The sequence below is a fragment of the Numida meleagris genome, chromosome 5, assembly GCF_002078875.1.
Source record: "Numida meleagris isolate 19003 breed g44 Domestic line chromosome 5, NumMel1.0, whole genome shotgun sequence".
Lineage (NCBI taxonomy): Eukaryota > Metazoa > Chordata > Aves > Galliformes > Numididae > Numida > Numida meleagris.
In genome coordinates, this window is record NC_034413.1 from 18830900 (window position 1) to 18973551 (window position 142652).

The following is a 142652-nucleotide window of genomic DNA, read 5'->3' on the forward strand; positions in this document are numbered from 1 at the left end:
CAGCCCCACCGCAAGCGAAGTTTCTGGTTTTCTTAACTGGTGGACTTGCAAACAGAAGATGAAGCAGAGCGGGCCCCGGCTGCGCAGCCAGGTTGTGCCATGGGAGCAGCAGCCACATTTCCTGCCTGCACCCCACCCCAGCACACCCTCCTGCTGCCCCGGGCGTGTGGCTGCAGGCCCCCAGCCTTCCCCATTGCCAGTGGGTGCAGGCCCTGGCAGGGACCAGCAGTACCACGCTCCAGCTGAGGAGCGGAGGGAAGCTGGCTGTGCCCTGCCTTGCCTATGCCCCCACCTCGCTCCGGCAGAGGTTATGCAACACAGGGCCCTGCATTGCACACGGGGACCTGGCACTCCTGAAGATCTTCCCAAAAATTTGAACCACTATCCATACTGAGCTCCTCAAAGGTCCAGGGTCACTCCACGATCCTGAGCACAGCATTTCTCCCACCTTTCACTGTGGGATGCAATACTCCACCACCCCATTTCTAGGCCGCGCACCCCCGCCCTCTGCCCTTGCCTTGCTGCCTGCCCCAACACTCTGCATCCCGGCAGTGGCAGAACAATACCACCCACTGTGGGAGCACTGGGCAGCGCTGCAGCTGCTGTGGCCTCCAGCAGCTCCCCGAGGCTGGGATTGTTCCCGGACAATGGGACAGGCAGCGCAAAGCCAAGCTGGCTGCTCTGCATGCACAGGTGGTATAGAGCAGGGGGGACTCCAGTTTCAGGAAGCAGATTTTCCAAAGGAGCTCAGCAGCTGGCAGCTCCAGGAGCAAGGCGCACCTCCCTGACCTCTTACCTGCACACCAGGGCTGCTGAGTACGCTTAGTGCTTGACAATTACTGTTATTTCCATAGTACATCTGATTAAAAGCTGAAGTGCTTCAGAGTCTGCACTTAAAGTTTCAGTGCCAAATTTATGTTTTGCAGACAGAGCTTATCTTTTAAATAGGGCTTTTTCCTATTATAAAGCTCCACAGTAAGCTGCCCTATTGACATATGCTGATAGCTGACATTTATGCCTGCTCCATTTCAGCTGCGGAAGTTTTTGGTGTATGTACATTGGAACGGCAAGAGGCAAGCAAACCCCAACTGCTGTGATGTCTGTCCAGCATCCTCTGGAACAACAGTGAGTCAGACCCGTAAAAATGAGAAAGAAGTCCAAGTTTGAAGAAGTGCACTCTGGGACAAACCCCAGGGCCAGCGCCAGGACCTCCCCCTCCTCCCCAGCAGCCGCCGGCTGCACACTGTTCTGGGGCTTCGGTCACAAAGGGTTCAAGCGGCTCGGTCAATAGAACGGTCTCAAGCACACACTACCTGCCAGCTCGTTCCTCTTCTCCTTTAAGCTCACACTAAAACAAGCAATTCCTGTGTTTTTTTTTTTTTTTTCCTGCAACACACAAAACCTCCTTGTTGCAAAATCCAAACAACACTGAAAGAAATCTATTTTTCGATCCATTCCTATTTGCAGTTTAGCGAAGACTGGCTAAAGCATAATTTTGTCTCTCTATCCTACATTCTTTACATTCCAGTCCCATTTCCTGCAGTTTCCCTCTGCTAGCTTTTGCTTTGTGCCACAATTGTCTGAATTAAGACGCAGTAGTGATCCAAGTACAAAGCGGGTTTGCAAACAGTTTGAAACACAGCATCCTCAAAACAACTATCTCCAGGCAGCAGGAAACGCTGGGCTTTGCCACAAAGTGACAAGCACACCAAGAAGTCCAAGGGCTGTCCAACTGTCCAGGGATCAGAGGGCAGCAGTGCTCACACAAAGGCACTTTAGAATTTAGTAATGGTTTACAAAGAGTTAATCATCTAAAGGTTTCAGCAAGCAGCTTAGAAAAACAGAGCTGTAAATAGAAGTCAAGGCTTGGAAGTACAGGACAGAGAGGTTATAGAAGCACCACGATTAGGCAGTGCAAGAATTCAAATACATGAAGGAAAATATCTGAAGGCAGGAAGGACCATGGCTTTGGAAGCAGTGGAGGGTGAAGAAAAGAAGGTTAAATGGATGAAAATACCTGAGAAATGGTGTAAGGGGGAAAAAGAACCAGGATTTACGAAGGGAACTTTCCTAGTTTGCACGTCACACTTCCATTACACAACATTTAGACCTTTGTCCATGAAATTTAAACAAACTCTAAGTTCTTAAAACTTGTTATCGAGCCTGTAAGAATCTTCTGGAATCCTCTAAAAACAGAAGGCACTGATGCCTCGCAGAGCTCTAAAGGCACTGTGTGGATCTTGCTACAACACAAAGCTGAAAGCACCATGAGGGAAGCATCTGTGGTTGCCCACATCCATGCAAGAATTAGCCCTGGACGACTCCAGGATCTTCTGCTGACCCAGAGTCCTGTCAGCGCAAATGAGGAGTTCTTCCTCAGCAGACAGAAAGGCAGGCAGCCACGTTGTCACTGAGGTCTGCGTGCTGAGATGCTGCAGGGCGCCTGCTCTTCAGCCCTTGCCTTCTGCTTCAGTCCTGGCTGTGTGGCACCAGCGTAACATCAATCTTACACAGTTCCCCTTTAACCATGACAGAACCTTTTCTACCTAGCCTCTGCATGGCCAGTCTCCACTGCAGCCTCCAGAGGAGCCAACCAGCTGTTAGAGCAAGTCCATCCACGCTCCCCCTCACTTTGTTAGAGAGTGCTGAGCCAGAGGGTTGGTGGAAAGATGCAGCACCTTGATAATTCAACTCCACCCTTCCCAAAGTTCTGGGCCACAAAATTACAACAGAAAAGGTTTGCAACACTAGAGCACTCATTTACAGGATGTATTTATTACACTGTAAAAAGTCCATTGGATTTGTAAGCCATTTACCCTGTATGTACACTGGCTGTACTCCCACCCCAACCTTGGGTTCCTCTCAGTACAGCATACACTGGGTTGAAGTTGACGCCCATGTCCCTCCCACTCACCAGTGAGATTTCTGAGATTGGTATTACTGAGAATTTAGTCAACTAATTTAGAGAGGAGGAAGAACTGAGACGCAGTGCTTGCCAGGCAGCCAGATCTGCTCTAGACATGAGGGGATGGAAGAGCAGGACATCCTTGCTGCAAGACAGAAGCACAGGAATGATGACTATCAGCTGCAGGAGACTCCAGGTGGAGAAGGATGTGGGCTCCCAACAACCAGAAGATGCATAAGGGTGCCATCTCTGCAGAAGCTTCCAAAAGAGAGCTGCTCCTCAGCACAGCAGACTTGCTGGGCATCTGCCAGCAGGTGCCACTGCTCCCAGCATCCTGTCTAGCTGAAGAAGAGGGAACAACCCTAGGCCAACATAGTAAGTGGTGGACAATGCAGCACCGCTGTGCAACCCAAGGGGAGTAGCTCCCCTAGTGCTGTTGGAGAGATGGCCATGGTGCTCTGCTCTGACATTACAGGGCTCTGCATTTCCTTCTTATCCGCTTAACTAGGCAGAGCCTCCTAAATTTGCTCTGTCCAACCAGACAGCCTTTACACAGGAGGAGAGGAGGAAGGCAGCATTGTGCCTACCAGGCTCCTCTGCTCCCTAACTGGTCAGGGAATTATTGCAATCCATGTTGCAGAAGGAAAGCATGTAGCTACAGCATACAAGAAGCCCTGCATAGCAAGCTGGAAACTACACTGTGAGCAATCCTCTAGGCAAAGTTTTCAACCTGCTGAGTGCAGGCATGCCCACAGCCCAAATAAAGCAGTGCAACAAGAAGCATGGCAGGAAAGCTAGGGAACAGCTGGGGAATTGTCCAGGGACTGAACTGAACAATCTGAGAGGCAGTCCTGTACTGTTGCCTCTCTCTGGTGTTAAATCAAGGAGTTTTCCCTTTTCACCAGATGACACAGTGGCAGCTTGGTCCCAGGCTGCTGGGTGTGGGTGTTGCCTGGTCCCTGAGATCGAGAAGGCAGGAAGGAGACTGGTCAGTGGAACTGGATACCAAGAAGGCAGCAGTCAGGAATTTCTAGGCAGTTGCCACAAGAAAGGAACAAATGTGATGTGCTCTGGGGGATTGCTGCAGCTGCCTTTCTGTGCAGGTTAGCATCATCTTCTAAAACAAACATGCTCACTATCAGAGAATATTTGGCCAGCATCCTCTGCCCGGAGCCTCCTCAGCAGACAGTTCTCAGATACCTTCAAGCTAATTGACTTCAGAGGTTGTCATGGGGTCAGTGGGTCGTGGAGTAGCTAAGAGGGGAACGGGAGAGGTGGCTTCTATTAGAGCTGGGTTGAGGATGATTGGCAGAGTCATAGGCGGCACCCCAACCTGCAGGGGAGAGGCAAGAGGCTGCAGGATAAGTGGTGGCTGTGCTGTTGTAGGAGGTATGTCTGTAACGGGGCTTGTCTTTGTTGGAGCTGATGCTGTGAAAGAAGGAGAGGCAGAGGTGCTGACGGTGGGGGATGCAGGTGCAGAAGCTCTCTCAGACTCTGGAATAAAGAAGAGACAAAAATACATCCTTACATAGGGCTGAAGTTGACTTTGTCCAGGGCTAAGTTAATCTAGGCTAAGGATCAGCTTCAGGGACCTTTTCGGCCTTTTTTTTCCCCAGACTTTCTCCTTCCATATGCCTTTGTAAGGGGCCTTGAGGAGCAGGTTTCAATCATAGTATTCTGTCTTAGCCTCTATCCCCAATAATCTCAGCAAGAAGGCCGTAACCAAACCACATGGAAGCACAATGGGTTCCACAACACAGAACAGCTGGTCAAAACAAGGAAAAGCAGATCTATGCTTTCCACATTCTGGGAAGATGCTTCCAGAAGGAAGAAAATGGGACTTACCACTAGCACTCAGTTCAGAGGGCTTCTCTGATGGAGCTGGGTGGATGGCTGGTCTCATATCCCCCACAGGAGAAGGGGGCAGGGCAGATGCTATTGATTTCTGAGGATGCTGCTCCATTGGTATGCTGGGGACAGGATCTAGGAAAACAAACAAGCAGTGAGTCACTACACCACTTTGCTCTCTTTTTGCCCACCCTCAGTTTGCCCTCCTGATGCCAAACTCTCACAGCCTCCTAAACCTATCATCAGTAACATCCAGGCACTATAGCAGCTGGGTACAGCAAGGTGCAAGCACTAGGCTCAAGACCTGTTTTTTAACGTTTCTCATTCCCTTGTACCTTGGATGACTGTTTGTTTGAAAAGCTCATCTCGCAGCCTAGGTAAGAAGCAGTCAATCCGCTCCCACGTAATCTCCCAAAGATCGGAGTATCCTGTGCGTGAGTCTGCACTGTGGAATATCCCAGCTGTGTCCATTACAAGCAGCATATTCTTCAGAGACTCTGGGATGGCCTCCAGCTGTAATCAGAGACACTCCTCAGCACAGAGAGATGGGATACACAGCAATGAACAAAGGCTTAAAAAAGCTGATAGGTCGCATTGGAAACAGAAGCTAAAGGGAGACACCATGATACAAATGGGTTTGGCAAGGGTTAAATTAAAAAAAACAACAACAAATAAACAAAGCATGAAAGGTTAAAATTCATGGATGATTGTTTAAAGCACTGCAGCACTTTCAGCACCTTACCAGTAAGTCACTGGAGCCAGCATGCATGTATTTGTCCATGAAGTCAAGGATTGTCAGCCACAAAGCAGCAAAAGTGGTCAGTGAGAGCAGCGGGGAAAGATGCTGCAGGAATACCTAGAAAAGAGCACAACCATTGTCAGCAAGTAGTATCAAGGCTGATGTTCATGGCTTGCCAAGCCAATCTTGCAAATCTGGAATGACCCTTCCTTGTGGCAGGCTATAAGGCCTCAGGATGCCAGAAGAATCCATTCTTCTAAGCTGCTTACATAGAAGAGTGAATCTTGTCTCTCTTGCCTGAGACCACTCCAGTTTTAATCAGCAACTCTTCCAGTCCTTTAGACCCAGGCTTGTGACAAGCATCACTTCACCACTAGAATAAACCATCTTCAATTAATGTTGAATGATATACTTCTCTCCACTCATAAACACCTTCCTGACAGCTCTTCTGAATCCAAGATCACGGAGACAGCTCTGGAAAGAAGGCACATCCCAACAGCAGAAGGTGGTGGAAAGGCTCAGCACTGAAGACAGTCACACTAGGAAACTGACACCTCTCCAAATCAGAGATGCTGAGAAGCAAACAGTGTTGTCCTCTTGATGCACATGTTCTCTGCTGAGCCTTCGGACAGTGGAAGCACACTCACCTTGGAGAGAAGTGTTGAGGCTCTCATCCTAGTCTCTTCCATTCCACCAACATCAGCTGGGCTGATGTTCTCGAGGAGCTTGGTTAGCAGAGGGAACAGCACCTGTTGGATCAGACACATTGATGTTTCTTTGTGAAAATTTTATCCAGTCATTTTTCATCTAACCACCTTAAGGGAAGAAGCTGGCTTTTGGAACTAATTTCTAGACAAAGAGCATGAAGGAGGCAGTGAGAAATGGAATATGTGCATTGATTTCCAAGAGGCTCTGTGAGAAGCCTAAGCAGAGAGGAATATTTCACAGGAGCAAAGTAGGGAAATACTTGTGTATTATGGTGAGCAGACTATTCAACAAAACAGTACTCCAACAATCCTACTTTGCTTTGCTTTTCATGACTGCTGTCCTACCTGCATGCACAACCCAACCAGGAGGTTACCTTATTGAAGCATGACTCCCACTCTAGGGCATCTAGGGCCTGCAGGTCATGTACGAGGAGGGCCCGCTGCAAGTAGGTGAGTGCCTGCATCCGTACCTGGCGTCGGGCATCACAGCACAGCCAGGCAATACCTGCAAGAGAGGGATCCAGTGCAGAGCCCACAGAGGAAGTTTCACATTCCCACTCACCTAGCCTAGGGTGAGAAGGCTAATGAAGACCATACACGCGGAGTGGGAGGAACAATATAAAAAGCATCATACATACTTGCTCTAGGTCACAAACTGGGAATCTACTGTCACATCCAGAAGTAAGCTGGTAGCTAAGTCATGCTAAAGATACCTTTCTGGATCTGACCCAATTTTGTTTTCCCAGTTACAGCAGACCCTAAAAACCACCTCTGCCTGCTTTCTGCAGTTAGCCCTTGGCTCCTCCACTTTCCTGAGGGCTGATGTTGTATTGAAAGTCTCTCTGCTCACTTTTCATCACAAGGGGATGACTTTACCCTGTAGCAAAGGACACCAGCAGTTGGACCACAGTGTTCGGGAATCTGCTTCGATTTTCCTCCCTGAAGTCTCTAGATGGCGTTGCTCCTCTGCCCAGGAGCTGTAGATGGAAGCTGCTCGTGTGTGCAAGGTATGCATGAGGTCCAGGAGCTGCAAGTCAAGCACCACATTAAGTATCAAAATTCTTGAATCAAAACTTGTCTCTGCTCCTCCCCAAACCAATGCTAAGAGGATCCCAGCTGCTCAAATTTCCCTCCTACATGAACATCCATACTTAGCTATGGAGATAGAGTCAGGCCCTGTTATCTGTGCAATCTCTAAGCATTGAACTGCTGGGCATCCTCCACAAGATTATTGTGGGGCAGTAGCAATATCAATTCCCTCTTCGAGGGAGCGCCATTCCAAAGTTGCCAGAAGAAAGAATGGAGCCTTGGCCTGCACAGAACATTTGCAATACACAGCACATGGCCTTGCCTGGCTTAAGGAGAAAAACAGTGATTCAGCTATGCTACCCAGGGAGAACTGTCTCCTTGCAACTTAGTTTTTTAAAGCAGCATGAAACATGCAAAAGCTCTCTCAGAAAAGCTCTTCAATGGCACATAACAGCATCCTAACAACTTTACTACTGAACTGTGGCCCAACAGACTAGTACAAAGTTGGCAAGCCTGTCTTCACACCTTTGAAAGCCAAGATAGAGAGAAATAACTCCTGCATCCCAGTCCTCTGCACTTGAAAACCCAGTGTCCCTGCCCACCGGGTTCTCCTCTCTCCATAAACTTACACACCCTGTCAGACTCACCACTAATCCCACATGAACCTTATACCTCCAAACTCTCTTGATCCACATTCATTGTATCTTCTGCAGTGACTGACTTCCAGACAACTACTCTTCTGGCTTTTCTCTCTCACTGTAGAACCACACACTGTAGCCCATGATACAACCTCCCCTTGTCCCACGAAGAGTCCCAGTGACTCCCTAGCCAGGTCCCGAGTGTGGGAAAGGAGAGGAGGAAATCCTTGCTATACTTACGTCCTGACTAACCTGTAAAGACACAGTGTGGTAGCTCGCAGGGATGCTCTCGTCCTCATCCTCATCACTGTGTGTGTGGGTCTGGTGCTGGCTCAAGACTCGTGATCGCCGTGTGGAGCTCTCCTTTGGCTTTTTTTTTAACCGACTGGATTTACTATCATGTCTGTGGCTCTTCCCCCTTTTCTCCTGGGACTTAGAGCCTAAGAAGGTAAAGGCAGCAACATACAATATGCACACTCCATCACAAAGTGTTTTCAGCCTTTCAACACATGCAGCAGCCACTTTTTTGACATCCCCAATGGAGAGTTCTACTCATTTTAAGAGGTACCCACTGCCTTTCAGGAACAGCCTTCTGCAACAACAGGAAGTCAACGTTTGCTGATACTGCTACCTTCACATTAGGAGAGGCCTGCATGTGTCCCAGTGACAGGGACTTTTCTTACAGCTGAAGATTCTCTGAGTGCTGGGGACTCATTCCCCAGCAGTACTTCACATATCCCTTCATGCTGCTGGGCTCTCTCAAGCCTGATCCCAGCTGTCAAATCAAAGGCCATCTTACCTCCATTCAAGCTCGCCTCGACAAAAATGCGGATGGTTTTGACACAGAGCTCGAAGTTCTCAGGTGTCACGTGGGCAGCATCTCGCACAATGAAGGACAAGGACTCTACACACTTCATGAGAGACTTTGTGTCATGTGGGCCCAAATCCAGCCCCACAGTCAGGCTGTACTGGTTGACAAGAGGAGATGGCCCCAGCCTGTTGAGCCCAGCGCTGGGTTTAGAGGTGTCGATGTCATCTTTCCCCACCTGCAGGGCACAGCAACAGGGTAGCAGAAGAGAACAGTGTAATGGACAGCACCTCATGCACATGCTGAAAGGACCTTTCTTCTGAAACAATTTCCCTTTCTTCCACATTTACGTCCTACCTTTCTGCTCTTCATCTGATTCTTCTCCACATCCTCCCTTTACACTGTCAGCTCACCTCAGCTATCTCTTCTACAGTCTTATTCTTAATCTCCCTACCACATCCTCTTCCAAAAACTAGGATTAATCTTCTTCAGGCACCAGAAACCCCTTGGTTACTCACCACTAGCCAGCCACTGTTCATCATATCCACATCTGTCACTGAGCGATGCATCTTGCCTGGCTTCCCATGGTCTGTGTACACCTCTGAATCAGATGTGTAGCCACGGTCTAGGCTCATGTCACTTGGATGATAGGAGGAGGAGACCTCACTGTCTGACTGAGCACCTTCAAGACAAAAGGCATGGGTTTTAGAGAGTGAACTTGGAAGAGTAGCTATGAATAAGGGAGAAGCAATCCAGATCAGCATTAGCTAAGAACCACCAGTGGGCCCTGGAAGAATCTGAACCAGGCCTTTCCTCCTGGGAAAGGAAGAACAACTGTAACTGCAGTATGCACAGGAGATAGCAGAAAACGCAGACCTTGGCATTTATTCCTGGTACGTACATTTGTCTTTCCCCTTCAGAGGGAAGGGACTCTCCATCCTCTGCTAAGTCACTTGTCAACTGACCATAGATTTAAAAGGGCAGATCCCAGGGGAAGAATCATATGTGCCACATGTTTTAGAACTACTGGAGGTGCTAGGTTCAGCCAAGGCAACTCCTAAAGTGCAACACAGAATGGTAGGACACATGTGGCCTTTGAGGTCCCTCAGGCAGCTCCACACTAATACTGGTAGTAAAGTGTTTCTCATACACAGCAGTTTACTTCACCATGTTCCATATCTATCCAATCTACCTTCCTGCAACTTCAAGATAACCTTGTATTTCATGCGTCCCAAGCACGGAAACGCCTGAAAGGGCCAAATTTAAGGCACTGAGATAATGTTATTTTGAACAAAAATTGTTCCACCCCCCCCCCCCCCCCCCCATCATTCAACTTATCTAGAAACCCATCAGCATCTAGAGTTGCTGTGAACATAGTGTACCAAACATTTTCAGAAGGAGGTAAAGAGAAATAACATTTTGATCTTCAGGATGCCATAATCAAGTAGTTTGTTCAAGTAGCAAAGACAGGAGCAGAAAAAAAAGGGCTAGGAGAAAACAGTCTAGTATTAGCTCCAGAAGGCAAAGGCCACAGGCTGTTTAGCACAAAGCATCAGGACCTAGCAAAGACGTTCCAGAAAAGCAGAGAGGAGAACAAACTCCTAGGAAGGTCTTCCCCCCGCCTCCCCCCCCCCCCCCCCCCCCGGAGGAGTCTGAAGCTGTCAGTCTCAAATACACTGCCAGCTGGCCAAAGCAGAACAAGAACAGTTTGCTGGAAAGACTGTCTCCTAACACAGTCAAGAGAAGTGGGAAACAGTAGGTTAGTCTTACAGGAATTGCTCAGGCACTCTGAACACAAATTGATTTGGAAATACAAGTTTAAACAACTACTCCCTTTACAAAATCCTTCGAAAGGGGACATAAAGGAGTCAGTCCCCTAAAAAAGGAAACATCTGGGTCTACATTACACGCCCAGATGAGAGATTAAGGCTATATTACCCATAGCACCAGACCACAACCACCAGAATATACTCCTTGGGGCAGAGCAAAGACCTTCTACAGCTGCTGCAACTGGTATCAGTTTTCCTCCCCAGTGCTCCCCCAGGGATGAGCACCTGGACTGCTGCTCAGAGTATGAAGAGATGGCAGAGTAGAGCCAGGGACAGACCATGGGGTAGGAGCGAACAGCAGGTGCTGGTCTTTAATCTTGATAATGTAGTTTAATATCAGCTTTGTTTTCTTGCAGTCCCCTCTGCTAATTGAAAAGCTTTAGGAAGCAGCTGCTTATCTGGCAGGCAGGCATCAGATTTCCTAGCAAAAGCTGGCCTATCTTACCTGTGTCGTTATCTGCCCTTGTTGTAACCTGCAGGGCTGCAGGTGGCTTTACCCCAGACCCAATACACTCCAGGAGGGTGAAGAGCGTGTACCAGTCATCCCCAGAATGAATGTTGGCAGCGTTGGTCTTCAGCAGTTCATGGAGGCCATAGGCAACCTCATGGCTAACTCTGGACAACACATTTGGCTTCATCATGAGCAGGATACGTAATGAGAGGAGAACCTAGCCACAGAATGAGACAGCAAGAATAACAGATCCTATTATACACGCTCCCTTCTCCAGCAAAGTCTTCTCCCTTACTTAGGGCTACTTACTACTGCTGCTTGTTGTTACCTGCAGCACACACAGGCTAAATGTGGGTCCATCCAACAGTAATTGTTTTCCTTTGCTGCCAGGAATAGACAAAAAACCCCAGCAACTGACTTCCAAAAAATCCCTTACCTGTGCACTGATTTCTTCCCGACGAAGGAGCCGAATCGCCAGCCTCAGCAGGCCCACCACTGCCCTCTCCACTAAGAAGCAGAACTCCATCGCATTGACACAGAGATGATAGAGGTGGTCTCGGACAGTTTGCCAGACACAGGTCACACGGTCCCTAGCCACAACAAGGAGGAGGGAAAGGGTAGGATGAAAGGGGATGAGACAAGCAGGATGCAGCTACTTCCCCCCCCGCTCCCCCAATACTCCATACAACCTCACAACCTGGTATTTCATAACTTCAAAGAAAAACTCCAGCAGAGAGATACAAGAACAGACGCATAGAAATAACAAAACTGTCAAGTTTCTTGTTTACTTAATTACTCGCAAATCAACTAGGTGGGTGAATTCTCCCTCCAGTGTTTAGTTTATATTCTCCAGATCTCATGATATCAAAGCAATAATTCATGGATGAATAGTCCCTATGTTTGCATATGCTAGAACAGAATTGCTAAGCCCTGAAATTATAGCCACATGCTGCTTCAGCTGGCAAACCTAGCACATAAGGAACGCATTCCCTAGACCAAGTCAGCAGCTGCAGTAAAGCAGGGGCATATACAGCGAATATAAACGTATTTCAAGGTCATACCTATTTTCTAGTACAATCCTTAGAAGCATCTCCAAGCAGAAGGCAGCATCCTCTTCATCGTATGTCTCCTCATCAGGAGTCACAGAGATTAGAGCCTAGAAAAGACAAGAAATGTTTGTGACTTGCAGCTCCTCAAAACTGGGGGACCAGTGAGGACCAACAGAATGTTCCTAGTCTGGGAAAAACAGCATTCCAGTGTCTGGGATGTTGTGGATAGTCCATCAAAAATACATTGAAGGTCAGGGGCCAAGCTAAGTATATGGAAAATTATGTTTTATTAAGAAAGATGTAATTCAAACTTAAAGAATGTTAAACTCCGATGGAGTCCCTCAGATGGGGAGGAATTCTAGCAGCCAACAGCTTTTTATTAAGCATACTTGAAGCACAGAAAAGACAAATGTACCTAGGAGTGACTACCCACAAGCCATCAACTTGCATATAAAGAGAGAGTTCCTGACATATGAGGAGTAAGAGCAAAATCTTCCTCCAGAACTGAAATGGCACACGAAACTTTCAAACCGTTCCTGTTATCAAAAGACTTTTACAATGTTTTCCACAATTTACTGTCTTTCTCTGCTTCTGAAGAAATTGTGGCTATCTGCACAGAAGTTACAAGTAACAGACACACTAACGGCTGGTTTCAAATCCCAGATAGACTCAAAACATCCTCTGAGGACACAGGACCTAGGTGAGTATGCAACACATATCCATGATCACTCAGCAGACTTGTCCCATCACCAGTCCAGTCCCTTGCCCAGTATCTTTCTCACCTTCATCAGCTCCTGGAGGGATTCAAGTTGGAGGAATTTGCTTTCTGTGATCAACTTCTCAGGATCACATTGCTGGAAAAGACAGAAAAGAGAAATAGTATATCTAGGGGATGGAGAAGGCATACAAACAAATCCCCCACAAAACACCACACGCTGCTGCAGTAGGTACTGAGAGTGGCTTCAACACAGTTACCTGGAGGAAAACTGAGAACTTGTATACTCCTTTAACATCAATTATCCCCTCACAGCACTAGATGGATTTTATCAGATAGCTCCTTGCCCTTTATAAATAAACATCTGCTCACAGACTGCTTTGTCTTGGAAAAGATTAGTCATTCGAAAGTTTATATGCTTGTGCTTAATTATAGCATTGTGGTGCCAAGGGCAGATGCCAGTTTCTTGTGCAAAACTGTCTCTACTTTCAAGTGTTACTACGTTTGTATGTCAATCATATAAAACCCTATAGCTGGCATTGCAGATTTGCTCCTCTTTTCTTTCTTACGTTTCCCAAGTCCTCTGGGAACCTGGAATACTGCCTAGAAACATGCATATTTATGCTTCTGTTACCTGCTATCCACATAGTACTGTCACCACAAACAAAAGCAGGTTCTTTCACAGCCTGTAATTTACCTTTATGCATTCCAGAGCTGCTCGCTTTGCTTCCTGTGTCTCTGTAGATGGCCCTCTCATACCGGATTGCTCCGTCCCACTAAGGGTGAGCCAACTAACAAAACTCAGCACTGTGGATTCACCACTGCAAATGAGAAGACACCAGCATCAGTAAGAAAACATTTAAAGAAGAAAAAGAAAAGGTATATTATTCTCCAGAACTAAGGAGGATAAAAAGATTGCCTGAGCTACCTGCACCACTCACCGGTTAGATGGTGTCTCCTCACGCTGCAGATAGATTTTACCATTGGGATCCACAAAGTCTTCGACCTGGAAGACAGACCAGAACATGTACATATATATTCAGTCGTCTACTTCTCTGTAGCCTGCTTTTGCCCCTGTAATGGTTCACTTAACGATGAAAAACCACACTCAACCACCTGCCTCCAGCCAGCCAAATCCAGCTCTTCACCCCTCTACCCACAGAATCACATATCTCCACCAGCTGGCAATACTAATACTGTACTCTAATACTTCATGCCTATAGCACATCCCTCTTCTGCACAATATTCAAAATTTGTTCAAGTAAAATGAATGGTGGAATTTGCAAATACAACTAAAAACTAAAATGAGGGAAAAAATGCTGCAAAACAAGCTGGAGCCTGCATGTTACTTGAACATTACATTTCTTGAAGGCTTTCTGGATCTGTACACACTTTACCAAATCCATGCCTTCTTTGCAAGGGAGCTTTCCACCACTCTGAACTGATTCTATGAAAAGCCAGCTTCCCACTCCCTGAGTCTTCAGCTACCCGTGGGCTGGCTGTTATTACCTCCACCATGGCCTTGGGCAGCAGTTCTGCTCGGAAAAGCTGCAGGAGGGCCTCCATGATGTTTTTCCAGCCCTCCCGCAGAATGTCACCATGGCGATGGGCCAAGTGAAACACAGTCTTTGCTGCAATATGGGCCTTGGGATTACTTCCAAAAACAGTCGGCAGGTTCTCAATAGACTACAGGAAAGAAAAGGGGCAGCAGTCAGCAAGAGATGTTTCTTTTTCAACAGAAATCAAGACAGGCTGATCAGAATTGGCTACAGAAAAGGCAGGAATTCTTTGTACAATGCTGGGGATAACTAAGTCAGCTCATGTTCGCTTGACACAGAAACAAAGACAAGGTGGCTTTCCAGAGCAAGCTGAATCACTGAGACACTTAGACGTAAGCTCTCCACTACAGAACACTCTGAAAGTGCTAGCTGCAAACTCAATAACACTAACTTACCGTGCAATGGGAACTCACTCCAGAATCAAAGCTTTAACAAAAGGTACCACCGCCCCTCTGGCTACAACCATTACCGTTAGAGATGGAAATTGGCCAAAACCATTCTGGACTTGCAAAGTTGCTCTGAACACCAGTTAACAGCAAACTAATCACCTCTATATTCCTTTCTGTTCCTCTTCTTTTAACCAAAGTGTCCATGGATAGCAATTGCAGTGCTCAGTGGGGATACCTGATCACCAGGGTGATCTAGCCTGGGAAGTGGCTAGCAGCTATGTGACACTTCAATGTTCTTCTCCCACTTTCTAACAGTCCCTCTTTGTTTTGTCTCCTCAGTCCCTGAAGACATCCCTTCCTTCCCCCCTTCCACCAGACTGTCTCTCAAATATTTGTTCAGTTGTCATATTCCACTGATGTCTTCAAGCCCTTCAGGAATTTAGGGCAGCAGAAAGTAACTGGTGTTGCTGGAATCCAGCCAAAGATAAGAACTCACAGCCCTGTTCAAATCCAGAATTCCCTGATTCTACGTCATCAGCAAAAGGCATGGTTGCTTAATTTTCACAGACCTAGGACTGCTCCAGATTCCAGTCTCACAACTAGATGCGATGCAGCTGGCAATAGCTGGTGCCTCTGAGGGCTTAGTCTAGTTGCTTCTACTGTGTAAATCTGCGTCAAGCAGTTGTTTCACAGCAGACATTCCTCTGCTTATGTTATCTGCTGGTAGTCTCAAAATCTGGTATGCCTGGAGAGGATCAAGTATTCCATCTTTACTGATGTGAGATGTGCAGGAAGAGGGAATCAAAAGCAATCCCGCTGCTTGGTTGTTGAGGTTTTTTTGTTTGTTTTGTTTTGTTTTTGTTGTTGTTGTTTTTGGTTTTTTTTGTCTTTTAACAGTCAAGCTGGTGCTCTTTCACTGCTACCAGTGCAGGATGTGAGCAACATAAAACATCCAGTTCAGACAACTCAATTTTTCTGCACAATTTTGGAACAGCCAAGCTCCATTAACTGGACTAATTTGCAGGACTGTTCTCTTTCTGCTATCCCTTTGAAAGATTTCAAAAATTATCTGTTTGGGCCATTTTACATCCATACTCTCACTCTCTAGAGATCTTGTTCCAGCCCCACTCCTTTTTGTGTGTATGTGTGCACAATTTGGCAAAATTCTGTTCTGCTCATTGTGGGTCTTGTACAGGTTTTAAGAACAGTGTTGGACATTTCTTTGTATGTCTGACCTTAGAAGGGAATTGTTGTCATCTCCTTAGCACCTTCTGCCACATACTACGTATCAAAAACCTCATGGGAAAAACATCAGGCAGATGCTATTCCACATAAGATCATCTGGGCGAAGAAGCTTACAACAATCATTGTACCTTGAACTGCATCAGAAATAGTGCTCTAGCTCTTGCTAAGGGTGAAACAAACTGCTGATGTTATTTCCTGATCCCAGTGGACAATTCAAAGCATATTTTTCTAACCACTCTATGCTGCACAGATACACAGCCCCTACACTTATGGGGAACAGATCACAGAACAGTCCCTCTTGGCACCGCATAAGCCCTATAACCAAATATTTAATAACTGAAATGCATAAACTCACTGGGGAGTATGGATGATCGCTGTCTTGATGACATGGAGCTCTAAGTGTTTATTCCACCAATTATACAAACTGCTACTTGCGAGTAAGTAGGAAATCCACTTATTTGGACTTGTGCAGTGGAACTCTTACTTTACCACACAGTTTTTCATTGCCTTTACCAGAAAACTTGAGGCAGGGGCTGATAGTTATCTACAGATACCGGGATAACTAAAATAAACCAACATTACCAGTTAACAGAAGAAGAGAGCTCCAGCATACTAAAAACATACTTCTTTCCCCTCCTTGCAAACTTACCTCGCTGCTGAGGGCTGTAAACTTGCAGAGAGAAATTATGAGATTGTCAAACACATCACTGAGGCCATAATGAGCAGAAATCATTGCACATTTTCTAAGGGAAGAAGAACACAGAAAATATTGTAATAACTTGGCAGAGAGAAGTCTCTGTACAAGACAGCAAATCAGATCGCTGCTTTGTTGATATTTTAGGCCTTCCTCTCTACCCACACATAACAAATGCTCATGTATAGAGTCTACTATTATCCACCATATAATCAAAATCATCCTTCAGTCTTGGACCCCTGATATTTGTCCATGATGATGCCAGGATCACTTCCAAGGATCAAGTCCAAACAGACAAACTACCTGCAGCTGAGCCAATATGCCAAATTTCATGTCTTGACAGAAGAAGTTGCTGACGTTAAACCTTCAACTAAACCTGCCAATTTGCAAGAGATCATGGCTACAGTAGCATATTAACAGAGCTTTAAAACTACACTTAAGGTATGGCTTGGTCTGAATTCAACTACAACCACAGATTTTTCCAATACAGCATCCTAGAGATAGCAACATTTCAAAATACTGATCAGAGAAAGGAAACAAACAAACAACCTCTACTCCATCCAGTCACAGCAACAGCCTCATATACGTAAGTTCATGAAAGGTTTTCTTGATATCCCAAGACTTTATCAGCATCACTATGCAAGGTAGGAGAGGTATTTTCCCTTCACTTCTATGCAGTACAGCTGTGTCAGCAAGTCATTTAAATGTAACTATGCTGGAATTTAAAAATACATACCCCAAAGCACTCAAACTTACTACAATATGCCAATCAAACCAAGCGGCCAGCGGCACTAAGAAAGGCCAAGATGAGGTGAATCACCACAAACAAAAGAACAGAACTAGGAGAGCGTAGGCCACAATAAAAAAAAAGGCTCTTCAATTGCTAGGACAAGTAACAGCAGGTATTCACTGTGATCTCTTCAGCAAACAGACATTAGATAATACCCAAACTAACTTTCCTGGGTTTCACAAACGTAAGACTTGCCTGAAACCCGAGATAGCCTTCTGGATGATTGTTTCTTCTAAGCTCTTGTCAAAAACGTAAGAAAGTGCTGCAATGGTTGGCCCCCACGTCATGGTGAAGAGATCGTGGTCATAGCTTCCAGGAGGCACATGGAGAAATATTCCTTCATCAGTGGCACCACGATGTAGCAGGACATTCCAGATATAGTTTTCCTTCACCAGGCCCGTCTGTTCCTCTGGCATCACTATCTCATCATTTCTACAAGGGAGGAAGGCAGAAAGGTTGAATTTTTCATTCTGAGCCAAATGTAACATTTACAAAGTACCTTCCATTACATGGTCCCAGAGTTAATTGATATCTACTCTGGAGTGATTTTGCCAGTTGCTGAAACATTCTCTTTTCCAAATCCTGCCTGCTTCCTCTGCCCCTCTCCAATACCTTGGATATAAAGTGCAGTGGCTCTCAGGAGCACTTGGTAACTACCATGTAAGTATAGTACTGAAGCAGTAGCTACCTAACGCTACGGGTGGAAAACGCAACATATGCTGCAGTTAAATGTTGGAAAACTTCTGACAGCGCACTAGCGTAGCTTCACAACCCCCCACCTCTCATCCTCTCAGAGCACTATGCATATCTCATTGCTCTCAAATAGAAAAATAAGTTGTTATACCACTGCAGTCAACAATGGTGCAAGTAACCTTGTATAAGAATGTGAATATTCAAACTATGCGAAAATTAAAGATCAGAAAGCCAACAAATAGAAAATTAAAAATAAAGCAAGAAATCAAATGTGTAATGGGTGACTCACACCCAGGGTACCACAACTCCCTACTCTGACTTCATTAAAGCTATGCAATAACAAAACAATTATGATTAATGCCAAGTAGTACTTGTAATCTCAGGTTAAAATACACATTACCTAAACTTGGGTAACAATGCACAAGAGATAACTTTCTCCAAATGACCAAGTAATTGAGGATAATCTCAAGTCTACTTAAAATATTAGATCAGGCAATCTGAAAAACAGAGGTCAACTTGTAGAAATCAAGAAATAATGTACTTCAGTTGCCAAAGAAGCAATTTTCATGTGCTAACAGTACCTATGAAAGAAACACTTTGCTTCATGCATAGGAAATAAGCTCTTCTCAGTTTCGGGAAGCTGTGTTATTTTGACAGGAGTAATAATTACTGAGATTTTACAGGAAAACGTGTTAGTAGTCAATAACATATTTTTTTTCAAATAACCCATTTTTTGTTAGTATTAACAGAAGCACTTGGAAGGTCTCAGGAAATTCTGTACTCAAAAGTGAAATGCTAAGATCCTGAAGAGATAATGTATTATTCTGTACAGATTATACTCTAATTTCTTTTCCTAATAATACGCCTCAATCTCAACCATGACAGGATGACAATCTCTCTGACACGGAGCAGTAGCCACTGATTTAGCTGCTGATCACAATGAAAAAGCTGAAGTATTTGGTGAAGGGAGGATAAACAGACTGGGACAGAGTCACGATCTCACTGAAAAATACAAGGATATTCTCAGGACACTACTAAAACAATGTTAACAACACCCTCAGGAAAAAGAGGCCAATCAAATCCAGAACTCCATTTGAAAGCTTGAGTCAACTCAAAGAATTTCTGGACAGTCTGTACAAGCAGCATCTTCACCTTCCTGGAGAAGGCTCAAAAGAGAGGCCCAACGTAAGCACACTGTCCTGCTTCCAGCATAAGCCATTGCCTGCAACTGCAGATTGAAACCAGCTGAGAGTCAAGAGTTATATCCTGTCTCCTCAGAGACATAATCCTCTCAGCTTCAAATTTGCAGTGTCTGGATTTACTGACAGGGTAGATTTCTGAGCTATTATTAAAGCTCCCCACTCAGAGCTAGTCCATGCCCAAAAAGGCTTCAGTCACCAGGAATCCTCCTCAAATATTGGTCAGAATGCCAAGAGCTTCAGGGGTGGCAGAAGAGATTGGGTGCACAGAGTAGCCTCATATGAAAAGCTCAGAAGCTTTTGAAATGAAATATGCAACTAAGACCCGGACAGCTATGTCAAAGCAACAGTGCTGTCCTGGGGATGAGCTGCTTTCTCTGGCACTGCATAAAAAGTTCTGAAGAAATCTAAAGGCTTAGCCTGGAGGACAGAGGCTTCTTAGTTTCAGCATTTCTCATGTGTTGCTCTTGCTCAGCCATTATTACGTATGTTGATAGAAGTCATGTATTTTATAATGTTATCTTAAGTTCTTTGGATTAAAATACCATGGCAAGAATCCAAAGATACAAATTCATTGCAATCACTGTGACAGGCTTGTTACTCTAGTCCCATGTGGAGGTGGAAGGTGGTTTGAATTAAACATGATCAGTGAGCCTCCCTCTGTGGTCACTGAAGATCTCACGGACCAAATAACTCTCATTTTCTCTCTGCATACAAGGAGATCTAAGGTTGATTCTTACTTGATGGCATGGTACATGTCTTCCAGCATGTCTTGTTCAAAGTCCTTGCCTCCATTCACACCTTTCAGGTTTTTCCGAAACTCCTGGAGAAAACAAAAAAACCACCAATGTAACTCTCCTAGTATCTCCAGCTTGAACTGCTTGCCTTCGTTCAGTACTCCACTTGCTTTCTATGGGACCAGAAAGAGATTTTTCTGCATTCTTCAGGATGCATCCTCCAAGTTCAAAGACAAAATACTATTCTTAGCAGCATGGCAGCGCACAGCAGCTCCTGCCTCTGCTCACACTGAAAGAACAGAGATAACAGAACATGTGCTTAGCTGAAGCTGGACATCAGAGTGACAGGTCTGTACCGCACACTGACAGTCACAGGACTTGAACTCTCTCAAAGCCCTGACTGTGGAACTGTTGAAAAGCAGTTCAACAACCTTCTCATTCTTGCTCTGTCTTAGGACACCATTTGTTCAGACAGAAGCCTCTTGACTAACTTGCCAATCTGTCCTGCTAAGCTCACTACTTGTTAAGACTGTCCCTTGCCTCCAGACCTCCTCTCCAACTGTATGCAACCTCAGTGCTGCCCACCAGCTTATTGTATACGTGCGTCGTGAATGCCAGGGGAAACAAACAAACAAACGAGAATGCCAGATATTTCATTGCTAACAAAACAAGAGAAGACAGGTGCCTACACTGCTAATACCCACCTCCAGAGTCATTGGGACATTCTGCTTGCGGACATTATGATTGTGCTGGTCAGTGTTCAGCATAATAACTGCATAGGCCAGGGCAAAGCAGGCATCACTATTAGCAAATGGGGATCCATTTGATTTCTGAAAGGCAAATAGAGGCACAAATCAGTCCTACAGTAACAGGGATATATCAGTGATCAAAATAACTATTTTCTTATTCACAGTACTGAATAATTTCTGGGACAAACAAAAAAAACAGGCCATGGTTTTAGTTTCCAAAAAACAAAATGGAAATCTATGTGCTACTGTTACCTTCTACAAAATAATAGCTACTACCTGCAGCATACAGTAAGCTTTTATAGGCAGTTTGATTTGTCATGTCCATCAAGGCAGATGCACAAGAAACATAGTATTTGAGATTTCTGCCCACCAAGTACACACCCTCCAATGTTCTGTGAAGGCTTCCAAAAGTCTCTGGATTACAGGTGCCTCTCCTGGTAATCGAAAGGCCTCTAAATAAAGTCGTAAAGCTTCATCCAGTCTTAAACCTTGGAAGCTGAAAGTCCTGCAACAAGAATGAACTGCAGTGAGAAACTGAAACGGGATAGTAAAGACAGGATAAACTTACTGACTACATCAGAATGCCAGACTTCACTGAAAATAGACAGTAAAGGAGGATGAAGAACAAAAAAATACCATGAGCAGGCAAAACATAGCAAAGAACCACCAATAATTAGAGAAAATCTTAATTATCTTGGCAGTCTTCACAGAGAATGGCCCTACTGAAAAAAATTTGGGTGTCACACTATCATATGCATCTCAGGTGCTACCCATATGCGAGAGATGTACAGAATTAAGGCATACTGGTACACAGAGAACCAAGCGATATAGATCCCATGCCTCCAGGAACTACTGTTGTACTGCATTTTAATTTATCACTGAATTCAACTTTCACAAAGAGATACATAAAGATACTCACCCAACAAAGCTTTCCAGTAAATCTATGTTCTTACGGTCACTCACAAACTCCCCAATCATCTTCTTGTCCAGGCGAGGATTTTCCCGTAGCCATCTGGCCACCTCATTGTTATTTATGGGAGTGGCAAGAAGGTTCTTCTCCTGGAGGAACTGTATCCCTTTCTTTGGCTTTTGGTTGAACTGCTCTGTACCAGTTATCAGGAGCTGAAGACAACATTCTGACAATTACAGTCTTGAAGCACATTTCTTACTTTAGATTGTTCTTAGTGTTTGAACCAAAAGCATTAAGTAGAAAATAGATTAACCTTAGCATGATCAAGTTTATCGTATTGGGTAATTGAGCAGGAAAGGCTAACCAAGGCCAGAAGACCTGTATTCATCAGAAGAATTTAGCATCAAGTCATACTGAGCAGGCTAAGCATGAAAAGCGTTGAAGTTTCAATGAGCAATTAGTTCTGCTACTCCAGATACCTCACCTACTCTAGTTCATGAACAGTGCAGAGGAAGGTCGCTGAGGAACCCCAAACATATGGGTAAGATCAGCTCTATCCAGCTACAGTGGAAGCACTAGACCATGCCTTTGTCTATCCCCTTTGGCTCCAGGCTCTCACATTCTACCTCACTGCATGACATGTAATAAGAATCCTCAGCTTTTAGACAATGCAAGGAAGTGTCTCAAAAGCCTAAGTACTAGACAACATTCTGCAGCTGAAAGGTACTTCCAAGAACCATGCTGATGCTCCAGCATGGCAAGGCTACCTGTAGGCTGGAAAGAATAAGTACATTTTTAGTTTTGAAGGGAAGAAACTGGACAGTACCACAGTCAGTGCAGTAGAACACCAGACTGAGAAGGGGTTAACTGAATTTTCTGTTGGTGTTCAGAAAAAAACAAAAGTACAAACAACCATATGAACTTTACTAAGGCACTAGAATAAATGTCAGTTCTCTGTTAGCTCCTATCACGATCAAACTGCTAGTGATGACCTAGTGAACTAAATTCGTGACCATCATGATTACTAGCTCCCCTGGGCTCTCAATAACTGAGAAGCCACCAGCTCTCTGTTTCCTGCTTCCCTGTGAACATGCCTGTGTGAACATCTTCAAATTGCAGTGAAACATGTAGCTCCTGAAGCAGCATAGAGAGCACAAGAAACTCAGTGAGGGTGTAATATAATAATAACCATGTACTGCCCCATTATGTAAGGCCTGAAGGGACTGTGACACTAGGAGCATTTCTGTTCAGCAACAAATCCTGTAGAGCAACCCCCTAGGGGATTCTAGTGTTATATACAACATAATAAAACTTGTTTTCTTTCTTAAGACCATCTGAAAGGAGATCAAACTGCTGGCAGTTTGCACTGCATTTATAATCATGTCAGTCCTACAGCCTCTGAGCTTCTGGTCATTGCCTTTAAAAAAAAAAAAAAAGAAACTTTTCCATCCAATGCATAAAGTGTTTCCTGCTTTTACTTCGCTTTCTCAGCCTTCCAGCTGTGGTAATTTTTTGATTTTTTTTTTTTAGTTAAAGGAAGCAGAACAAGCTAATGCCATGTCAGCATCAACATTTCTTAATCTGAATGTTCTGTGTGCAGAATTGTTTACATGCTTATGATGTTTACACGCATGTTCTGTTTACACGCTTAAGACGAAATCACTACCACATTTAGGGTCAGGAAAGGATTTTTCTTAGGCAAACTAACAGAGATTTATGAATGTATTCTGCATTCTGCTGTAGTGTCCTGTACTTTTTTAGAAGCTCCTGGAATTTTCTTTAGGGAACTCCCAGCTACTGCAGGGACCAGCCACTGGCAATGCTCTTAATTTCTTCTAACCTTGTTTGCCACCACAGTGAAGCTGGCATCTCATTAGAAGGTTTTAGTTAGAACAGTGAAACCACTATATAAGGTTTCTCTCAACAACCAACTTTCACACAAAATTCATCACCAAGGCTGCCTTGAAAGCTAGACTTAATGCAATACAAAAGGTTAAAAGGGAAACAGTAACTGAAATTAGCTAATGTCAAAACTCAGCAGTTCGTCTGAAGACTCTGCTGACAAGCATTTTCCCTAATGTGCTCAGAAAGTCATTTAGCATTATCCCACAACAACACTGCATTAAGAACTAAGATCCTCAGTACTGCAGCAAACTTTCTAGAGAGAAACCAATGTCTTAAAATACATTCAGATCTGGAGGCTACCAGAGTGGATCACAGAGCAGATTAGTATGCCATTAGCAAGAGATCTGTTGTACTTTCTTCAGTATTTTTGTTTAAATAAATTTAAGAAAATACAAATCATCTCTGGTCAGAGATGTATAGAGTTTAGACTGTAACCTGGATTAATGAAGCTCAAAAAAAAAACATTACAGAAAGAACAGCTTTGCCACAATTGTGACAATATTTTTGGTCATCCTCATGATAAAGCAAATATGAGAATAAACAGAATAGTAAACTAGCTTGCACTAATGCTGCTGGCCTCTCAATATACTTCCCATGGATAAGTTTGATAAGAGTAGGCAATCTGCCCTTTTTGATGGAATTTGCTAATTAACCCCATATAATGAAAACTAGACCCAGCAACTTTCCTATTCAGAATTCAGGTGGACCTGCCTTAAACACTGTGCCATGAAATTTTTCCCAAATTCCTTGCAACTCAGCACAACTAAGTAACCAGAATAGATAATAATCATCACTATTCTCCGCAGTATAGCAAGATTTTCAGTAAGTTGCTATTTAATTCTTACCAGCAGAGACTGGAACTCAAAACTTCTGAGACATGACCAGTCATGCAAAGCCTACAAGACATGGGCAACAAGGAGAACACACCACAGCATATCCCCACAAACATACCTTCTTTTTGTTCTTAATCTGCATAAGCTCCTGAGGGCTTGGAAGGATGCAAGAAAATCTGGTAGGCTTCTTGGGGATACTCTTCTCAGCTAGAAGAACAAATTATCATCACAGTCAAGCCTATCCCTAGAGCACCAACTAGCCCACTATAGCGTCTCATCACAATTTTCAGTCATGGAGCTTTGCTGCAACATTCTGCTCTACAAATGACAGTCACATTCCTACTATACAGCTACTACATTCCTCCCACCCGCATTTTCTGCAGCATAATTGCACAGTGGTTTCTTGTCCTGGACAACCTCACACATCCACAAGAATTAACTTTCTGGCTACTGTGATTACTCACATTACTAATTCCCTGGAAAATCCTTGACTACCTTAGATTATAAACTTTGGGATGAATGTCATCCATTTTTGCTCCAAAGTGGCCTACAAGATTTAACCCCCCCTCCCAGAAGAAATGAAACTATTAGTAGGCATATATAGCACAAATATAAAACAAATATTCACCACTATACTTCTTTCTCATTATAAACACACAATAGCTGCAGCAGTCCATGGCATAGTAAAACCAGCCAGCAAATGTCAGGACCATTCTCAGCACACACACACACTCAGATTTAGGGTCCTGCAGACTATTACCTGTCTCACTTCCTCCTCCCAATTCCATGCAGCCTTGCTTCATCTGATCAGCCATAAGGCAACCACTGGTGGGAGGACACGCCCCACCTGGCTCTGAGACTACAGTGGAGGATTTTCCCTCACTGAGCACTCTCTCATTATCTATAGAAGTTAAAAACAAAACAAAAATACTCACAAATACATAATCCAAATAAAAAGATATCAAAGAAATTAGGAACTGACCACTCAAAACTGTGCTTATTTAAGTGAGTTTCCCCTCCCCAGTAGCTGTGATTCCTCAGTACACTCAATATTTTGTTTACTTTAATCCCACAGCGTGCTCTCCTTTTCTTGTGTCTGCCAGTTTTGGCACGGCCTTTATATAAACTTAATGAGGTGCACATTTTAATCTCTCTGAATTTTATTTCCGCCATATTGTTCACTCAAACAGACAGGGAATGGGTGCTGGGTGGCGTGGGTGCTAACCCAGGAACTAGATACTTCACTTCTTCATGTGAGACAAAATCATGAGAGACAAAGTAGTTTCATCACTATCGTTATTGTGATAAACAGCAAAGCAGCAAACATAGCAGACATCCATCTTATTTCCACAGGAAAATAAAGACAAGAGCTGCTCTGTTCACTAATGCTCAAATAGATACAAATCTAGGTCACAGAAGCAGCTGGCCAAAAAAAAAAAAAAAGAGTCTTAGTCTCAAGAACATATTAAGCAAAGTCAAGTTGGTAATTCTTTTTTTTCCACTCAGAGGTGTGAAAAAACATGCGCTGTTTTGATCAATAAGCAATACAAGATTTAAACTACATGTTCCAGTTTCTGAAATTAACAAGCAAAAAAAAAATCTCTTTTTTAAGATTGTTAAGATTATTCCATGTGCAAGAGGTTTCTAAATCCTCTAAAAGGTAAGATCTGGAATGGAAAAAAGTATTAAGTCATTCTCAAACAGTGAACTGAGGGCCTGCTCTGACAGCAAGGTTACAAACACCAGTGGGTGAAAACCAAAGATATATTTATGGAGATTAATACATACATTACTAAAACGAGATTCACATGTTTAGCACAAGATTAAGCTTAGTATCAAAATATCAAGGAAGGGAGTCTTACTATTGCTCGTTTCTTTGGTGTTATTCATTGTTTCTGGGCCTGATTTGGAAACTTCCTTCTCCTGTTGATGTACGTTACTCAGCACTTTGGCCTGGCAATGTGCCTCTGTGCTATCTATCACTGTTAGCAATGCTTCCATAGACAGCAGGTGGACTGTATACAACTGTCCAGAGACTGGAAAGGCATTCTGTGAAAGAAAATATGCAAGTATTAGACAAGTTTTATCTTTCTCTCTCTCTCCCCCCATAATGGGGAAAGGATGTTCCCTTTTCAGCTTCATGAACCCTAGATCACACAACAAAACAAAATTTCCACATATATTTGATATTTACTTAATATATATTTGATCACTTATGTATGGTTTATCTGCTGTGTTATTATACATTTCATGCTTATTTTCCATTCTGCTCCCAAATGTTAAATAGCATTCTTTGTCTCAAATTGCTCACTTAGAATCTTTCAACCATTCCAGTTCGCAGGTTCTGCTTATGTGTTTACCATGCTCTGACATACTGACTTTCTCTTCGGCATACCCTTTCCTCTCCATGCCCTCCCAGCCTGTGCAGAAGGCTAGCAGCCCGAGCAAGCCAGGACAAGCCCGACTTTTCAGCACCTTGGAGAGCAGCTTGGTGAGCTCCTCAAAGAGATTGGCACAGTAGTAGTCACAGTCATAGTTGATGTAGAGCTCAGTCACAAAGCTGGGAATCCTCCACAGCTGAACAATGGCTTCCAAAGCCATCTCCTTCATTTCATAGGGCATCTTCGGATTTTCCACAGTGATTATTTCCATCAATTTCTTGATATACATCTGGCAGAAATACAGGGCAGCTCAGTTTAGGGAAAGAGAAAGGAAAGCAGCAGTGAATAGCTTAGAGGACTACAGAAACAGATGTAAGTATCATCTTCCCACATGAGCTGACATTACCCTATATATTCAATGCTGGCTCATTCTGAAGGCATCTGTAAAAAGGTTTCAAATAGTTCTATTATTTAATGCAACTGAATCTACCATTGTAAAAAAAATGGAATGAAAGTAGGCAACTACAGTTTACCAGTCTCAAAGATGCTTCATTATCTAACAAGACAAGGCCTACTTAGCCTACCCATTACCCACTCAGCGGTTTTCACACTGTATCTGATTGCCTAGTTACATGTATTTAACAAGCCTGAGGAACTATTACTAGGTACCTATTGACATTCAAAAAACTCACCTCCAGCTGGAATTTCAGATGCTCTCTCATACTCTCAAAGAGAAGAAAGCACACCCTGAGGGAGGCTGCATACAGATTGAGCCGTTCAACACTCAGTAGCTGAACAAGACAGACAAAAAGCCTTAAGAATTACACAGGCTACTCATTATGTGCTATAAGTACTGGTACTCATGACAGCCTCAAGATCAACACATGGTCTCCCATAGCAAATATTTAAAACAAAGAAACAAGAAACAAAACAAAACAACCCCTTATTCAACCTCCTGGTCTCACTTCTACTAAGCGAGAACGAATAAACTTAATTTCCTTCTGCATGCGGTAACACTATTTTCCTACTACAATTTTTTTTGCAAAGTCATCAGATTCTTTTTGTGGAGAAGTAACGTGGGAGAAGAACTGCCTCATAGATGGCCCTTGTGCAGTTACTAGCTAGGAACTTCAAAAGTTCTACCTACTACTAAGATAGTAACTTGCATCCATAATTACCTGAAAACCAACTATATCATTATGGTGTTATCCCTCAGTAACTGTTCATTCAAATCAGCTTCATCTTCCACAGCCCTAGCCTAAAGAAAACGGCACATGACAACATCTTTGGCTTTGCAACATCACTGTTTCACTAGTGCAATTCAGAACTCTCATTGCAATACAGCAGAGAGCTTCTTTAAGACTGAGATCCATCGAACCTCAGAAACTATACTCCAATAGACTGTTTGATCCAAATTAGTATATAACTCTCTAGCACCAAACCCCATGCTAGCGCAAGCCAGACTCACTTGAAATAGATGTCGGCACAACTCTTCCTTCACAAGTCCTAGGAGGGACAGGCAGTTTGCAATGGGAGCTGACTCCAGAGCTACAGTTAGCAGCTGCAACCCCATGTGGATCATCACCTCAGAGTTGTGGCGATCAAGAGGGTTGGTGAGCGAGATAAGAAAGCGAAACAATTCTCTAATACACGGCAGTCCATAAGGGACCAGTGCTGCTCCTAATGGAAAATGAGACACATCAGTATTGTTAACGACTCTGTTTCTAATTTTTTCTGGTGCTTAACAAGTGTTACAAATGAATTCATTACAGACCAGCTGAGGAACAGGAATTTATCACGCTCAGAGCAGAAAGTGACACAGAGTAGTGGAAAGCAGAACAGACTTTAGCAACATTGCCCACCTCTCACCTTCTTTTTGGGAAGATTGAGTAAAACGTACTCCTCGGGGATTTACATAATCCATGTCATGAACTGAGGCAGAGTCAGAATGTTCTGCTACAGAAGTGCACTCCTCTAGAACCTCAGGGATAGATTCAACAGAGGCTGACTGGATCTTCTCCCTCAGATTTTCGTTCTTCATTTATATCAGTCATCCAAGAAGGAAAGGAAAAAAGCAAAACGAGTTAGAAGGTATTACATTAGACAACCTGCAGCCCTCTCTTTCCAACACTTTCATTTCCATCTAGTTCTTACCTAATTTATTTTATTCTAGGCTATGAGACTAGAATTTTACTTTGAAGATACTCCCACAATCTATCAGTTGTTACTGCTCTTGAGGCTAGGATTTAGTTCGTTTTTGCGGTTTTAAATGCTACATAATTTCAGCACATTATTTCTATCTATACCTTCTAAGCATTTTTACCACTCAGAGCACCTGTAGCTCTGAAAAAAAAAAAAAAAGAATATTTGTGAATTTACAAATCACTTATAGTGAAGATGTTTTACTCTGACCCCAAGCCTTAAAATACAATATAAACACTGTGACCAAAAAGAGGAATAGAGAGTGTGTGTACTAAACCCACAACTAAAGAAGAGTTAAAAACTCCCAGCATTATTATCAGCAACTGTATACCTGGAGTTCAGGCTGGTTTTGATTATCAGTGACTTTGGCCTCATTTGAAGGCGTTCCTGCATGAAGCCCCAAAGAAGTGACCTGATCCAAGTCTGTCAGGTCTTCCTTGGAGGTGGTCTGTGAGGACATTTCCAAACCACTGTCTGTAGCAGGGCTGACTGCAGATGAAATATTTTCAGAGCTTCCAGAAGAACTGGGAGAAGGAGCATCTATGAAAGTAACTCCGCTTGCTGATGAGAAATAGAAGCAAAAAGATCAGCATAATTTTGTCTTTCAGTCTCAAGTTCATACACTGAGTACAGCAGCAAAGGCTTACTTTCATCAGGGCATCGCACTACAAATGATCTGATACTTACGTATTAATGTAGAGAACAGAGAAAATTAATGCAGTGAGATACTGTAAGTTCTCCAAATTAAAATACAGTAGTTGGAATCTAACAGACTCAGAGAATAAGGTAATTCATATCATTAAACAAAGGGTGCAGAGGTTTTCTCTCGTTGAGAAGAAAGTAGAAAATAGCCCCAAAGGTGTACTTTACACTTTGATACAATGGCACAAACACTTTAAAGTTTTAGTCATTCTTTCAAAGTGAGATTATTATTATTTACCTTAACTGGAAGGAAAAATCTATGTCTTTAAAACACATTAAACAAATAATTGCAATAGAATTCAAACAGGTCTGAAACAGAGCAGTGAGTATTTTTACTATTTCCAAATGCGAGGCAATGCTCCAGGAACCTAAGCCCTTCTTTAGGAGAACTTTAAAAAAAAAGTAAACCAAATATTTTTCAAAGAGAAGATAGACTCAAGAGCATGGTAATGAAACAAAGAAACAAACAAGAGTTATGTTATGTATTTACATGTGAAATGTATATGGTTTTGCACAGAGGGATGTTTTATTGCTGACTTGATCTTTGGAAGTGTCCTAAATAAGTAGCAGCATGTTACTCAATTTTTTCTAAATGCAATGGGTTAACACAATCAATTTTGTTATTTTGCACAATTATTACATTGCCTAGCCCTACAAGATCTGAGTTAACAACGTGTTTTATAAAACTATACAACTTCCTCTCTAAAACGTTTTCCTCTCCAAAACGTTACAGGATTTATAATGTAATTCAACACCTATTTGAAAGTCTCAAAATATAATGATGATTTATGTAGGGTTAAATTTTCTTTTGTATGTCTGTTCCAAGTTGGATGCAATTTTATCTCATTTTTTATTTCTGCAGTTTTCAGCAACCATGCTGCTCTGTAAAAACGCATCTGGAATCATTCACAATATATTTAATAGGTTTCTGCAGTGGAATAAGAGTCAGAACTACATATTTTACACACCTATTGTTTCAAATTTCCTGTCTGCTTCCTTTCACTGTTAATGTTTATGTCTGACACGTCAAAATGTAGAGTGCACAAGAAACAGAGTACTTTTCAGCTAGAGAGACTCATTCATCCAAAAGGGAGGTTAAAACAGTCCTAACTATTTAGTCTACTGCACAGCAATAGGATACAGAAGTCCCCCAGCATCATGTTACAGGCTCACTGCACTAGTCACATACTGCATCACTTGTTACAGACTGCATCACTTCTGCAGGCTGAACTGAAGCACACGCCAAAGGAATTGTGCAGTTTCCTGCACACAAACTTTTCAGGTACTTTTACGCTTTACCTGTTTTCTTTTTTTTTTCCTTTTCCCCTAGATAACTCTCCACATCTTTTTCCATATCAGCTTCTATTCTTTCCCAAACAGTTTTAAGTGCCCCCTGTATTTCTCTGTCTCAATGTGCGTAGCCCCATTACCTTTATTAAATGTCATGGATTATGGGTGCACAATTTCAATCTTTACACCTGTAGTGAGAAATATGTTCACTCATCCATTCCAGATATGTAGGTCTCTGCACATCCCCTAGTCCCACCCGTATCTCTTCCCTGGTCAAACTTTGCTCATCCTTCATTACCAACACTCCCACTCCCTTTGGTACACCATTTAGTACATCCTTCAGGAGTACATGAAAGAATACGCCACTCATGATCAACTACCTCCTCTGTTGCAGGCAACTGCATCACACAGTCTTTTTACCACTACTTTCTCCTCAGATTCAACTCCCTTAGCTCTCCTCTTTCCAGTGTTCTTGTTCTCAATCTCTTCACATACCTGAGGCACCCTCCATCTGCTCCACACCAAATAGCTTCATATGACCTCAGACACCTTCTCAGGTCTCCTTCACCTTCTCTATAAACTACTGTAAGGCACACTGAAGGCAGAGAAATGCTGTCCACATTAGCAGTGGGGCTGTGCTTTCTGTCATCAATATCTATTCTATCTCCTTCAAACTTTTTCTCCTGGATCTGAAAAGCTACAACATATTTACTGCTACAGACACCAAAAACTAAAATTTAAGAAAGTATAATGCAGAACAACTTGTTAAGAGAAATTAAATGAAGACATTCCAAGATAGCTCTGAAATAGATGCTGTCCAGTCTCTGGAAAAAGATTTCAGCCTACCTGTGACGTTATTAGTGTTGGCTGCTGGTTGTTCTGTTGCAGGAGAGACCTTAGTTACGTGTCGAGGTGGCCTTGGTGATCTCTTCTGCTTTTTCCATTTTGATGACTCACTCATTCCTCCAGCTCTCATTTTCAGCTGAAAACCATAAACCATTAAGAATATCAGTATAGCAAAACCAGATAGAACATTGAACTATACAAGTCAACCTCAAAGCTGTCTCAAAACTCTCAAAGTCAGGCAACAGCAGTCAAATATACCACACAAATTAATCAGCACAAAATCATGCAAACAAGCCCCTGACTCCCCACTATTATCTAACACTCCATGTCTGAATAAAGGGAGAATTTACTGCAGCTACTCTACTAGCAATTTTTGTCTCAATTTACTCTTCATCTTTGAGTAATTCCACGTTCTCTTTCTTCCAGCAATCACTTTTACTATTAAGAAGTGTTTATGTAACATTTCATTCACTCCTCGTGCATGATACACTACAAATACAATTCTAATGGTTTAGAAATAAACTACGTTCTGCTTTCACCTCCTGTCATCACTCCTCTTCAGTTCTAAATCCAACTTAACCCTCAGCTTTTTTTGTCAGCCAGGATACTACTATTGGTTCTTACACAAGTATTGGGCAAACAAACCACTAAGAGCAATGCAGACTGTGACACCTGTTGTAGTGCACAGTTATTGCAGGCATGCATAGATGTTCCAAAACTTCCTAACAACACTACAATATTTGACAATGGCAATAGCAAGTTTGGAAATAGCTTCCTTCTAAAACAGTTTTGTCTGAGTTCAGGAATACCTGCTTCTTAATCTTGGGTTTGGGTTAAAAGTCAACTTTTCTGATGCTGTTCTCAATTCTAGCGGTGAAAAATTTAAACACTGGACAGGTTCCTTGCAGGTAGTGGAAACCATTCTGTAAGTCCCAGTAGCAGTCTCTACTTGGTATTCTTCTTCAAAAGATTATTTCAGATTATATTTTAGATTATAACATTCCTTATTTCTTATATCCTTAGAGACAGATTTTTATTATCTAGAAGACAGACGCATTCCTTACTCTCCTCCTTTTCCTGAAACCTCACTCTTTTCAGATACTACTTCTCTTCAATGTCAATAAGATGCCTTCTAGATTCTGCCACTGTTTTTCCATCTCTTCCCTTTTTCCATCTTGACTTCTTTCTCTGTACATAGTCTATAATTTTTCTCATTTAAACAAAGCTTGTGAAAATGTTATGTCCCAGAGTAGTAAACCATTTGTGTAACTCCTCTGCACCACAAGTTCTATTTGTTTGACAACTAATCCCTAAGTTTTAGCTATGCTACAGTTTCCTTCAGCTCATTAATTAACGATAGATTCAGAACTACTTAGCCTTCCTTTCAAATTTTGTAGCAATAATATCTCTCTAAACTTTAAACAAACACTTACATGACAAGCACACAGCCAAAACTAAAATTGTGTAGATTTGTGAATGTAAGGCTTATAGATCACAATCCTTTAGTGTAAAAATTCACAGAATAACAGAATTGTAGGGGCTGGAAAGGGACCTCTAGAGATCATTGAGTCCAACCCCTCTGCCAAAGCAGGCTCCCTAGACCATGTTGCACAGGTAGGTGTCCAGGTGGGTCTTGAACACCTTCAGAGAAGGAAACTCCACAACCTCTCCGGGCAGCCTGTTCCAGTGCTCCATCACCCTCACTGTGAACAAGTTCTCACACACATTTGTGCAGAACTTCCTATGCTTCAGTTTGTGGCGATTTCCTATCGCCATGCACCGCTGAAAAGAGTCTGGCCTTGTCCCTTTGCCTGCCGCACCTTAGATATTTACAGACATTGATCACATTTCCTCTCAGTCTTCTTTTTTCTCAAGACTGAACAGACCCAGATCACTCAGCCTTTCCTCATAGAGGAGGATGCTCCAGGCCCTTTATCATCTTCATGGCCCTCCGCTGGACTCTCTCCAAGAGATCCCCATCTTTTTTGTACTGAGAAGCCCAGAACTGGACAGAATACTCCAGGTGAGGCCTGACCAGGGCAGAGTAGAGGGGGAGGATCACCTCCCTTGACCTGCTGGCCACACTCTTTTTAATGCATCCCAAGATGCCATTGGCCTTCTTGGCCACCAGAGCACACTGCTGGCTCATGGCCAACCTGTTGTCTACCAGGACCCCCAGGTCCCTCTCTGCAGAGCTCCTCTCCAGCAGGTCACCCCCCAACCTGCACTGGTGCATGCAGTTATTCCTCCGTAGGTGCAAGACTCTGCACTTGCTCTTATTAAACCTCATCTGGTCCCTCTCTGCCCAACTCTCCAGCCTGCCCAGGTCTTGCTGAATGGCAGCACAGCCTCTCGGTGTGTTAGCCATTCCTCCCAGCTTCATATCATCAGCAAACTTGCTTAGGGTGGACACTATCCCCTCATCAAGGTCATTGATGGAGATGTTGAACAAGACCAGATGCAGCACGGATCCCTGAGGAGCACCGCTAAATACAGGCCTAAAATTGTCTGCTATCTCGTCTTTCCTATTCACTAGCTCAAAGAGCTATATAAAATACTTGTTATCTTTCATTCTTGCCAGTTCCTATTATTTCATGTCTATTAGTTTCACTTTCCATATTAAAATCTCACCAAGACTTAAATATTATCAATAGCTTTATTCATTAAAGCTGCTAACTGGATAAGACAGTTTTATTTGATCAACTAATTATTCTAGAAATCGCCATATTTAATTCCCTACCTTTTTAGTAACTGATAAAATGGAATCAAGAGACTTCAATAGTCTATTTCACCAAACTGCCTCAAGTATGAAGGAAATCTGGAATAACTGTATCTTAAACTCTGAACATCTATTTCACATAATTACAAAACAACAGAATTTCTTTTAACTATTACATCCTGTTTCCAGGTAAAAAGTTAAATGTTAATAAATAATAATAATACAAAAGGAAATTGAACCAGCAAAGTGGCACCAAGATGTTGTTCGGGGCTAATCATGTTCGTACCATACCTTTAAGCATCAGCCATGCTCCTGAGAAATAAGAAACTTTTGAAACATCGTACCAGAAGGTCTATGCTGACAATCTGATCGCTACTTCCAATCTCCCCTTTCACACAAGAGCATATACCATCTCAGGTCAACATCAGCCTTCTTGAAAAGGTGCGTGAAATATTCATTTTTACTGACTGTCATATGCTTTGTACTAACTCCAAGATTTTTCCATTTGGCGTTTATAAAGGACATGTGCCCATCAGCTATCATTTTGATGAAGCTATGCATCTTTGGAGATGGAGTCACAACAGCCTCACATGGACATCAAACCATTTAGCCAGGGAAGCGAAACAGCTGCTTATTTTCCCCATCCCATACTTCTAATGAAATTTTAAAGCACTCAGAAAAGGATTTACATTTATGTACTCACGGACAAGCAAGATTACCAAGTAGGTCTTTTTTTATCTCATACCATTCAGTATTCCGCATCCTACACAAATAGGTTTTATTACGATTAACTATCAGGATTACCTAGGGCTACTCCCGATATCTTTCCCTGGCCCCTCCCCTTTGCTGTGCCCCATAGATAAGATAGCAAACTAAAGTGACAACTGCGTAGCTTAAAAGAAAAAAAAAATTGCAGAAGTACCGCTTCAACGGAAATGTTTTGTTGGTGTGAATTGACTATATGTTGTTTTAACAAACTAAGTTTGCAGCTGCTAAAACAATACAAGTATCAAAAGACAAAAGTAACATCTTCTTTCATTCCATATTTTGTATTGAATTAAAGTGTTAAAATATCTTGCTTATTATATTTAGATTCTACAGTTTCACCTTGACCGAAGGAACACTTTTCTAATGCTTGCTTTACCTTCAATACCAAAGCATTTACTGGTTTTGCTAGAAAGCTTAGATGCACGTTAACAGGCTGAGATTATAAACCTAAGATTTCCTTGACTAAAGGTTACAGGCAATGGCATTTAATAGATCATTAGAAAAAATCCGAATTTTAAACATCAACCAAAACGCTCCTCCGTTCAGTCATAATGCTCAGTCATACCATAGTTGCATTATTTTTTTTAATCAGTGTCCTTCATATTAGATTAAGCTCCCACAGTATATCCAATTTAAATCTGAATTTAAAATACATTCCTTAGAAATCAAAGCAGAGTGCAAGCTCAGAGTTTCTGCTCATTCATCTTAGAACTCAGTACAGATTCCATTACATTTATCTAGTTATCTTTGCATAAAGAAATATCTACACAAAATGCTAGAAGAAAAAAAATACAGAAGACTCCTAATGTTTTCTCTGGTAGATGAGATTTTTACAGCAATACTCTATCTCAAGGCTAGGAAGGACAAAATGTAGTACTACAAGGTTCTTTTAAGGGTCCATGAGATTCCATTTTTCTACAAACCACCTTACCTGCACTCGTTTGTTTTTCCATAACATACTGTAAGCCTCAAGAGAAAAGGGCAGGGGCCAATGATTAGTATCTAAAGTGATTATACTAAAACATGAGCTCATTCTAGATGCAGCATGGAACTGGTCAGCACACCAAGTAGCGTTCAAGACATGAAAGCATGCAGAGAGAACGCAGTCCATGATCCAAGTCCTGAAAACACTGATGCAGTCATCATCTCACACATCTGCCTGTACAGCAACCACTCATTAAATTTATCTTTCGCAACTAACTAACATAATCCACTCCCCAAATCCGTTCCTCCTAGCTTGCACCTCAAAATCCAATGTTTAGCTACAAATACTTCCTACCACAAATGTTTCTTAATCTTTTCTTCTGCGTAACTGCAAAAATCCACAAGTCTCCAGCCACTGCCTTTCCAAACTATCTTAGACTACAGATACAGGACAAATACATGGCAAAGACCTCTCTAAATCTTCAATTCGGTTCCTTATGGTCCAAATAGCATTAAATGCAGACAAGAAATAAAGCTACGTTAAATTTATGAACCAATATAGAAAACTGAGAAAGCCACTTCTAAGATAGTTTCTCAGGACTTCTGTGATCAGCAGAAAAACAATGTACAAAAGCAATCAGCAGGCCTACAGTATTTCTTTAGAAATTTCAGAGGGGAACTGGCAGAGTCTAAAATAATTCATAGTTCAGTTTGGCCCCGCTCACTCCCCATTAACAAATGCTTAAGCTGTGTTAGAACAACACTAACTTCAGTAAAAAACACGACCAAAAGTTATGGAAAATGTACAGTAGGTTCCTTAAAAAAATCAAAACCAAATAACCCTTTAGAGAGCTGGAGTCTGTAACTTTTGGTCAAGTAACAGAGCTCACAGATTCACTTTGAGTAGAACTGTCCAAGGCATGTTGGGTCAGCATTCTGTTACATCAATGATCAACAGCTAAGACAAAACATTCAAGCTAAAATGTAGATTGCTATTTAAATATGTTTCTTTTCTTCAGTTTTTCATCACCACAGAGAATTCAAATCTTGCCCTCTCTCTCCCACTCCTTTCCTTCAGAGGATGCCACAACTGTGCCTTAGATAGCACTCACCAAGGTCTTTGCCTCCCAAGCTGCAGCCACAACACTGCAAAGCAACCACTGCATGCATTCTCCCCAAAAGCCATGCTGTGTCAAATGAGTGAAGGAAGAGTTGCTACACATAACAGAAGTATCTCTCACATGGTGTTTACAAGAGAAGGAAGAAGGGAGTAAGGTAAGAAGGGAGAAGGGAGAGAGAGACCTTCAGGTTCTTAAAGAGCAATACCCTCTCTAATTGTTTCAGGGCTTTGGGCTGTTCCCCACTACTTAGTTCCAGTTTGTTGAGGAGACATGAAGAGATCTGTGAAAGATAGGCAAATGCATGGTTTAAGCAAGGAAAGATAAACTCAAAGAGACTAATAATGTGGCAGAGTGCCAGGCTGCAGGGAAGACTCCTGCCATGCACAGCAAATACACAGTACAAGGTAACTGCACAGATCAGACACAAGGCAGAGAGTCACTGAGATAGGAGCAGCCATCACTTGATCAGGGAAGCCTTCCCAAATATAAGTTCACCTTCACATTAGACCCCTTCTGTACACAGACCATGACAAATTCTGTACCTGCAGTAAATTAAACTGATTCCCTTTTAACTTTCCTTAGGCCAATCTACCACCAGCACAGATCTTGTCACTTTTCTTCCACAGCAAGGGAAACAAACAATCATGTTCTCACTGGGTTACTACACAGGAACCAAAGTATCAATCCAGTTTTTGATTACTAAAATTACGTACTCAGACTCTAAAAACACTGCTATACTGGCTCCAAAATATAAATTTACAAAACACAGATACTTTTCTCAAGTCATTTGGGAAAAAAAAAAGTTATAACGCTACAAACAATATAATTCAGTTAAGTTTAAAGAGGCTATTTCTTCTCTAGCACTTTTTCTCTGCCCCATTACTTTTAACAGTACAATCCTGTATATTTATTGACATTCTTATACAGAGTAGAAAGAATATACATATATACAAGTATACGTGGAATTCCTTAATTGGATGTCCCTTCACATAAGAAACCAACAGACCTATAAGCACGCAAGGGCATATTTACAGTATCTGTTATACTGAACCCAGCTGCTAAAAATGTACTGGATGGAAGGAAAGAGTGATGAACAAACCCTGATCTTTCAACTTCAGAAAACTGTTGACTTAAGGGGAAAGAAAAAAAAAAAGAAAAGAGAAGTCTACTTTGATTTTGCAGCTAACATAGATGGCATTATCCATCTGAACTATGGTTTTCACTACAGAATACTGCCCCTTCTGGAAGCTACCAAGGCTTTTTCCACAATAGCTCAATTTCACACTGCTTTCATGCTCTTTCACCAGCCTCAAAAAATTCCTTTTTACTTTCTGGGCATTTACATCTTGAGAGCTCAGTATTAGTCCTGTAGTGAATAAGAAAAGATGAGAAAGAAGCTGGAGAGAAAGCAGAAGCAAATTATCAGAAGACATCATCATCAAGTCCCAGGACTCACTGGGTTTTCTGGCCCATAGCAGCTGATGACTGTTCCCACAAACCAGAATGACTTACCGAGGCAGCAGTATAATTAACAAGATTCACTACTAGACTATGAGAGCATAATCCCACAGAGTTAAATGAATGTAGTTCAACATGCTCTTTCAGTGAACTATGGATTTAAGAGAATGAAAAAATACATGGATGAAAATAAGTAATACAGAGATGAGCACAAGCCCAAGACAAGAAAGAGCTGAACAGCCAGCACAATGGTTAGTCTTACCTTCTTCATGTTAGTTCCCATGTAGCTTTTAGGCTCTTCTTTAAATTGAGGCAACCTGAAAGACAAAGAACAACACAAAATACATCAGCTTTTGGGGGGGTTTACGAAAGGAGGGGAAAAAACAATGGTCTTTCTAGTCATGCTGCAGAAAACAGAAAAGTAAAATTAGGTTTTCTCCACAAAAAAAAAGGTAGCCTCTTGGTTTCTTTTCCTGTCAAAAATCCTCTGAGGGGAAAAGCAGGTCTAGGTGAGAGGTGCTTTATATGCTATTCAGCTGTTTCTCTTAATGGAAAAAAAAAAAGGTGGCAATACTCAAAAAGTAAACAGGTAGCCAAATCATCCTTTAATTGCTGCCTTTGTCTTGCTCCTATCTCCTGATGTCCATAGGCCTTATCAGAAAGGACAGAGATTTTGCACAGTAAGTAATGGATAAGCACATCAATTTCATGTAAGCGTTTGGAGAAAAAGTGTTGTGTTCTCTCCTATTTGATAACACTTGTTTCTGACTTGATTCTGCCCCACATCTATCTTGTACATTGCATGACACAGAGTGCAGAAAGGAAACTGAATTTGAGAGCTTATTGGAACTGAGTGTGGCAATGGAAAAAAAAACTATTATGAGAGCTGTATTTCAGAAACAGTTTGCCCATAATCTTTTCCTACTCAGACTATTCCTATATCTGCATGCTTCAATTTTAGAATACCCAGAGAAAGACTGACTACTTCACAAAACTGGATGAATAGTTTTTAAGTTAAAAAAACTTTCTTGAGTTTCTTTAGAAGTAGTAATCTCAATAATTACCTGAAAGTTGCTAAAAAAGGCAGAACATTTGTCCAAAAGACACAGGAACTCAAGAGTTTAAAATTCTCTTTGATACACGAGGTCAAAACTCTGAACTTGAACTCAATCTGCGACTATTCAATTCTTTCTCCCGGAGAATATTCTCTCTTCTGAAGAGAACTATATTTTCAGAGTACTTTTTCTCTCTTTTTTTTTTTTGCATTTCTCTGTCCTCCAAGAACTGGTTCCCTATTCTAAAGCTCTTCATTACTTAGCTGTCCATCTCTCCTCAAAGGAGGCCTTAAGCTGTGCAACCTTCCCTACCTCAGTCTCCCCGAAGTCTGAAAGGGTCAGCCCAAGAGAAAACTGCCAAATCTTTCATCCCCTTCCACCTCTAAATAATGACCACTTGGGATGATTTTTCTGAGGGTTCTTAAGTGGAAGTGTGGAATCTTTCTGTCCTTAGAGGGCCATCTCGGCAATGCTGAGGCAAACACAAGCAGGTTTACCTTGTGAAGAGCAGCTGCACCATGTCGACCAGAGTGTGCTCTGCAGATTTTCTCAATAACTCTGTGAAGACAAAAACAAATAACACAGGTGTCATTACTCAGTGTGATATTATCAAGAGGCTTCTTCAAGCAGACTCCCCTCCGAGCCTTGTTTACAGAGATTACGGCAAATTTATTAAAACCAGCTCCAAAACTGCATTACTGCAAATGGGAATATAATCACGAGGTGGCGCCACAAAGCTGAGAAAAAAAGGACTCCAAAGTTATACGGTGAATTCCTAACAAATTTTCCATGAAGTTGTAGAAAGACACACTAATATAAAGCTCAGCAGCTTTCCAGGGCTGCATGTTCTGTAACAGAAGTAGTTAACCAATATTTAAGAATGCAGATCATTTCTTAGGAGTAATAGCAGTGAAAATACACAGAAACATACCGCTGAGTCTCATTTCAAAGCATATGCGGAAACAAGACTGCATGATCTCACACACGGATTCATTGGTGAGGTGAGCTCCCACGGGAGTGAGCAGCAAGGTTCTCAAAACCTGCAAAGAACAGTGCATGCATGTCAGATGGTACCAGTGACTCCTGTATGCATTTCCTAGAGCAGGCTGGCTTCCTCAAGGACTCACAGAATTACAAGCAGAAAACCTAAGGGTTTCAGGAGTCATTTCCAACTGAAGGCTGTCCCCAAGACACAAACAGATTAGGAGACAAGAATGATCTCTCAACCCAACTCTAAAAGAGACCTAATATGCTGCATGCTACCTGAAGTTTAAATTCAGCAACTAGCTAGCTACCCATAAGTAAACAGACCAAAACACTCACAGGTTTGCCTCTACAAATTATTTTTCTCAAAACTAAGTTTCTGAGCTCCATATGTTTAATTTATCCCTCACCAACACAGGCCATCCACAGGGTAGGATTATTAACGCCACCGCATTATCAAGCGTGCTTGATTTAACATCATTTCATTTAATCATTTAATTATTTTCATTTGAAAAAGCTTTTACCACAGGTATATGAGCCATCTGTTTAAAAATAAAGTCTGTCACTAAGCTCATATAGAGTCAAAACACCGCTGCCTCCCCCTCATCTCCGTGTAACAGGATATGCCCCACAACAGGCAGCAACCATTATCGTAATTACCTTTTCTCTGCACTTACCTGTAGGATTTTCATCAAGACAACCTCATCACTTGCATGATCTGTACCCACAAATCGGGCATGAGTGACAGCATCTGCCATGTTCTCCATTCCCTCAGCTGTGCCTTCATGGCTGGGATCTGAGGAACAGAACAAAAAAATACGACAGGGAAAAGCTGCCTACAGCCTACCACCTCTGTGGGGAGACATCTACACAGAGACAATTTGCTCCTATCTGGCTCCTTAATTTGCATGACTCAGAGTGAGCTGCCCATTCAAGAGAAAAATTTACCCCCTAGTAAAACAAAAACTTTTTAATGGGAGCTTTCAGCAAGAGTTTATTAAGAATCTACTTACATTTACAGGAACGTGCAACCTAAATTAGCGAATGTTTTTACATTTTCAAAAAAATGCAGTCTAACAAAGTAGGGAATTACAATTTAGTTTGTTCCTGGCTCCATATTTTTTAGACATTAACTATTACGATTACCTCCTGTTCCCTACAATGCAACACAATCAGCTGTTCAGTACATTTAGTTCTTCCTTGGGAACGAAGAGAACACAGATTTTAAAACACGGAGAACCTGAAATTTACCCCCATGAGGAGAAAATGCCAAACGGGTTCCACTAGATTGAGAAGGAAAAATTGTCTCTTGTTCTACATCCCTCCCAAGGAACAAGAGCTGGGGAAGGAATGGACCTGTGGTTTTCCCCAGAGAAAACAGCAGACAGACGGGATCACAGTTTAGATATCAGAGTTGCAGGCCTCCCGCTTCAATCATTCATCACAGCTCCTTCTCTCTATTTCAGTCTTTTGTAGCGACAAACAATGGTGCAGTTGAGAGAATGTTTAGGACAAGATTGTTGCTAGTAACCGTATCTTGTGCCACATAACAGTGGCTTCAGAAAAGCTGCCTCCGGCTTTGATTTCATTCTCACTTAAACAATACAGCACTGGGCAAGAATCTTGTTACCTTCCTACTTAAACAGTTGTTAGAAAAGAAAGAAGACAACCTAAACACTAGTTAATACCTCATTAATTGGCAATGGGGCCTCTTGAACTCCAGCAAGAATGAAGCAGATAGAGGAACCAAGCGAGACCTCATACACTTTGCAGACTCCCTCTTTGACTCCAGTTGCACTCACAGCCAGGGGCTAAACTCTATGCATTATAGAAAACTGCTCTTACTGTGGTCTAAAGAGTGCAGCCTCCACCATGCTGTGTGGGCTCTGAAGGGCTGCAAGATAAGAAACTTCTCGTAGTCACACAAAACTGAAGTCCTATCTGTGTACCTAAGAATTTCATTAGTCTGCACAGGAAGAACACTGCTTCCTATCTCCTACAGACCCCTGCTGAGAGCAGAGCTTGCCTACTGTTGACAGACTTCTGCATGCGCACACAAATTTTGCATAGTTCAGAATAAGTTCATCTCCTGATTCACTAGCTAGTCAAGCCTCAATGACCCATAAGAGAGTTTGTTCTAAGACCACGGGTCATTTTTACCTGCTTCATAAATTAAATGAGGCAGAGACCAGAGGCATTTCAATGCCAGCACTTACAATAGCATCGTCACTGTTAAACAACCTCAGCACTACAGTGGCAAGAAGCTGAGTGAGCATTAGAAAGAAAAAAAAAAATCTGCATCAGGAAGGGCTTTCATATGCAGAACATGCAGAATCACTTCACTGTAAACTCTTCCAGTAGGTCTGAGTTCCCCAAGGTGTAGGGATATATTTTATAATAGTTATGAATATACAGCCTGTGTGAAAAGGAAATGCAAGCAAGATGTATGTATGCTTCTTTAACAGACCTATGACTTTGCTGTTCTAGTCCCTATGTTCAATACCAGTAAACACACCTCTCTCCCAAAACACATCACGCCTGACTACTTCATTCCCAGCTCCCTGGAACAGCTCTACAAATTCAGGTCAATTTATAAAGCCTCTTGAGTTCAATTAAAAGCACAGATACTTCCACTTTGCAGACACAAGACAGAGAAAAGCTCAACATGCTTCTTTGTTCCCTGGCGAGAAAACAGAACGAAAAGATGCATCAATGCCTGCTCAGAATCACTAATAAAAGAAGTTTACGTGAAGTAAGACACCTGTTTGAAAACTACAGTGCAAAAGACCCCATACAGACTTAGATCATTTCATATGGGGTACATTCCCACAACAAGTAGGGAAAACAAAAAGCAGAAAATCCAGGCTCTTAACCATCGGGGAAATCCAGAAGTGTGCTCAGTAAGACCTTTAATGCAATTGAAACAAATCACCAAGGAGACAGAGAAGGCAGAGGGGAGAACAAGCTTCAAGCTCCCCAAGCAGCAAGTCCTATTGCTGGAATCCAAGCAACAGCTACTTGCCCACAGATCTATAGTTCTCAGGTATGCCACGGAAAGTTAACTTTAGAAATGGAGCCAGAAGCTGCTGTGGACACACTAATAATAACATGAGCACATACCTTTTCTGCAGAAAATACAACAAATAAAATTCTGAAATTCAGCCACTAGTCTTCCTATAGGTCATATCTGAGCTCATCAAAAAGGCTGACCACCAGCAGCAGTGCAGAACTGCTGAGTAAGGAAATAACTAATCCAAGTGATACAATCAATAGAGTATTGTATTGTCACAAAGTTTTCTTGTGATTTAAAAGTTACTATGCCATTTATTGAACGTAACACTTGAAACAGCAGTACTTACTACAGAGTAGAGGACGATCTCTGTAATGTTAGCTATTCCTTTCAAAACACATGCATAGTTGATAGAAAGTCATCCTGTCTAACTGAATTGCTGACTGTATGCTATATCATCAGTGAACTGCTGCATCCAGCACACACAGAACAGATCTTTGCATTTCAGATTACCAGAGATACGAAGTCTAAAAGGCTACTCAAAAATTATTCTTAATTTTAACTAGTTTTAAAACATGCCCCTTAGCAATACTGGCCTGGAAAGCAGACAGATAACCATCTGGTGACATGTGACACAGTAAGAAAAACAGTGAAACAGCACCAGGATTAGCAATGAAATGTTTTGGAAACGAGAAAAGAAAAAAGCTTTAAACAAAGATAACCTATCAAAGGAGTTTGGCCCTTTCACTGCCAACTGCTTTTAGGCTCACTATGTGGAGCAAAAGCCATCCACTCATAAAACAGACACAGCTAATGACACTCTTGGAAAAAGTTCTGGTTTCACTCATCAATTATGCAGCATCAAAAAGCACCATAAATATCAGCAACACTGAATTTTCCATACTGTAGTTATGCTGGAGTTGTTCCCTGTTCTGTACAGTTCAAAACAGGTTCATACATTAAGGACAGTTGTAAGCCTTTCTCATCTTCAGGCTTTAGACAGCCTTTAGACTACTTTTAGTCTTACGTTACAAAGAGAAACGTAAGACCAAAAAGCTTTAATTTAACAACACAGCCCTAGCCAGATGTTCGGGCAGCACCACTAATCCCAGCCTTGCTGGTATCTGGAACAGCACAAAGGACAAGGCCGCTGTGAATGTCACCTAAAGCAGGAACCGGGTCTTCATTTACAGGCTCAGCGCCACAACAAAAGCCAGGCAGAGGGTCTGTCCTGCTGTCTACTACAGACACATGCTCATGCACTGCTACAGAGATACACTCTTCCCGGAGTGATCTAATAAATATTCTAAATAACAAGTAGCCAAAGGCTACAAATTCTTAACCACCTTTTCCTGTTTCTGTCTCAAATCAAGTATTTGTAACCAGCCGTGCATGCAGACATTTGTCATTTGACATGTGATACCAGCCTGATGTCCTGACACCATCCAGATCACCACTAATCTAACATGTTTACATTACTGCTTAGTCCTTCACAGAGACGTATTTCGCAGGCTTATTTACTAAGATCCCTTTATTGTTCTATGAAGTGACATCAACATCTCATCATTTCGGTTATTTCTTGACACTTAATTACATCCAACACTGCCCACTAACTTACGTCTTGATGCAAGTAAATGTAGTAAATAAACTCCTGAAACTTCCCAGTTTTGCTCATTGTAATTTTGGGGCTTTCCCACATGAGTGGCCTGCAACTATAAAGATCTCAAAGCCCCATCTTTCCTTGTGCTTACTACAAAGAACAAAATACTTACAAGAGCAGAGGAAAAAAAACTCGTGAATGTTCTTAAAATATAAGGGAGAAAAAGAACCAAGAGACCAGCACTTGAGCGGCAGGGGGAAGTGGTAAGAAATGTGAAACTACACATCAACAGACATCATGGATTGTAAATTCTGTAATTCACACAGGTACCATCAGAAGGTACTAACAGAATTTACAGAGAAAAGTCAAGCATGGCTAGTAGCAGAATGACACACTAAAGGCAAAGAGAAAGCAAGTTAATGAGTTGCTACAAGCCAGCTGAGCCACAGCAACTGACCGCACATGCATGTTATTAGCCTTTCACAAACATCAAGGAAGATGCACACATTCTAAAGTCCATGGAAAAATAAAGTGACTGTATTTTACTTCATATTGGGACAAAGAGTAAATATAAGAACTACTAAAGGGATTCAACTGATGCACTTAAGCCTGACTAGGGGTAATGGCAAGACTCTCTTTGCCACAACATTTAGACAAGTTAAGAGTACTGGTACGCCACTGGACAGAGTCCTGGACTGGGCAAAAACATCCTCACTCTAGAGCAGAAATGTTAGTCCACAAAATTAAAACCCTTCTGTGCTTATGTGCACTGTAACACTATAGTCCCTGCTGGAGTTTTCTCTCCCGACTCTTTTACTCAGATTGTATTTAAAAGTCTGAACCACACTTGGCAAATACCAAAGCTCAGCAGTGAGCTGTAAGCAGGTCTGCATCAGGGCAGATCAGAAGCTGTGGCTCTGTTTCCAGCCTTTATGACTGTAGCGCCATGAAAGATCAGCAGGAATAATACTGGGAAACTGCAGATGCAGATTTCCCCAGTATTAATGACAATTTTCCACTTCTTCTCATCTCCTCATTAAGACCGCAAACACACACCCTGACCAAACACATGTGGCAAGGAGATGCATTTGGCTGGCATTTTGGTAAACCCCAGGAAGCCATGTTACATACCTATCAGTGCATATGAGAGGAACTTATTCACAGAGGTGAGGGCCAATCCAGTTATAGGACCTGTAGTGTCTTCAGAACGGATCACTTCCAGGAAAGGCCGGAGAAAGACGTTGGGTTCAATTTCAGATAGTTCTATTAAAATAAAAATAATAATTAAAAAAAAAGACATTAGACTTTACTCCTTAGGTTTCATTTTGATTTCTTTCTACGAATCTACAGCAAGCCTAATTATGAGGAAAGAAGCCTGCAAAAGCTTTGTTTCAGAAGATTGGAAGGTCAGGGTTGCTTTTAAATATTATACATACATATTTCTAAAAGCAATGGTTTGGGAAGCTTGCTGCTACTTTCACAAACTCAACGATCTTCTGAACAGCTTTTTGGAGCCTTCTAAAACACTATGAGAATACACTGCAAACACCTCAGAGACAGTGCTACCTAAATCCACACTTTAATTAATTGGCAGATATGGCTGCATTTTCCTAGTAGCTCCGATCACATGAATTACGTAGAATCTATCCCACCTTCTGCCACTTTTGTAATGTTCTACTATACTCATAAGCCCATACTAATCACATGCAAAATATAAGACCAGGATGGATCTCTTGCAACAATTTTCCTGAACAAAAATTGCATTTCTGTAACACAGTATGTTTTATTGGTGAAGACAAAAAAAAAAAAAAAAAAAAACAGTAAGAGGAAAAAAATGACAACACAAGGGATCAAGATAGGAGGAGTCCTGAGGAGGACATAGGAAAAAAACATTAAGGAGGAGGTGAAGTCAACCACAATACAGCCAGTACAGAGGCAAAGAAGAGAGTATTAAAAGTGACACAGGTAATTCTGAGGCCAGAATTCTGCAATACAGTTCTATTTAAGTACAAACACTTGGCTCAACTTGCTGAAACCTACATTTTATTCTTAATAAAAAAATTATCAAGCCTAATGGCTCATAATATCAGAAACATTGGCTTTTATATTTTCAGTGATACAGGATTTCAATTAGATGTCACAAGAGCTTCTTCGGTACCAGGAAGAAAAGGCCTCAACTCCTGAATTGTTAAGAGAGAAAGAGTCTGCAATTCCTGAATTTTTAGATAAGCTACTAGTTTTGTACCTGCCAACACAACCCAACAGTTCCACTCGAAAAAAATATATAAATCTTCCCAATTCTAAGATAATTTAAGTTCTATTTTATCGTATTTCCTATTCCTTAAGTATCAAGGTAAAAAGCAAACAGAAAGCATCTTAACACAGACCTTTGAAAAAACAATCGTGACAAAGCAAAGGAGAAAGAAGTTTTACTGATGTTTCTGTTGTTGCTAATTTTTTGTTTGCTTTCAACTGTCACATTGTTCTCCACAGACTTAAAATTGCAATAGTTTCGCAGTTAACTGAAATAAAACTGCAGGTGAAAGAAGGAAATTCAGCTCCTTACCTTCTGGCTACCAGTTCAACTCAGGCCAACACCGTTAACTTGTGAGAGGTTAAAAGGAATGTGATGATTCAATCTTTTTGGCTTAAGAGCAACTCCCCCAACTCAACAGATAATATTCTGGTGTGGCATTACAATTGTGTCACCTCCCAGTAGCTCATACAAATGCAGAGGATCGTAAGACAGGCTTTCATCAGTATTTGTTTAAGTGTGCTTTGCAGAGAACTTGTCTGTGGTTACAAGCATTTAGACAACATTGAATATAACAAGACTAGTAGGGATCAACATTCAAACTCAGCCTTCCCCAAAGCAGATCCTTTCCATAGGACACTCGCCACACTACCAACCCATCACAATGCTGTCACAGTTCCTTCAGCCTCTTTCAACCCAAAGCCCCAGGACAGTAAGGCTGAACTCCAATCAGTAAGAAAATAGGACTTCAGCAGACACTTGGATTAATGTTTCCACCTCCAGGTACTCCACACAGAGCAAGCTCAACTGAACTGATCAGTTTCCTTTCCCACCAGAAGGCAATGATTCCATTTCTACTTTACTGATGTTGTGGTAAACGCAGAAAGAATAGGCTGCATTCATCTTATCCTTCTCTCCATAAAGGGAAAAAGTGGTACTCAAGAAAACATTAAACCCCCCCCAAGAAGATGAATGATAATCATGGGCATCCTGCTCAGCAAGAGAACTTGCACAAGCCTCTGATGTTCCTTTCGTCCCTAACTCACAAACATCTTAACTGTACTTCTCCTGAGTAGTAAAGTGTGACACAACTGCACCAAGGCAGAAGGGAGGACGTGCCAGATAGCCTACTGAATACACAACAGCCTGTCTCACAGCATCCCTACAGAGCATGCACATAGCTGCACAGGTGAAAGGAGATGAAGTAGCCAAGTTTGCAAGCAAAGGATCCATAGGTTTTTGTGCTCTCCATTAATCCAAATTCTGGACAACAAATAGACCTTATCTTCACAGAGACACAGACCCCCCAGCCTTATTTTTTTCTTTCAGTTGGAGTCCTACTAAGGACAAGACGGATGTAAATCTTGTGAACTGGTTGAAGACTAGATTCCCCTGTAGTTAAACTGAAAGTCTCCTCTTCCATGAAGATCACAAAATGGTTTGTCATAATGAGGGGGTAACTTCAGCACATGCTGTTGATTACACAGCAGCTCTGGCGAGCTTCCCTGATACTCAGAGACACCAGCTTTTATGGTAACACAGCATTTTACATTAAGCTTTCTGAAACAGATTGCGCATGCTGGAAAACTGTTTCAGACTGGATAGTTGCTGCTGTGCCATCAAAAAAATCAAAAATATACTACACATGAAGAGAGTATTTGTAGTGCAAGATTTACCCACCAAAGAACTACTTTCTGAGAATTCTAAATGTCAGTGAAATGCCAATCACATTGCTAATTTCGTTTTGCAAGTTTTTATCTACAGCATAGAACACCAGGAACAGAGTAACACTTTTCATAATATTTTGGTAATGTAGGAACATGTTCTTTAAAAGAACTTGTTCTATTCATAAGCTAAGACAACATGAAAGAGAAGCTTAAAGGCATCTAAACAGAACTTGCTAGGTCACATGAAGTCTGCAGCTTTCTTAGCTATCTAACTTTGAAAGCAATGCAGAGCTCTCTTGAATAAGTAAATACGCAAACCAATAAATTTAGAGATCCTCAGGAAGGGCAGTAAAATAATCATAATTTTAACAAATCCTTTCCCAAAGCAAAGGCTATATGAAGTAAATATTGAATGCTTGGAAGTACATACTTGAACTTTTATAAAAGTTTTCCAAAAAAGCAGCTCTGATATCTCATTGGTTCTTGCAGTGCCTGAACCTGGCAGAGCAAGTGAGGAAACCACAGCCACTGAGAGCTTTGGGAAGTGCTGATAGAGATGTTTCTCCAAATATACTTCTCAGCAAGAGATACTTCTCACTGTTTGAATTAGAAAACGTGGGATGCTACTGTGCTTAGATAACTACATTCATCTGCAAAAAAAATCTCCAAGCCTGACCTCAGCCTAAGATACTACCAGAGATAAAAATGAACAAGCATACACAGGAGATCAAAGCTTCACTAGAGATTCCTACAGGCAGCCTTCCTTGTCAACCCACTCCAAGAGAGGAAAAATGATATTAAAACAAGATCTAGTCTTATATGAAGAGCCCAGGCTTCTTGAGGGACCAGCAGGAAAGCCCTTCCCATTCTTTTAACATACGATCCTTGGGCCCCTTCATTGAAATTTCAGGGAAGCCAGCGGAGACCAGTACCAAGACTGCACCCCAAAACGCTCGCTAACCCCAAGTACTGTGTGGAAATCAAAAAGTAGGGGAGGAATATCTTAAGCAGTGTATCAGAAAGCCAACTCCAGGCTGGCAATTTTAATATGAGGACAGAATTCCTCTGAGACCACAGAGCTTCCCCTCCCTCAACCTATGGATTATTTGCACTTAGGCACAGATGTCTATAAAGATATTTAAACAACTAATTCATGTTTAAGCACCTAGCTCCCATCCCAGCAATCCCACCCAGCCATTCGGGCACTTCAGCAAACAAGCACTGGCAGACCGCTGGCGCTGCTCGCTCCTGAAGCACAGGAGCAGGTCCCTCTCGGAAGAGGTTTCTTATTGTTAGCACGCTGTTGGCACATTCCTGATCTAAAATGCTCACACAAGCTGCTTTCTCTGGCAGTTAAACTCTTCACTCATGAATGACTCTTATCAGGATCGGCTATGTGTTCCGAATCAGAGTAAGTGAACGAGAAAAAATTGTCTATGACAAGTTATTTCAACATCATTTGTCCCCAGGACAGGCAACTGCAACTCAAAACGCATGACCTAGACTCCTCTTAGGCAGCAGCTGTTGGCCTTTGACGCCCAGCCTTCAGAAGGGCTGTTTAAATTTTATCCCACGCACCCCTCCAAAGCAGACGCACTCAGACAAGAACAATGCTTAAGCACTGCTTGTGCACTGCGCCGCACAATGAGAAGGCATTCTCTTTCCAATGAAAAAAAGATAAAAATAACACTAGAAGAGAAGTCCAGCAATTCAGGACTTCTGCCTAGAAGCACACTGAATTTATGCCACAGAAAACTGAGGCACCATCAAGCATGTCGTGGCTCACTGTCAAAAACATTTTCTGCAAGCCTTTCTGGTTTACCTGACACTCTATGAACCTTATTCTTGGTTCACCCACTAAACACCAAAACTTTTTGTCTTTTTACCCAAGGGTGAGAAACTACTGCATTCTCTCCACGCAGGCTAAAGAGGGAAGTAAAGTTTCAAGTAAAAAGGACAACTTTGCACTTGCCTTTTAAAACCATGAGAAAGCAATCAGTAACCACACTTCTCAGATTTGCAAAAGCATTTCTAAAGTACAACTGCTGGACTAACTAGCAGTTTATTCTCACTTAGATACAAACGTTGGATCACAGAGCAAGGAGCAATTCCTTTACTGAGCCCAACGACCATCCATTAGTTAATTTAGAGATTAGGAAATCTAGCAAACAAAATACTGTAATTCATTCCTCCCTAAAAATCTTCATGGCTTGAATTTGCTCTGCACAGAGCAAGTTAGGCTGCAGCCGCAGAACAACATATGCATATTGGTTCTAGGTCCCTTGGCAAAACTACAATTTCAACAGCTCTGCCGCTGATGAATGGGGGAGGCACACGTTTCACCACTCTGAAAACAAATTCTGCAGGCTAACTGGTTACACATGCCATTCTGCACCTGCACTGAAAGGCACTGTGGCTCTGACTTCTTCCAGCTAGGAAGTTTTCTCCAACAGCTTACTCCAGTTACTCTTCATTAACTGGCCCTTAGTTAATACACAGTAAAAAAAACTAATCCACATTAATTTGTTCCTGGCCATACGCTCACCTCCTCACAGTCTTGGTATGGACAGGGTTTCAAGTGAGATGACATTTCAACCTTCCAACCAGAGCTTTTGTTATTGTTTTGTTTTTTTCTTGCAAGGCCTAGACCAACCACTGCAACAGAATGTTTAAATCAGGATGAAGCACGTACTTTTCTATAGAATTTCTCATTGCAAGCAGAATGGATCACTGCTTACACGGTCTGACCTAGCAGCTAATGTGATTAGAGAAACTTATAGTCCTACTTCTGAAAATAGTGATGGCAAAGTTGATACGCCAGAAAAGGTCACCTGACATGTCCTACAGAAACCCCAAAGCATCATTGCACTGTCCCAGACTAAGCTCTTATTACATGGAGAGAACTGGGTTCTACACCTGCCCAGGCTGACAGCTTGGGAGAAGCTGAGGAGCTAGGATCTTATGTCCTTGTTTCCCGACTACCTAAGCACTCCACGGTGCTCTGAAAGACTGTGGGGATTGCACCTTGCAACATACAAGCCCACCATGAGGACACACGAAAGCAAGCTTGTATCTCTGAAATCAGTACCTCGCTGCAGTGTTATCATGAGTTCTATTTATAACAGAAGAAAATAATAGATCCAAAATTAAGAGCTATTCAAGGCAATGAAAGAGAATTAATTGCAGTCAATGCTTTTCAGTATGCCTGTAAAATATACTCTTCAAACCTAATTCTCTGTGAATTAAAGTGGTCACTCAGGACCACCATATCAAGAGGAAACAGTGCCATTCACAGCCACACGTGAATGCAAAGCTAGAATTACAAATGCAGTTTGACAGGGGGAACCCTGAGCTGCCAAGTCTGTTCTGTTTGCCTAATTTCATTACAATGGCACAAATGCTTTCATTTGTCACACTCCAGCTTCATGTATTTATCTCCCTTTCATTAAACATGACTTTAACAAATGGCTATTCCACAGTGCCAAGATCTCAAGAGCCCCTCAGAATTGAGATTTTGTTTTTGAGAAGGGTGACAATGAATACCGAGCATTTGGCAGTCTTGATATCCTCTGGTCAGGGTGGCATAAACTCAACTGAAATGCTTTCTCCTATAGGAATTATTTACCTCAACCAGCAAAGCAGGAGCACCAACAGTCCCAGGAGTGTTAGCCATCAGTTATCAGGGTTTTCATCTAAAGCCATGCTTCAAATTCAGCTCTTCTGATCCCCCATAACAAGTCCCTGGACATTTTTTCATAGCAGGTACTCGCTCTAGTATCCTCAGCCAAAATTACACTGCAAACTCCAACTGTGCCCCCGCTGTTATTTCAAGTGCTTTTCACGCAACCATAGTGTTCTGTGATACTATGAAAAGCAGAAGCTCACTTCATTCACAATGAAAACAAATGTCATCAATAGGAAGCATCACAAAGCACAAACGTTTGTGGTTTCTACCCAGATAAAGTACAGAAGCAAAAAAGATTTGGGATGGTTTCTGAGCCCACCACAACTACTCACTTTCCTTTGAATTTTTAGTACCAGTCATACAGACATATCGCTGCATGCAAAACTGAAGTTGTTGAAGCAGTGGTTTATTTCAAAAGTTGAAGTTGGAAGAATTTGTTTAATTGTACTCTCATTTCTTAGCAGTCAGGAGACAATTAAGATTGGCCTGTTGACTTCTTTTTTTTTTTTTCCTGAATTGCAGTTGACGCATATTCGATGTATGAACTGCGGGGTAATTTAGCACAGAGAGGTTGAAGGTCACTGGTAAAGGGCCTTGCTACGAATGTTTCCTCTCACCCTGTGACCTGAATACCTCTAGAAGAACCAGACTGTTCTGATGAAAGGTAACAAATCAATTATTCTACCCTACATAGTAAAAACCTATTGTTTCCATATTGGTTTCCCACAAGGGTGCTTAGAGCCAGTGTCAACAGTAACACCCATCTACCTCTTAGTGTAACTTCAATGCTAATCTACGCTTGTTTTCTAGAAACTCTTACCTCATACTGGAAGATAAGCACTACACCAATACCTGATTACAAAAGCACACTGCATAGAAAGATTAGATCAAGATCCACGGTTTGGAAAGTCACATATGCAAATTCAAAATTACTTGAACTTTGATCTCAGTTGTAGACAGAACGATAGCTCTCAGGGAAAGGAGAGAGGAATACAGCTGAGTTGAGCCTTTGATAGGTTCTGGAATGCACAATTACCTTCATTTCTTTTTCAAAGACAGATTCAAGCTCTAAATTGGTAGTGTCTAACATAAAGGCACCTAATCCTGCTCCAGAAAACCAAACGCTTCAGTAGCTCTAACAAAAACTGATTTGAGATCTTACCCCATTCTGGTGGGCTTTTTCCCATGGGTACAAGTTACTCAATAGAAAGCTCTAAACAACTTCCAGATAAGAAAAGTCATCCTTCACATATGCCTATAAGGAAAAGATCCTTCAGTAAGCTAAATCTCAGTTCATTTCGCAGGTAACTGGAAGTTCAACTTTTTTTTTTAATAGAAAAAATATCCCATAGCAGTAGAATGAAAAGGCCAAGAAGAAACAAAAGCTATAGTTTTTAAGAAGACTTACACTCATTGCAGCAGTTTTCAGTGTAACACTTTTGGTAGAAGGCAGTACCGAAGCACCACTAACTTGCCAGATGTCTGTAAAGGAACACCACAGTGCTCATAACAGTTTTTGGAATCTGGAAAATATGCTAATCCCTGCACAAAGATCCTCATTTCTTCTAATAGGCTCAGCATAGCCATAGCTGCCGGTAAATAGCAAAGCTCTTCAGCTGGTAACTGAAGAAAGTGTCAGCTGCACGGCAACTTCTGTCCCTAAGCCATTTGGAAGAACAGAACCACAGCTGGAGATAACCAACACACACACACACACACACACACACACACACACTCCTCCAGCTTCAACCATAGACCTGTGTACTTCATTGTCCCGGCAGAAGGTTTGAAAAGCTATTTTTATAAGCAGATTGTACTGCACTTAAAAGAAACATGACAATATATGTGTGGGTGCGATACAAGCATTATTTCACAATTCAGTAGGATCAGCAAAGATGCAATAGATCAGCATCATCCACTTATTTATAATTCACTTAAGTTGTTGCCAACACCAGGTGTCCTTACACATTGCTAACATGGAAGCAACCACACTTCTGGACTCGCACCTAGCTCAATTGTTTGAATCAAACGTATCATGAAGCACTGAATTTAAGGTTTAAGACTCCATCACTGCTTATCTTTTTTAAGCACAAGAATAAGCAAATCATTATTCTACTGCTAAATAAAAGTCAAGGATTCACCCTGACAGAGGTCGATGCACTGCATAAGAAACACCGCCTTCCAGTACGGGAAACAACCATCGTTACCACTGCTCCCAGAATCAAAGTTACTCAGCCTAGTCCATAGTGGTTTTCTGTTAGCTGTTTATGCAGATCTCAAAGAAATTCCTCCTCCCTATTGCAAAGAACACACTCAGTATTCACCACACTAAGTAAGCAGCACCCATTACTGAATTGCAGAGAAAAAAGTATTGAATTTACAAAACCTGTAAGGAAAACCCATATAGCCTAATGAAAGCACATCCCTGAAATGCAGGTAAGCTTCACCTTTGACCTCTGTTTAGAGCCAGCTGAAATTATTTCAAAAGTTTTCTTACAGAAAAATCAACACACAGGACACAAGCCACAAGCCAGTTCTCGTGATAAACCTGCACAAACTCTGAGCTTCAAAACCCAGGGGCAGTCCTCAAATGTAGAGACTTTCGACTCTAAATGAAATTACTAAATCAAACTAAACCAAAGCAAAAAGCAGTCATCCCGTGACAAATTCATCCGCCCTTGACCAAACACTGATAGTTATTGATCTCGCTGCTGTTGTGAATTAGAGGCAGGTTTCCCAAGGTTCTCTCCTAATGCAAGAAAGAGAGCATGGCCACACTAACAAGGCCGACTAGGCTAAATGAAACCTATGGGGAATTGCATTGCACAGCCAAGTCCAGAGGATGGACTGATCTGTCCATCTTACTGACAGCACAAGTTTGACGTGTGTCATGTTTAAGCACTCTTTTTCCTCTCTAAAAGAAATTGGCACATGTCGAAGGAAGAGCAATTAGGTTGTGATACTTCACAGAACTCCATTCAGTCACTGCATTTGCTTTGCCATGGTATTTTATACACGTCCTGCACAGTACCAGGTCCAAACTAAGCAGGCAATTTAAAAGCCCAAGAGAAATTAAAACTTTCTTCCCTGGTATTTTAAAGCTCAGTAATTCTCCACAGCCTTGTGTGTCTATCATGCTACGAACAGCTTTCTCATTGCAAATTCACCATGCTGTGTAAGGGAAAGCTTCTCTATTTCTAAGAGGCTGGAAAAAAAGAATTACATTTTTATCACCAATTAGCTGTCTGAACATTACCTCGTTCTGTTTACCCCTCCCTCAAGGGAAGCCGATGAGTGCCAAAGGGAAAAATTAAAAGGATATCGAAGAACAACAAATCTCAAACAAGCCAAAACATCTCTCATGTTGCCGGAGAATCTAAAAAGCATCAGCAAGAGAGACAAAATCAAAACAGTCAAACGAGAAAAGTCTGATGGCCCAAGAGCAAAGAGAATCTTTTAATGACAAAAATCTCTCCAAGGTTTAACGTATCCTTCTGTTATGATTTACACAAGTACTTCTATCCAATGTGAACCAATCTAGGAGGCATTGCGCTTCATCTTGCTATTACTAGAAAGTAAAATTTCTAAGTACTAATGGCAAAACACAATTGCCCGGAGCTCAAGTACCAATACTCTAAGTTACCACTGATGCAAAATGGGAGCTTCGTGGGAATGGGGTTCAAGACATCTTTGGAATATTAGTTTCAAACCTATAGTGATGGAAAAGAGAACAGAAGCAAAAGGAAGAAAAGATTGGCCTGGTGGCAGTCAACGCCATTACTGTCTTAAGACATTGGACCAATAAATACATTAAGCAACTTTCCTGTTCTCCTGCAGCAGTGCTGAAGCGAGCAGTGAACACATACACACAAAAGTAAAAAAAAAAAAAAAAAATCGAGATTGCTGCCTATGAAGTACAGCTTAATTCCTAGAATGACGAAAACAAGTGAATACGGTGTTCTTGAGAATGGACTGGGGAAAGAATTTATCCACACTATTCTGTGCTAGACTGAGTAACTTTGGCATACAGGTCACTAGCACTACATGTTTAAAGGAAACACTGATTCTACTCTCTACAAAATTTCCAAATAAGTCTCTTTCAGACTCTCGCTAATATTTTTTATATACTATATGCCAATGCCAGAAGAAAGCATTAGAGTGCTTCAGAAGCTCAACTGAGTGATCCTGCCCTAGCCTCAATAAAGACTATCACTGACCACATGCTGTCCAGCACGTGACCTAAAACTGACAGCACAGCACAAAACTTCTATTCATACAGATAAATATGAGTGTTTGTTGAAGTCAACATCCACTTTACACATTTACACAGGCTTCTTCAATCCCTGTCTCCCTCCCTTAGGGCACAAAGTTGCCTCGCTCTCCAAACTGAATACCCAGCGGGTCAGTGGACATTACTCTGCTTTAACCTCTCACCCCTAGAATTTCTACTGCCATGACTTTCGGGATAAAATCATTATAGTTCCAGAGTGTTTGTTCCCAAGACCTGGTAAAAAGGCAGAGACAGAATAATTTCTATTAAATTTTTGCCGATCTGATAGAATTTGCTCTAACAGGATACAAGCACATATGTGTCACGAAAGCACTGAGCATCAGATTGGTGGCAAGCATCTTGATCACAGGTAGGTACAGCGGTTTTACTCTCAGCCTCTGCTACCCATATCCTTTTCTCATTTTTGGGCAACTCACTTCATCTGCTACAGTTCCACATGGGAAAGGGAAAATATTCTGCCTTTGTAAGTGCTGTGCCATCAGGTTACTTGGGCATAATCTCAACAAAGCAACTCACAGTAATAGTGATGCAACAAAGGCTTCATGTCCAATTGCTCCACTTTTCTCCCAGTCCAAAAGTTAACTAAGGCTCTTGATGAATGAAAGAAGTTATTTTTCAAGTCCAAATATAAGTTAGGGAAGTATGACGAGCACCATACGACATCAGTTAAGGTAAAAATAAATGTTGCGATTTATCACACAGAGAAGCAGTGGCTCAGAGTTCAGTTTGTGACACACCAAGGAAATCAGGAGGCACATACTGGAGTCAGGACTAGAAACAACGTGGCAGTGCTGGGACACTCATTAATGGGGCAGTGTTAAGGAACTCTACCATAAAGCTTCAAATTTTAGGGGAGCTGATGAGTGAAGAGGAAATGAACTTCTTTTTTTTTTTTTTCCCAAAGCAGTAGTTAAACAGCTAGTAAATTCTCATGGCCTTGTCAGAATGAAACCACTTGACACAGAGCAGTATCTTGTTCAGCTTTGAGGCCAGTGCTTAAACAGAAAGTGACTCTAGGTAACAGAAGGACTTCGAGAGCCCTTCCAAAAACTTGGGATGAAATCCCTAGGCTCCGGGAGAGCAAGGCAAGCACCTGTTTTCCTGAACAGTCAATTTTTTTACGCTAAATACTTTACACAGAAGCTGCATTATTCTGGAGAAGCTGCATTCCAGCCAAAAGTGCACAGTTAATGTTTTTTGCAGCCCTCAGCCTCCAGTGATGGATGACTATTTTATAATGAAATACTTTATGCTCAATCAACTTACAAATAACGGATGTTTTATCACACTGAATTAAAAAGAATGTTTTTAACAAAAAAAAAGCATCAGACAAGAGGATTGGTGATGAGCAGAAGCAAAAGTTATTCCTATTAAGGCTTGCTAAGGGAGAAAAGTCCAAGTGATACTTCACTTTAACTCTTTCACTGCTCTCCAGTAACATGTGGAAATGATGCATAAGGCTGTATTTACTCTACTCTAAAAACACCTATGTATAAGACCTAGATTAGACTACTGAGACATTAGTATATAAGGCCTCTACAAAGAAGTTTGAGACTGTGATGTCTCAATCAGGTTTCCACAAAGTTAAGGCTATTAACTAAGAACTGTATAAAGATAAATCTTTCAAAATATGCTCCTCTCTGTGCCTTCTTACCTCCATTCAGCATTACCAAATCACTCCTCAGACAACCCTTAATCAGCTGTGGGGTTTTCTCCTCCCAGCAGTGCTTCCATCTCTCGATGTTGAGTGACAAACTAGAGGAGTGCCCTGTACTTAAGACCACTGCTATTTCTAGATCAAGTTTTGGCAGTAAACCTCCAGACTCAACTGATAGCCTTGTTCAAGATTCAGTGCTTGCTGCTACACAAGAGCTGTTGTTGATACATGCTGCAGGTCAAGAAATCCCATAGCTTAGCAAGAATACGCTAGAGTCAACACAAGCCCTCAAGAAACCCCATAATGGAACCCCTCATGCTTTCAAATAACTAGCCCAAGAAAAAGTTTCTAATCTAATCCAAACACGTCAAAATGTCCATTCAGCCTCCTATTACCTTACACTTTTAGGAAAAGAGTTCTTTCTAGTAGTTATAAAGCAATGGAAGAATACAGATAAGTATGAGATGCAGCAGACACAAGTTGCAACAAGGGAAATGCCAATTAGAAAACATGAAAGATATTTCCTAAAAACATATGGTTGAACACCACAGCAGTTTGCCCAGAGAGGCTGTGGGAGCTCCAGCCCTAGAGGTATCCAGAATTCAGCTGGCTGCAACCCTGAACACAATCTGACTTCCAGACTTGTCCTGCTTTGAGCAGAGAACTGGAGCAGATGACCTCCAGAGGTCTCCTCCTACCTATATTATTCCAATTCCAACTTCTGCTCACTGTGAAGGAAAGCAAAAACAAACAAAGCTTTCTGATATTCTGCATTACAAATGTAGCCACTGTAACATTCACCAAGCTAAGAGGTTCTCTTCCTAGACCTTCAACTGGTTTGTACAGGCATTAATTAAATACAAAACAGGAGCTTGTTCTAGAACCTATCCCGGTCCAGGACAACACAACTTCAGCTCTAGAAGATTTCCCTTAGTCACACCACGATTTCAACCTCTTTAGTGGAGGTTCAGAGTTAATTTATGGAGACATTCCACTACTGTTTGAAGCACTGAAAATATCAATCAGTCCATAAATGCAGACATGAAGCCCAGCTCTCCTCCCCTCCCCATTCCTCAGCTGAAGGCAGCCACTCAGTGAATCAGACTGAAGGGAGAATAGAGTTTCCACCACCTGCTTCAGCTTTTAAGTATCCAGCTGAAACTGCTGCAGTCCAGCGTCAGGCAGTCTGAAGGTGGCATTCTCCTGCTCAGCAAAGGACCGAGTCACAGTCCAAGAAGATCCAAATAGAGAAATGAGTGATAAGAGCAGCAACGAACAAAGGATGGTGCTACTTAATTGTCTCTGTGGCCAAAGAGAAAAGGAAGCTGAAGACTCTGTGCTGCAAAGTACCACATCTCCTTACAACACCTCATTCACCTTTTGCCTAAAGCTAAAGGCTATGGGCAATGTGGAGTATGCATTATGTTTTCACTTTTGTGACATCCTTTTAAATAATGGTTTAAAATAAAACCCCACATCGTTGTGTGCTTTGCAATCACCTTATTACTGGAGTAATAATAATAGTTAAAGACTAGGGTTGTTTATCTTAATAACGTAAGGATTTTAACTCAGCAGTTAACAGTTTAACTTCAGTTGACATTTTCCACTAGCGGAAAGGGGCGTGGGGATACATAACAAGTTTGCAACTGTTTTAAAGAAACTAAAAAACCTCCTCCACGCATCTCATCCACAGCCAGCCTTACTTAATCTTACACCAATACGACCATTGATTGAGATCTAATTCTTCTTCCAGCTCTCAAGGCTTCCTTGGCCACAGAAACAGCTCACTGAAATTTCACAAAATGTTGGAGAGCCTGAAAGCAGAGTGGAGAAAGGGTTAATCCACAGCTGGGAGAAAGTTTCCCTGGAAAATTGGAACACATGCTGCGGCTGTGACTGAATTTCACACTGGTTCTGTTGAGTACAAACATCCACAACTGTGTGCATTTCAGAGAGTCAGAGAAAAAGAAACGCTCCTTATATATTAGCCTCACCTGCTAGGTTCCTTCAAATTGATAATGACATGCTCTGGGGAACAGCAGAATCCTTCAGATGCACTTCACATTTCAAGCAGAGATGAGGCCAAAGGGGGGAAAAAAGTTATTAAATTGAAAGAAGTAGTCCTTTCCTTCCTTGCTCCCACATTTTTTTTTTTAACCTCCTGAAAAGTCAAGCTATGGTCTGTAGGAGTAGATTTCACCACTAAAGTCTAATACGTCAACACAGACTCACCTAAGCTGAGATTTACAACACTTCAATTCTATGCAAGAACATAAAGGGAAATTGCACAAAGTGAATGTGTCTGTAGGAAGAACGTCACCCTAAGCCCAACTGAATTTTTTGTTAAAAAAAATCATGACTGTGGGTCTCTTTAGCCCCTCTGAGATGGCTCTGTATGCACTCACATTTCAAAAAGAAAAAAAAAGAAAAAAAAAGAAACAAGCGTTGCTTAATGAACAACACCATTGTTTCTTTTTGCCCCTATTCCTGAATACAATTATGTTCAGGTACATATAGACCATTTTCTAGCCATGCCTCTTTGACAGGAACTTGTATATGCAGAGCGGTCTGATTAGAGTCAATCACTGCTCTAGTTTTCACTATCCATTTCATCACATTAACTTTAAAGTTTGCAAAAGACCCTCAAAGCAAGGTACAAATCACTTGCTTTCACCAAGGTTGCATAACACTTTCCTGCTGTCATTAAGTACCCAGACTCCAAATTTATTTTCACTAATGTGCACACAACTCCTTTTTTTCTAATTTACAAAAAAAAAAACTTCCATCTTTCCCTACTCTCCACTTCCAAGGAAGCTAAGCAAGGCTCCAAGTGAAACAGAAAAGATTCATCTCTAAGTCATACCATGTGAAAATAAATGTACTTCTAAAGTTTATTTTCTTTAGCTGAATTGCAATCAGGTGCTCATTTACACTCTTTTACACATCCTGGCAGTAACTTGTACTTCCTGCCCCAGCTGTCTAGCACAGTAGTCACACAAGCAACATGTATTCACACTAACCTCTGAATTTCAGAGACTGCAGAACTGACCAGCTACATACCTAATTCTCTCCTGTCACACAGAGAAAGGCCACCTACAATATTACACTGTTCTGTATTGGATTGTGTAAGTTATGGGCTAAGAAACAAACAAAACAATTGCTATTAAATCAATAATGTATTTGTTTCCACACACCATGAAAAATAACCCCCTTAGTAGATCAGTAAGTGCCAATCACTTGCTTGATTCTAACCAAGATTCAAGTGAAGACATTAAATGTATGGCTGTGGGAAGTTAATTTCCAACAACTGAAAATTTGTTGTTTGCCACCCATGGTGTGGAGTTGGCCATGAAACACAGACATTTAGAAATCTGGAAATCTGCAAAGCGTTGCATCCCAAAAAACAGACTCCCCAAGCAACATGGCCCTTGCTGGCTCAGCTCAAAAATCAGGGTAAGTGCCAGGCAGGCCTGAAACAAAAGGGTACAGATTGAGATCAGCGAGGGAAAGTGCTGAGTCTGGAACCCAGGGAGGCACAACCCCGGGCACCACAAAGGCTCACAGTACGGTGGGCTGTGTTCGGCACAGCACTGCTGGCAGCTCGAGGGAGGTGATCCTCCTCTTCCACTCAGTGCCAGGCCCGGTTCTGGGCTCCCCAGTATAAGACTGGAAGGTTTTACTTATGGCTTCGGAGCTCAAGCCCATCAAAAACAGAAAGAGAGCTGGAGAACTTACTCAGCTGTTCTTTTTAGGTACCTCATACTGTGGTGAGCAAGGAGAGGAGGGGCAAATTACTTCACAGCGTATCAGACTGCAGTCTTTATTCCTGCACTTACACGCACACACGATGATCAGAGAAGTGTTGCTGACCGGCAAGACAGATATGAGATTAAAAACCAACATATAATTCAAGATGTCAATATTTGTTATTAGCTATGTCACCTGGGAAAGCTCTAAAAACATGTTTGATTTGAGGTGTGGTTCTTCTTAATTTCTGGGATTTCAGGCTCTAGAGGTAACTCTCAGAAAGGAAAATATGGAAGTTATCTTAACTTTGAAATTAACTTTTGTACCACCTTAACTTTTTCGATAACTATTATCTCGTGGGAAGCAGTCTCTTGTATTTTTCAGTTCTCCTCGACACTGCAAGCAGCTGCCTTGCTTAGAAAAAAGCAACACTCTTCACAATTTAATAAATCAATTAAAAAAATGGTTTTAGACTTTCCTTAATTCTGTATTTGTTTGTTCAAAATGCTATCCGTTGTTTACTAACATGAATTTATAGGTATTTGTTTACATCAGGAATGTTTTGGAAGGGAATGTTTTAGAAACATCAAACCCTCCCTTTACTTAGTACTAAACAAATTAATGTGTGATGGCATTCCCACAGAATTCAACCAAGAGTTCCATCAGCTCTAACTGAACTAATGGGCGATCATCGGTCACTAAGCTAAGCTGTTACCCACTGCATAGCTAATGCTGCATTCTATAAATAAATGTTTTTGCTGATCTGTATCCTAAATGACTCCTGCAATCCCTGAACAAACCTCAGCGTATACAAATGGACAGCAAGCAACTAGGAGAAAATAAGTTTTGAAGACTAACAGAAATCATGATTACTGGCCATTTAAAATACATTCTCTTCTGAGTTAAGCAATTATCTCAGAAATAATTTGACTAATGACTGGACACCAGGTAACCTAACAAAAAGGCCTTCCTGCCTCCACCATATTAGACTTCTTACATGTCACAATTAAGCATCTTGCTCTACTCTACATGAAAAATTAACTTTCTGGATGAAATATGTCCTAGCGGTTCCTTTGCTTCCTAGTATGCTTTCAGAGTAGCAATCAACTCAACAACCCAGGATACAGGAGACTTCAGAGGATACGAGAACTCTCCTATACAAACTGAAGCGTCACTGTCTTCCAAACACATCTTTGGCGCTGTCCCATTAGGCACTGAGGAGCTGCAGCAGCACTGAGCAAGGCTGGGGAGACAATACCTCACAGTGGAAGAAACACAAGTGTTGGGATCTATTACTTGTTAAAATCTCAAATCTAGATAAACCAAAACAACATTAAAATAGTTGGATAAATCATTAAATTGGCAGCAATTAACAATCTTAGAATAGTGCATAGCACAATCCTCTTTCAGAACCAATGGAAATATAGGATAAAAAAGACCAAATATGTAAGACCAAAACACGCATTTCAACAATCTTCATGTTTAGCATATTTTGCATTTCCTCAGCTACAGCCAGATTTATTCTATCAGAAATTGTATATGGTCTCTGAAGAACTAGTGCATGACCTTGCATCTTTTATGAGAAGTCACAGCTGTATTCCCACATTGACTGATGAAGACAACTGAGCAGGCAAGCAGAGTCCCATCCCCTCTTCAAAACAGGCCAGACATTTTAACTCACACTGAAAAATGATTTGCTGCCAATGTAATTAAGCATTTCTGGGTTTCTGTTATATGGTTCAAAGCAAAACAAACCCTAAGTGCCAGACAACTTCGTGCCATGATCCCAAGAAACAAGAGGTAACACTACCTTGAGGTCTCATACACCCCAAAACCAGAAGATTTTGAATTTGTGCAGAAAGCCCAGATCCAGAAATTTAAAAAAGGAGGAAGAAGAGATAGGAGTTGTGGAAACAGAATAGCAGAGAATGGCAGGTTAGAAAGCTCAGGAGCTCAAGAAGAAAAATATCTTGTTGAAAGTACTTATGGCTTATGTCACCAAAAAGCAGATACTGTCAGTAAAAGACTGGCACTGGTTAGAAGGTGGTCAATACTACTTAATTTTTTCCCCACTTGTCTTTAAACACTAGCATGACACCAACAGGTATCTTCCACCACTCTGCCTAGGCGAGCATTTCAACTTGCAATGCAGTTTGCCATTCATATGAATACTAACAAAGTCAGTAAGGCAAACTGCAAGTCTGACTTCCACAAAGACCATCCCTATTCATCCAGGTACTCTCTAGATACAGGATTCCACTTTTTTTCTCTGGAAATGTGGAAAAATAAAGCATAGTGAGAAACTGCTTCTGAATTTACAGCAAATGCAGCTCAGCACACCGTCCCTCACACGGCTCTGCCTTTCCAGCCCACAGCCCTGCTTAACAAATCTGCCCCTTTGCACCGCACCCGGGAAGGATTAATCTGGCCACAACCCAGTTCACTTTCCACCCTGTTACACACTAGTGGCCCAGCCTTGCTGCGTCTGAATTTCCACCCTTTCTCTGACACGTGGATTAATAACCTTCTTTCTAGTTTCTTCCAGTCTCAAGGAAAGCTTTACATTTCACATTTTTAACTAAAAAGATTGAAAGTACAGTAAGCAAATGACAGGCATCAAGGGCTTAAAATCTTTACATTCAGATCTTATAATCTTTTCTTGCCAGCTTTGTACGGCCTCTTCAAATCACGCTAAGGTAGCAACCCAGGATGAGTCAGGAAACCTGCACTGCTCACAGAGCAGCATTTGCAGCCCATCAGCTCTAACAGGCACTGGTCAGACAGGTCATTCCCCCACCTCTCACCACTGCCCATGTCCCCACCTGGCAGCTGGTGAGTATTACCTTTGATGTCCCATCCCAACCATGTCGAAATGGGCACATCACCAGTGCTGAGGTGAGAAAGTTATCTCTTTGGGGCTATGAATGCAGGTATTTGCCCAGACCACTGTCTTCTGCTCTGTTCCTTCGAACAATCATTTCTTAATCTAAGATAGCAAGTAAGAAAACCAAAAACTCTTCCAGAGACATCCATAATGTGCATAAGAAAGAAAAAAAAGCTATTTTTCCACAGCATTAGAACTGAAGCCTCAGTTATTTGGAATAGCAGGTTAATGATCATTAGCTTAGTACTAATTAACAGTCTTCCTACTCTATAGCTTGGATGTTTACAGAAGGGATGATAATTGGCACACCACACTGGGATGATCAGAACAAACGACTAAAACGATCTACTATCTCCTCTCAGAACTGCAAGGAGGCTGAGCACTATTAAGTGCAGTGCATAAACGTATTCGCGCTTCACCCAATCCCGTCATTCTATTTTTAAGCCTCATTTAGGTTGAGAATACTTCTTAGCACAAGTACTAGTAATTCAAAAAAAGGTAAAGTCCATTGAACCATATGACAAGTATCCCTTGCACTCCTGTTTCTTCCCGGCTTGTCCTGCAATTGTGTCCCAATCTGCCAGCATTAACACAGATACACAGCGGTATTTATTTGATGCCTATTCCACCAGGCTGTATTCACACTAAATCCTCCATGTGTATTTAATAAATCACACTAGTTAGGTGGGCAGGATTAGTTCCAAGTCACCTAATGACTATATCATGAGCTGCAGTATTAAAGGGATTAATATTAATCTTAGCCATTTCAATTCGCCGCGAGAGGCCAGTCCCTGCTCCAACAGGAGCCGCAGCAGGCAGCACAAGAAATTCAAAACAAGAGCACGAAGATTAATGAGGGCTTCCTCATTCTGTCCGCGAGTCTTCTATACCAGGATCCGGGGCAGCGAATCCCCAGCAAAGACAGGCTCATAAATAAACACACAACACCACAAATACTTGGAGCAGCTGAGCCCAGCGTAGACTTGTTTTCACTCCCTATCTGCGTCTCCTGTAACCCACACCTCCGAGCACACTCAGGAATTTGAAAGGCTTGCACAGCAGCTGATTTGTTTTCTTTCACATAAAAGCGCACACCTCATTACTCATAATAAATTATGCTTTTTAAATGAGTTTGCGGAATGAGCAGCTAAAGCAAGCTCCCCGAGTTCCATGCTGCAGCAGGGGAATCCGAGAGGGCAGCTCACAGCACTGAGGTGAAAAAGGATGTCAGCCTCTAGCGGATTTGACTTGCTTTATTCCTGGCAAGAATAAGCATTACAAGCCAGAGGAGTTCTTAAGAACTGAGAGAAAGCCCATTCTGTGGGGCTAGTATTTAATTCATATATATAAATGGATTTCTACAGCTAAAGCTGTTTCTGTGACAGCGTGCTACATTTCGTCACGTCCCCAGCAAAGCTCCCAGACAAAGTAAGGGTCCCGGCCTGACATTTATTGGCATGAAAGAATATCAACCATAATCATTAGCACAAAAATTCCAGAAGTAAATCTTCGTCTACTGCAGATTTAGATGTAGTCCAGTGATGAAAAAGGAAAAACCTTTTATAGCTCAGTTAATTCAAAACGCTAGGGAAGCAGCAGAAGTCAAACAGCTGCATCCTGGAGACCAGTTGGGGAAAAAAAATGAAGAGGAAAAAGGAGGAGTTGAGTCAGCAGTATTCCCTGCCTTCACTGAAAAGCTCTAGACCCTAAAAAAAATAGGCAGAGATCAGGTTAAACTGGAGTGTAAGGCTGTCACAAGCTATTAACAGCTCAGCAGGGCCTCCAGGCACAACAGCAGCCTCCAAAGCTGCGCTTGGGTACAGTACAGAGCTGAGCACGATGCACCCGCTTGGAAGCAAGTGGCTCACAGTGAGAGGAACAAGAAGAGGCCGTGCGCTACACATGGCAGAAAAAATACGGAACTTGTTGCACAAGCATGTAAGTGATATAAGGGACTGGGGCCAATCTATCCAAGTTTATAAGCTAAATGTCAGCAAACAAAGTGGGGCTGCACCCCATGCAGATGAGCAGATGGGAAGGGATCCATTCGGTGCGTACCCAACCGTTCCAAGGCAGAACGGAGCAGAGATGGAGCTGACATTTCCAGTATTTGTCAGTGACCTGCTGTTCTTTCACATGAGAAATCTCTGGCAGCGAGGAAGCACATACCTCAGTCTTACACCTGTTTTATTTTTTTTCTTTAAGGAAAGTACAAAGGAGGGGGAAAAAAAAAAAAAAAAATCAAGATTCTGGTAAGATGCAATGCACACAAGTTTTATACTCTCCACCAGCCCTGAACAATCAAAGAACTCGAGTCCCAGTACACCTTTTAAAAGGTGTGCAAAGGCCGTGCAGCTGACACCATTTCATATGCTTGAGGAAGGATTTTGTTTAGTGGGCCATGCTACTTTGGAATGAATGGAACACACATCCCAAAGGCACACTGAGATACAGGCAGACTCTTGAAGGTATTTCTCAGCACAGGTAACCGGATAGCCAATGCATCCTTACAAATGTTTAGCATGTTTTTAACTCTAGAATGGCTAACTTAAAAACTGACAACTACTGAGATTGGAATTTCACTTCTGTGGGGTTTTGAATTCCAATCTCATGATACAAAATGATTATAGAACATAATCTCTGAGAAATAGGATAGGAAATACCCATGTTTAAAGGTTTTAGGCTCATATTCTTAAACATCATTAACTTTAATCCAACAGCAGAAGAACCACCACCCAAACTTCTAGTGCTGCAAGAGGCTGGAGCTGTTCACCCGTCTTCAGCGTGATACACACTCTCACTCAGAGCACCAGCCAAAAGAAACAAACTAGTATACCCTATACTCTTGAGACCATATGGGAGTCATAAGTCATTAATTTTCTTTCCACTTTTGCCCTTGCCCTGTTTGAAATACACACACAAAAAAAACACCCAAAACTGTAACAGCTCACTTAAAAAATTCTGGGTTCTCTTAAATGTGGCAGGCTTTGTCAAATGTACTTTTAACACACAGGTTTCCACGAGAGAGAGCCATCCAGCCTGGAGCCTGCTTTCTGAGCAGCGGAAGCTCTAACTCTGCTAACTTTGCTGACTCAACAGTGTGAGCAAGAAATCAGTTTTCTTCTTCGTAACAAGCTTTACTTCTAGAGGCCTTTGGTCTTCAGAACCAAAAATGATAAAACACTTCTAAATATTAAACACCTCCTAAGCTGTTTGTTTTCTGGGGTGTCACGGCTTGGGGAGGAGCAGTTTGTTTAGACGAGGGAAGCAAGACATGCAAATTTGAGCCTTCTGAACTCAAACCCCTTTAGCACTGGTGAGAAAAAACAACCCGTAACTTCCACCTTATTTTACAAAAACAATAACATCAAACTCTGCTCACAGCTTCAGAAGAGGGGTAGGTGGCAGGGTATTTTTAGCACTTTGGCAAGGACAAAGACAGTCCCAGTACCAGACATTCTTGCAGTGCTAACAGGCTGCAAAAACCCTCATACGAAAGATGCTATTCAGACCTGTGGACACTGTATAAATATAGGCGTATGTGAGAACTATTTCTGTGCACGAAAGCAAATTTTTCCTCCCCATGAAGCCCTCTATAGATGAAACCATTCTGCCTGCTGCTGTGTCCACAGTCCATTCTGCACACAAGGTCAGGCCCATCCAGTGGAGCTGCATCAGTCTCCTGGAATGCTGAAGTCCACATATTTGCTATTCAACATGAAAACTGCTTTTCAAGTTCAATCAGCTATAAATGTTGCTTTGTTTTAATTTTCCACTGAACTTCCTGGAACCTATTATCAGACTGTCAGGGATGTATATTTAGCAATGGCAACACGGCCTCTTTGCCACTGCCCCACTGCTCATGTCACCTCCAATAAACAGAAAAACAATACCCCAGCAAATGACATTTTTTGCAGGCTATTTACTGCCAGTGCGAGGTAGCGGGTAAAAGTGGAAGTGCATGCTAAGCCTTCATTCACTTTAAAATAAACAAAAATCAAGTGATCCCTAAGGACAGGGACAAAAGGGAACATGAATTTACCCCTTACATTTTAAGTCGCACCTACCTCCTTGAACCGATATTCACGAGACTAAGTGAAAAATGTTAGCAGAGAAATGATGATTCCGTGAAACGACATTCCTCTTATACCAGCAATTGTCTAGATTTCAGAGTCCTTTTAAATGGTCATGCATGAAAGAACTGCAGTTGCATACATTATTCTTATGCAGTATTGCTTGAGTGCCACCTGTAACCACAAAGAGCCCCTTCTCCTTTCTCTGCTATTCAGCTGCATGAGGCCTCCTCAAGAATCCTCATTCAAACCAAAGGGCAACATTCATCATGTAAATACACAAAATTAAATCTGTTTAATGAAAAGAAAAAGTGACAAAGTTTCAACAAAAAAGAGAAAATTAGCTGTCCAGTCTTCACCTCAGAAACACCACAAATGCAAAGCAGCTGGCATCTCTAACACTGTGGCCACTGTAGGTTTTCCTTCTTCAGCCGCAAAACCTTTGCAACTAGAACAGCCAGCCAGCATACCTTGTAGAGCAGCACACTGAAGTCCTTCGAAGACTCACTTGGGAAATTGCACTGCCTCCACTATAAGCATTCAGCCTAGTTTTAAGGAAACACTTATATTTTGTTTAACTTAAGTTCTTCATGGCTTGAATCTATAGCTTTACACAATACCTGGAAAGACCAGGCCTCATTACTAACTGGGTTCATTGAATGGCGTAACAAATTAAGCACTAAGAACATCCACCAAAATATACGCAACACGGTACAGGAAGATCTATGTAAACATTCAGATCCAGTGCAACCAGAATAGTAAATGGAAATTCTACATGAACTCAGAGCGGAATCTCTTTCCACCTTTCAGATAATTTATAGCTTAATGTCAGCTAAACATAGTAACTAATCCCATTTGTCCACTGAAAGTAAATTCTTGGCTGCTCTTCCAACGTCATTGCAGACATTACTGTCAATCCCCAAACTGTGGCCTGTCCAATCAAAGTGTCAGCACTTACCTGCTGCTCAGCGCTCCGGACACATGGACTGTCATATCAGTCAGTGACTGATCAGGCGCAGAAATCAGATAGAGCCTTCTCTTGACAACCAGACTTGATTAGAGTACAAGCTATGCATCAGCCTCTGAAGTCTAACAAACGCATGCTGACATTAGCAGAAGGCTGCTTTACTGTTTGTGACAAAGCTGCTATCATTTTGGCAAACACATGATAAGAATAGGCCCTAAGAACAGCAATAGAAGTAAAAAACACTCCCCTCCTCCTTTTCTGTGTGTGATTTAAGGCTGAAAATTTTTAACATCCAGCCTAAGGATCAGAAGTCCTCTCTATAATCATGGAGGAAAAAAGGTAAATCAATAAAAAACCCACGGAGACACAATGAGCATCTTGAGTTTGAATTCCCACTACAAAGTCTAAATTCAGTGGTAAAGAAAGGAGTCATATTAGGAGAAAACTGGTCTTTCTCCAAACACACTTCAATTTCACAAAGTACAGTGTATCAAATGAAAAACAATATAGAAACAAAATGGTATAATTCACTTTACAGAAGCTACTGAGTAGCTGAAAGTCCTCACTTACTCCTGTATTTTTGGGGGTTCATCAGCCAATACCAAAACATATGTCTTCCATGCGCAACATTTTTTTAGGCTACCTCTTTCCTGACCTGCAGATGAATCGAATGAAAAAAGTCACTTCAAATTTGCACTTAGAATTCTAGATGCTGCCAGTCTTGCATCCCTGTCAGATAGGGCTCCATACACGACATGTAGCACGCTCACCTAGAGGGAAGAGGACACATCTTGTCAAGACACTTGGCAAGTCCCTAGTCCCACAGCAGCACTGAGCAAATGCAGCCTAGGAAGTATGACACCATGCTATTTCTAGCTCACACCAATCACTTCAAAACAAGCAACATGGCCTCAATAAAACGGGTCCAGCCAGTACTAAGTTTATCAGTAATAATGTCAAAGCTCCACAAAACTTTTCTTCCCACCACAAGTGCAAAAAGCCTATGCCAGGATGACCTTAGATTTTTTTTAGCTCATGAGTCAAGTTTGCCCATTGCTGTCATCTTCTAATACAGAGCATGAGCCTGGCAGCAGGAAATGACTCCAGAAGCCACAGCTGTTGCAGAGTCCAGCCTGCATCTTCCAGCCCTGACAACTACTTCATCTCCTTTTTGATCAACATGCACAAAACTAACCACAAAAAAAGGATGATCCCCCAAAAAGGCTAATAGCAAGAAATTTCCACCATTCACATCTCTACTTCAAAGACAGAGGAAGTCTATGAAAAAATCATTACTCCTCTATCCATCTGATTTGGAGCTCAATGGCTTTGGCACTTGCTTCTCTAGCACTGCGCTTTCACAGAGCTGCATCAACAAACCATGCTCAACAGTCCAAAAGGCTGAGAGAAAAAAAGTCAGCGCAGTCCACCACAGCACTGAATAACAATTGTTCTTTTTGGCAGAAATATTTTTGGATAAAAATGACTGTCTGCAAATCCACACTGCCATAAAGACTCGATGCCACTAAGACTAAGAAGATTATCAAAGACGTTCTAGCCAATATTCGGCCCTCCTCTCGCCCCCCAAAAAAGAAAAAAGGTTATTGAAATCACTGCCTACAATCATCTTCCAGTCTCTTTCTCAAAAGAAAAATCATAACCTCAGTGAAAAGATAGAGAGTGCAGAAGCATATACGTCTGAATTTGGTTTTCACTTCCAATTATCTCTCTTTGGCAAAGTTAAAACATGTAATAGAACTGAAAAGTCAAAACTGCCAGTAAAGAAATCCCTTCTCGTTTCAATTTATTTCAACATGCCACACACAGAGAACTATGTTGCAGTCTCACATCAAATTAGACCCATAAGAAACCAGGACACCCTTCTTAGGGGTTCATACAACAGAATTCCTAAGGAACCATGAGGTTTTAGCTGTGCCTCCCCATTCTGTAAGCAGCAGCAGTACTTCCTTTCTCTTTCACTTTTAACTGAAACATTTATACATGCTCAAGACTCAAAAACAACTGGCCTAACCACAGTTGGAGTCTTTGAGAACTACCAAAGTACAAACAGTATTATTAAAATAAATACATTATATGAGTAGATCACTTTAATTTAATCAATTAAGTTTAACTAGTCACCAGATTCCTGCAAATTCTTTTCACTGAAATCACTGTTGGGCATAGATCTGCAGACCCAGCAAACCAGTAACTATGGCTTTGCAGACCCCCAGTGTACTGTAAACAACAGTTTGAGAACAGACCCAACTATATTGCTTTCAATTACTCTGCTCCACCGGACTAGGAGAACCTGCAGAGGAGCCACTGCGTGAGCAATAACTAGTCCTAAACCTCTGATCAATAAGAGGTAAGGATTCAGAAGCAACAGGGCATGAATGTATGGGAAAAATTATCCATTTCCCAATGCCAGTTAAATTCTTCCCGGCACTAAGGAAGGAAGCAATGAGTTCTCTTCACCAACAAATGGACATCAGAAGCAACCATGAGTGTACAAACCTGATTATCCCTCCCCCAAAACCTACTCCATCGTCTCTGATCTAAGTGAGAGGAAGGGATACAGCCTAATGAATAGGAATGAGACATTCATTAGGCATTTGTTTACACATTATTATTCAATACTAACTTTCAAAGCAGACTATGGTAAACAGGAGAAAGGTAATCTATACATGCTGCTATGCAGAAAAGCTGCTATGCTTTAAATTCACCTCCTCCTTTAAAACAAATTAACATTTAAAGTATAGATAAATTTCTACCTGGGAGTAAAGCAATTGCTTACAGAAGGGGCTTGGGCTAGGGCGGGGGTTACTTCCACACAGTACAACAATAGTGCAAAGATAACAGAAAACTAGGTATTTTCATGCATAAATAAACACATTCTTGTAGTACCCTCTGTATGACTTGCATATGAACATCTAATTTACCAATAATCTTTAAAAACTCAGGAAGAACGGAAAAAACAACACCTGTAGAATTCTAATCTGGGGACAAAAGTACATACTCAACATTTCCATATCGTCCTTCATCTCACACTTTACCCTTCACTTACTTATTCTGCGTACCAATACACGTTCAGTGCTAGAAAACAACTCACTGACATTTCCAAGACTAGAATGAAAACTTCATACTAATGCCCGCAGGCTGCGCAGCGGCAAATCACCAAGCTCTGCCTAGCAAAAAATGAAATTAGAAAGGCACCCTTAATCAGGAACAGGACTGCTGGCCTCAGCCTCTCCTCCACTTCATAATGCCTATTATCTAACTGAAAAGGAAAGCTTTGATCCTAATGGTTTCCGACACCTGATGAGAATAAAGAAACACAAAGGGACCTGGTGATGTGTTATTTAACGCGTGACTGTTTTAATAGGGCTGTCTAATTTTTGGAGGCACGGGGCCCATATCCAATGCCCCTCAGAGCGACCCATCAGCTATTTGCCACATTCCATTCACCACATCACATGACTGCGCTACTGGCAGTTCCCGAAGGTTAGTTTAATCTACTTTTGCATAGTACTATAGTTTCCCGGGTTAGAAAAGGTTAATTAGAGGCAGGGCTGAGAGCAGAACAATTTGCTATACTGCAACATTATGAAATTTTCACTGTTCACAGAAATCTCAGAACTAAGTATGAGATCCAATCAATTACACAACATTATTATATTTTTCAAATCTGTATCTCTCAAAGCATTACAAACATTGGTGTCTTTTGCCTAATTTTTCCATATATGAAATTTAAGACACTCTACAAAAGAACATTTATAGTTCATCTGTGTAAAAGTTGAGTTAAAAAAAAAATCTATCCGTCTTCAGTTAAAGGGTTCGCTCCAGAATGAGCATTTATTTTAACCTTGACTACCAAAACCCACAATAAAACCTTTCATTAAGTAAAACAGAATTTCATTGTGTTGCCCCAACTCCTTTCTCAAATATTAGCAAGATGCAGAGACATAGTAAGCCTAATTTGTATCCAACAGCAAGTACCATAGACAGAAGGACAAAAAAATACACGTTAAAGATTTCTGTAACCATAACTTCGTCCTCAGCATCACAGGAAAATGTTATATGATTGCTTTTTCTTTAAGAATCTTCTTTAAACCTAAATTCACAAGCACTAATGTAATAATGATTAAGGTATGGAACTATTGGATAGCACATGGACAACCAAAGCCATCACTGTTTTGAGTGCTTAAAAAGAAAGAATCTAGAACAAGTAATAAATTATTACTTAGTTTTTCCTTTATCTGAATGCTGAGGATGTGACTTGACATTATACCTAATCCAGCACACCAGCAGGCTGCCACTGAAGGAGCAGTCCAGTTCTGCAACGCATATTTTTGCCACTTCTTTGCATCACATACAGCAATCACATAGGAACAATATAAATCATGCACTAAGCTGATCTGATGATGAACATGGGCAGAGGGCAGAACAGCTCTACTGTGTTTTCTTCTGACAGGGATGCACGAAGAAGTATTCTGCAGTGGAAATATAAACAAACAAGAGCTAGAAGGGACAGCGAGGTCAATGCATCTAAATATCTTGGTGGCAGATATATCAAAGGTCCCTAAGAGCAACGTGAAATTTCTGCATGGAAGTTGGCTGTACAAGAGAAGTCATGGCTACTTCCACTGTTGTAGCAGTGCTCACCTCAGGCTTCTGGCCACTTATAAAGGGCAGCTTCTTTATTAGAACCTACTTTTGCCATTTGTGCCTGGGCTACCTAGATTCCCTACTCCCAAGTTTCAAAAAAAAAAAACAAAAAAAAAACCCACACCAAACACACCAAAACCAACCTCATCTTCCACTGAAACCCACTCAGCTTGGGATAAAACCCCTGCAACTCCATTTTCAGTGTAAAGAAGCTTACTGACACATTCCTAGTGATCCATTCTATATTTGATATTTTAGATATTCACATAGGACATACCCATTTCCTTATCATACAAGAAACTACCTAAATCCTAAGGTCCTGTTTAAAAATCTGTTCTAGTAGGGAACCAGAGCTAGTATTTCCCCAGATAAAGGTGAAATGCTGTAATTATCTGGGGATGAAGGAGAACAAGAAAGACCGTGTTTCACTACCCTGTTTCAAGAGGGATCAGGATTACGTCCACACTGATCTATATGACCACTAAAGACCCCCACAGCAGACCAACTGACAAACAACAGATTGCAAACCCCAGTGGTCAAAGTTAACTCAGCGACACAATGGCTGCAGCTCAAAAGCTAGTTTTGTATCTTACACAAAGCTTCTGTCAACAGTTCCGAGCCCCCAATCTGATGAATGACATTTGTCTGGGACCCTCCATGCACCCAACATACTGTTGAAAGCTGCTCAAGCAGGACAACAGTTGCACTCTCATTCACACTAGGCATAAGCCAAACCTGTCATTCCCTGTTTAAAGTGCCATTAACTGGCCAGATTTACAGCTCCTAACCAGCCGCTCCAAGGCAGCTCATTGTGAAGACTTTATTAATCACTATAATTTGCCCTAAGTTGCATGGAAACCTGCAGACTCTTGCTCTTTCTAGTCTGGGTTGCACAGATAACAACATCGCATCCCAAAAGACCACCTCTCTGCTTGCAGCCACAAGTTGTTTCCCAGCCCACTCAGGCAACAGAATCACACATTTGTCTCTGCTTCTGGTAACACAAGTGGCAGCAGGAATTATACTATCATTCTAACCATCTGATTTATGTACAGAAATAGTTTTCACATATTAAAATGCCTAAACTGAAAAAAATAAAGAAAAAACTCAACCTTCAACAACACTGAAACACACACACACACACACACACACACACACACACACAAGAAACCAAACACACACCTTTAAAAATGTGACCTTCAGAGTTAGGTGGGTGGCTTCAAAGAAAATTCACAACTATTCTTTCTCCATCTGGTCATTTACCAGTCTGTGAATTCTGGAACATCATCCTTTAAGCGGCAGTTTACACAGTGACTGCACGATACATTCTTCTTTACAGACATGTATTATTAACAATAGATGTGTCAAATTAATTGAAATTTCAAAAAGGAAGAGAAAATGACAAGATGTCCTTCAAGTGCCTTTCATAGATATGTCATCTCCGAACAAGTAAGAGAAGTGACTGGGATGAAGCTGGAGCTATCAGGTCAGGCAGTTGTCATCAGCCTCCCCTCCTACTCAAATACCAAGGAAATGGCCCATGCACACATCCAAGGGGTGATGGTGTCATTCCACGCGTTTTCCAAGAAAGACAATGAACAGAAGTTACTCAAAAGAGATAAATGTATGTATCTCATCAAAATAAATTGCATCCCACTTTGTAACAAATTAACAAATTAATCCTTTATGTTTCCAGACAGCTCATTAACCATTTCTCTCATAGTTTATTTCAAGTCACATCTGGCCTTTATTATCAGCACAATCAGGACTCCACAGGCCAGGTTATCCACACAAAAGGCAGTTACCTCTCATTTTGTTTCAATTTTATTCATGCCTTTTCAGTTAGCTGTTACCTCAACGCCTGCGGAATGCCCTTCCTCACCACTTTTCTGAGGCTCCAGAAGTTTGGGTGGAACATATTTAAATTGATCATTGGAAAGAAAAATAAAATCCTCTGAGAATACTGAAGTCTCTTAATGCAATCACCAAGAAGGACCAGTTTTATGCAATTTGCTTCCTTTCCCTCTCATTCTGACTGATTAACCGCGACCTTATGTTTAAATTTGCTACTCGGGTCAAACCCTTCTGAAGGCCTGGCTCCTCTATAAAGCTCCAAGGTTAATCTTCAACAGATTCCATTACAGTCCATTCAGCTATTCTAGCAATGCTGTTTGAACACGCTTCCTCCACAGTGCAGGTCTTTTTCCAAGGTGGTGTTAGCTGTCTTGTTATTTTGAGAAAGCTGACTATGCCCTTTTCTTCAGCCCCCATACCCACCCCTCCTCATCCTGGACAATACGGAGCCTAACGCAGGCTTTACTCACCCCAAGAATGAGGAGTATGAACACAGCGGGATGGTTACTAAGCACAGCGACAGGCAAGCTTCCTTTTGCTGCTGTCAAGCTTGATTCATCTTTGCCCACCGTATTTTTTCAGTTTAATAGCAAAAAGCTGTTTGCACAGTAGAAGCAATAAATAACACATTAACACAAGTGGTTGCCACAATAGTTTTTCACTAGCTTTTAAGAGCACCTCACTTGGCTAGCAGAAAGCATACCAAAGCTAACTTCAGTGCTGGACCACCACCTTTCTGCTTCAGAACACCATACTCCAGAATTAAATTGTATTCTGGCTTTAAGGCCAGCAAGAATCAAGACCTTTGAACTGCAGTGAGCAAGCAGAGCTTCAGACGTGAGTCCCTAGGGCTCCTAACAACTGCTGGCTCCCTCTCACAGTGAGGCTGGGAGCTCTGCAGGGAGCAAGCAGCTCAGCCTGTACCTACTCAGCCAATGTACATCGGCACTGTACTGCCAGCCGCAATGGAAGGGAACCATAAGATCCAGGTCCTGACTGTACTGCATTATCTGTGCTGAGTGTACATCATGGTGGTAAAATCTAGAATGGCAGAAGTTCACAAAACTGCTTTGTACATAAAATTCTACTCAAAATATGCCACGTAAGGAGAATAACTTCTAGGCATCCAGCAATCTATATAATAAATGCATATAAATGCAGTGACAATGGCTAGAGAACAGAGTTCTTATTCATAACTAGCACAAGTGTGCTGACAGACATAACCAGTGTGGGCAAGCTTGAGCAGCAAAAGGACTACCTCTGGAGAAACTGCTGTGATGAAATGAGCACTCCATTCCAGCCTGGCCCAGCCCCTGCAGCTGTTTGCTCCACCTTTCTCCAAAATAATCAGCTCCTATAGCAGACTTAAACAAAAGAAACACGGCCACTCCAGCATGAAGCACAGCAGATTATAAAGAGGCACAACTCCTAACCATTACTCCTATTCAGACATACATTTTTGTTATGGACAGTTACACAACAAAAACTTTACCCTGCCAGCCCAGTGTTTTGCTCAACAGAATGGCTTACAATATTAAAGACCACAGCGCGACTGGCCAGATCTCATCTCTCAGCTGCCTCAGTCAACAGAAGGTACCCTGAGCAAAGAAACTTCCTTCTCCTAAACATTTTCCCTTCACCCACAATGAAAGAAAGGAAAGGATAGGGACTTCACAGCTAGCTCAGTATTGCATGATGCCTGGGACTTACTCTTGGTTGTCACAGGAACAAATCATGGCCAGTCATGCCTGAAGAAAGGGGCTACCTATCTCAGGCAAGTCTATTCTCCTCCCAAAGACCAGCAGCACATCACATTGCCTTTTCAAAGCTGAGCAGCATGTAACTGTATTAAAAAAACACCAAACATCTACATTAGTTTCTCAAGGATTTAACAGTGGGAATTCTATTACTTCAATGGCTGAATCAGAACAGGTGGAGCTCAAAATGAAGTATTTTGCTGTCTTGCCATAAAGGACTAGTGCTAGGTGGTCAACTGCAGTAAGCCCAGATATGAGAGCTCTTCAGCCTGAGGAAGCAGCAAAGGCTCAAGGCAGCTCTGCAGCTGCGCCACTGCAGGCAGCCCAATCAGTGACACAAAAAGATGCAACGTGCATCCAGTGTGCAGCACTGAGCAGGGCTGTCCCCCCAGTATAACCAAGGTTTAATATCCAGATGGCAGGTTTAGTCTTTTCAAGAGCAGCATCACTGAATTGAGTGTAGGTTCAAAAGGTTTGTACTGAGCTTTATGTGCCTTTGAATCCTGGGGTGACTCTGGCTCACTAAACGCCGATATTTGTATGAATAAAAATGAAGGGATTTAACAAATCTTGTTCCTGCACACAGTTGTCAAAAAATCTGACCTTTAGAACAGGAAAAAGAGAGGGGATTAAAAGGTTTAAAGAAGAGGCAGTGGCTGCCTCATGTATAACAAACCTTTGAAAAATTATGAAGCAGTGAAAAATCCCCTATAGGTCCCAACAAAATGTGTCCAATTTGCATTCCAGCAAGCCTTCCATACACACCACTCTGCCCCTGTGTGTACACAGGCAAATAAAACCCTAGGAATAATGCAACTGGGACCTGAATCTGATCTCCGATATATTATTGCTCCAGAGCTCCATTCCAACCTTCATAAAGGGTTTTTTTTGTTCCAGATAACTAAATCAAAAGCAGTCCTGATAAGCTTTCAAAGCAGGGAATGTGAGGAATGGTTTAATGAATGTTACAACTCAACCTATCACAGACAACAGAGCATTACAGAAGAGGACACAGGAGAAGAAAAAAAAAAAAAAGCACACATGACACTCCATGTCTGGAAGTCTCATAAATTCAAATCCAGAAGCACCTGCCTTCCTAAGCTCCTTTATATTAAGCCCAACAAAAAAATCAGTGCTGACTGTGCAAAGGGACATAAAGAATGGGAAGCGAGAAGAACTGTGTCAGACAAACACTGGGGTTTCCAATTGAAGAGTTACATTAGTTGTAAAATTTAACACAGAAAGATTATGGTCTTAATGGGCTTACATGGGAACAGGTAAAAAAAAAATGCATTACAGAAAGTAATGGCAAGAGAGAAAAAAGGAAGGTGAGTCACGAAAAACAAAGCTGACAAAAATTTAGAAAAGCATGCTCTTTTTGCAGAGCAGCTTCCGTGGCATTTAGCCCTAGGTACTGTTTGTACACTACAAGACATTCAGACAGCCTTTGCAGTACAGAATTTCAGTTACGCATGCACAGAGTGTGCTTCAGAAGTCACTGTCCTTGTCACAAGTTTTGTCGTACTTTCACTGCTTTTTCTATGGCTAAACAGAAGTAATTCTTCTCTCAAAAGCAAAAAGGCAGCTGCAGCATAAATATTTTACACCACTCTCTTGCAGCTAATAAAGTTATGTGTAATTTAAGTTTGTGGACACAAAGACTATAAAAATCACCTGAACTATTAGCTTAGGTTAAAGTGGAATTTCAGCTCAGAAAATAGCAGACACCAAGGTGTCTCACAAAGGCATCGATCATCTCCATTCACATGCAGCCTACCATCTTTTTGGGGCACAGGAGGAAGAAAAAGGTTAAGTAGTAAGTAGGTACGTTCCCAGCTAGATTCTGTTTACCTACATGTATGTCCCTCTTTGCTCCATTCATCACCTTCTCATCTGCATTCTTGTAAAATCTAAAGATTCAGCACGAAACTGCTGTATTTTCCATCAAATTAAACAACTGACATACGATCAGGTTAACAATTCATCATTTACTGCCAGTAAATAAGGTTCAAATACTATATAAGCTTTCTGTATTATCTAGACAGTTGTAACAGACTGTTGTAGAATGTAAAATAGTTATACTTACAGAGATTAAATGCTTCCTATTTACGTGACAACACCCATCAACACAGCTAGATCAGAGTTACAAGCAATTCTGCAGTCACACCAAATAAATCATCATGTGTGGACACATTCAGAGCAAAGCAATTTTTACTGTGGAACAGTGGATCCTGGAAGAAATCCATGCAGGAAAAAAAGCTGCTCTAGAAGAATTTTAACTGTTCCAGTCACTTTCCTCACTGCAGCAGCTCTCCAGTCTCTCGTCTCTCCAGAACTGTAGACTGAGCATTCTCCTGTTTTTCACTTATTACTGAATATATGTCTCCCTTTTTCGTCCAATTTTATCTACCACAAATTAACTACTGTTGTTCTTCCAGCTGCAATTTCTGACTCACGTCTCATTCACTAAATATAGCAGAGCACTCCATGCAAGAGATATATCATGATTAAAAGTAAGAGAAAGGATACTTGTCCATTTTCTACCGCTTCAAAGACATTCAGCCAGCTTGCTTATTAACAAGACAAAGAAAATGGACTGTTTTTCACAGACTACAAATGCTTTGGCTTTCTTTTCACACCTCTTCATGTTCAGAAACACTCCTCATGCTTATTCAAACCGACATCCGCCCCGTACATCTCCCAGTAGTACTCCATATTTCATTGTATGCACTAATTTATAATTTCAAAGCTCACAGCATCTCCTTTTGCTTTGGTCCTTCTAGATTTTTTTGAAATCTCAGTAACTGCAATTCTTTTTTTAATATCACCATGTGATTTATTTAACATGCTGTGGACAATCATAGCTTTTTGCCTTAGTACACAGCAGAACTCTGTCATTTTAAAAGAAAATATAAATGTCAGGGTAAGGAACAACATTCTTTTATCAAATGCTAATGGTCACGTAAGCAAAGATAATCTTCTGCGTATATGATATGCTTGATTTGGTTGCTGTTGTGCTAAATACATAATTAAGAAGTAGTTAATCATAGTACATACTACTGACAGTTGATGCACAGAAAAGCAAACTACTATTTCCCAGTACCAGATGAGCAGATGACATGGGTATCATTTGACATGATATTTCACCTGCAATCACATGAAGTTCAGCCCTTTCAGCTTTATTCCAGGGTGAGCCAGGCAAAAAACACACACACAAACACTAGATTGAAAAGGCTTAGAAAATCAGCATTTGGGCAGTCTGAAGAGGAACAGAGACTTCACAGGGGCAAACCAAATCTCAAGCATTCAACACTGGAACATGTAGGATAAGAAGCAAGCATACAGGCTATTAGGGCAATAATAAGATGAGCATTGAGGGGTTTTTTTTGTTTTTTTTTTTTTTTAAAGTACTGCTCAGATCCATTATTCCTTCTCTGCTGATGTTTACAGGAGAAATAATAAAACAGTCCTGATGGTTTGCAAATATTTTTGAAGAACACCATACATCGACAGAACTGTTCTTAAGTTTAGTTATGCAGGCTTTATTCAGAAGTTCAAAGCATAGAATTCTGTATTTTACCCTAGTGCTTTGAACTGGAAATAGTTTTTGGACAGCCTCTAGACTGAATCAGCTGCACCCTCCAGCACATCAATCATTTTAATGATTCCAACATCAAATTAGCTGTTCCAAGGATAGAATTGAAGCTTATTATTTGGAATTTTGTTGGAAAGATTTTTCAACAGACTCATCTGCACTATGAAAACTTCAGCATTCGTGCGACACTCTTTCTAAGCACAGTTATTTACCCCCAATGTCCTTGGACACTAATTCCCTGCCTCCACATTCATGTGGTATGTGGTGCACCTGTTGGCCACTAACCCCACCCAGCTGCAGCCACATCTCGGCACAGCAGAGCAGAGCCGCAGGGTAGCAGCCTACAGGCAGGAACGGCGTGCTGCCCTGGCAGGGCTTCCAGCTTTCCTAGGTTCTTCAGCAGGCAGACAGCAAAAACAGAAAACACTAGAAAAATATGCTTCCAATGGTAGAGATGGAGTTGGTGTTTGTGGGTGTTTTTTGTTTGTTTTTTAAACACTGTCGTTTCTCTAAATTTTTTTTCCGTAAGCAATGCAATTTGCTTTGAGAGTTGCATCATTATCACACGGGTTTGCAAAGCTTTATCCCTTTGCCAGTCAGCTTTTGCTGGAGAAAACCTTGTAATTGGCATTTTCTACTCCTGTCCATCTTTTAAATAGCAACTGTCCACAAAAGAAAAGGATTTCAGAATGGGCTTACAGCCTTTTTTCTTTTTCCTCCCTCGGAACTACGTGGGCTAAAAACAGTGGTGTTTCTAAGCAAGTCAGGACTCTTCTGCACTATCATGTCCCAGAATTTTTGAAGTGCTTCTTCCGTATTTGATGTCTGTGCAGGGAGTTCTCCTCTGCCCTACTTTCAGTGTGAGCTTACACTAGAACAAACTTGTGTGCCATCTTTACTTAAACACCACAGGATACACTGCATCAATTCTCCATAACTACTATCCATCACAGGGTGTCTGGGAATATTCCCACCCTACGAACACATGACAACAGAGCACAGCTAATAGCTCAGATCCTGCTCGTACCTTAGCGACGCTGAAAGGCATAAGTCTCAGAAATATAGGAAACAGTTATTCAGACGAAAGACAGACAACACTTCCTTTCCCAGAACAATCTGTCTCTTGCCCTGACAACCCGTTCCTGCTATATTTACCCAAGCAAGTTTTGCCGGTGATATATTTCCAGATGCACTTGAGCCACATGTCGCTGTCAGTCAGCCAAACACAGAGGAATCCGGGCAGAGCACAGCTCCTAGAAATCACTACATGTTAATCCATGCTTCCTCTGTTGCTTGCCTTTTGAGTTAAAGGAGAAAAAAACGTGTAAAGCATTATTCTCAGTTTATTTTGGAAGCAGTTGTGGGAACAAGAGGTGCTTCATTTGATACAGCCACTTACTTCAACTGCTTTCTTTATGGCTGATAGAGACACCTGAATAGTAGAAAAAAATCTGAAGCACGCAGTTAAAAATAACTGTTTGTTTCAACCAATTAATACTGGTTGTCTAGAAAGCATTGTAAGGCTGTCTGAAAAAAGGCTAGACACTAAACAAGGAGCTTACAGCTCTAATCTGCCACGGGAGAATCAGCTCCTCACACAGGGAGGAAAAAAAAAAACAGTGCTGTCTTTGTTGGAGGAAAGCAACACAGATCAGCGAGGAAGATCAGTTCTAGTTCAGACAGCTCAATTTAAACTTGACCAGTTAAAGCAAGGTGAGTCGTGAAGAAACAATAAGAGGTTCTAAAAACCTAGCTTTGTTTCTTCTGAGGTAAGCCCCGTCGCTATTTCAACCATTATATTCTTCCTAAATTCTACCATATACTTCTGATCTCTAATCACACAGCTAGGTTTGTATGTTTTCACAGTTTCATAGAATACTTCTTATAGCAATTCAGCAAGAGCCAAGATACAAAGTCTTCTTCACCTCTGTAATTTTAAAAGATGCTCCTTGCAGCTCCTGCCTCCCTCAATATGGCTTTAACTACAAAGTGCATTTTTTGAGGTTACGGCAATGGAAAACAAACAAACAAAAGCAACCCACAATGTCACCTCTAAGAACGAGAAGGAGAACTCGGTTATCACATTGGTGTCAGTCAGTGGAGACAGGGTATTTTTCAGCTGTAGGCACTATGTGTCTTCCAGAGAAGAAGGGAGCTAAATCAGTGACGCAGGAGGAAAGGTGAACAGAGGAGCTGAAAGGGTTTAGAACTGTAAATATCTTTCCTTTGGCTCCCTCCTCCCCTTTTCTGGAGAGCGCAGACAGGCAGTTTCAACCTTTTCGGGGTTTATTTAACTGGCTTAACAGAGGGTCCTAACAGGTCACAAATAAGCTTTTTAAATAAAAAGCACAAGTTGAAATAAACTGTGGATATATCAAAACTCACGGCCAGGCCAATTTTATTACCTAAAAGGGAATTAAAAATTATTGCAGCCTTCCTTTAACGGCAGATTCACATAAGATCTCTTCAGCTAGCCAGATACAAATAAAGGTTCCTCAGAACGACAGCAGTTTTGACACACTGGTCTAAAACAAACAAATGAAAAAACACCTAGGTTTGTATCCAACACTACTATTGCTTAAAGACAAGAACATCCTTTAGAACAGTCTAAATTATTTGCTAAAGCTTTAAACTATGAAAAATTTTAAATGTTTCTTTTTTCCCTTTTTTCTAGAAACATTATTTCTGCTTCCTTAAATTCTATACATTACTATGTTGTGGTACCCTTTGCTTTCCAAATCTGCAACGCTTGAATACTTTTCAAACATCTAACTGGCACCTCATACGAGAGGAGTAGAGACCAGCACGGCAAGAAAGAAAATGAGGTGGTATTGAAAGATGTTAAGAACTACTGGCTGGTGCTGAGAAGGATCGAGTGAAATGTGGGCAAACTATGAACTGCATTACATTTTAGAGTTTATTAGCAGCCTCATACAGCTGCTCAAATTCAGGCATCTAATACAGGGATGTGAACAGCTGGTACCATCACCTGCTGCTCCTGCAGAGTGAAAGCGAGTGTGTGACCTTCCGCTGCAGCACATGGGTCTAGTGCATGTGAACAAGTACCAGCATGGACTGTGAAACCCAATAGCATAAAGAACTGCTATCCAAAATGAAACTGTACAATTTAAAGGGGATGAATGAAAATGAACTTCACTTTGAGATTTAGAATGGATTGATAGTCAAAGAGAATAAACAACTTGCAAAATTTAGGTTGATGCTGCCGCTGACACAAACAAAATTACCAAACAATCATGAAGGCAACCATTCCAGATGTCTATGATGGTCTCCCCCCATTACTTCATTTCACATTTCTTAGGCAATTTCTTTTTCTTTAACGAAAACGATCTTTTTTTCCAATTATTAAACTATTCTGTTAGAGCAGCTTTTCTGCTTTCTAAATTGTCCAGATCTTTTTATTTCTTCCTCTCCTGTTTCCGACACTCTGAGAAAGTACGATACTAAATACCTTCCCAAAGAAAACATTACCTTTTTTTGTACCAAACACGGATATTTCTTCCTTCATGCTCTTGATGAGGCAGAAGCCTTCATGATGCAAGTGTTCACACTCCTGCATCAAGCAGAGAAGTTCTCCCATTGTTCAGGATTGACTGTCAGCAGTGCTGACAGAGAAGGTTAGTAGCATAAGTTTCTTCCATTCACATTGGTTATGTCACCTGGAACATATCCAACTCTGGAAAAATGGCCCATGGCTTGATGTGATTTCACCTTCATTAAAGCATTGTTTTCTCTCTTCACCAAACCAAAAGCCAATTCCCCCACAGTATCACACCACTCTTGTTCCAACTGAAAAAGCCTCTTCCTGTTGACCACAACAGACCAGTAAATATTTGCGCAAACATACTTCCTACACCTTTGTGTTCATCATGAAGGCCACCAAGGTGAATATTCCCAGCTCATTCTCCCCATTGCATGTATCAGTGTCAAACCGAGGCGCAAGGTATCTAAGAGAAGAGAACCACAAATGTAAAATGTATAGCGCTTGTTAGATTTTAAGGCTGACTGAATACATTCACATTTCAGTCTGTAAAAATCCAAATGTTTTAACAAAGAGTCATACAGAAAAAGCAAAACAAAGTATTTCTAAGCAACAGGAAAACCTCAGACCAAAGTGAATCCAGCTGATAATGTCTTCTCCCAGGCTGCTGTGACAGCCATCTTAGTTATTACAGAGCTATTACAGGCCACTATAAACTGTCTAATCCTGCTTTGAAGAACATCCAAGTTCCTAAGTGCAGTTACTGAAGATGCTTACATAAGCAACCATATTCTACCACTGCCACATTTTATTTTCAAAATAAAGCCCCACCCCTCGGCTATCCTCAGAGCTCAGACTGTTCTCTTTCAGTACACCATGATCTAGATGACAACCACATCTTGATTTACATCACCAATACCTCATATATTTACGATTTGCCACTTAAATTATTTAAGTAGTTAATCAAGAGGTAAATGGAAGCTAATTCAGCAGCCACTTGGCAGATTTCTTCACCATATCAAGAAAAATAATAATTTCCTGAAAAGTAACAGGAGTTTAATAACAAACTTCTCCCAGAATTAAGTTAAATGCGATTCAAAGTTAGCAACATTGTTCTGAAGTCTCTCATTCAAATAACAATACCACAACACATACATCAAGAACTACTTACAGTCATGCAAAAAATCACACTCCTGCACCAAGAAAAGAAGGCACGTACATTCAGAAAAAGACTGCTCAGTTTATAACTTACTCCTAGCCATACTGAAACAGTAAGGCAGTAGGCCAAGGAGGGAACTGGAAATTAGAACTTCTGCAGTGCTTATAATAGGATACAGACAGATGATCACATCAAAGTACCACCAACACTGAGCAATTTATCCTATTCTGCTAACTGCTGTTAATCAAGTGCACCCCTTGAGCATTACGATTGTGCAATTGTGATTACAGTGCAAAATACACTAGCATAAGCTATCATGGAAACAGTTTATCTAAATGAAACTTGTATATTAAAATACAGATTTTAAAAAGATAGCTAAAGCCAACATCACTATCAATTTCAGTTCCATTGCACTTACGTCCAAACTCTCAACTAACACGTTTTACTTTCGCAATTCTGCACAACTCCTATTGCGTTTTTTTGTCACAATGTTGTGTTTGGTTCATCAGCTTTCACAGAACTATACATCTCTTCCTTTCCACAACATGTTTGCATATACAAGTAGCTAGAAACAAAAAACTTTAACTTCATGCAAAGAGTTCAGGCACATTCTTCTCAGGAAGTTCAACTGATGCAGAGTCTGTCTATCTATGACCCTAAGCTAACCAAGAAACGTACACATCTAATCAGGAGTTTAAAGAAAGAGCGGGTTGCTTTAATACTTACAATGGCATTTCCAAGTCACATGAGCGTTGATATTCTAAAATTTTGTGACAATTTATTTACACGTAGTAAATCAGTCATAGTATATCTCTCTTCACTGTATTAACAAATTCAGTTCACTCCCAAGCTCTTTCCCCAGAAAGCATCTGCTGGCAACACCAACAACTGACCGAGTGTTGGCAACCCTGCCCAGGACAGGGGGTTGGAACTAGATGATATCCGAGGTCCTCTCCAACCCAAGACATTCTGTGATTCTATGAACACTGGAACGAATACATTTCAAACTCATCCATGACATGCGATCTCTTCACCTCAGAATCCATCACATAACAAGACCTAAGACTCTACCTTTAAGCCGCTACTTTATAGACAATACATGACAAACTTCCCGTTCTTTGTAGCATTTAGAAGTTCTGTAAGGCAAGTCATTTATGTTATTTAGAAGATTATAGGAGTTATTAAAGGACTAGATGCAGCTGCAAATGTTAATGGTCATTTCCAGAACTTACAATGAGGAGGTCTAAATGAGAAAACATTTTTACTGAATGAAAAAACCCTTCAGCGAGCATCTACCGCACAACACTCAGAGAGCAGACAAACAAGGTACGCTTACCTTAGAAAGAAAATATGCAAGTTTACCAACGAACAGGTAAGCCTCCAACTGCACGTACTTTACTATTAACACCCTAATCCATTAATTTGCTATTTTATGACCAATTTTATCCACTGCTCTGTTTTTATGCTTACCTTTGAATCCCTCCAATTCTGCTGCTGGCCTTTTTGCTGGCTTTTGTCTTCCACAACAATTACTAAGAAAAGCAGAACCATATCACACATCCTTGCACTATCCCCAAGAACAGAACATTTTGCCTGATGTCCTATTCTTTCAAACCTCTCTTTCAAATCTACATCTTGCTATATACCTTATTAGGGGTCAGCCAACGATGGCTTGTTTGAAGGAGAAATTGAGGTAGTCACTAAGAATAACCCTCGAGTGTTTAAAACCTTTGTATACTTAATGACTTCTCTCTGCTTCCACCTTCTAAAGCTACAAACTTTCTGAGGCGAGGAATGTTTTGGTATGTACGCTGTGTATGTATGACCAAGACTTGGCAGTCCAACCACATATTAACTAACTACATAAATATGCACCTGCACTTTCTGATACAAGTTTTGGCTCCTTGAAGCTAATAACCTTCAAGTCACTGTTTTTAACAGGTCAGATGATAGCAGTTTAGGGAAGAAATGGGAAAAAAAAAACAGAAGGAAACCTTCCAGAACAGGAGAAGAGCTATATGTTTAATAAAGTCCTACTAGAATCCAACAATTTCACATATATTTACATATATTTGAGCTTCCAGGGGGCTTTTACTACCATGCAAGTAGCCTTACTTCTCTTAATTGGCCACAATCACTTTTAACTGGTCTCAAATGACCACAAAGATAGCACAATCCACAAAGACAGCACATCAAAAACACGCAGAACAAAATCTCCACGCATGACTTAAGAGGAACCTTAACTTCAACAGAGCATCTGGCATTGCCTTTCTACCAAATCAAACTGCAATTTATTGCCCACTAATGTATGTACATTAGGCCATTTCCTTTATGGCTCCACTTCACACAGAAGCAGTAACTGAAGGAAATAATGGAGTGCCCAACAAGTGGGAAAATAATTGCTCAACAAGCGTGGAACAAGAGAGAGTCAGTTGCACACCGTGCACATGTGGCAGCTCTTCAGAGGTAACAGAAGGCTGGTGTTACAGAACAAGCACACTGCAGGAACTCTGCCAAGCAACAGCCAGGAGCGCTTGTCCATCTAAATCGTGGGGTTCTTAAGGATTAGGGGTCAGGAAACAATTCCTTCCAACAGCACCACCTCCTGCCTGTACCTGCCATTCATTAGCCAGGCACAGACGGGAGACAAGGTCCAACCTCGCATCTTAAACCATACACAAAGAACTGTACTAAAAGGAAGCTAAACTGGTATTGCAAGATGGTGGTACAGGACAGTAGAAGGGACAGTCTGGATGTCCCGGCTTGAAGAGAAATGCAGAAATACCTTATCTGAAGACCATCTTACTGTTTTCAGTTGTGGGTTTGTTCTCCCCACCCCCCAAGATATGCCCAGAGCCACTCCATTTCTTTGGATTTTTTTCTGCAAGTTTCGTAGGACTCAAAAATACAAAATAAAAGATGCTAAGAAATTCTCAAACTAAGGCTGCCACACAAACTCTCAAGCCTTTCTCCCCCATTCAGTCTTAATTATCTACTCTGTTAAAAGCTTCCCCTTCCCAGGAGTCCCACCTCACTCAGGAACCGATGTAGAAGGCTTCAGTGAAAACTCAATGATCAGAGTGACCCTACACCTCCAGACACACTCTGCACAAATGCTACCCCACAAATAACAATAGAAAAGCCTTGGAGAAGGCTACTATGCTTGCCCTAGTGCATGTATAAGCTTCACGAATACTAATTAAACAGTCATTCATCAAGCACACTGCTCCTCTTTCTTCGTTTATATTAAAAATAAACTAAATCTTAAGTGAAATGACAACGTTGGTGTTAGTTCTGGGCTTGAGAAGTTCCCATCTTAGAGGTCTTCCAGTGCAGCCATCATTCCTAGGGCACATTAGCATCACTCTAGGAAACTGTCTTAGAAAGTAAAGAACAGAATTAGCAATCACTCAGAAAAAGACTGGTTTATGACTTCACCATTAACACTAAGAAAACCTATGCCAAGAATATCAATAGAAATATCTGTGGGAAACTCAAAGACTTTAGCCTTAAGACAGCCCTTTGATGCATCTGATGCTGCAAAGATTAGAAGGAACATGCACCTCTCTCAGAGCGGGTACCTGGAACTACCCGCAGCTTCAAAGCAAGAATACTGCATTGGTTTACATTCTCTCTGCACTTGGAAGGATGCCTACTTTCGTGAAGACCAGGAACTTGCTTTTAAAATGACAGCTTCTACTGCAAAGGCTGAATACAATACACAAGAATCAAGTAGGCTGGATTCAGTCTGCAAACAAAGCATCACATTAAGAGTATGCTATAATCTTCTATTTTTTAGAGAAAGGAGAGAAAATATTCAAAGAACTAAATTACCACTTCTGTACACCATGTTGGATCATATGACATGGATTAAAACTGCACTGTCACCCATTAATCAGTACAGCTGAATTTAAGTTATGCAAGAAACCTTACTTTATCTTTTTTTTTTTTTTAACCATTCTTACACACTTTCCATTGGACTCAATGATCCTTATGGGCCCCTTCCAAATCAGGATATTCTATGATTCTTAAAAAAAATTGTAAACAATGCAACAAAAGCAAAATGTTACCCAGAGTTCCTTGGTCTTCAAAAGTACAAAGTTAACGTGTACAAATACCTGATACTAAAAAATGCAGATAATTTTTCTTTTTAAAAAGTTATCACAGGAACAGAAATAATCTAGGATATCAGGATAGTCTTCTAGCTTTTTTTTTTTTAATGAAGCTGTCATTAAAGCTTTTTTTTTTTAAAATGTCTGCTCTAGATAACATTGCAATCCTTCAATGCAAGTAAAAGAAGTATCCCAGCTACAGTCAATCAGTATTTGCTGTAAGCTAGCATGTCCAGTCACTTTTTGCAAAAATATGACACTGCTCTTAACTGCCAAGTGCAAAGCTACAAGCATTACAGCCCTATGATTATATCATTTATTTCCTATACTTGATAAAAAACATTGATTTTTCCAAATTTCTTCACTTAAACAGACTGCAATACATATCTCAGAGTCTACTTAACTGCATTGCAACAGCACTGAGAACACCTTATATTTCTACTACTTATTTATCACTTCTTAAAATGAGATCTGACAAGAAAAGTTCAGACATTAGTCCCAAGTAAGGATCAAATTTCTGTATTTTTTCCATCTGAATGTCAGATTTTCCCTAAAAACTGTTTCCAGGTCAGACATGAGAAAATGAGCTCGCAATCAAATCTACATTCCAGAAAACTGATGGCAACAGTAACAAGTATATTAAATCAGTACACTGGGCAAAGGTTCTCCTATGGTTACAGTCATTTGACCTTTAGCCAGCTCTTAATGCCCCAGCCAACCCTCTAAAGATGGAGATTTGCAGCAGCTTCTTGTCTGAAATAAGCCATGAAAAGATTCTTCTGAACCCACTGTACAAGCATTCGTTTAAAATGTCATGAATGTGCATGAAATCAGAGTGCTTCTAACAGCTTACTTCGCAGCTTCTGTTTAAAAGCACTAACTCTGAACCACCAGAGGATAAAAGGACTCAAACCTTCCAGTCTGGCACTCATGGCCCTAAAATATACACAAGTACCTCTTCACAGGTGTGTTTACCTAGTTTAAACCTTATTTAAATAGACTCTTGATGCACACACTTTCCACAAACACCTGCTTCTCCCACTGCAGTGCTGTCTTGTACAAGGCTGTTGCATTCAGTCATTTGCTGTCCTAAAGCCATCCTACACACCAGGCGAGCAGTAATTCAGTCATGACAATCCTGGTTACTGACTCATCCTTCCAATCACGGTGAACCGCTACAGATGTACCTGCTTTCACCTACACATCCTATTGGAATGGTTTGAAGACTTCAACAGCACTGCAAGATTTAAGGAAACTCAATCCTTATCAGATCATAGAAAAAGAGGTTTATGATGAATCTGTATTTCCAGACATTGCTGGTTATAAAATCTCTCCCCGCCGAGCTCAGCCACATCCTAACGTCAAAACACTCAGGAAAGAGAAGATGCTTTGTTACCACTGGTCATCAAAAATAAGCTTCCTTTTGTTGACCTACAACCATAACACAACTGACAGAACAGAAGGACTTCAACATCCAGACCTATCTTCTAGATATTCAATATCCTTTAAAAAGTAGTGAAATTAAAGTTGTGGTGGAAACAATCCTAGATCCAAATCTGTAACAATACTAAGGCCTCCATCAATTTTAAAATAACCTCTGAAGACCTAGTTTTATCCCAATTTTGCAAGCATGGACAAAGATTGATACTCATTGTTTGCATGCCCTCATAACTCAGGACACCGATCTGTGGTTTAACGAAGCACTGGAAATATAAGATACCATTACAGACAGGGTTACGGTGCTCATCTTCGTACAAGCATTCAACTACTAAGTTTATTTTGGAGACATGTATACAACGCTCAAGATGAGAGTACATCTATTTTTCTGTTTTCCATGCAACTACTATCAATAATAATTGAAATATATGCAGCATGTAAGTGTAAAAATGGCATAAAAAAAAAACGAGAGGGGATCAGAGCAGACATGTTCATTTTCTTTTATAAGTCTACAGTAAGTTGCAATGGAAATTACATTTTACAAAGCAACACTGCTCCCCATAATTCCAAGGCCTTTCACTAGGTACGCTGAATTGCAGAAGTGAAGTTATTCTTACCATAATCATGGTTGTGCCGAGCAACAGCATCTTCTCTAGATGTTTCCTTCAAGTGCCCATTTAGATATGACAGTGGGATGGGATACCAGTAGGTGGTTGCAGGCAAGGACTTAGTGGTTTTGGTAAATCAAATCAAACATTTGTAATTTAGTTACTCTTGTGGAACAACACTTTGAAATAGGAATCTTCAGGAGGTGTACAGTGCATCTATGTACCCTTGACCGGGGTATTTCAGCACCACAGTCATGACAGAGTTAATACCCACTAGCTCAGAGGAGAACAAAAGGTACTCCACTGCAACATGCCTAACATTTACATTGCCTCTCTTTGCTCATTAAACAGGTTTTGGTTAAATAATGAACAAACTGTATTACAGACTCCGATGAGAATTCCAAAATTATAAATCAACTGGTAAAGCCCAGAGGAGAATGAAGGGAGTGGGAGGGAAGGAAGGATAATATTGACTAATATAAAGGGCGCAGCTTGACAGTGGATATTCCTGCCACACCTGATCAAACATGCTCCATGGGGGAGGGGAAGGGGGGGCGAGAGCAAGAGGGGAGATGGGACAAGGCAGCCTGAAATTTGCATCCGGAACAGATTAAAATGGGTTCTTGGGGGATTGAGAAAATACATAATATATATTACTATAAATGCAAAATTGTACTAAAAGCTAACTCAAATGTCAAAGATTACAGCTTGAATAAATTTAAATATAAAAGCAATGCGTTTCCATGAGCTAATGAAAGAGACATGAAAGGAAGGTCTAGCAAAAAAAAAAAAAAAGAAAAAACTAAGTTTGGACTTTTCATTGCCTGGAAGATGAGGCAAGAGGCTCTAAATCAAAGTACTGCCTGGAAACCAGTTCATGTCTAAAACTGAAAAAAAAAAAAAGCACATCAATGATGTCCTACCTCAAGACACAAGTCTGAAAATAGCAGTCACTGAAGCTGCAATTACCTATTTAAAAAAAAACCCATGTAGTCAAACCACCATGCCATGATCATCATCATACATAAGCAATTACCAGCTCAGTGTAACCTCACTTCTCACAGAGTCTCCAAGCCTCTCAGTACATTAAACTTTGCTTTCTCTAACACGAGCAGATACTTGGCTTGCATTTTCTCCCAACAAGTCAACAACATATTGCATCCAGGTTCTACAGATAAATGGCCAACCCCTGACATTTATTCGTATTGCATTTAATCAAGCAACCTGACATCCCCTCATCTTCTGGATACGAAGTGGTATTTGCAATAATGGCAAAGAATTACAAGAGTCTCATCTTCAAGAGAACTTTATCTCATAGAAGGGAGAGACTAGTGCCAGGAAAACATCCTCCCAAGACAATTTTGGAGATTGTATGCATATCCTACAGAAGATGACTGAGCTTATAAAAACACATAAATCCCGTGTGTCATTTAATCTGTGGAGAGGCGTAACACCCAGAGCAACAAACATACTATCCAGAAATACACACTGGGCAGGAGTTGTCTATGATGTCATGATCTTACAGATGAGTCTTCTCACAGCCAAGGGAGATGCACCAGGCAAAGGAGGGGAAAAAAAACCCAAAAGCTCTACACTTGCAGGCAGTCACAAAAGAGGAAAGGATAAGGACTTAAATGCTGGTATGGGTCCTCAGCACCTCTGGTCAGCACCTGGAAGCAGCACTCCTGTTCTGGTAAATATACTTCTTAAAGGATTCCAGGCTCAGCACTGACACAGGAACAGGCACACTCCACAATCAGAAATGAAAAAAGTCCATCTCAAACTTAGGCTGAGTGTAGTTCTGAAGACCCACTGTGATGATGGGACCAGAAATAAAGCTCACTTTCAAATATTACAAATAAGAAATTCTGGGAAGAACCTGCAGCTCAGCATTAGCCTCACCTCCAGATGCTCAATATGTATCAAGGTTAAACAACTGCTCCTGAAACTAACAACACAGAAAATATAGGGGGAAAACAGGGGAAATACGAATTAGGAGTGAAAACCTGGTCAGAATCGACATCACAGCCACATGCTCTACTACTGGAATCAGTACAGATTCCCAGGTTCTTTTGGCGCAACTGGTCACTAAGTAAGCCATTCACTTTGAGATTAAAGAGAACCAAATGGAAAGTGAAGTCTATTCTTTGCTTGTTACTGGTAACAAATGATGAAACCCAACAAATCAAAGACTATAAGGAGAAACTGGATAATGGGAGGCACCTTGCCAAACAGATTTTTCTTGTCATTTGAAGGTTGGAAAGCGTAAACAAAACACGAGATTATACATAATAATATGACAGATTTCCTATATTACTGTAAGCTTCAGTATAATGAAAAAAAAACATGCACATAGACACACAAGTATATACATAAACACACACAATACACACACACATACATATGCATATGTCCAAATGACAGCAACAGTGGTATTATTTCTCTAGAAAAGCATATATCTATTTGCCCTTTTCTCATTATTCAATATAAGATATCTGGATAGTAAAAAAGACAAAATAGTACACCTGAACACAGATTGAAAGAAAAAATTTATTTGTATGTACCCTAGCAAGTTCACATACCTGCTGATCTCTGCATAAGCTTACCTGTTATATTATTCAGCACTTCTTTTAAGACACTAAAGCTATGCAGCAAGGGATCCCTTTCTTCATCCTATAGGTTATACATAGGAAGGAAGCCATTAATTAAGCGAATATACTTCTGAAGATGCATCTTAATAACAGGGATGTAAAGACCTCACCTTCACGTTCAGGGGAGTATTGTGGGTTGAGCTTATCACTGTCAGATTATTTACTCCATCAAAATCAAGACAAGTATTTTGTTTTCCTTCTAGCACTATTCTATGTTATACAGCTCAAATGTCAAAGAATAGGTTCAAGACAGCAAAATCCACTTCGGGTTTATAGTCCTTTGAAGTATTTCTGATTAACCCTTCACTGTTCAATACATTTCAGAGAAGATCTCTCATATCATATTGAAATGGCTCATCTGGATTTGCTATAATGTTAATCTATGCAGATTGTAATGGGAACAGAAATACAATAACATTTGGTGCCATTATAATAACTTGAAGAAAGAATCACAGTATGAATAACTGCATCCTTTAGCTTTAGTTTATGATATTAAAGTAAGTTTCTCCAAGCTGTGTACATCTGCAGCCACACCTCCTACTGGGTGGCAGTGAGCACTAAGGAAGAAATGCCTGTTAGAAGGAACAAGGGCCCTGCCCTCTGACAAACTGAAATCGCTTTGCTGGATAACAGCCATCTGCTAATCAGTTGGCATTCTGAAGTACACCACAGATTCAGTACACCACAGGCACACTTCTTCACTGCCAAAGCCAAAAACTGACTATGGCATCATTAGACTTCAAAACATTGTATTAATGGCTTTTAACAAAACAGGTATGGAACTATTAGCAACTATTTTAAAAAAAAAAAAAAAAAGAAGGAGAAGAAGGGCTTCTCTAAAACCAAGCGGTTTCTGCCTTTCTGCCACAGCACAAACAGGCAGCAACAACCCAAGACAACTTACCAGGTGCGTGTGAGTGCTCCATCGGGCATTACGCTTGATGGCTCCCACCACCGCATTGATTTCGCCTTGTACAATGTAAATGTTTTTGTCCACCATCTTGACAACCCTGAAAATAAAGATAATTCAAATCAGTCTCCAGCCCTCTGAATCATTCCCCTCCTCAGATAAAACATCATGGTGGATCCAGCCAAGCAGGAGGCCTACAGAGATGCAAGAGAACAGTTCTACAGCTTTGTTTTGTACATGAAGACAAATAAGTTTTTTGTCAAGAAGACAACAAAAGGAGAGCACTTTTCCACAAAATGCAGTTCAAGAATATCAAAGTAGATTGTTAGTTAGAATAGCAACATAACTTCAAGGCCCAGCCCCCCTTTTTTTCCCCAGTATGTTTAGGTTCAGAGGAAGATAGCGTTAGGGTACCAGGACACACATCCATGACAATGCAACAACAGACTCACTCCCGCACTTAAGCATTAAGTCCTGCAGCTCTACACAGAGCACAATGCTCATCTTGTACTGTTAAATAAGCATCAGTGGTTTAAATAAGGTGGCTACAGGGAAGCTCTTTGGGACTTTGACACAATAACATCATGTATAAAATGCACTGATTTTCACACCTGCTTTGTGAAAAAGGCTTTAAGAAAGAGAGCAAGGACAAAAACCAAAGGTAAATCCCTACAAAGAAATGAGAAAAAAACTGAATGGAAGACGGGGAAGAAAAAGTGAGAAAGTAAAAGGCAGGCATTTACACTCATACAGACTGAGATCTTATAGTGAAAGTCTTACATCTAATGTATCCAGAAATTAAGCCAGAAGAGCAAAATTGTACAAGCAAAAGAGAAACATTTTGAATGACCTGAGAGAAAGAATGAGCAGTTTACAACAGGGTAGTTCTCTGTATTCCAGCTATAGCCCAGACACAGAGAAGCACACACAAGTAAGAATGGAGAGGAATGAACGGACATGACTGTTTACAAAGAATAAACAGGACATATAAAGAGACCAAAGTCGGACGATACCATGTCTGCAAACAAGAAGTATTTAGTGGAACTGTAGCTAATCATGAGACTTTTTCAGAAGATACGAAAAGAAAATGAGGAATCCAGTTTGAAATCCCAATAGGACATCCATAGGAAAGTGGAAGACTGAAAGCAGCTGAGATATTAATCACAACACTTCAAACTAGACAGGTGCACTTCCAGATCAGACAGGCACATTTAAAGGGCTCCGCTGGGGTGGGGAAAAGAAAGGGGAATAAAGATTTTTGCCCATGCAGAAAAAGCAAAGCAGAGAAGGACAGAATTTCTGTAATCACTCCAAGCTTCAAAAGCACCATGACAAAAATTTCAGAGCACGTGTACTAGATATGAATTCACATTAATTAACATGTTTGAGTTATCAACAACTCTTCAAATATACAAATTTCCTCAGAGTGAAATAGACTAATTTGCTAGAGGACTCTGTAAACAAGAAAGAAAAATACCGTAAAAAGATGCCTTATCAAGGGAGAGCATCACACTTATTGTTTCCATTTTTCATGTTCACAACCCCACGAATGCTCCTAAAGCAACACCATTTCTTACTTCATTTAATTAATAAAAATAATGGTATTCCGAAGTGTTACACAATAAGTTAGGGGCAAAGACAAAAATACTTTATAGCACAGGAACTGTCATAGCAGTCCAGATCAGATAGCAGCCCAGATTATTCAGAAAAACAAACAACCGTTTGTGCCACGCAGTTTGCCTGCGCCCTGAAGAACAACGCTTTGTAACCTCCTTCCACATCTGCCTGTAATACAACCACAGATATTCTCCTATCATTTGTTCAATGCTTGAGATGTTCCCATCCTCGACAGCTACCTTCCTTCGTGAATTTAGTTACAGGATATGAATGCCTTCAAATATGATCAAGAGCATTTTTAATGCAGTATTTTTTTCTACTTCAACCTGTCATCTTTGTTTTAGTGTAAAATGGGAGATTTTGTCTCCCTTGTAGAATTCCTCACTTACTGATCTCTTCTTTTTCCATACACCCACATAGGATATCTCAGAGATCAATGCTCCAGTCCATAAAAATACTTCTGAGGAAATATGACGCACAAGCAAATTTGCCAAAAGCCACATTGTTGCATCTTCACCATTACAAGCTAATACTGAGCACGTAAACCCCACAGTGCCATCCCAAGCATGTAGCAGTGACTTCTAGAAACAAAGGCTCCCCTAACCTGATTTGGAAAAGCCTGTAAAAATATACCAAACACACATCACGTGCCTTGCACACACACGGATGCTCAGCAGTTCCGCACATTTAAAATAATGCCAAAGCTTAAATGCTAATCTGCACACTAGAGAATCTGCCTATAGTACCCTTACTTCTCTTCTTCTGCCTTTAACCTAAAAGGATAAAGAATGAAAAGCTGGTTAAACTCAGTCCTCCCTGAATGTACGAGGCTTACAATGCTCAGCTTTCCACAAACCTGGTGCTACCTCCTGTCAGCAAAACACGAGGAGGACAGACAAGTTTCCAGCACACGTCTTTTCCTTTACACTTACTGTGAAATTAAACATGCTGATCCTTTCAAACAAGGTTATTAAAAAAAATCCATGTTGCTTGGTATGATCTTCCCAACATACTAAAATCCTACAATACCTTTTTTTTTTCCTCCAAAGTTATCCTTTCATTGCTAACTATTTGAGAAAACTTGATAAGAATGCACTCCTTTATTTTTCTTCCCTTCACCACAGATTCCATTAAATGTAACTTTATTCCAAAGTTGCAAACACAAACGCACACTTACTGGCCCAACGCAACTAAAACTGCCTATCATGCTGGAAAACCCAAATTCACACCCAGAGCTACGGTCATCACACCTACAGCCCACTTCTCCACAAACACTGGGTAAAGGTGGGGGAAACTCCTGCTTCACATTTAAGCTTGCAGTTAACCAAGCAATATACACATTCCTAAGCAAACCACAGGCAACTGTCCTCATTCATAGCAGGGACCTTTGCAGCTGTGTGCTAGAGAAGGAACAAGAAAATAGTTTCAGGGGAAAAAAAGGCCAAAAAAGGGGAAAAAAGGGGGAAAATGACAACTACCCAGCACAATAGTTTAAAAGTTTAAATCAAGGAATGGAAATTGTTTCTGCAAACGCTGTACTTCTGGAAGCGTATCCTTTTTGAACTGTCAAACATCTTTCAGGATTCAAGCAACAACCAGTCATGCAGCTTAGAATAGATGTTCTATATTAAAAGAAGTTTTAGAATTGAAATTAATGTTTGAATTGAATTAATACAAAAAACTATTTCTCTTTCACAACAGATCATGTATCATGCTGAAATCTAGAGACCCGTCCTCCAATTTCGCTCCTGCTCAGAATTTCACCAGGCAGCTCCACACCAACGCAGCTGACCAGCCCACCCAGACAAACAGGGAAGCTGTCATCATTCACAGCCCTGCTGTTAGCAGGGTTAGCACCTCAAAGAGTGGAACAAGGCAGACATCTAAGCATTTCATTGAACACCGAAGTCTAACGTTCACATGCATGTCACGTCAGCAGCCCTCTATGGACAGTGATGATCATTATTCTGAGACTCTTGAAACGGTATCAGGCGTTAAACTCACATAAAAACAATGACAAGATTTACGTCTGCAAATGTTATCTCACACGTGCACTGAATGCTCCACTGCTCAGCCCTGAAACATACTGCCCCAACTTTTTCTATTACCATAAGAAGTCACAGGTACACTTTTAAGAAACACTTCTTCCCCATAGGGAAATGTCTGCAAGTCTTCTGGAAAACAAGCAAGAGTTACCATCAAGAGTGACAGAGTCTAGCAGATGTCCATCAAGTCACTTCTCCCTGTTGTAAACTTTAGCCTTCAGCTATGCTAACTGACTCAAATCCAGTGAAATCACTACAGTAAGTAGCAGTAAAGTGAAGTGACAGTACTACAGATACAGAAAAAGTAGTACTTAAGAATAAACTCCTGCTGAGCAAAATTTGCACTGCTTATGATAATGCATGAGAACAGCCTCCGACCTCGCCTCTGTATCGGGTCCTGACACAACATTCTGCTACCAGAACAGGATACACAGCACTTCTCAGTCAGCAAATCACAAGTGCTTCTCACGTAGCTTCAAGCTTGCTCAGTTATGCAGCAGCCAGGGGACAGCAAAGCCTTTTCTTCCCTTCGAAGTGCCCATACCAGTTACATGAACGTCTCACCAGGAAGTTAAAATTTGATGGTTTTTTTTTTTTTTTTTCACATAACAGTTGCTGCACAACAAACGTCACAGGCAGAGAAGGTCAGAGAGCTAGAGGTACTCCTGTAAAGGCACGGTGCAGGCCTGCGCCGGCAGGTCTGGGCAGTTAGCCGTGCCGTCTGAAACACGGCCAGCAGCGGCAGGACAGCAGTAACACCTGACGAAGGCGGCACCTGCTTCTGCAGGCCTACGCCTTTAACTGTGATAACGAGACAGCGCCTGGGAGCCAGGAGGAGAAACCTCCCGCCCGACTGTCAAACCTGAGGAGCCAACCTAGAAACGTCACGGCAGTGCGAAGTGGGGGGCTCTCCCTATGGCTGTTTTACGCGACCGAAGCGACGAAGCACGGTACCGGGAGCTCGGGACGCACAGCCCACGCCGGCTGCGGCCCTCCCGCCCGCACAGCCGCCCGCGCGGTGCGACCGCAGCTCCGCCGAGTGACCGAGCGCGGGGAGCGGGGCACCTGGGCCCGGCCCGGCCCGGCCCGCGGGTTCCCCCGGGCTGCTCCCCGAGCCGCAGGCGGTGAGGCCCGCCTCGGCCCCAGCCTCCCCCCCGCCTCGGGGGCTGCCGGCTCCGCCCGCGCCCCCCGCCGCGGCCTCCCTCCCGGCCCGGCCCTCGCGTAGCGACACTATCGCGACAGGCGCTCGCCGCCCGGCACTGACCCCCGCATCCAAAATGGCGGCGCCTGCTCCCCGCGACGGCGGCCGCTTCACACATCGGTCGGGCGGGCGGCGCCGCGAGCAGGGACTCGGCCCAGCCCTGCCACTGTCCGCCCGCCCCTTCCTCCCGGCGGCGGCGGCGGGCGAGGCGGCCGCGCACGGGGTCCTCCCGGCCACAGGCAAACGGAACCGGCTCGGCTCCGCTCCCACTGACGTGGAAACGGGCGCACCCCAACCCGCTGCCTGGTTACTGCGCAGACGGACAGGCCCCGGAGCCAACCCCCACGCGGCGTAGCGGCCGGCTCGCTGGGCTGACCAATAGGAACACGGGCTGAAGCCGGAGGAGGCGGGATATCCAGTGACAAGCTAAAGAGAACCAATAGCGGCAGAGAAGGTAGAACTAGCAGAGCCACTGGTCAATCGTGAGGGAGCCGCGCCGTCGAAGGGGCGTGGCCACGCCTGAGGGGAGCAGCAAGGGCGGTTGAGGGGAAGACGGGAGGCGGGGCAGTCCGCGCAGGGCATTGTGGGCCTCTCCCCGCGTCGCGCCCGAGGCAGTGTGGGCCTCCGCCTCTCCCGCCCTCTGGCTGCCTGGCTCCGCCCCGCCCCGCCCCCTGGCCCCTGCAGATAGCTTACAGTTTTATGGTGCTGGCGCCCGCAGGCAGATCAGCTTGGAGGCTGCTGTGCCAGGTCTTGGGCTGGTCAGAGCACCTGCCAGCCTACCTCCCAGTCTTAACGCTGTATGCGTAGGAAAACACAAACTGAAAGTGAGAAAGAGTGGAAGGGTCAAAACATACTCATCCGCTGTCAGACTTACAACTTCATCTGCTGCAGTTTGGCTCAAAGAGTGAAGTACTTTAGACAAAAACTTAAATGTGCAACAAGAACCATTCCTGGCCAACCCAACCCAAAGGCAAAGTGGGCTCTATCTCCACCCTCACAGACAGCCCAACACCTCCCTCCTGAGAGCACGGCCCCATGTTGGCAGGGATGCTCTGGAGATGGCCACCCTGTCCTTCTCTACCTGCAGGAAAATCTGCCCAGATATTGTGTGATCAAGAATCAGAGCGTCTGAGGCTGATACCACAGTTATCTCCCAACTCTGTCAACCAGGTCAAGAGATTTGCTCCAGCTGGTATTTACCTGATAACGGGCAGAGTTCAGAGCTGGAAGGTTAAGCTGTAATTGCAGGAAGCGGCCACATACATTCCCCAAAAGTGGAACAAGAAACTGCATGTTCTGGCAACAGAGGCACTGTCTCGTAGCAGGCAGCTTTTAGCTCAAGTTCCTCAGCTAAAAAACAGGTGGTCAGACACCCAACGCAGAGAGACTGCAAAAGCTACCAGGGCAGCAAGCAAAGGCTGGCAGAACAGGATGTGTCTTTACTAGTGCACTCTCCCTCCCTCCTGCCCTGTTGCAGCAGCTGAAGTGCCCTGTAGCACCCACCAGCCTTTGGGAAGCCTCCAGGAACCTCTCATTTGCCCACCAGCTCCCCTCTTGGCAAAGGGGCTGTCTGTGGCACAGGCCAGACCCCCTCCCAGCTGAGCCTACCTACCTTCCCAGTGAAGGGGCTGTGGCCCCTCTGTGCCTTCTGCCCCTGCCCAGAGATCTGCAAAGTGTTTATGGAAACCTGTCACGGAGCTTGAAACCAAGCCAGCCAGGTGCCTTCTGCTTCACCCAAATGCATCTCAGTGCGTTAATAAAGAGCAAACATTGCAGTGTGCTCTGCATTTTTACTTACGATCCAGTACCGCATTGTCTGGAGAGAAAAACAATACAGCACAGCCCCACGCTGTCTGGGAGCAGTGAGTTCACTCGTACGCACCAAGCACTGTGTCATCCAGCCCTCAGGTAGCCCAGCACCACCCTGCACTAAGGGGGTGCAGGCATAGGGCCAAGAGATGGGAAAGGCCCACGTTGCTTTATTCCCAAGGCACTGGTTCTTACACACAGCACAGGACAGTGAAACTCAAGATCAGAACAGCAAAACACATGCAAATCCCTCAGATTCCTGCAGGCTGGTCAGGAAGGGCTTTGACTCAGAAGGCAGAAGCAGTCACCATGGCTAGGAACTGTTTGCAGTCACTCTCTCCAGAGCTGAGCATCCAAAACAAATGTCGCAGTCATTCTCAGCAGCTGACCCTTTCCAGAGCAAGCTCAGGTAGAGGCCAGCCCACAGCCAGATGAAGGCTCTCCAAATGGAAACTGATGTTCTGCATCTGGTACAATCTGCCTTCAGGCCAGGACCTACAGCTGGAGCAGCAGAGCTGAACTGAGACACTCAAGAACAATCAAACCCTTCTCTGGCAATCATACAGAACACAGTATTGAAACTGCAGAGCAGCCTGCTTGAGCTGAAACATCCTCCCGGCTGTTCCACATAGCCCACGTCTTAGGAGCACTTCCCAGTGACGTGAAACTCCCAGTGTTTTCCATGTTCTCTTCTTGGCCACAAGCAGCCATGCCTTTTGGCAGGAGCAACCTGGCCTCAATTAGTCATATCTTTGTCACCTCTTGGCAAGGCTACAGCTACGTGATACACCTGGGCATGAAGCCCACAGCACTTGGCAAATGCCAGCTGGACAGGCACACTGCAGTGGGAGCCCTGACTACCACAAAGGCATCAAACCCACCCTCTGCTTCTTGGCCTAGGAGGCCAAGCCACAGCGTCACTTCTGATCTTCAAGGCGTTTGATGGCATGAACCCAGCATGGCTATAAGATTAGTTAAGACACAAAGGTGGAAACCATGATTACCAAAGCCAACTGCAGCACTCTCTGAGAGCAGCAAAACCAGGCAACAGCAGGACTGGATTTGCCTGTAACAGAGAAAGAGTTTCCTCTGAGAACGCACCCCTCCCAGACGGTAAAAAGTGAAGTATGCCTAACCTGCTTTGTGATTCCCTCCTTCTGCACTTCCCATCTCTCTGACAGGATGCAAGTCAAGTGGAGTCTCGGTTTAGTTTGCTTTTACTTCTTTTTTTTTCCCTTACTTTCTAATTAATGTGAAGTAGTAACATCTGTCACCTGAGCCCAGGTGAAGTCCTTGGTCTCTTCTCCAGCAGTGAATCCTCCAGCTGGTGAGACCATTTGAACTGCAGCTCTGAATCCTTGGCACCATCCACAAGAGCTGCTGCTACATTTCATCAGCAAACAGAGAGCCCTCCCTTCCAGGGAGATGGTTCTTGCAAGAGGATGGCTGCAGGAGGCTGTCCCAGCAAAAGCCTTCCTGTTCCCGGATTGTCTTCGTGCTGCACTCTGCAGGGAACAAGCTTGAGATGGAGTGCTGGTTCTTATTTCCAGTTGCCCAAAGGAAATAGCTAAAAATACTTTTGTTTCATCTTTACTTTAAAGCATAAGTACTGTCTGTATTTGTTGCAGGCTACTCACAGTGGAAGGCTTGGAGGGATGCGAGGCGATTCACATAATTCCCTTCATTGCTGCAGACCGTGAGCTGGGTTTTCTGCTTCCCTGAGGCACATGGTGGGAGAGACGGACTGTTCTTGGGCATGCTAGTGCTGCTGTGCTGTGCCTGCTCCTGAGGGAGGTTAAAGTCAGAGATGGGAAAATACGTGGTCTGGTTTGCAGTCACTTATTGGAAGCACAAAGCAGTGAGGCAAATGGGAACCTCAGGTTGCTACTATTAATAAATGTGGTAATTTCTCATGAGCATCTCAACACCATCAGCTCCTCTCAGGATCTCCCGCACCCCCTGCATTGCCATGTTTGTATGTTTCTGAACAGCAGTGCATAGCATCATGCCTTCTTAACCCTTCTTCACATCCTTCACACACTTATCTGTGCGTTTCTCTTCCTCTTACGTATCTATGTGCCACATGATGCGTTTAGCAGGCTCCCTCGGTACGGCTCGTAAGTCACCGGGGTTAAAATCCACTCCTATTCTCACATTATTTCCTAATCTCTAAAACACGTCGGTGGAAGAGCTCCGGGCTGACCTTTGGCACCATAAGCCAGCATGTGGGTCAGCATGGAAGTGACCCGAGGGAGGCAACCCGGCCGCAGGATCGCGCATCTCGTCCTCCACGCCCGGCGGCCGGAGGCACGGCACCCCGCGGCGCGGCCCCAAGGGAAGCCGAAGCGCTCCCGGCGCGAACGAGAGCCGGGACGGCGCGGGCAGTAACTAACGCGCGATCGGCATTCCCGACAGCTGCTGCTGCGCCGTGCAGGGCGCGCCCAGAAGCCGGCTGTGGGTCCCGGCCCGCCGGGCAGCCCCTCCCGGCCGCAGACCCGTGCCCACGCGTGCCCCACGGCAGCTCCGCGCCCGGACCGCCCGCTCCCCTTCCGCGACGCGGCCACGGCGGCGAGAGCCGTGCGGCGGGGCGGGGGCGTGACCATCGCGGCGAAGGCGTGATCTAGCGCCCGTCTTTGCGAAACTGAGAGCCGGAGCGCGGCGGGATGGAGAAGAGCCGTGCGGCGATTGGTCGCCGTGGAAGCTAGGCGGGCCCGGGGCGGGCGGTCCTGGACGGGGCGGGCGGCGGCGGGCGCGCAGCTGGAATGGGGCGGGCGGGAGCGGGGCGCCCGGTGCAGCTGGCGGGGGGCGCCGGCCGCCGCCATAAAGTGAATGGGCCGGGTGAATGGGCGGCAGTCGGCCGGCGCCCTCCGCCCTCCCCGTGAGCCGCAGGCCGGCAGCGAGGCGCAGCGTGCCGGGGAGTCGCGGGGATTTACTTTCTGACAACGGCGGAGCAGCCCGGGTAGTGGGGCAGGGGTAGCGGCGTCACCCCGCTCGCAGGATTAAGGCCGAGCCGAGCCCGCATCTGGAGCTGCTGTAAGTGCCCCTCCGTCAGACATCTCCCGGGGACGGGGTGGTCCGCCGCTTTCCCCGGGGCGCCCTCGGTGCCCGCCCGGGTGCGTCCGGAACTGGTGCGGGGCAGGAGCATCCCCGGGGCGCTCCGCTCGGGGCCGCAGCTCTGTGCCCTGGGCGGGAGCCGGGGGCCGGCGAGCAAAGCGGGTCCGACCCCTGTCCTGCTCGGGGCCGCAGTGTTGTGGGTCCGGCCGCCCCGCTGGGCTGCCCGGGCCCCTCCCGGCAAGCGCTCCCGGAGCCCCTGGCAGTTGCTAAACTTAGGCATTTTCCACTGGGGCGACCGGGGCCGGGGCTGTTTAAATTAGCCGGGGCTCGCTGTAAATAACAGCGCTGCGGGCTGCGGCTCAGCTGTCTGCAGGGCCCGGGGCAGCGGGACGCGGGGAGACAGCGCCTGGGAAAAGCGCAGCAGCCCGACGGCGTTCGGACAGTTGGATAAATGATATTTATGTAACGGGCTGGCGCCTGTTTACAGCAGAGCCGACCTCCCTGCAGCTCCGGGGAGAGGGCGAGCCGGCCCGTGGCTGCGGGTACCCGCCGGGAGCAACGGACCCGGCCGGACTGAGGGGGAAGGAGCGAGGGAAGCGCCGACCGCCGGCGGTGGGTCCGGCGGCAGCTGCGGGGGAAGGAGCGGGACCGGCCAGCCCCGGGAGGCTCCGAGCAGAGCCGGCGGTCGGGCTCCGGGTTCTGGCACGGGCTCCTCCAGCTTCCCGGCGATGAGCGCGGCCCGGGGGCGCCGTTACCACCGAGGGCAGAGAACGGAGCGGAGCGGCGCCCGACGGAGCGCGGCTGTTCTATACTCAACGAGAGCGGGCCCGGGGTGAGGGCTCCGTCTCCCTGCTCGCAGCGGGGTACAGGGCAGTTCAGCCCCGGCTGGCGGCGGGCCTGGGGGCGGCCCCGCGCTGCAGCTGCCGGAGCGGGCTCGGGGGGGGGCGGCGAGGCCCGGCCCGGTGCTGCCGAGCGGGGCACACCTGTCGGCCCCGCGCCCCCGCCGCGGGACAGCTGAGCGGGGCAGGACGGGCAGCCCCCCCGGCAGCGCTGCTGGGTTCGGTGCCGCGGCCCCGGCTCGCTGACGCCCGGCGGGCTGCGGGGGGCACTGGTGTGAGCTGGCGGTGAGGGAAGCAAAGAGGGGAACTCGGTGCTCCCCTGCCGCTCTCCGCACCCGGTCTGCGTTCTGCGGGATGCGGCGTGAAATGGCTTTGTCCCCGCTGCGGCAGCTTAGGGAGATACTAAAAAGCAGCACCTTGAGAAGGTGTCTTTCAAGAGCGTCACCCGTGATCCTGTTCTACCGCACTTTTGGCGATGGCAGCGAGGTCTTCCCCGAGCCCCGGATCCCTCGGAAGGACGGACGTTTGCGTAGGCTGCATGGTGCCTTCCTACGGTGGCAAAGAGCTGCTGCTGGCTCCGGAGGGACTGGCGGAGCACGGAGCTGCTGCCGGGCCCTACGGATAGTAGCAGAAACGGGGGCAGGAGGTGGCTTTCGTTACCAGATGGTCGCACTGTGCGCGATATAAGGCGTTGCGTGAGGGCTCAGGGCAGGAGCAGTGTTTTCAGGCTGCTGCCGAGGTTGCATGAGAGTCAGCCCCCGTGAAAACCAGCTGTATCCCAGTAACTGAAATGTGTCCTGTCCTGGGCACTGCTTTGACAACTTGTACCTCTGCTTTGGCAGATAAATGTCTGCAAGCCTCACTTAATATCTGTTGCTTTTCTGAAAGGGCTTAATTCTGGCAAATAACAGATGTGAGAACTTTGGCTGAATCACAACAAATCTGTTCATGCACTCTATGAGGGGGTCAGCAAAAAAGCAGCATTTTTTCTGTCAGATGCTACCAAAACCATGAGATTAAGAGGTGAGGCTAACTTTGGAGACTGCCAAAAAGAAAAAGACAGAAACCTGATCTGAGAGAGCGCGCCGAAAGGAAGATGAGATGCACCGGGGACATGAGTTCTGTCTCGTGACCTGGCACATGTGCCCCAGCGCTGGGGACAGGGGAGGTCCTGGGCTGGGAATGAAGTCCCTGTAGGGATGGCTGGTGGCCTTGCGCCATGTGCCCTACAACGGGGCAAGACCGCAGAGCCTGGAGCAGGAGCTGTGGCACGGCTGCCTGGCCAAACAGAGGAGGATGTGGTTTGTTCAGGTCCCGGCCGTTGGGGGAAGGTCCCTACTTAGCATGCAAGGGCATCAAACTATGCCAGCTCCAGGACCTGGCTCTGGGCTGGGGCATGGTGCTGGGCTGCCCCCAGCTTGCCTTCTGTCTGCACTGCCTGGCACCACAGCTGGGGCCGGGGAAAATCCTCTGGCAGTGTGGGACTGGGGTGCAGGCAGCTGGAGAGAGAGGATTTGTGCGGCTGCACTGTGCCTGCTGTCCTCCCTTTGTGTGCCGGCACCCCTGCCCTCTGCCTGGCTCACCTCTGAATATTAATGCCTCTGGCAGATTGGATAATAATGTGACTGGGAATTGAATGAAGCTGGTTATTAGCTCCTGGCTTGCATGGGACATTTAAGGCAGCCCCGAGGCTGCTGCTGGAGGCACAGTGGGTCAAGTCGCGCTGCAGCAGGGGCTGGCTCTGCCCCGATCGGGACCAGCAGTGCCATCGGCTCCTGTAGGGTCTTTGGGGACGGACCCAGGTGTACTAGAACGAGAGGACACGGCCCAGTGTTACAGAGGAGAAGCCAAGCTCTGGCAGCACTGAGCAGCCTGCAGCCCTGAGCCGAGAGCACTGCCTCACTACGATGCTCTGCACCAAAGCATGGCTCCACCAGAAAACAGGCACTCGCACCCTTTTAATTCATGCACAAGAGTAGGGAAACCAGAATTAAAGTGCAGGAGCTGCTATTAATTTTGCACATCTGATTCTATAACCTTTCAAGGTATTCTGGAAGGCATTGACAGTGCTACAGCTCCTCGTGCTTTCAGCTGGAGCAGACCTGCATTTGTCCAGTGAACCCCTCAGAAATTACCATCTGAGCTACTGTGAATGAGCCACCTGTTTGCAAACCCCATCCAACAACTTCCACCTTCCCAAAAGCTGACAGCCTTAGACCTGTTAGCGTCTCTAGGATGGGGCACGCACTTGGCTGTTTCTCTCAGACCTCCTCCTGCAGCCCCATTTATTTAAATAAATGCCATTATTTGCTGCTAGCAGAGCCTCGGGTACGGCCAGGCTGGAGGGCTCAGCTCCATCACTGCTGCCTGCAGACAGCACAAAGAGAACCAAAAGCACCACTGCTGGGGCTGGGAACACTCAGCCCCTTCTCCTGGTGCCGTTTCTGCGAGGCCAGTTTTTAGGAGATGCCGACAATAACTGTCCAGAGAGATGCATGAGAGTTCAGCCATAAATCATGCTGACCTGTCTGCGTGTGGACGTTTTTATTTACTTGTCTTTCTGAAAAACAAATAAACAGAAAATGCCTCCCAAATAAACCAGCTCCCCGCTTGGATTTGAACACACTTTAAAAGAAATCCCTTTTGTTTTAGCCATTTTTATTTCCTGTTTGTTTCTGAGCTTAGACTTGACAATGAAAACCACATGAAATTCCCTTTTTGTTCCATCAGTTTTATTTTTGGTGCCACAATATCCAAAACTTCCAGTTCTTCAGGATATATATATATATATATATTTGTGGACACATTTATTGCAAGGTTATTTTCTAAAGCAAATGCATGGATTTTTTCTTTAAAACAAAAGTCAGGCTGTTGTGAGGACGGTGTGTACCAGGGTGTTTAAAGAAATGAATACTCGTAGACGTGAATGATATTCGTTGAGCTGTAAGTGCCGTGCTGGTGCAGCTCCATACCCAACCAGGGAGCCATCCCACAGGCAAAGTGAGGAGCAGTGCATGACTGTGTGTCCCGTTAGAAGCGTTTCACAGCATTGTTCTGGCAGCGGGCGCTGGAGCTCAGCTGCGGCGGGGCTGTGGCTGTGCAGTGCTGAGTGCGTGTACCCGCTGCGGGCTGCTGGCCGATCCCAGGGTGCCGACGTGTCCCTGCAGTGGGGGGCTGTGACCCAAGCTGCTCGCAGAGTGTCTGCCTCCCCCTGCCCCGGCCCTTTTACTCTGCTCTGCTTTGATGGGATTGCCCGCGGGCTGGGCTGAATGAGTAATGACGGATCTGCCGCTTTCTTCCTTACCCACCCAAATGCCTACCTCCCAGGGCTCTGTGTGGGATGCAGCACGGAACAGATGGAAAAAACTAAGGATTAAAAAAAAAAAAAAAAAAGCCCAGACTTTGCACACAGTCCCCAGGCAGCGCGGTGCATCTCAGGACCCTGACATTCAGAGCTGGGTTTCGCTGCTTCCCTCATCTCTGTGCCCCCAGATTCACAGGCACAGCACAGTTTGCTGTGGAGCCCTGATCCTGATCCTGCAAGCACAGCCGCTTGCACAAGGCTGTGGGGCTGGGGATGGCTGTGTTTGCAGTGGGGAGGGCTGATTCCCCCCTCGCTCCCCTCTGCACGATGTCTGGGTAAACAGGCTGACCTTCAGGGCATGGTGTAAGGGCCATAAAGGGGGGTGGTGGTGGCAGTGGGAGCTGCAGCAGCTGCCCAGTGCCTCCCCAAATGGGGCTAGAAGCTCCGCACATCCTTTCCATGCTTCCCCAGGATGCTGTGCCCTGAGCTCACCGCTTGCTGCATTCAGACAGCAGTGGGGCTGGGCAATGGGACCTGCATCTCTCGCAGCCATTCAGGCTCTGCCACTGCCCCACCGCCAGCCCCAGCTCTGCACGGCTGTCCTACAGCAGCAGCCCAGCTGCAGCTCCCAACAAAGATTCTCTCTAGCTGCCGTTTTAGCCTAGTTTTGTTTATGGCCGAGTCAAACTTCTGCAGGCAGGATTTATGGCAGAAGGACTGACTGACGGCTTCACAGCGCGCCAAGGCCAGAGCTGCACGCGGGGTGCGACGTGCCGGCGGCATGGCTGGGCCTCCCGACCTTCAGCCTGCCTGATTAGGGGCTTTCTTCAGCTTGTTTACTAATTGTGAGAGCCACTGACATCCCCAGTAGCGGCTGAGTCATCTGCTGCCCTCCATCTGCATACAAAGCTCCGAGGCAGCCGGAACCGCATTGCTCTGGCTGTCTCCTGGCCCACCCTCCCTCGATGGGCCAACTTTACAGCCACAGATACCCAAAGGCACCGGACCACCTCCCTTTAATTGCTGCAGTAATCACACCTGCACGCATCAAGCAGTGGGTGTATGGGCATGCTGCCGCCAGGCTCGGTCGACACAGCTGCGCTGCTCCTGCACAGATGTAGGCAGATGTGCCATGTGCGCAGGGACCTGTGAACAGAGCCCCCTCCCTGCTCTGTGTCGGCTGTGAGAGGCTCACTGCCAAATTTCTCCCCAAATCAGCCTCTTTCTGCCCTGACAAGGGCAATCCATTTCTCTGCACCCACCGAGCACGCGCAGCTCCCAGCACTCCTGTGCTCCGAAGCTTGACATTGCCAGCAACTTTGTGCAACTGTGATTCGTTATGGCAAAATGGAGCCTCCAATGATTTATTTTGTTCCAGATGCCTAACAAACAAACTGAGCTGTAACGAAGTGCAGCTTTATTAATGTAACTACAGAGCCTGTCAGAGGGACAAGCACAGCCCTAGCTGATGGAGCCAAGGTGCTGTGCCCAGGAAGGCAGCTGGACACAGCCAGCTCCACGCTACAGTTCCTGCAAGAGTGCAAGGAGCACCAAAAAAACAGCTTTGTAGGAAGTTAGGCAAGGCTTCACCTCTGTGCTGTAACTGGTATCTCCAGCCCTTGGGTGCCATTTCAGAACCACACAGGTAGGCTGAGGGCAGCTCCACTGGGGTGCCTGGCCATGCTGCTTTGGAACGAGCTGAGTGAAGGCGCTGCCTGGCTCCCAGAGTCCTGCCCCCAGGGCTGCCAGGGGCTGGGGGCCAGCCGCACACAGACCTGATGGGTGGGAGTGCCAGGAAGAACTATTCCAGCACATGGCTCGCTGTTACCCCATGGTGCAGCCAAACAGGACACATCCTTTGTGGGCTTTTTTTTTTCCCCTGCAGACATGGGTACGGAGCTGTCACTCCTTGGGATGCTCGCACTGTGACAGTCCTACATGAGACCAATGCATTATTAACCCTCTGATGCCCAGAACAGGCATTTGACTGTTTTCCTCTGCTGCAGCTGGGGACTCACCCTCACCTTGTGGGCTGACCCCAGCCCCACAGGGCGCGTTAGGCAGTGTCCAGTGAGGCCATGCATTTCTCTAGCACCTCTTATCTGATGATCTGGAAACACTTAAAGGAATTTCACTTCATTGCCTCTCCCAGTTCAAACAGGGTTTTAACATCATTTCTGCAATGAGGAATGGCATCCCAGAGCAGCCAAGCAATGTTACCTACATCACACACTGAATCAGCAGCAGCACATCCCCCCATCCTCTCCCCACCCTGGTATGAGTTATTGGAAACTTCTCTGGTAATGGAGAGAGAGGATGGGTATGGAGCAGCAGCCCTCACAGCCAGCCCATGCAGGACACATGTTGGCGTAGCATGCACTGTCCACAGTGCTCTTGTGGTTCAAATAACATCCTCCAAGCAATGAGACACTGAGAACCTCAGGGAGACCTGGCAAATCCTGCTGATGGAATAGAGAGAAAAATATTTCCGGTTTCAAAAAAGCACACACTGCTATGAAAATACCCCACACCAAAGCTCAGGGGCTAGTGCTGCACTGCAAGGACTAAGTGGAGAAATGAACTTTATAATAAGCAGTGACTCAGCCCTCACCAGCAGTCAGTGATCCATCGGTGAGCACAGCACACCTGGGCAGGAGGGACATGGGCAGGCGTGCTGCTTCCCTGCCCGTTATGAGGCTGCACACCAGGTAACCAGTTTGCTGCTGCTGTTGATCTTCCAGTGATTAATGGTCTTGCCTCGTTCCTGCTGCAATTCCATTAAGATTAGAGACTTAAAGTTACACTGAGAGGTTTAGCAGCAGATGACCCTGGTCTCCCTGTGATTGTATTCCTGTGGTCTCAAGGAAGAGAAGATTTACTCTTGTCTTACATCCCACCCCTGCTCTCTAGCTGCAGGAAGGAGCCCTCACAGGCAGCACATCAGCCCTCGGCTCAGTGCATGATTCCTGTGCCAGGTGTTCTGTGGCACCAGTGACCCTAACCTGCAGCAATAGTGTGGCACTGTCCCTGCACAAGCACATGCGTCGAGAGGGGACAGGGCAGCCCCAGCATCTTTCCTTCTGACATGGAGCAGAGGCAGGGGCTGCCCCACCACAGCTCAGCCCCTTCTGAAATCCAAGCACAGGCAGACAGTTCAATTTCCTGACAACATGGGTAAATAACCAACAGGCAGAAGGGGATGCTGGCAGCCCTTGGGACCCCAGGCACTAGGTCCCTGCTGAAGCACTGCACCCAGACAGCCATCCTCTCCCACAGACACACCTTCTGGGACCTCGGCTCTGCAGGCATGTGTGGGGACATGAGTAAAGCACTCCTGTCAGTCCTGGGGTTTCTCACCACGGGCAGCATCCAAGGCACCACCATAATGTTAGCCTCACTTGGCTTGCAGTCCGCCTCGATGGTTCCTTCCCACTCCTCCCCCCCTCAAAAAAAATAAAAAACCCAAGCGGAGAAATCTCAGCTCCTGGGTGATGGAGCCACATGCTACTGAGATCCAAGAGGGGAGGTGACAAAGACTCCATTTGATCCTTTGGGGTAAGTGAGGTGGCTCCCCAGCATGCCAGCAGCACTGCACCTTGTGCCCGCTGCTGCTGCTTCCTGCCAGCAGAGAGGATGCGCAGGCTGGCAGCTCAAAGGAAATGCCTACTTGGTGTGGACTAAGAACCTGTATCTCAGGAGCAAGGAAGTACAAAGATGGAAGGAGCTACAGAGCAGGCTGGGGTCATGGGTTATTTTACAAAACTGAAAGCTCTGAGCAAGCCTGGCTCTAGGGTACAAGTGCAGAATGCACTCCTAATGGAATAGTTCAGAAGGTGAGAGAGATGAAGGTGCAGATGGAGTCAATAAATCTGATGCTATCCAAAGACACTTCTGAGGTGCCAATTCCAGCAGCTCCCTGAAAGCAGACAAACAATTTGGTAGAAATGCCAGAAAGGTTTAGCATCGACTCTCTTAATGTCTCTGCCTATAGGAAGATCTAGCCAGTGTGGAAGAAAGCTCCTTTAATTAAATCCAAAAGAGCTGTATCATCTGTTATACCTACAGGCTTTGTGCTGGCGGAGGTTCTGGCCCTGGTGAACACAGGTGTGGGACTCAGCCCACAGCAGCCCTCCATGGCCACGCTGAGCAGATCCCAATCCCTTCTGTTTGCTGTTCCCACAGCAAGATGGGAGGGCCCCACTTGATGCCACCACGTAGGGTGTGTGCAGTGGGTATGCAATGACACACATTCAAATTTTCCTCTCTGAAACTCTCCTAGTTTTAAGTTCAGTTCAAAGAGCAAACTTGCTCCTGAGTCAGAAGCGCTAGTTTCAGCCTGAGCGTGGACCATGCTTTAGAGCCAGTGTTAGCCTGATTCTGCAGCACATCCCTGCAGCAGGCCACCTGCACAGTGTGCCTAGTCCTAAATACTGGGGCTGGCTTACCCCAAACCTGGTGTCTCATATTGTCATTTACACCTCCACACAACCAGCTGTAAGATGCTCCTCTCCTGGCTTCGTACCTCCAGTTCACACAGATGAAACCTATGCAAGATGAGCACAAGACTCCAGGCACACAGGATCCCATGTGGAGGATGCTGTCCTGCACATAGAGTGAGGCAGGAGGCTGAATTCCTCCTTAAATCTGGTCCACCATGGAGTCAAGCCCTCAAAGAGAGGAAATTGTGCTTGACAGATGCAATCATATGCAAATGGCTGTAGAAGAGGGGAAATTATCATCTACAAACATTGGGCAGAAATTCCATCTGCTGCCACCTCAAGAAGGGCTCTTAATAAATTCTGAGACAGCAAAGTGACACACATCTTAATCAAGACTTAATCCAGGGAATTAATTCACTGCGCGTTTCTGCATAATTCCAAGAGCAGTGCTAAAAGCCGTGGCAATATCAGCAGCAGATGGACTCCCCCTACTCCCTGCAAAGGTATTAAAGAAAACACAGCCCCATCACATCATGCTGTATACGTACACAGGGCAGAAAGCAACAGGGCTGTGTGTACATGGTCTGCAGCCACCAAAGGTCACCAAAGGCTGGGGGAAGTGAGACACCACCCCCGTGGCAAGCATGGAGCTGCTGCTCCCTGACCCAAGATGAAACACCTGCAGCAGGCAGAGCTCTGGGAAACTGGCACTGTGTCCCTGTTGAGATACTGTCTCAGAGTGTGTTGGGGCCAGCACTGAGGTTCAGGAGGGGTGGGAAGGGGGAGCTCCAGGAAGCAAGAGGAAATGCTGAGGGTCTCACTGCCACAGCCCCCAGCAGACGCTAGCAGGGTGAGCACCAGCTTCCAGCCTCCCCATGGCCTGCGAGTACTTTGCAGGTACAGTCTGGCCTCACCAAGGCCCCAGCAGCAGCCCTGCTCAGAGTGACAGGAGGCTGCAGACAGCTCTGAAAATACATTCTTAGTCACTGTCATCCAGCTCCAAAGGAGGTGTGACAGCTCTGTTATTAATCTCCTGTTTACATGTTTAAGCGCTCGCACAGCCCAGCCGAAATGCCATCTTTGCTCACTTTGGTCTTGGCACGCGTGGGCTCGAGGGGCCGTGCAGCCCTCCACCAGCCATTCTGTCTCCACAGCCGCCCGTGGCCTTGTTTGAGAATCCTGAGTGCCTGGTCCCAGCAGCCACGCTGGGTCAGCATCTGTGACATGTCAGCGTGAGGGGCTGCTGCTCTTCTCCAGGCCTTCAGGAACCATCAAACCAGCACATCCATTGGTGATCATCGTGCCACATGCAGCAGGATCGTGAGCTGAAAGCCAGACTTCAGGGCTTATGTGGGGCCAGCTCACTTGCCCAGGTGACAGGGCTGGGCTGCTAGCACCTAACACTTCCCACCTGCCTCTGTGAGCACCCAGTGCAGTACAACAGAGAGCAGCTTGCAGGCAGCATCGGCCTGGAGAGCCCAAAGAACAGGACAGAATAATTGACCCTGGGACAAAGAACGATGTAAAAGGGCGGTCGAGAAGCCACAGCAGTGGAAGCTGGGGGCAACTCCCAACTCGGATGCTGTCAGGGCAGCCCGTGGGCACAGACAGCATTGGGGAGCCTTTGGCTGAGAGGAGCCAGTGCTTGTCCCCAGGCACCCAAGGGCATGTAATGCGACTCCCATGTTAATTCAGGCTCCAAAGGTCCTCATTTACCCGAAAGGATTCCACTTGCAGTGACAGAGCTTGTGGCAGCCTCTGTGCAGTTCAGCGTGCCTTCCTCCTGGTGCTCTGCAGTTTTCTGCATGTGTACGTCTGTCTGTCCATGCCCATGGTTTCAGGAGTGCCTTGGGGCCCTGGGCGCTGCCTGTGCCTGAGCAGCTTGCTGGGAGGTGAGGGAGGGCCTGAGGAAGCTGCAGAGGGAGGCTGGGAGAGCGGGATGTCTGGGGAAGGTGCTAACAGTCCTTGGCTGGCCAAGGACCACTTCCTCAGATCTCCGTTACACAGCATGCTCCGGCGTTGCTATTTCAGTCTGAATGTCACCTATAAATTGGAGGCTCTTTCTCTGAAGGCTGCAAATAGAAGTGTCACTAGATGATCTTTGATTTACAGGGGAGCTCAGCAGAAAGCCTGGCATCTCCATTTTCCAGCCAGGAAACCCAGAGGGGGTCCAAGGATCACACAGGGATCCTCAGCTTTCCCTAGGTCTCTCCTCAGGGGTTGGCCAATCCCTTTTCACGTGGATGGGAAGATGTCATGAGCACAGGTCCATCTCCCTAACCACCCCATGCCTTCTTTTTCAGATTCCTCCTCTGCAGCCACCCATTCCTGCCCCATGGATTTCAACCTGCTGGCAGACGCAGAGGCTCGCAGCCCAGCCCTGTCCCTCTCGGATTCTGGCACCCCCCAGCACGAGCACAGCTGCAAGGGGCAGGACCATAGCGGTGAGTGCAAGGCCCCGTGGTCCTGGTGGGCAGCACCCAAGGTGCAGGGTGGAAAGAGAGCAGGAGGAGGCGTGGGACAAGCATCACTGTGCAGCATGAGCTGCCCAAGTGTCCAGGTGGAAACTTTCCATGCTTTGGGTTAACCCCAGGCTGAACTTAGGTGCAGCCAAAGGGACACAATGCAAAGTTCCCTGTGCAAGGGGAGCTGAGAGCTGGGGACAGCCTGCTGCTCCCCGTGTAAAGCCTCTGGGCTCACCCGCACACACAAGCTAATCAGCGTAATGATGCAGATTAAAATTCCCTGGAGCGAGCATCATGGAGGGTGCTGCACCAGAATAACTATGGTCAGAGAATCCAGCCACTGAATTCCCTACTGCATGCGTACCTTAGTTGGGCACATCCCCAAGCTTGGCGGCTCCTCGTCAGCTGCTGGGACACACAGTGTGCCTCCATCCAAGTCGCTTCCCAGTCGAACCCTGCTCCCCGCACAAAACTGCCAACTGGGGAGCAGACTTTTTTTCCATTAGGCATGAGCAGCTAATTCCAGCTATGACTGCAGGAGTTTCACTGAGTGGGCGATGTGCACGGGATGTATTCCACAGCCTATTTTAGGTCAACAATAAATGCCGGGTGCCTGACTACGTCACTCCTTGCTGTATTAAACAGGCTGGAAATAAAGCATCTGAGGGAGGCGGCTATGTGCTGGCATTACCTACGTGCGGGGGCTTCTGCCTCCTGCACTCTCACCAGGCAGCCCTACTTACCCTGGGCTCCACTTCCTTCATCTGCAGAGCAAGGGATGGTGGGGAATGAGGCGGAAACCTGGTCTGTTTTAGCTCTCCAAGGTTCTCCTCATCCTCTGATGGTGCTGAGTGTTTGCAGCAGCCCCTCCTGTTAGATCTTATCAGGCAGGAGAGCAAGGCAGGGATGTATTCCATAGCCAGCTCCTCGGTAGGGACCCAGGGCAGCCCACAGGGACCTTCCTTCCCATGAGGTCCCCACCGCAGCACCCACTTTTCCCTGCCTGGAGAAGCAGCAGAAACGAAGACAACAGTCCCCACAAGCAATGCTCAGGAAGAGCCAAAGGCAGCAGGTGCAGAACCAGAAAGGACACCAAGAGGGAGGCATAGTTGCAGAGGTTTTTCCAGACTCAGAGGCAGGTTTACTGCAGCTGCCTAGGCTTCACAGGATTTAGAGAAAGCCCAGCCCCAGAGGGCATGGAGGAGATGAATACAAGGTGCTTGCTTAACTCTTCCACCAAGACACAGCCCATTAGGCCATTAGCTGGTAGTTTTACTCTGTTGTCATTCCCTTTGGGTGTAATTTCTCCCTGTGGGAAGAAGGGCAGCTCTCAGCAGGAACTCTTGTTTTGGGCACAGCTATTTGGCAGCAGCCTCTTTGGAAACCCACAGATAAGGGTTCCTGTGGGAACATATCCCATGCATGCATCAAGCTTTTAATTAACCCAGACTTAGCAGATGAGCAAACAAACCAAATGTTGTCCCTTCATCTGTACTGAGCTATTCCCAATAACTAGCTCAAACATGGTGCCATCACTTCCTTTTTAATGTGCTTTGGAGATGAGCAATGCAGGAGTCTCCCTCTTCCAACACTGGCTTTGAGCACTGAGCTAGAGAAATCAGACTTATCCCTTTGGCAATAATTGCTATTCAAAATAAAATGAAAATAAAAAACCAAGAACTTCCAGCAGTCCTGCTGAATGTGGTATTCCCATATGAGGATGCTCATGGTAGTGAGGAGAGCACCACGAGACTACAGCCAGCCCCTACAGGTCCACTTTCCAGTCCTATGCCTTCTGTTTCAAGGGTGCACTTTGAAAGTCCTCATTGTGGTCCAGCCCAGCTGGGAACTCTGCTGCACGCTGGCACTGGGAAGAGGAGATCGTGCCTTCCCAGGCAGCTTGCATTACAACGTACCTGGAGTTCCTGTATATCCAACATAAGCATTAAACATGCCACAGCCCTGCAGGTGGAGAGCAGGGAGCATACAGGAACTCTGCATTGCTTCAGTCTTTGCAACGTGTGCCCAGTGTGTGCTCTCCCCCACAAGAGGTGGGCACCATTAGACACACTCACCCTGGGACCCCTGCAGCTCCCTCAGAGGAAGGCAGGCACAGGGAAGCAGGGCTTTCCCAGAAGCAACAGGAGAGGTTTCTGAGCTAACAGACTACATGATCAGCTGCTTTTCAGACTCTCTCTTAGGGTTTCTCTCTTCCATTTGGCTTTTACAGGACTTACTTTTGAAAGGCACACGCATTGGAGTGAAGATCCCTTTCTTCTCACCTGGGTGTATTCCAGGCTCCTGTTTCCTTGCCCTCCTACATTTTCAGAGGCTGCACAGGACAATTCCATGTTAGGATTTTTTTTTTCCTGAACTTTAAAGCTTTTAAACCAGCTCCCACTTAAAAAAGCACAACCAAACAAAAAGTCCTTTTCATCTGAAACCCAGTGGAGCGATGCCAGGCAGGATTTTTAAAAAGATTCTTCTCCCAAACACAATAGTTCTGCCATTGTTTGCAATAATCTCAATTTGGTTTTGCTGATATTTCCAACTGGAGAATAGCACCTCTCCTCCCTGCTGAAAACCAAGTTTTCAGTTGGAATTATCTCACCCTGCTCCTCGACCAGAATAAGGCGGAGGTGAACATCACTAGCGATTCATTTCCCCTGGAAGAATTCTCTTCTATGGCAACCTGTCTTGTCTCCCAGCAGAAACTTTTTTTCAAGACAGCAGCTGCAGTTTTCCTCCATTCACTGCCGACAGGCTCAGCTGCGACATCTGAAAATGGAGAACTTTCTTTGTGCAAGTTTGCTTGCAAGGTGCGGGCTGTGACACAGGGAGGCACTTGGCATGGCCGAGCTGCTCACCTCCATCCCAGCTCAGCACAGGCCGGCACACTGAGCTCTGCACCCGGTGACGGTAGAGCTGAGCTGTACTTTGAGCTTACACATATGCACAGACACCGATAGTTTCAGGGCACTCACCAGAAGGGCAAAACAAAGACTCAGTCGTTTGGATGGGGAGCTCCAAGTGGGAAGACTGGGATGAGAGGACAGGAGGTGCTGGAATAATTTAAGGGAAGATCTAAAGGAAGCCTTTTCCTACTTTTTAAATTTAAAAATAAGTGTTCCTAAGTAAAAAAAATACCGGGAGGGACAAGGGGAAAGGGAAAAAAAAGTCTGTTCCTTGGGTTTGGCTAATTTAAGAGCCTTAACTTGCCATCACTGGCAACCTGCCTTTCCCCAACCACTTCTCTGCAAAAACGCTATTTGATCTTTAGTTGCATCATGAATGACAATTTCCTTTCAATTTTTTCTACAGGGAGCCTTAGGCAGAAAGATTTCAGCACAGTAAGAAATAGCTGGCCTGGGAAAGTTCTGCCACCACCACCCATCGTCAGAGAGACAGAGGAAGCCCAAGGGCTGTGCCCATCCAGGCAGCAGTCATACGAGGGCAGGCTGTGAGGGGCTCCCCAAACACAACAAGCCCCCACGTTAACTCAGAGGATCTCCCCATCTTTGTTTCGCATACAGATACCGAGAAGTCCCAGCAAAACCAGACAGACGACTCCAACCCTGAGGACGGCTCGCTCAAGAAGAAGCAGCGGAGGCAGCGGACTCACTTCACCAGCCAGCAGCTCCAGGAGCTGGAAGCCACGTTCCAGAGGAACCGCTACCCGGATATGAGCACCAGGGAGGAGATCGCAGTCTGGACCAACCTGACAGAGGCACGAGTGAGGGTAGGACTGCGGCCCTATGCACACTCCTCTGGGGCAGGAAACCGGCTGTCACACAAGCCACCAAGTTGTCCCCAAATAAGGGGCACAGGAACATTTCCCCACCTTGAAAGAACCTCACCAAAAACTCCAGCTGAGGTCTGACATATTCACATTCACCCACTCGCTGCTCCTTCCTCCCCAAGCACAAGCTTGCAGCGGTACAGGGGTATCCAGAGCCCAGACTCTGCCTCACAGAGATTCCCCAGACAGCTGCCCCGGCCCACCAGACCCCTTCCTGGTGGTGCCATCATCCCCAGCCTCACCGGAGGGCACCCTCTGGGGCTCCCCAGCCACTCTGCTGTCACAGGCACAGCATGGCAGGGCTCCAGCTGGAATGAGAGCTTCTCTCTGCTGCTAGAATTATGAGTTAGCAGCACCATGAATAGCCTTCCAGCAGCTTCCATGCTTTGGAAGTTATATTGTTTGAGTCCCTCCAATACTAACAGATTTTCCTGTTAGAAGACAGACTTCTAGCATTCCCCTAGCTGATACTGAGGTGAAATCAAAGCGAGAGAGGCTGTTTCCTCAACTGAGCAGGCTCCAGCTGCACCCCTGAACATTTTGCTCCCATCCCCTGCTCCTCAGCTGTGCATACTTGGAAATACAGTCTCAGCTTTCCTCCCTTTCCCCCCCCATAAAAAAGGCATTTGTTCATTAAGCACAGTGGGTCAGGCAACACACAGAAGGCAGGCAGCAGAAGAAGCTGTCTGTTAGCCTGTATCGGGACACAGACGCAGACTTCTGCCCTTTGGAGCAAGCCAGAACCAAACCTGGGCCAGGCCCCTGCTTACTCCTTGATCTCCTCCACCAGTTAATGCCAAACAAACACAGTGCAGCTGCAGTGCCCGGGGTCCACGAGTCAAAGCTACAGCAGAGACCAGAAAGGCTTCCTGAGGCAGTTCCTGAATATACCACTTGTACAGGACCAGCACTACTGTCTGGCATCAGCATCCTCACAGTGGTGTAGGACCAGGTGCCTGCAGTAAGCCATGGGCACCACCTTTAAGTGGCCTCAAACACCTAGTGTTATTCTGTGCACTCTAAGTGCCATGCTTGGGTTTTGATCGAAGTGGTGACACCCCATGAGATGATCCTGCAGCCCAGACACCTCACTGCAGCACCTTCTAGATGCCCAGTCTCCCTGGGTACAGACCCAGCCCTTTATCCACTCTTGTGCTGGGTAAACAGGCCAAGGGACAGCCCAGAGCGACTCTCCGCATCTCTCCTCTCTTACAGGTCTGGTTCAAAAATCGCAGGGCTAAGTGGAGGAAACGGGAGAGGAACCAGCAGGCTGAGCTCTGCAAGAACAGCTTTGGAGCCCAGTTCAATGGACTGATGCAGCCCTATGACGACGTGTATTCTAGCTATTCCTACAACAACTGGGCCACCAAAGGGCTCGCCACCAGCCCGCTCTCTGCCAAGAGCTTCCCATTCTTCAACTCCATGAACGTCAGCCCCCTCTCCTCCCAGCCCATGTTCTCCCCACCCAGCTCCATCGCCTCGATGACCATGCCTTCGTCCATGGTCCCTTCTGCAGTGACTGGCGTCCCGGCCTCCAGCCTCAACAACCTGGGAAACATCAACAACCTGAACAGCCCAAGCCTCAACTCCGCCGTCTCATCCAGTGCCTGTCCTTATGCCTCCACAGCCAGCCCCTACATGTACAGGGACACGTGCAACTCCAGCCTGGCAAGCCTGAGGCTGAAGGCCAAGCAGCACGCCAACTTCACCTACCCAGCGGTGCAGACGGCAGCTTCCAACCTGAGCCCTTGCCAATATGCCGTGGACAGGCCTGTATGAAGTGCTGCTCTCTGCTGACTGGGGACTTGACCTTAGCCTGACACAAGGAGACCTTTAGCCCTACAACAGCGTACATCCTGCAGAGTGAGAGTGGAAGCGAGAGAGAGCAAAAGAGCATGAGAGAGCAAGAGCGTGCGGCAAGCAGGCAGATGGACCTCTATGAAGATTTGTCTAACTATCGTATGGTGAATTTTGACTGTCTTTCCCCTCCCAACCCCTCTCCCTTCCTGGCCACCAAACACTTACACTTACCCTCCCCGTTGGTAAGGAAACCAAAACAGTCTGCTGGAAGCCCCGTGGGGAAGCAGGAGCCCAGCAGGCAGCGTGCCCTGCCTGTGAGAAGCTGAGCTCAGCATATTTCAGCCTGGCCCTCCAGTCCCCCTCCCTAGCACAGCCGGGTGCCACCACAGAGGGATGCAGGGATGGGGTGACATGAGGCTTCTCTCCAGTGCTTGGCCAACCCCTTCCTTCTCTCCACACACACAAGGTTTGTGTGGAGAGATGGCAGAACATCTCGCCCACCTACTTATCAGGCAGCCAGTCGTGGTCTTGGTTGATTGGCTTCCCGTGAAAGTGCATCTATAGGCATGGCCTTTCAGACTTGAAGCCTTTAAGAACTGAGAGTTGTAAGGATATAAAATATGTGTGTGCATATATACCTATATATATACACATACATATATATAGACCTATATATTAAAATACACCTTTTTGTTTTGTACAGGAAGTAACCTGTGAAGTAGACCTTAAAAACAAAAACCCCATAAAGCAAGCGTGACCACCAAGGTGGTGTGCTGCCTGCCATGCTTCACTGCTCCACTCATTTCCAGTCAGACAGGAATAACTTTGCCAGTATACATCTAAAGCATCCCCTTCTGCAACAATCAGCTCCCCCTTGCACATCTCCATCCCTTCCTCAAATCCCATTTCAAAAAAAGGAAATAAAATAAAAGTTGGCACAGTCCCTCTAAGGCTCCTGCCTGCCTGGTTATTGAGAGCACGACTCTATGACTAAAGATTCAAAAAGCAAGCATCAGTATCAAGTCCAAGCCGCAGGTGTGTGCAGGCTGAGCACTCCGTGCTAAGGATTCCCCATCACGCTGCATGGGGACAGTGCCTCTGAGACCCTGCAGCACTCCTGGCTCCAAACAGCACCTCCAGGAGGGGCTGCAGCCACCTGCTCGGCTTGCCTGGCCCTGTGCTGTTCCTTTTGGGAAAGCTGCGAAACAGAGCTGCTCTCCTGGGAGGTGCATGCACAACAGGACATGTGGCTTCTGCCAATGCAGCGGGACACAGTGGGGCTCTCCGAGGACTGAAGAAAGCTATGTGTAGTGGGATGTCCCCACTCAGTGCAGCCTCCTTCTGCATGGGGCACATACTTCAGGGGCAAGCACAACCCTGATACGTCAGCAAGACAAACCATCCTGCGTGGGTGAGTGGGACAGGCAAAACTGGGGCAAATCAGGTTTCTGCAACATTGCCAGCATGCAGAGAGGAAGCAAACTCTGCTAGGAAGGGATCCTTGCTAGTAGACAAGGAGCGTAGTCCCTTTTGCACAGCACGTAAACCACTTCGTCTTTACCATAGCCTGCTCCACAGGGAGCAGCTGCTGCTGAAGGTATTGGTGAACAGATGCTGAAAGCAGTCACAGATGCCAGCCCAACAACGCTATAGCTAAACTATGCTTTGCTCTGAGCTAAACCAAAATAAGGAACCCTGCACTGAAACAGCTACTGCTAGAAGCACAATTCCACCTGCAAGCAAGCAAGCATCAACAAGCAAGGACTGAGCATCAACATCTAAAGCACATAGCACATCCAAGACAAGACTGAGCTCTTACCTTGCTGCTGGATGCCAGTGATACTGTTGATGCTTCCGTGCCTCCACACTGCAGCTTTCACCCTGCAGCCTCCCCACCATGCACACACATTGTGCTCTCACACTGACTCCCCTGCCTGCCCTGGCTCTCCTCCCAAAGAAGGAGCAGAAGCCCAACTCCTCTCATTTCCTCTCCTCAGCTGACCCTGCCCCCCAGCTGCACCTAGCCCCCACTGATAGTCACAGCCAGCTGCTGCCACAGCTCTCTCCAGTCCTACACCAAGGCACCATGCCCTTCCCACAGCTGCCCCTTCCCTGCACTTCCAGAACCCCCACCACCACGCACACACTGACCTGAGTGCGAGTGGGAACACAGCAAAGCCAGAAGCACCTCTGTGCAGTCAGAGGTGCAGCACTACACAGTGACCAGACCCAGCAGCAGCCACACACCAACTCTGAACTGAAAGCACTTTGTATGATGGCACCAAATAACAGATGCACCCTGGGGGAAAAAAAAAAAAAAAAAGAAAAACCATAAAATTTGCAGACATCAGAGATGGACAAAATCAAATAACAAAGTGATGAAATTGGCAGCAGTGAGCCCTCGGAGAGGTCCCCTGCCTTCCCGATGCCACCTGCTTTCCTGGTGCAGCCGAGCTCCAGTGCTCAGCCCCTCTGCACTTCCCTAGCTGTGTCTTTCGTGCTGCTGCCCAAGCAGGTGTGTTCTAGCAGGACCCTGCTTCTTCTACAGGCCTGTCACTGGACACTTCCCAGTCTGCAGATGCAGCACACACACGTTCTCCTTCATCATCCAGATCGTTAATGGAAGTGTTGAACAAAAACAGCCTTGGGATTGATGTCCCTGAAGTTCACTCAGCGTAACTCTTCCTTTGGCAGCAAACCACAGATAACTCTCTGGGTACAGTTATCCAGTGGTTTTGCCCCCACCCAACATCCCACCTACATCACGCTTTAAAGCTCTCTCGAGAGCCTAGAATGTGACACAGCATCAGAAGCCTTAAAAAATCCACTTAAATGGCAGCCAGGGTTCTCCTTCCCCACATCCTTACCTGCCACGGGAGCAAAGCAGATTACCTTGTCCAGGCTCTGCTTGCTGGCGTGGCTCGTGCCACCCATTTCCTCTCGGCTCTTTTTGCAGTGCGCGTGAAACACTCGGGGCTTCTCTGGGACTGCTGAGCCAGGTGCGAGGCGCGCTGGTGCCACGAGCCAGCAAGGGCAGAGTCCTTCCACGGTGAGGGCAGCTGTTGTGCACGGGGGCAGCGGGCCGCGAGGAGGGGACGGAGCCGAGGAGCCGTCCCCGTCCCCGTGCCGCTGCCATCCGGGCTGCACGCCGGGGTACGAGGCCACCTGCGGAAGCAGGTGAGGTGGTGTCACCTAGCGGCTGCTCCCACCAGCGCAGCGGGCGCGTCCCGCCCCGCGGCCTGCGCGGGCGGCGGTGGAAACACCCCACAGAGAGACGGAGCCCGGCGGGAGCCGTGCTGTGGCTAAGCACGCAGGATACAAGGGGAAAGTAGTGCTTCCCCCACCGCTCAGAACAAAGGCGTCAAATCAGCAAACCCGCACACAACAGCGTTTATTCTAGTCATTTTCAGGCATCACCGTTGCCATTTCCAGTGCACCCAGAGAGGAGTTCTCAGACCCTTCCGCCTCTCACCCGTGGGGCTGCCCCTTGGTAGGGCCGCAGCAACGCCTGGCTGCAGGTGGGCAGAGCCGGCCTTGCTCAGAGCCCAGGCAGCAGCCGTCCTGGTCACACTGCTCAGCGCTTTCATGGTAACAGCCGCTAACGTTTGAGAGATTCACTGCGTGATTCCAGGTGCAGCCTTACGGGAGGCGATGTTTGAACCTGTGTCAGCACGCCAAGCGTTCATAGCAGATTGGGTAAGGCATTAACCCGGGCTCAGCCCAGAGGTCTGTGCTGCTTTACAGTGGTAGGTTCTGTGCTCTGCAAACAGCTGGGGAGAGAAGACTCGCAGCCACTCACTGCCCTTGTATCAGCAGAGACGGGTCTTTATCACGAACAGAACTGAGAAAGACAGTAGATGAGCTAGAGCATGGTTCCTTCCCTCTCTACTTTAACAGAGTGAGCCCCAAACTAGGCAGCATCATATGGGCCAGGAGCTGGTCCAAAGGAAGCCCCAGCTCTGACTGCCTCCCACCTCCTTGGATTGCACATGACAACCCATGCCTCACTCTGGCAAGACCCCACTGGGAGGGAGACTGGCCAAAGGCCAACGCATAAGCTAACCTGAGGGCTTTCATCCACAGGGACCTTCATCACCCCCTATCCCATCAGGTGCCTGAGCTCCACCCAGAAATGAAAAGTCCCCCTTTCCCTCCCCTCCCTCCCTCCCTCCCAGCCTCCTCCTCCTTCCTCCCCGGTTTTATTCTCCCTTCGATTTCTGAGTGCTCGTCAGGTAAGACTTGGAGAAGAAGTTACAGAAGAGCACCAGATAACTGAGGTACATTAGGAATGAAAAGGAAACGCCTGACCAAGTGCAAAGGCAGTCCTCATCCTCCATCCAGAAGATGAGCAAGATGCACACTATCACACCTATGGCCATCTGCAGAATCTGTGAAAGAGTGATTGTCATGGCAATGCAGAGGGGTAACCGAAAGCCCGCTGCTCGCACGGTGTAGTAGGAATACATGACCGTATGGACAGTGAAGTTTAGGGTGATGAACCAGCTGCCACCGGACAGCATATCCTTGTAGCAGTACCAGGCATAGATGAGCGTGAGAATGTGGTGGTACCAGTGGAGGAATATGAGCTTCTGTTTCCGGAGAACGATGAACACGGTGTCACCTTGGTTGGAGGAGAGGTGCATCATCAGTCAGGCAAATCACTGTACTTGTGCAAGCCTTCAGGTGAGGCAGAATGAGAGCTGTAACGCTAAAGCCATTACCTGGCTTGGGCCCACCAACACTAGTTTCATGTCAAATTTGCCCAGGAAGGCACCTGTGGTTCACAGGGAATGAACTTCCTGCTGACACCTTCAACCTCTCTGTGTGTTGCTGCAAGCACTTCTGCTCCTAACAGACTCGACCCTTGCCAATTAAAGTGTTGCCATAAACACTCCAACAGGCTCCTGCTCTAGGAAGGAAAGCTCTTGCAGTTTCAATGAGAGAAAACCCCATGGGGCTGCACAAGTGCCCCAGCACTCCCCTGCCTGCTGCTGCCTTCCCACAGCAGAAAAGCCTGCTGGCTTGAGAGGGTCCAACCAGCCCAAGAACATCAGGATGTATCCCTGAAGAGAGACAACCTATCACCTGGGTTGAGAAACAGGAAGCAAGAAAAGTATAAGCAACATGCCAGGCAAGACAGTCCTGTTCTCTGAATAACATCCAGACAGAGACATGCGAAGAAAAGCCTGCTTGTAAAAGCAAGGAGTTCTGAACACATTGCGGAAGAAGAGGTTTCAGACTCACCTAGTTCCAAGACTTTGCTCAGTGTAAATAAATAGACCCAAAGCTTGCAGATGGGGTCAACATAAAAGGCTTGATTGCACACTGACTGTTTAAATCCCTTAGTAGTCAGGATGGAGACCATGTGCTTCCAGGTGCGATGGGTCCCAACGGCACTGCAAGAAAACCAGAGGAGTTCTGAAAGCTGTGTCCAGTCCACACTCAAAAAGCTTCTTTGCTATCAGCTTGCACATTCCATGACATCTCCAAACTGACCGCGAGCGGTCACTCCAAGCCAACCTGTGCTCAAAGCCAGAGGTGCTCCTCCACAGTTAGTGTCCAGCAAGGCAGTGGGCTTGCTTTGTGCTCCCCCACCAAGCTGAAGATGTGTGGAAATGAGGGCAATGTTGGAAATGTGAAGTCTGCCTACTTAATTACATAGTACAGACTGTAACTTTCTCATGGTCACTGTAGGAAACAAGTACCAAAAAACTCAACCATTTAAAACCAAGTATTTTAGACCAATCTTTATTTCTTGCATGGCAAAATAAAATAAACAAATCAGAGCTAGAACTTGTCAGGTAGTGCCAGGCTGAAAATTCTTACCTGAACAAGGCCAGCCCCAGGGACCAGAGGGCAAGTGGTGTGCGCAGCTTGTAACCTCTCTGCTCCTTCATGAAATACTGGAGTCCAAAGATCAGAATCATATAAGCTACAGCAAAAAGGAAGGACTTATGCCTGCAAGAAGAGAAGGAGCAGTCAGGGAAAGAGCCAGGCTGAGCTCCTCTTTGCAGCGGGGTTCTGTGGCCCCAGCAGAGCTCTCAACAAGAAATAAAAGAAAGGAATAAAATGTCGCCCATCCTCGTGTTAAAGTTGGGTTTGGTCACAAGAAGCATCTCCTGGCAGTGAGCGAGGAGAAAACCTGGGAGAACCAGGGGAGAACAGGAGCTTTTCCACCAGGCAGGTCTCTGCAGGACCTCACAGGACAAGGACACGTCAGCCTGCAAGCAGGATCCTGAGCAGGTTTGGTTTCTCTGTGCACCTGTGCATTGTGCAAAGGAATAAGGTGCAGTACAGAGGTGGAGCAGGGCTGTACCACTGTGGAATCCGCCATATAATGGGACGAAAAAGCAGCAGGAAGAGAACCGAGGAGAGCAGCAGACCTGGAGCTGAAACACAGCCCTAACAGCCCAACTCTCACACGCAGGGTAAGCGGCAGATTCTGATGGCCCAATACAAAACCAAGCCCTTGACTGCCCTGCAGGAGCAGGTTTGGCAGCCTTTCCAACTGCCTGCCAGGAAAACGCAAGAGGGCAAAGAAGATCTGCAACTCCTCCAGGAACCATTACATAATCAACCCTCTTTAAAATCTAGTCCTTAGCAAAGAGCTGGTACACATCTGCAAGAGTTAATCCTGCAATTGTTACACTGGGGCAAAGATGAAGAGGAAAGCACCACCTAGTTTGGCCTCAGGCATCACAGGAGCATAAGCCACTGCTTAACTAAGCTGCAGAGTGACCTGACTTCGGCCCGAGTGGGGTCTCAGCACCATGGGGCTTCAGTGAAGGGTCCCTGGGCTTCCACCCTGTCCTTCCAGCCCTTTCCTCCTAGGAGCAGGGCACGTTCTCTGGTGGTCTTCGTCCTAAGAAACTCCAGCCCATGGGCTCGGGAGCCTAGCCCCAGCCAGCAAACCCGCTGGCAAGCCATCCTCCCCGCAGCAGCACTAGAGATGAAACCGGCAAGTAGCTGAGGCTCCCAGCTCTCCTCACAGAAGGTCCGGGCTTGTCCTCTCCCAGCTGCCCCTGTTCACTGCACGCCAGCCTGTCTCCTCGGGCATCTAGCGAGCCGTCCCCACCCAGGCCCCTCCCACAAGCCACAGCTGCACCGGGCTCCTCATGGCTGGGAGATACCACTTGTAAAAGTGTAACGAGCGTAATGCGGACAGGCTCTGAGGAAAGTACAGCGAACCAGTCAAAGGATGGAAGAAAGAAGGCAACTTGCTGGGGTTTCCCCTACAATGAAAGGGAAACACTGAGGTGGTGCATTTATTAAAGGCGCTACGAGGGCAAGAAAACTGTGGGCAGCAATGAGAAAAGCAAGCGAGATCTGCCCCTCACTCTTCAAAAGGTAGAGACAGTTTCGGGACAAGATGCAACTGAACTGAGCCTATTTCTTTATTGCTCAGCTGGCTTCTGTGTGAATGCATGTGCATGGGTGGGCAAAGCAAGTCTTCCAAACACAAGAAGAAATAGCTTAAACAAGAGCTCCAGGCAAGGAAAGGATGCTGCTCTCCAACGTCTTCTTTGAAGCCAGGAGAGCAATTGCACATCAAATAACGTTTATGACACCAAGTCCCTGGGGGATATTCTTGAGGAACAAGCTTAACTAATCAGGCTGACGGCACAGGCACCAAGTTACTCAACAGCAGCAGTTTGGTGCAGGTTTAGGGATTCAGTCTCAGTGAGAACACAGGAGCTTGCGCTAGCAGACGTTTTTCATTCTCACACCTCAGCGCGATCAGATAGGGACAGCTTCCAACGCAGGCCAGCCCCTTCCCCAGTAGTTTCGGGCCATACTTTCCACTTTCTTCTTCCAGCCCTCCCACCAGTCCCAGCTGCTCTGCCCCATCCCCGCACGGCCGCCGAGGTCCGTCCCAGCCGCTTCCCCATGGCGTCGCGCCCAGCGCTCACCAATTCTCCCGCATCCAACCGATCGCTTCCTGCTCGTTGAAGCTGTGCTCCATGTCCGCTAGCACCGACAGGTTAAAGCCCAGCGCGGCGCCGCAAGGTCCCGCAGCCGCCAGCGCCCGGCCCAACCCGGGCACCGCCCCGGCACCGCCCCGGCACCGCCCCGGGACCGCCCCGGGACCGCCCCGGCACCGCCCCGGCACCGCCCCGGCACCGCCCCCGCCCGGCAGTGGTCGCCTGGGGCTGCTCGGCGGCGCGGGGTGGGGTGGGCCTGCTGGCAGCCTGCGGTCTGGGGTCTGCATTTAGGTTTCGGGGTTAGTAACCATAGTGCGCTGAACACAGCACGCCTCGCTGTGCCTCCAGGCGCTGCTCCTTTGGGCTCCTGTGCTTCCCCCAAAACTTCCACCTGGACACGCGTCACTGGGGCGGCCACCGGGCACTCAGCTCTGTGCCATGCGCACACCCCACTGGAGGCACTTGCAGTCGAACGCCACACAGACACGCAGCTCCGGGGAACCTGAGCCCTCTTCTCTCTGCCAGACACTCAAAATCTTCACAGTTTCTTAGACCCCCACCTGAAAACTAGAACATAATTTAAAACCTCTAAGTTGCCAAGATGGAGCATTTGCTCAGCAGGTTTAAAATCAGGTTACATCTGTTGCTCTGGAGGGCTTGCTAGATTTCAATCTGTTGCATCCACAGAACTTGCAATCCATTATTTGTCTGTCCAAGAATATGCCCAAAACCAGTCCTTCTGGTCAGCTGTTTCCTGCTTTCAAGAGCTGTTGTTTCTAAATCACTGCAGTTAGCTGCCATGCATAATGCTGCTGTGCTGCAGAGTTCAGGGCACTGGATGAAGCTGCTCCCTGCCGAGCTGTTGTCATCAGCTTCTGCTCACGACCTCATGCCCAGAGGCATGTAACAGGAAAGAGCAGCGCTCGATCAGTGCTTGGACTATCAGTATCTTGGACAACCATATGCTCTAAAATATGTGCACTATCCTCCTCTCTGTTGTTACCCCCACCTCCTCTTCTTCCTCCTCCTCCCTGCCCATGTATCGACTGTTTTCTTTTTGTCTCTTCTCAATTAAGAGATCATCATTACCATGGCTGGAAGTGGACTTTGGATAACAAAGCACTTGCGAAAATTTGCTCAGTTAAAAAGATGCTCAGGTCTTGCTTGAAACCCATGGAGATACCAGAACCAACCATGTGCACTGGGGAGGCTAACAGGTGGGTCTGATAAAGGACTTGCTTCTCACTGGTCGCTTCATCCCAGCCACATGCCACTTGCCCACTTCTCAAGGCTTAGTAGACCAGAGCTGAGCACCATCTTCCTGGTTCAAATGCCTTCTTCCCTGAACTGGAAACTCCAAGGTAAGATCAGAATCATTTCACCTCCAAACGAGGCTCCATTAAATAGTAGGAAATATTCTGCCTTTTCTTAGAAGACACAAACCACTGTGGACTTGTTAAGAAGTTTCAAGCCTACTTCAATATGGAGGTGGCTGTAACACTTCTAGAGAACAGCTGGGCAGAAAAGTCAGTCTTTTCTACAGGAAGGTCCAAAATAAGGTTTTGGTAGGAAAAAAAACACAGCTGCTTCTTCAAACAGAGGCAAACTTTTGTCTGGATGAGACATTTGCTTTCTATCCTATTGGGCAGAAAGAGCCAGGCACAAGAATGAAAATCCTCTGGTTCATTTTGCACCACCCTGACTTACTCCCCTCTTTCCAAAGGACTTGCAAGTTACTTCAGGAAAGCCAGTTTATAAGTTTCTGATCAGCAGTGGTTTTGCCATACCCTGAAGGAAAACACCTGTTGCAGGGTCCCATCCCCCCTCACCCCCTTGCTCTCTTTCCGTCCTTCTCCTCTTTGTGCCCTTGGCAGAACCAAGCTGCAACTCTCTGCTGAGTTTTCCTGCACTCCCATCTTTAGCAGCCCTGGTCAAAATCTACTAATTTTTATTTATTTGTTGAAGAGGGCTGCGTTACAGTTTGCACAGAAAAAAATCTTCTTCTTGCGTGAACTGCAAGGACACAGCAGAGAACACTGTGCATCAATTCACTGCAAAGCAGGGCCCATGCCAGAGCCCCTCCAGCCCTACTTTCCATGCTGCGCATCGGCCACTCTGAGAAGCTGCCTGGGTCGGGTGCTGCCATCCTTTCCCTCTGGTAGCAGTGATCTCAGCCGTCCTTAGTGGAGGTGTGAGTGCTGTGGTAGTTCATTTCCTAAGTAGCTTGCCTTTGAGCTGAAGAGGGAACATTACCAGATCCGGTCCTGTTGTATGTTTTCAGTAACCATAGAATCATTAAGGTTGGAAAAGACCTCTAAATCTTCTAGTCCAACCATCAACCCATCCCCACGTGCCCACTAACCATGTTCCTCAGTGCCACATCTCCACTTTCTTGAACACCTCCAGGGATGTTGACTCCACCACTTCCCTGGGCAGCCTGTGCATTGCCACTCTTTCTGAGTTTTTTCTTAATATCCAACCTGAACCTCCCCTGGCACAACTTGAGGCCATTCCCTCTCATCCTATCAACTGTTACCTGGGAGAAGAGGTCGACCCCCACCTCACCACAACCTCCTTTCAGGGAAATGTAGAGAATGATAAGGTCTCCCTTGAGCCTCCTCTTCTGCAGATTAAACAACTCCAGTTCCCTCAGCCGCTCCCCATAACACTTGCTCCAGACCCTTCACAGCTTCTTTGCCCTTCTCTGAACACGCTCCAGGGCCTTGATATCTTCCTTGCAGTGAGGAGCCCAAAACTGAACACAGTACTCAAGGTGTGACCTCACCAGAGCTGAGTAGAGGGGTATGATCACCTACACTCTTTCTGATACAAGCCAGGATGCCATTGGCCTTCTTGGCTACCTGGGCGCACTGCTGGCTCATGTTCAGCCGGCTGTCAATTAGCACTCCCAAGTAGCACTGCTTTTCCTCTGAGCAGCTTTCCAGGCACTCTGCCCCAAGCCTGTAGCATTGCATAGGGTTGTTGTGACCAAAGTGCAGGACCTGGCACTTGGTCTTGCTGAAGCTCATACAACTGGCCCCAGGCCATTGATCCAGCCTCTCCAGATCCCTCCACAGGACCTTCCTACTCCAAGGCAGATTGACACTTCCCCCCCAACTTGGTGTCACCTGCAAACTTCCTGAGGGTACACTCAATCCCCTTGTCCAGATCATCACTAAAAATATTAAACAGTGCTGGCCCCAATACTGACACCTGGGGACCACCACTTGTGACTGGTCGGCAGCTGGATTTAACTCCATTCACCACCACCCTCTGGGCCCAGCCTTCCAGCCAGTTTTTATTACCTGTCCAAGCCACGGGACACCCACTTCTCCGGGAAAATACTGTGGGAAACAGAGTCAAAGGTTTTACTGAAGTCCAGGTAGTCCCACACATGTTGTGTGATTGCACTCAAGATCCAAAGACTTGAAGTGCTTGTTGAACATAGTATGGAATAGTGCTAATTCAGCTAAGAACCAGAGATCTCCAAAAAAACCAATGCATGTGCATTCTGCCAAGGATTAAAACCAACAATAAAATTATTTGCATAAGCATGGCAGGACCAGATTATTAGTATTTATTAGCTGGAAGCAATCGCAACCCAACAGATTTAATTGCCTTGTGCCATCATCCCAGCTCCCAGAAAGTAGGACACTGGTGCCACTGCTTCTTTTTTCCCAGTGCTGCTCCTGCAGTCTGTCTTCCTTGTCTAGGTTTTCCAATCTGTTATAAAAGCAGCTTGAGCTGTACACTGTTAAGGCACAGGATTCTGTTGGGACAAAACTGCTCAGAAATCCAAGAAACAGCGGAGGAGCTTGACACAGTCCCGTCTTCCAAACACCCTCACCAAAACAAATAAAAACTTCAGACTTGTGTATTGTCTTGATAAAATACTCAGTAGGACAATTCAGTAGGATTTTTGGTAAATACAGATTCGTTCAGAGCTCAAGAGGAAGAAACATACAGTTAGGACCATTATAAGTAACTACACATAGCTTTGCACTTGGTTGTGAAGGATTCTCAGGTGCTCAGCTTAAATTATTATTTCATCTTCATAGATTAAATCCATAAGTTACCCAAGGTGAACAGAAATTATACATTTCATACAGACCTCTGAAGTTGCCACATTTTAGAGTAAACCAGGATCTAGCTCTCTCTTAAATATTCCAGGAAGGCAGAGTGAATGCAAGGCATGTCAGATCAGCAGCATGCACCGCATGCAGTCATTGGCAGAGAACACTGAAAATTAATCCCTGAAACTCCCTCAAATCTAATTTCTTATCTATCATCAGTTTGATCCTGCTGTCCTTCCACAGCCCACAGCAACAGAAGATGCTGGAGAAATCACCCTGGGAGTTAGGCTAACGCTCAGCTGACGTCCACATAACCCTGCAACGCTGATGTGAAACGAGTCCGCCTGCAGCTTAGATCTGGCACACAGGCACCTCTGGCACCAGAGCCCATGAGAGCATTGTCTGCAACAAGGGCCTCTTTGGCCATTAGAGGGGAGCAAAAGCCCGGGAATGTACAGGGAGGCATGGCAAGCAAGAGCAGACAGGAGGCTGCTCCTTCCTGAGCCCTTCTCCCTTTGGAGAAGCAGGGACCTCAGGCCCAGGGAGAGGAGAGAAATCCCCGCTCCCTGCAAGCAGACCCTCTCTCTCCTGCTTCCCCACTCTCATGCTAGTGGCATTTCCTCACAAGTCACCCAAATGGGCTGAAACAGTGAGAGGTTTGTACAGCTTCTGCACAGTAGCAGAGGAAGTAGTCCTTCCTTGCAGCTCCCTGCGTGGTGCTGACTGGCAGGCTCTAGGACACGCAGCTCAGCCTAAAGGTCTCCTTACCATGGCAATGCGCCACTGTAACGGGTAGCCCTCAGAGCTGTATCTGACCGTTACTGTGTGGTGTTTTGGCATGGTCCAAAGGCTGGAGATCTGAGAACAATCTTGCAGAGAACTAGCCAAAGTACTGCTGCCTCGATGCACCTGTTCTCCAAAAAACTGTGGTGTTTGACATGCTGTGCTGGACTGCCTACCCCTGCCATGCCAGAACGCTTCCCTAGCAGGACAAAACAACGCAGATCCACTGAATGGGAGGAGGAGTTTCAGCAGAAGGCACCGTTTGGAGTCCTTAGAAGTGCTCCAAGTTATTTCCTATTCCCTGACCTAGCTACTCCTACCACTGCAGAACACTCCAAAATGAATGTAAAGTATAGCTAATCTCCTAAGGGTTAAACAAAAGTGATGGTGACATCACTTAACCTGAAGATGCCATTATCTGCCATCACTCTGCATGAATGCTATCAGAGCAGCTTCTCTGCTCAGAGTTAAGGGCTACAGGTTACAAGTCCTGTGTGAAACACTGATGCTCAAAATCATCTCACAGGAGTGCTCCTCCTGGCGGCGTGGTAATGAGTACCACCTGCACAACTTTGTCTTTAAAGCCTGTGAGTAGTCTTGGTGTTACTTGTAAATAGAGAATAAGAAAAGTGAACAGAGTGAGCTTGTGAGATTTTGGCTGGAGTTGCTGTGTTTTTAAACTTCATTCTGAAAACCATGGCTGAATGCATATTCAGAATTTGGAGAACACAAGATTACCAGAAAGTTGGTCAGTTTGATTCATCACTGTCAAGTTTTTACAGCTGGAAATTCAGAGGCTGGAGGACACCAGGTAGCCCTGGCTGCCTAGCAGATGGGACAGGTTCATGAGCCAGAACTCCTGTTGAAGGACTCCTGATCAAGACTGAAATGTCCTTTGAGCAACCTGCACCTTCATCGCAGAAGTCTCAGATCTGAGGCTGACCTTAAGGAATTCAGGAATGTACCAGCTGTGTTTTCTGAACTGCTCATTAGAAAGACTTTGTACTTAACTTAATTCAGAATTTCTTTAAAGCACTGAGTGTGTTCTGGATGAAAGGAGCAAAATGAACTACATCACAATGGCAGGCTGATTAACCAAATCGCCTTGTGACCTGTTGCCTACATTGTTTACAGTGCGTGCCTTGCATTCTCAGACACTAAATACAAAACCTTCTCTTCTGCACAGCTGAACAGAGTATTCCTCCGTGTCACTCACACAGCCAGATCTGGCCCATGGCTCTGCCAGGCCCTCTCTACTTCACCATTCTCCTACCATCAAGGCATTTCCCTGATTGGAGTCCAAAATCCTGCCCTGACACTGCTTGAGCTGAGACCGTGGCACCCAGAGCATAGCACAAAGGGCTCCGAAGTAGAACTCCAGCTGAAGCCTCTGCCTAACTCAAGTTTTGGCGAGATACGCATTTAAACCTGTCGTGCTTCCAAGAAAAGTTCATCTATCTTTTTTCAATTCTTGATTTGCTTTTCTAACAACGGACTTTACACATGTGGGGCTCCCCTTACCCACTAAGGCTTTACTTTCCCAAGTCCCTCAAGATTCCCCGTTCTCTCAGATTTGATACATACAAAAAGTCATCTTGTTTTCTTTAAACTATTGTTCACTGATTCCGTGCACCCCCTTGAGCACAATTACCTCTTCACAACTGAGTAGGATTACTCTGGTTTTCCAGGATTTCCAATAACAGAAGCAATCTCTAAAGCAAAGCTCCTATTGGAGGTTAGTGAGTTTTACACTGGAACATACTTCAGTCCCACAAGAGCTTACTTTACAGGAGGAGACAGGGATTAGGTTAAACAACAGCAGCAGCGCTATTCCAAAGCTGATGAAAAGGTCTCCTATTAGAATCATAGAATTAGCTAGGTTGGAAAAGACCTACAAGATCACCTAGTCCAACCACCCACCTACCACCAATAACCCCACTAAACCATGTCTCTCAACGCTATGTCTAAATGTTTCTTGAATACCTCCAGGGACAGTGACTCCACCACCTCCCTGGGCAGCCCGTTCCAGTGCCTGACCACTCTTCCAGAAAAGTAGTGTTTCCTAATGTCCAGCCTAAATCTCCCCTGGCACAACTTGAGGCCATTCCCCCTCGTCCTGTCACTAATTACAAGAGAGAAGAGGCCGACCCCCAGCTCACTACAACCTCCCTTCAGGTAGTTATAGAAAGTGATAAGGTCTCCCCTGAGCCTCCTCTTCTCCAGACTGAACAATCCCAGCTCCCTCAGCTGCTCCTCATAAGTCCTGTGCTCCAGACCCCTCACGAGCTTTGTCGCCCTCCTCTGAACTTGCTCCAGGGCCTCAATGTCTTTCTTGCAGTGAGGGGCCCAAAACTGGACACAGTACTCGAGGTGGGGCCTCACCAGTGCTGAGTACAGAGGGACAATGACTTCCCTACTCCTACTGGCAACACTATTTCTGATACAAGCCAGGATGCCATTGGCCTTCTTGGCCACCTGGGCACACTGCTGGCTCATGCTCAGCTGAGCATCGACTAATACCCCCAGGTCCGTTTCCTCCACACAACCTTTAACCATTATTAAATAATAATTTCAAATTTCTCCTTCAGAGGATCACCATGCAGTCGTAACTACTACTGCTAGCATTAAGGCTACTTGCAAGAAGCCAAGAAGGGAGCAGCCCCAGCTACACCCCACCTGGAATCTCTAATAGCAGCAGGTGGAGTGGCCTTGCTGAGGGTAAGTAGGTTCAGCTGGAGGGTGGGAAGCATGAGAGCAGCCTTATTCTGATGTTTTAGGGACAACAAAGGCTCTAATTGCTTTCCCTTATTACTCTGCAACTAAATACCTAGATAGCTACAGAGTTAAATCCACAACCTAAGTAGCATTTGTGCCTATGACTGAGCAGCTGTAAGAAGGGGCTGTCCAGGAATTTGCTTCTGTTCAGACAAACCTGGCAGCTGGTTTGAAGAGGCCACCGAGAAGAAGATGAGAGGGAATGGATGGAGGGATGAAGTTAGAAAGAATGAGGAGCAAAAACCTTTGTAGCTGTTACAGCACAGTTCCTTCCTCTATCCAGAAGGAACGTGATGTTTCTGTACCTCACCATCACTTGACTGTAGGCTTGGAAACCCCCAGCAAGGTGTTGCTGCAAGTCAGCCATGGAGAAGACCCCGTGCCTCCATGCCTGCTGCTGGCAGCTCGCCTCTGTGTCCCATCCTGCCAAGGCTGGTGTTAGCTCTGTCCCTCCCCTCACCACACCAGCAGCCACCAGCCTAGCAACTGGCCCATCCTCTGCCAGCAAGGAGGGATGGCACTGCTCCCTGCTGAGAAGAGCAGCATTTCATTTTGGAGCTGACACCATGGGGGAATAGCTGAGATGGACTATACTGCCATGGACTAAAGCACCCCAGTCCCTGTAGCACAGCCAATTAGTACTGCCACTGAAATCCAGCTGGTCCCTCCATGGAAACCTCCCTCCTCGAATGAATTACATTTGGGAACTTTGTGCTGATGTGAGAACCTCCCACGAGGCTGTCTACAGGCACCAGGAGTGCTGCCAAAGGTGAGCACCCCCTATGGCTTTGATCCCCAAACAGGCGCTGCTAGGGGCAGACAGCCACCAAGCATAGGCTCAGTGGCTCACTCTGGGCTGGCGAACGCAGCTCGGTGTTTCTCAGTGTCCCTCTCACCCTGGGATGTTCTCCTCCACACACCCACACCTGCTGCTTGCACAGCTGCTCCCCAGGCCTGGCCAAAGGGGCCAAATGGGCACAGCAAGAGCCATGAATGTGGGTGTGGGACTGAAGGGAGGAGAGCTCTATCCTCTGTGCTGAGGGATTCCGTGATCCTGGAGGAGAGCTTCTCGTGGCCGATAAGAGAACCATAAATAACTGCAATGGAGAAGTATCAAAGGAAGGCATTGCCGTATCCTCCAGAGGATCAACAAAGGGCATAGGAACTACCAGGGAGGGACCCATTGGCAGAGGCTGCCCGTGGTGAGCAAGTGGCTGGGGCTGAGCCCTGCCCAGGCTCCTGCACCAGCCAAAGGGAAGGTTTGCTGGCACACAGGTACAAGGAAACTCCCTTATCCCTTGCTCTTTGCTCACTGCCATTTAATGACAGGATGAGTCAAAATCTTGGAGTCTTCAAGAAGCCATCCTGGACGCTTTCCTCCCACGGCCGCTGTGATTTCACACTTGCCTGCAGAGGGAGATGGCTCCCCCTTATTAGCCAAATTTTGTTGACACAGTTTGGTGCCATCACCTTCCCAGACTGGAAAAACCAGCTGAGGAGCTGACGTGGTCGCTGTGGGCTGAGGACAGGCTCTCCTCTAGGGATGCTGACATGGAAGGCACACACAAGGACCCTCCTGCATACGAAGCTCTGGGGCTGATCAGCAGTACCTTACGAGCTGCTTGCAAATCCTGCTGTGCTCCTCCTTCATGCCTGCTTGTCCCCAGTCCAGAGTTTGACCCTGGAAAACACACTCATTTGCAGTCCTGGGGTGCCTGCAAGTGAGGCCTGCTGGGCTCTCAGGGCCACCTGGCCCAGCGCAGAGCAGGTTCCCTGTGGGGCTGGGCAAACTTAAAAAGCCTCAAAAGTGTTCTCCCTGTGCTTCCCTGCCCACAGAGCCCTGGCAGTTGTTTGTAGGCATTGGTGAGACTGCCAGCACTCCAGCTGGGCTCCCTGTGAACCAGCAGCAGTGGGTGAAGGCAGCACTGGGCTCAGCTTTGGGAAAGTATTGAGTCATGTCCTACTTCTCCTGCAGGAGGAAAAAAAATGGCAGGGAGGGCTTGGTGCCTGCTTGGTGCCCCTGTGTATGGCAGAGTAGCGCACACAGCAGCAAAGAAGCACCATGGCCAGAGAGGAGGAAGTAGGGCTGCCTGACGGGCAGAGTGCACCTCATCTACTCCCCAGTACGGGTTTTGGCCCTGCCTGTGTATGTGACAGGCTGCTCATTATTGGTAATTGAACTTAATAACCAGCTGAAAGCCGTGTTATACTTTCCCTCTGTATTCAGCACTGAAAGAATAACATGGAGAAATCCAAACAGAGAAAGCTGTGCCTTTAACAGGAACACAGGAGAGTTAAGGAAGTTAGGAATAAAGCTGAAAAGCTAGAGGAGTCCTCATCTTTGGTAGACAAATTCAGTACCTCCAGAGAACCCTATGGCTCAAAGAACATCTCCTGGCCGTTTCCAAACTCATACACTGCTCTCCCTGGGAAAGACTCTTGGCTGTGGGGTACTTTCTGAATGGCTACTGCCGACTCATGAAATCCTTGTGCAGGTTTGTACTTTGCTTCATTAGAAGTAGCTTTCTCATCAAGTTGTTGACATGCCTTTTCATACGGATATTTTAACTCCCCGGCTGGACATGCTTCCTGACTCTGCTGTACATTTGGAAATGAGCTCAGTCATGAAGAACTTAAGGACATTTCTGGTAGCAGACAACACACTGGTGCTGATGTGGTGCCATACTTTTAATTTTCTGCCTTGAATCTTTCTGAACCTGTGGACAGCAAGAAGGCAGCATTGCTAGCAAGCTGGAAAATGGTCTCCAGGCTTTTGTAACCCTGCACAGGCTCCTTAGGCTATAAACCTCTCCCTACTCTTTCTCTTGCAACAAGGTGCAGATCTTCAGCCCCCACCAGGCCCTCCACAAAAAACTCCAACCTTGAAATTTAAACTTGGAGGCAGAAAGGTACCACGTAGCCAGTGGTTCCATCACCTATGCACACTTCCTATTTGTTATAGCAGCTCACCTTGCTCTCATCTTCCCCACTGTGAACAATTGCATTCCATGTCCTTATCTCAAAGCCACATAGGCCTTGCTTTGTAGCAGCCCAACAGGTCACCAAGCCCACCACTGCCCGCAGCCAGCCTTGGGTACCCCAGGAGCAGCCAGAAATTCCAGGAAGAACAGCAGCAGCTTCGGGCCATTCTCACTCATCTTTGACAGGAATCTTGTCTGAAACCTCTGCTGCAGCCCCGCTGCATGCTGAAAGCTGGGGAGGGAAGGCAGCACTGCTGAGTGTCAGAGAAGCACCGAGTCAGAGCTGGGCAGTGCCCCAACTCCAGGCACCCTGGGATCCCAGCCAAACCACTGCTCGCTAGGTTACGTACTGCACTGCACCTCAGCTGGAATGAGAAACACACACAAAAGCAATCAGGAGCAGAGCCTGGGAATGCCAGCAAGGGCAGTCGTGGCAGTGAGGTTACTCTGCAGCTTGTGGCAGCTCTGCAGAGCCTTCAGTGTAGGGCATCACCAGTGGGGCAGTCAGCCAGCACTGCAGGAAGGTTGTGCAACTGCACCCAGGTGTGGGTTTGCCTCAGAGTCCAGGGTGAGTAAAAACACGTGGGTATTGCTCCGCACCACATCCCTGGTAGGGACAAGAGCATGTCTGCTCCTGTTGAAATGAGAGGGACATTTTCTTCAGAGAGCAGAGGTCTTTGCTTCTATAAACAGTCTGTATGGCTCACTGCCTGTGAGCAGCTCCCCGAGCCACTGGCTGCTATTCCCATGGCCCAGGCACACACATCTGCTCCAAATTCTTCTTTTCCTACAG

The 142652-nt window shown here is 44.9% G+C and overlaps 3 protein-coding genes across 4 annotated transcripts; 1 reads left to right on the plus strand and 2 right to left on the minus strand.

Moving 5' to 3' along the window:
* GBF1 (golgi brefeldin A resistant guanine nucleotide exchange factor 1) lies at positions 2756-102078 on the minus strand. 2 transcript variants are annotated; one of them, XM_021398997.1, is made up of 40 exons: positions 101880-102078; positions 96948-97053; positions 95999-96065; positions 46613-46744; positions 41549-41667; positions 40819-40927; positions 40385-40445; positions 39095-39149; positions 31843-31978; positions 29336-29565; positions 28672-28837; positions 28271-28482; positions 27495-27593; positions 26897-27091; positions 26284-26470; positions 25182-25322; positions 24540-24628; positions 21693-21895; positions 21155-21278; positions 20729-20854; positions 20028-20110; positions 17591-17827; positions 16561-16654; positions 14228-14404; positions 13660-13724; positions 13416-13539; positions 12786-12857; positions 12016-12110; positions 11391-11544; positions 10949-11171; positions 9193-9356; positions 8666-8912; positions 8119-8306; positions 7076-7226; positions 6574-6704; positions 6140-6241; positions 5496-5609; positions 5089-5266; positions 4751-4888; positions 2756-4399 (listed from the first exon to the last, which is right to left on the minus strand). In XM_021398997.1, exons 1-40 carry the CDS (start codon positions 101885-101887, stop codon positions 4113-4115), a joined length of 5589 nt encoding a protein of 1862 aa, XP_021254672.1. In that variant the 5' UTR covers positions 101888-102078; the 3' UTR covers positions 2756-4112. The 2 variants fall into 2 exon arrangements, with proteins under 2 accessions (XP_021254672.1, XP_021254671.1); XM_021398996.1 differs by having other exon boundaries at positions 8107-8306.
* Positions 117527-125114, plus strand: PITX3 (paired like homeodomain 3). Its single transcript, XM_021399042.1, has 3 exons — positions 117527-117705; positions 121260-121465; positions 122741-125114. The coding sequence occupies exons 1-3, from the start codon at positions 117549-117551 to the stop codon at positions 123302-123304; spliced, it is 927 nt and encodes a 308-aa protein (XP_021254717.1). The 5' UTR covers positions 117527-117548; the 3' UTR covers positions 123305-125114.
* ELOVL3 (ELOVL fatty acid elongase 3) lies at positions 127508-131370 on the minus strand. Its single transcript, XM_021399717.1, has 4 exons — positions 131236-131370; positions 129152-129283; positions 128570-128721; positions 127508-127946 (listed from the first exon to the last, which is right to left on the minus strand). The coding sequence occupies exons 1-4, from the start codon at positions 131286-131288 to the stop codon at positions 127525-127527; spliced, it is 759 nt and encodes a 252-aa protein (XP_021255392.1). The 5' UTR covers positions 131289-131370; the 3' UTR covers positions 127508-127524.

Coding starts and splice junctions, on each gene's coding strand:
- PITX3 (XM_021399042.1), top strand. CDS start 117,549: ATGCCTTCTTTTTCAGATTCCTCCTCTGCAGCCACCCATTCCTGCCCC. Junction 117,706..121,259: donor CAAGGGGCAGGACCATAGCG/GTGAGTGCAAGG, acceptor TTTCGCATACAG/ATACCGAGAAGTCCCAGCAA. Junction 121,466..122,740: donor TGACAGAGGCACGAGTGAGG/GTAGGACTGCGG, acceptor CCTCTCTTACAG/GTCTGGTTCAAAAATCGCAG.
- GBF1 (XM_021398996.1), bottom strand. Junction 46,745..95,998: donor AGTGCTGAATAATATAACAG/GTAAGCTTATGC, acceptor TTATTTTAATAG/AACTATCTGAAATTGAACCC. Junction 16,655..17,590: donor AAGGCTATCTCGGGTTTCAG/GCAAGTCTTACG, acceptor TTCTTCCCTTAG/AAAATGTGCAATGATTTCTG.
- ELOVL3 (XM_021399717.1), bottom strand. CDS start 131,288: ATGGAGCACAGCTTCAACGAGCAGGAAGCGATCGGTTGGATGCGGGAG. Junction 129,284..131,235: donor GGTTGGATGCGGGAGAATTG/GTGAGCGCTGGG, acceptor CTCTTCTTGCAG/GCATAAGTCCTTCCTTTTTG. Junction 128,722..129,151: donor CTGGGGCTGGCCTTGTTCAG/GTAAGAATTTTC, acceptor GTTTTCTTGCAG/TGCCGTTGGGACCCATCGCA.